The sequence below is a fragment of the Erinaceus europaeus genome, chromosome 15, assembly GCF_950295315.1.
Source record: "Erinaceus europaeus chromosome 15, mEriEur2.1, whole genome shotgun sequence".
NCBI classification, from domain to species: domain Eukaryota; kingdom Metazoa; phylum Chordata; class Mammalia; order Eulipotyphla; family Erinaceidae; genus Erinaceus; species Erinaceus europaeus.
Window position 1 is genome coordinate 5,970,742 of NC_080176.1, and position 128,995 is coordinate 6,099,736.

The following is a 128,995-nucleotide window of genomic DNA, read 5'->3' on the forward strand; positions in this document are numbered from 1 at the left end:
TGGATCGACCAGTCAACACCCAGGTTCAGCGGGGAAGCAATTACAGAAGCCTGACCTTCCACCTTCTGCAACCCACAATAACCTTGGGTCTTTATCCCAGAGGGATAAAGAATGGGAAAGCTAACAGGGGAGGGGATGGGATATGGAGATCTGGTGGTGGGAATTGTGTGGAGTTGTACCCCTCTTATCCTACGATTTTGTTAATGTCTCCTTTTTAAAATAAATAAATAATTTTTTAAAAAAGTTTATGGCCTGTCAGGTGGTGCAGTGGATAAAGTATTGGACTCTCAAGCATGAGGTCCTGAATCCCATCCCCAGCAGCATACGTACAAGAGTGATGCCTGGTTCTTTGTCTCTAGGCTTTCTCATTAAGAAATATTAAAAGTTCATGTGTTTCAATGCTTTGTGTTGTACATATGCGGAAAACTATCTGGTAGTTGTCTTTCAGAGAAATGTAGATCCATGGTTTGAGATGTAAAATAGAGCAATGAGAGGGAGCCAGGCATTGGCGCAGGAGGTTAAGTGCATATGGCAGAAAGCATTCGGATCTGCATCAGGATCCCCGTTTGAGCCCCTGGCTCCCCACCTGCAGGGGAGTCGCTTCACAGGCAGTGAAGCAGGTCTGCAGATGTCTGTCTTTCTCTCCCCCTCTCTATCTATCCCTCGTCTCTCCATTTCTCTATCCAATAACAACATTAACAACAATGATGACAAACAACAAGGGCAACAAAAGGGAAAAATGAATAAGTAAAGTTTATTTTAAAAAAAGGACATATATAGCAATGAGGGTCCTTGAACATAGATGAAAGGTAAAACCACTTGAATTTAGATACATGCACTTATAATACTTCCTTCCTTTCCCTCTCTAATTTGCTTTTTCCCTTTATTTATTTATATTTTTGCCTCCAAGGCTATCACTGGGAAATCGGTGCCTACACTATGGATCCACTGCTCCTGGAGGCTATTGTTTCCTCCTTTAGTTGCCCTTGTTGTTTTTCCTTGTTGTTGTTTTGGCTGTCGTTGTTGGATAGCACAGAGATAAATCGATAGAGGAAGGGAAGACAGAGAGGGAGAAAAAGATAGACACCTGCAGACCAGCTTACAGCCTTAAGCGACCCCCATGCAGGTGGGGAGCCAGGGGGCTCAAACTGGGATCCTTAGGCTGGTCCTTGTGCTTTGTGCCACCTGCACTTAATCTGTTGTGCTACCGCCCAACTCCCTTATTCATTCTTTTTTCTTAGTTAATTAACTAATTAATTTTCCCTTTTGTTGCCCTTGTTGTTTCTTATTTTGTTGTAGTTATTAGTGTAGTTGTTATTGGTGTTGTCATTGTTAGATAAGACAGAGAGATGGAGAGAGGAGGGGAAGACACAGGGGGAGAGTTTTTTTTTTTTCCCAGAGTGCTGATCAGCTCTGGCTTAAGGTGATGTGGGGGACTGAAGCTGAGACTTTAGAGTCTCAGGCAGGAGAGTCTGTTTGCATAACCATTATGACATATACCCCCTTTTATTTTACTTCATTTTTTAATGGAAGTAGAAAGGGTGAGAGTCCACAGCGCTACGCTTCTTTCAATGGGGTGGGAGCCGGCCTTGAACCTGTGTCTTGCACATGGCAGAGCAGCAGAATACCCAAGTCAGCAATCTGGCTGGCCTGGTGCTATGGTTCTTCTCTCTGTCTCTGTCTCAAACTGAAAAAGCCATTCCAGAGCAGTGTAGTCCTGGAGATGACAAAATATAAATAACAATAATAATAATAATAATAATAAATAAAGACATGGTAAATTTGGGGACTTCTAGATAAACATCACCCTAAACGAACTGCAAGAGCCCAAACCTCATGGCTGATGGCTGATGTCTGCACAGAGACACAAGAGGAGGAACAGTCTAGCCACTCCTAGGACACTGTTTTCTTCTTTTCTGTTCTTTAAAAAATACTGATTTATTTATTCCTTTTGTTGCCCTTGTTGTTTTTATTGTTGTACTTACTATTGTTGTTATAGGTGTAGTGATTGTTGGCTAGGACAGAGAGAAATGGAGAGAGAAGGGGAAGGCAGAGAGGGGGAGAGAAAGACAGACACCTGCAGCCCTGCTTCACTGCCTGTGAAGTGACTCCCCTGCAGGTGGCATATAAACTCTTTTTCAAAAGTAAGTTGGGAGTGATAGTGGGGCGATCTTCAGCATGTGTATGGGGTGGGAAAGAACCTTATTTCTTATTTGAGGTGATGGGAACTTGTGGGACCACGCCAGGCTCAGGCTATTGTGTTACAACGCTAGCCAGGCCCTTGTTCCAAATGGAGTTGCACTCACAAAGGACAAGGTGGGGAGTGAGCCTCTCTTTAGGGGACACCCTTCAATTCCATCTGCACACCCCAGAAGAAGTGAAGATGGCTCCCTCCTTGTGCCACACCTCCTTTCAGGGTGAATAGGGTTTCCCTGTGTACAGACAGGAGCTGGGATCCAGGGGTGAACTGGCTTCTACCAGTGCCCTGCTTGGTGGTGACATGTGCCTGAGGTTCCTGGAAGAGCCTCCACTGCCCTGATCAGATCACCCAGATTGAACCCTGATGGGTTTCCAGAGACACTGTCTTGCTTCAGCTAGTCTCCTGAGGAATCTGTGACTCTGTAGAGCCCCGTGGCTTGAAGGGATAATGCAGAGCCTGGGGGCTCCAGGCCCAGCCTTCTTTAAGGACTCCCAGCCTGACAGCCACAGAAGCGAGGCTGCCTCTGCACGGGAAGACAGGACCAGGGAGAGTTCCAGAAGGAGTATCACCTAGCCGACTCCCACTTCACTGCTGCTAGGATGAGCTGCCAGGCCAGGCTGTGGGCCTCGCTCTTGGTCGCCATGGTCCTGTGTCTTCATGGGGCCCTGTCGCAGGAATCCAAGCCTGCTGGGACCCAGAAGCCCTTCGTGGAGGGCCTGCGCAGACTTGAGGAGAAAGTGCTGAAGGTCAGTCCCTCAGCGGGCAAGTGAGGGTCTGGTGGCAGATTCCGTGGAGGCACCACTGGACATGGATGTGGGCACCGTTTGACCTCCTGGACTTAGGCTGGGTGGCTCGGAGACTGGAGGGGCTGTGGGACGGTGGGGTGTTTGGGGCTGGAGCTGGAACTCCTGTGTGGGTCATGATGATTTCCCCAGGACCCTGCTGCATGAGGCCTAAGAGGTGCCCCACAAGAGGCGCCCAGCTGTGTGTCTACAGTCCAGGGACAGCTGGGCCTCAGTGTGGGGAGGACAGCCGGTAGCCTGGGGTGCTGGTGGCTGTGTGAGCTTGGTGCCCTCTCACGGGGTCTGGTCAGCTGGGTGGTGGCAGGTTCCTACCTACTGTGACCCTGCTGTGTTTCCCCCCCGCCTCCTGGACAGTTCCGCAGACTGCAGGAGTCAGCCATCTCCCGCCTGCAAAATGTCAGCCGCCTCCGAAACCAGTCCTCCAGCCCGGACCCTCGTCTACACAGCCTGATCCAGGAGGGCCAGGCCCTGGTTCATGCTCTCAGCCAGTCTCAGACCACCCTGCACAGCCTCCTGGAGTCCCACCAGAGTCGGCAGGGAGCCCAGGAGTCCCAGGAGGCCACTGTCTCCACTCTGGCCCTGGAAGTGCAGGCCATGCTCGACACACTTTGGGGCCTGACGCGCCTGGCCCACAGCCTGGAGGCCAGGGTGAATGCACTCCAGGGCCAGCACCAGGGGCCAGGCCCTTGCATTCCAGGCCTGGGGACTGCCCCGCCCCCCCACTCAGCCTAGGCTGCCAAGCCCTGGGGAAACCCTACCCAAGCCCCCTGGAAATCCAGGCCAGAGGTGGGGGGTCAGGAGCTTCCTACAGATAAAGAGATGAGCCCCCACTTCCAGTCCTGGTCTTTCTTCTTAAGAGTCATGGGAAGCAGCAAGGTTGGGGGATTCAGGCCCTTCCTGCCCGTGCCCAATAGAGCCCCTGGTCTTCCTGGGACCCTCTCCCACCTGCACAAAGAGGGGACGTGCCTGTGTGATTCCAGTCATGCCCCTCCCTTCTCCTGTGATGCTCCTCCTTTTATCTGTGGACACCAAGAAAACCAATAAAGCCGACTTCTTTTCATGCCAAGTTGTGTGACAGTGAATTCCTGGGCCTGGTCAGCATGGACTAGTTCCATGAAGCTGGGTGGGGGACGGTGGAGCAGACAGGTGCTAAGAGCTTTCTCGGAGCCCAGCACAGAGGCCTCTGCACAGCTGCTCTGTGGATGGGTGTGGGGAGACCTGCCAGTCCCTGTCTCGGGTCTTTTGGCAGCCCCCAGGCCTACAGAGCTGTCTGGGGCTCCTGAGTACCGGCCCTGGCTGAGTCACGGTCACTGAGGGCGTTCTGGAGCTGGAAAGCCCGGTCCTCGTGAGGCCCCTGAGTCAATAAGTGGCTCCCAGCAGCCCCTGCTGTCCTGAGCCACCCACCTTCCACCTGCCTCAGCTATCAGGGTCCTCCACATTCTCTGGGAGCTTTGATGCACTGCTGAGGAGAGAGGGCCCACATCCTCCTCCCAGGAAGGTCAGAAGCTGACTGGAGGCATTTCTGCAGGAACTGGTGGTTCGCAGTGCACAACCACTGCAGGGCAGGCAGGGAGGCTCATGTCATGGGGCCACACACCCTCCATGAGTGTCCAGGGGGCTCGTGGGGAGGGGGCATTGGGGTGGCAGGACAATGGAGTCAGTCAGGGCTGGGGGCTCAGGGCTAGGGAGTTGAAGGACACCCAATTGCCACCCAGGGATGAGGGGCTGTTTGCTGTGGGAGCTAAAGATTGACAAGGATGGGCAGTCAGCCTGGGCATAACCCTGAGTTCACAGCCTGGTCTCTCTGCTGGGCCTCTCTGGGACTGACCTGGCCAGAGAGAAGGCCCAGCCTCCCCAGCACAGTCTGCTGTCCGCACAGGGGCACCCCTGAGGGAGCTGCCAGCACCCTGTCTCCAAGTCCTCCCTCCAAGGTGGCCCCATCACTCTCAGCACAGGGCAGAGCCAGGTCATACTCACAAGAATGCTCCGGAATCCTAGGCTCCATCTCTAAGCCCAGCAGCTGGCTCGCCAGCTGGAGTGTACACCTCACCACGCAGGAGGATTCGGCTGTGAGCTCCTGGCCAGCACACGGGGGCACCACACAATGGGGCAGCTTCATAAGCAGTGCTGCCGGACACCTCTTCTGTCTCTCTCGCTGTGGCAAAACAATGTCTGCCAGGAGTGCTAGAGGTAGAGTCACACACCCTCAGTCACTCTCAGGTGGAAATAAAGGAAATTTTATATTTAAAATTTATTTCGGTGAGAGGAGACCGTGCTCAGGGCTTTTCAGTTTGAGATTGGCATCTTGGTGCATATCAGAGCAGCACCGAGCTAGAGACGTCAGGTCTGACAGCCTTCTGCTTCCTTCCCGGCTGGATCAGTCCGTTAGCTACCGATTATGCCGCTGCCCGTGGCGCTGTAGACCCGCCTGGCCAAAAGAGGCATCCTCAAACATCTGGAACCTGAACCAGAGGAGGAGATCATCGCCGAAGACTATGATGATGACCCAGTGGATTACGAGGCCACCCGGCTGGAGGGCCTGCCACCAAGCTGGTACAAGGTGTTTGACCCTTCCTGCGGTCTCCCCTATTACTGGAATGTGGACACAGACCACGTGTCCTGGTTCTCACCACATGATCCCAACTCTGTTGTGACTAAATCTGCCAAGAAACTCAGGAGCAGTAACACAGATGCTGAGAAGACGTTGGACAGGAGCCACGAGATCTCAGAGAATAGCCATGTCAAGTCAGAGAGGAGCCATGAGAAGTCAGATCAGAGCCATGAGCAATCAGAGCGAGACAGAGAGCATAGTTATGACAAAGTGGAGAGAGAGAGGGAACAGGAGCGGGATTGGGACCGGGACCAGGACCGTGGCTATGACAAGGGTGACCAAGAAGTCAGCTAGGAACGGCTCCATCACCGATGGGAGGAGCTAGCTCCCTACCTCAAAAGAAAGAAGGCAAGCTGGAAGGATTAGGAGCTAGACCCCATGGACCTCAGCTCATACTCAGATGCACCCCGGGACACATGGTCAACAGGACTCCCCAAGAGGAATGAGGCCAAGACTGGGGCGGACACACTACGGCCGCCGGACCCCTGTTCCAGCAGCAGCCTTACCCACCCCCTGGGGCTGGGTTCCATGCCAACCTTGAGGCCTCGAGGACCAAGCAGCAGGACTGACCCTCTAGCATAGTTTCCACACACACATTGTCACCCAGCAGTTTTGAATAATAAAATCTTGGTCAGTGGAAAAAAATTATTTCAGGGGTCAGGTGGTAGCACAGCGGGTTAAGCACACGGGGTACAAAGCATAAGGATTGGTGTAAGGATCCCATTTCGAGCCCCTGGTTCCCCACCTGCAAGGGAGTCCCTTCACAAGTGGTGAAGCAGGTCTGCAGGTGTCTGTCTTTCTCTCCCCTTCTCTGTCTTCCCCTCCTCTCTCTACTTCTCTCTGTCCTATCCAACAACAATGACATCAACAACAACAATAACTACAAAAATAAAGCAACAAGGGGAACAAGAGGGAAAGTAAATAAATATTTAAAAAGAAAAAATATTACAGGGCTATAGTTCTGCTCCCACCACTGCTCCCACCACTGCAGCTCTGTGCCCCTCACCGCCACCATAGTATTCTGCACAAAGTCTTAGCAACAGTTTGACTGCTTTCCCCTGCCCCCAGTTCATGTGTTTTGGGCAGGGGTAGTATAATGGTTATGCAAAGAGACTCTCATGCCTGAGGCTCCAAAGTCCCAGGTTCAGTCCCCATCACCACCATAAGCCAGAGCTGAATCGTGCTCTGGAAAAAAAAAATCAACACAACGAGTACCACCTCAGCATGCTTCACTTCAGACTGTGTCCAGAGACTCCAGGTGTGGAATGACAACCCTTCAGCTTCATTACTCGGGTGAGACCGTTCCTTTCATAGTATTCTCTAATTCCATTCCAGGCAGTTCACTTCCTAACAAAGTCCCAAAATCTAGATAGAGACCAGGTCTGGTCCCATGAGATAGAGCATATGTCCACACATATCCATAAACTAGGGCAAAACATATACCTGAAAGCAAAAGTATGCAAGACTCTGCACTGAGTACCCCCCAACACTTCATCTGCACTATTCCAGCCTGTAGGCCCATAATTGTTCATCACTTTGTTTGGCTTTGTAACTCTCTTTGTTAACTCTCTTTTCAGCCACCAGGTTCCACATGCCAGCAGGATGGCGACCAAACTTCCCTGGACAGACAACCCCACCAATGTGTCCTGGAGCTCTGTTTCTCCAGAGACCCACACTACTAGGGAAAGAGAGAGGCAGGCTGGGAGTATGGATCGACCAGTCAACACCCAGGTTCAGCGGGGAAGCAATTACAGAAGCCTGACCTTCCACCTTCTGCAACCCACAATAACCTTGGGTCTTTATCCCAGAGGGATAAAGAATGGGAAAGCTAACAGGGGAGGGGATGGGATATGGAGATCTGGTGGTGGGAATTGTGTGGAGTTGTACCCCTCTTATCCTACGATTTTGTTAATGTCTCCTTTTTAAAATAAATAAATAATTTTTTAAAAAAGTTTATGGCCTGTCAGGTGGTGCAGTGGATAAAGTATTGGACTCTCAAGCATGAGGTCCTGAATCCCATCCCCAGCAGCATATGTACAAGAGTGATGCCTGGTTCTTTGTCTCTAGGCTTTCTCATTAAGAAATATTAAAAGTTCATGTGTTTCAATGCTTTGTGTTGTACATATGCGGAAAACTATCTGGTAGTTGTCTATCAGAGAAATGTAGATCCATGGTTTGAGATGTAAAATAGAGCAATGAGAGGGAGCCAGGCATTGGCGCAGGAGGTTAAGTGCATATGGCAGAAAGCATTCGGATCTGCATCAGGATCCCCGTTTGAGCCCCTGGCTCCCCACCTGCAGGGGAGTCGCTTCACAGGTAGTGAAGCAGGTCTGCAGATGTCTGTCTTTCTCTCCCCCTCTTTATCTTCCCCTCGTCTCTCCATTTCTCTATCCAATAACAATATTAACAACAATGATAAACAACAAGGGCAACAAAAGGGAAAAATGAATAAGTAAAGTTTATTTTAAAAAAAGGTATATATAGCAATGAGGGTCCTTGAACATAGATGAAAGGTAAAACCACTTGAATTTAGATACATGCACTTATAATACTTCCTTCCTTTCCCTCTCTAATTTGCTTTTTCCCTTTATTTATTTATATTTTTGCCTCCAAGGCTATCACTGGGAAATCGGTGCCTACACTATGGATCCACTGCTCCTGGAGGCTATTGTTTCCTCCTTTAGTTGCCCTTGTTGTTTTTCCTTGTTGTTGTTTTGGCTGTCGTTGTTGGATAGCACAGAGATAAATCGATAGAGGAAGGGAAGACAGAGAGGGAGAAAAAGATAGACACCTGCAGACCAGCTTACAGCCTTAAGCGACCCCCATGCAGGTGGGGAGCCAGGGGGCTCAAACTGGGATCCTTAGGCTGGTCCTTGTGCTTTGTGCCACCTGCACTTAATCTGTTGTGCTACCGCCTAACTCCCTTATTCATTCTTTTTTCTTAGTTAATTAACTAATTAATTTTCCCTTTTGTTGCCCTTGTTGTTTCTTATTTTGTTGTAGTTATTAGTGTAGTTGTTATTGATGTTGTCATTGTTAGATAAGACAGAGAGATGGAGAGAGGAGGGGAAGACACAGGGGGAGAGTTTTGTTTTTTTTTCCCAGAGTGCTGATCAGCTCTGGCTTAAGGTGATGTGGGGGACTGAAGCTGAGACTTTAGAGTCTCAGGCAGGAGAGTCTGTTTGCATAACCATTATGACATATACCCCCTTTTATTTTACTTCATTTTTTAATGGAAGTAGAAAGGGTGAGAGTCCACAGCGCTAAAGCTTCTTTCAATGGGGTGGGAGCCGGCCTTGAACCTGTGTCTTGCACATGGCAGAGCAGCAGAATACCCAAGTCAGCAATATGGCTGGCCTGGTGCTGTGGTTCTTCTCTCTGTCTCTGTCTCGAACTGAAAAAGCCATTCCAGAGCAGTGTAGTCCTGGAGATGACAAAATATAAATAACAATAATAATAATAATAATAATAAATAAAGACATGGTAAATTTGGGGACTTCTAGATAAACATCACCCTAAATGAACTGCAAGAGCCCAAATCTAATGGCTGATGGCTGATGTCTTCACAGAGACACAAGAGGAGTAACAGTCTAGCCACTCCTAGGACACTGTTTTCTTCTTTTCTGTTCTTTAAAAAATATTGATTTATTTATTCCTTTTGTTGCCCTTGTTATTTTTGTTGTTGTACTTACTATTGTTGTTATTGATATCATCATTGTTGGATAGGACAGAGAGAAATGGAGAGAGGAGGGGAAGACAGAGAGGGGGAGAGAAAGACAGACACCTGCATCCCTGCTTCACCGACTATGAAGCGACTCCCTTCAGGTGGAGTATAAACTCTTTTTCAAAAGAAAGTTGGGAGTGAGAGTGGGGGTATCCTCGGCATGTGTAGCGAGTGTGAAAGAGCCTTATTTCTTATTTGAGGTGATGGGAACTAGTGGGACCATGCCAGGCTCAGGCTATTGTGTTCCAACACTAGCCAGGCCCTCGATCCAAATGGAGTTGCACTCACAAAGGACAAGGTGGGGAGTGGGCCTCTCTTTAGGGGACACCCTTCAATTCCATCTGCACACCCCAAAAGAAGTGAAGATGGCTCCCTCCATGTGCCACACCTCCTTTCAGGATGAATCAGGTTTCCCTGTGTGCAGACAGGAGCTGGGTTCCAGGGGGTGAACTGGCTTCTACCAGTGCCCTGCTTGGTGGTGACATGTGCCTGAGGTTCCTGGAAGAGCCTCCACTGCTTTGATAAGATCACCCAGATTGAACCCTGATGGGTTTCCAGAGACACTGTCTTGCTTCAGCTAGTCTTCTGAGGAATCTGTGACTCTGTAGAGCCCGGGGGCTTGAAGGGATAATGCAGAGCCTGGGGGCTCCAGGCCCAGCCTTCTTTAAGGACTCCCAGCCTGACAGCCACAGAAGCGAGGCTGCCTCTGCACGGGAAGACAGGACCAGGGAGAGTTCCAGAAGGAGTATCACCTAGCCGACTCCCACTTCACTGCTACTAGGATGAGCTGCCAGGCCAGGCTGTGGGCTTCGCTCTTGGTCGCCGTGGTCCTGTGTCTTCATGGGGCCCTGTCGCAGGAATCCAAGCCTGCTGGGACCCAGAAGCCCTTCGTGGAGGGCCTGCGCAGACTTGAGGAGAAAGTGCTGAAGGTCAGTCCCTCAGCGGGCAAGTGAGGGTCTGGCGGCAGATTCCGTGGAGGCACCACTGGGCATGGATGTGGGCACCGTTTGACCTCCTGGAGCTAGGCTGGGTGGCTCGGAGACTGGAGGCGCTGTGGGAAGGTGGGGTGTTTGGGGCTGGAGCAGGAACTCCTGTGTGGGTCATGATGATTTCCCTAGGCCCTGCTGCATGAGGCCTAAGGGGTGCCCCACAAGAGGCGCCCAGCTGTGTGTCTACAGTCCAGGGACAGCTGAGCCTCAGTGTGGGGAGGACAGCCGGTAGCCTGGGGTGCTGGTGGCTGTGTGAGCTTGGTGCCCTCTCACGGGGTCAGGTCAGCTGGGTGGTGACAGGTTCCAACTGTGACCCTGTGTTCCGCCCACCCCCACAGTTCCGCAGACTGCAGGAGTCAGCCATCTCCCGCCTGCAAAATGTCAGCCGCCTCCGAAACCAGTTCTCCAGCCCCGACCCTCGTCTACACAGCCTGATCCAGGAGGGCCAGGCCCTGGTTCATGCTCTCAGCCAGTCTCAGACCACCCTGCACAGCCTCCTGGAGTCCCACCAGAGTCGGCAGGGAGCCCAGGAGCCCCAGAAGCCCCAGAAGCCCCAGGAGGCCACTGTCTCCACTCTGGCCCTGGAAGTGCAGGCCATGCTCGACACACTTTGGGGCCTGACGCGCCTGGCCCACAGCCTGGAGGCCAGGGTGAATGCACTCCAGGGCCAGCACCAGGGGCCAGGCCCTTGCATTCCAGGCCTGGGGACTGCCCCGCCCCCCCACTCAGCCTAGGCTGCCAAGCCCTGGGGAAACCCAACCCAAGCCCCCTGGAAATCCAGGCCAGAGGTGGGGGGTCAGGAGCTTCCTACAGATAAAGAGATGAGCCCCCACTTCCAGTCCTGGTCTTTCTTCTTAAGAGTCATGGGAAGCAGCAAGGTTGGGGGATTCAGGCCCTTCCTGCCCGTGCCCAATGGAGCCCCTGGTCTTCCTGGGACCCTCTCCCACCTGCACAAAGAGGGGACGTGCCTGGGGGGCAGACGTGCCTGTGTGACTCCAGTCATGCCCCTCCCTTCCCCTGTGATGCTCCTCCTTTTATCTGTGGACACCAAGAAAACCAATAAAGCCGACTTCTTTTCATGCCAAGTTGTTTGACAGTGAATTCCTGGGCCTGGTCAGCATGGACTAGTTCCATGAAGCTGGGTGGGGGACGGTGGAGCAGACAGGTGCTAAGAGCTTCCTCTGAGCCCAGCACGGAGGCCTCTGCACAGCTGCTCTGTGGATGGGGCTGGGGAGACCTGCCAGTCCCTGTCTCGGGTCTCTTGGCAGCCCCCAGGCCTACAGAGCTGTCTGGGTTTCCCGAGCACTTGCCCTGGCTGAGTCACGGTCACTGAGGGCGTTCTGGAGCTGGAAAGCCCGGTCCTCGTGAGGCCCCTGAGTCAACAAGTGGCTCCCAGCAGCCCCTGCTGTCCTGAGCCACCCACCGTCCATCTGCCTCAGCTATCAGGGTCCTCCACATTCTCTGGGAGCTTTGATGCACTGCTGAGGAGAGAGGGCCCACATCCTCCTCCCAGGAAGGTCGGAAGCTGACTGGAGGCATTTCTGCAGGAACAGGTAGGTCGCAGTGCATAGCCACTGCTGGGCAGGCAGGGAGGCTCATGTCATGGGGCCACATACCCTCCGTGAGTGTCCAGGGGGCTCGTGGGGAGGGGGCATTGGGGCGGCAGGACAATGGAGTCAGTCAGGGCTGGGGGCTCAGGGCTAGGGAGTTGAAGGGCAGACACCCAATTGCCACCCAGGGATGAGGGGCTGTTTGCTGTGGGAGCTAAAGATTGACAAGGATGGGCAGTCAGCCTGGCCAGAAGCCTGAGTTCACAGTCTGTTCTCTCTGGTGGGCCTTTCTGGGACTGACCTGGCCAGAGAGGAGGCCCAGCCTCCCCAGCACAGTCTGCTGTCCGCACAGGGGCACTCCTGAGGTAGTTGCCAGCACCCTGTCTCCAAGTCCTCCCTCCACAGTGGCCCCATCAGTCACAAGAATGCTCTGGAATCCTAGGCTCCATCTCTAAGCCCAGCAGCTGGCTCGCCCACTGGAGTGTACACCTCACCATGCAGGAGGATTTGGCTGTGAGCTCGTGGCCAGCACACGGGGGCACCACACGATGGGGAGGCTTCATAAGCAGTGCTGCCAGACATCTCTTTCTGTCTCTCTCGCTGTGGCAAAACAATGTCTGCCAGGAGTGCTAGAGGTAGAGTCACACACCCTCAGTAACTCTCAGGTGGAAATAAAGGAAATTCTATATTTAAAATTTATTTCGGGAGTTGGGTAGTAGCACAGCGGGTTAAACACAGGTGGTGCAAAGCGCCAGGATTGGCGTAAGAATTCTGGTTCAAGCCCCTGGTTCCCCACCTGCAGGGGAGTTGCTTCACAAGCGGTGAAGCAGGTGTGCAGGTGTCTGTCTTTCTCTCCCCTTCTCTGTCTTTCCCTCCTTTCTCCATTTCTCTCTGTCCTATCCAACAACAACATCAATAACAACAACAGTAAGAACTACAACAACAATAAAACATAAGGGCAAAAAAGGGGAAAATAAACAAATATATAAATATTAAAACATTAAAAGAGAGAGAGACAGAATGAGTGAGTAGTAGTCTGGGAGTTGATCCAGTAAATAAGCATTGGACTTTCAAGCATGATGTCCTGAGTTCATTCCCCAGCAGCACATGTACCAGAGTGATGTCTGGTTCTATCTCTGTCTCTGTTTCTCTCTCCTATCTTCTTCATTAGTAAATAAATAAAATATTAAAGAGGAAGGGAAGGGGAGGAAGAGAGCACTAAGAGGAGGAAGGGAATCAGAGCTTCACTCTGACATATGCAGTACGGGGGGTTAAACTGGGAGCTTCATGCTTGCAAGTTCAGTGTTTTATCCACGGCACCACTTCTGGATCATCATTTGTTTATTTCTATGAGGAAGAGACAGACCAGAGCAGTGTTCATTCCTGGTTTGTGTGGTGCTGCGGGTCATGCCTTGGACCTTACGCATGTAAATCCTGTGTTCAACCCTGGATCGACCACCCTGGCCTGAGCAGAGCAGATTCACCAGGTGCCAGAGGAGCCTTGTATTTCAACCCCCCCCCTCACTCAGGCTGAGGCTCAGGGCTTCAAAAAAGCAAGGGTGGGGTGATGCAGTTGGGAGGTCACCTGGCAGATGCTAAGTGTCCTGTCATGAGGCGTGACTCCCAGGAGTGGAGAGCTACAGACTTCCCAGCACTGATCCACCACTCATGAGACTTACCCTGTGCACAGTGCTCTCCCATGTGGTGGCCCAGGCCTTGAGCCAAGGTCCTTATAGGTAGAAATGTGTGCACTCAGCTGGCGAGCTAGTTCCAGCCTCCTATTATAGCTTTCTTTCTTTCTTTTTTTTTTTTGCCTCTGGGGCTATCACTTGGGCTCAGTGCCTGAACTATGAATCCACTGCTCCTGAAGGCCATGTTTCCCATTTTGTTGCCCTTGTTGTTATGTTTGTTGTAGTTGTTATTGTTTTAATAGCTGTTGTTGTTGTTGGATAGGACAGAGAGATCTATAGAGGAGGGGAAGATAGAAAAAAGTAAAAAAAAAAAAAAGACAGACATCTGCAGACCTGCTTCACTGTTTGGGAAGCGACCCCATGCAGGTGGGGAGTTGGGGCTCAAACCAACTTATGCTAGCTCTTGCTCTTTGTGATATGTGCATTTAACTCACTGCTGCCAGGGGCCAGCCCCAGCAGGTTATTAGGATATCCTGAAAGATGAGGGGCACCGGCACGGAATGAGGAAGAATGAGAGACGAGTGGGTTGGTGCTGAATCAAGCTCAAGCAGACATCTCTGTCATACTCAAGCAGTACTTTATTTTTATAGTCTCATAAGGCTTAGATCATTAAAACAAAAATCACCAAGGTATAGATTATTAAAACAAAAATCATCAAGGCTTTGGTCACCAATACATAAATCACCAAGGTTTTGATTTTTTTTTAAATTTTTTATTTAAGAAAGGATTAGTGAACAAAAGCATAAGGTAGGAGAACACCTCCTGCTTTGTGGGGAACACAAAGGTGGGGAACACCTCCTGCTTTGTGGAACATTCACATTCCAGGGCCACCTTTCTCCCTAGAGATCACATCACAGTTTCTATGTCTTTGTTATTCCTGTACCTGTGTGCTAGGCAGATTTCCTATTAAGATTAATATTCTACCTGTATGTTTATGCCATCCTCTTGTTCCTATGCATCAGAAGCTGTGGTTCATAGAAAGTTCAAGCTTGTTATGTTTCTAGGGGCCTTAAACAAATTAAACAGCCCATTTTTCATAAAATCTGTTCCATTGTTTGATTAAGGAGTTTTGTTTTGTTCCTTACTGAGAAGGCACCAAGGTGGTGCTGACCTAGCCAGCCTCTCCATAAATTAAGTTCTCTAACTGGAATCCATCTTCTGTATATGTTCACTATGTGACCTAGTTTCTCGTGTACTATTCCTACATAAGGAATTGGAAGCATAGTGGTGGGTGGTAGATTAAAAGGTCCATTGTATCTAGGCAGGTGCTATAACTTTCCATGTATTAATTATGCTATGTAAGGTGGTCCCTCCACTGTGAGAACCACCAATCTTTCTCTATATTTTAGGGGGAACACTAAAGGATGTGGTGTAGATAAATGGGAAAACAATTTTTCCTGTTGGAGCCTCCTGAAAAATTTTGCATTACTGATATTGCTTGTTCCATTATGATTAATCTTACAGAGTGCAGTGCAGGTTTTGTCGTTATTTTTGTCATTGGTCAGGCTCTGAGCCTGGACATAGGTAAATATTATTAAGACCACACAGAGCTTAATCCCAACCCCTATACGTGGCAAAAGGTAAGATGGCTTCAGTTTGGCCTAGAGAGTCCAACCATGCTGAACTCCCTATGAAGCTAGTATCATGTCAAGCAGCTCCCGTGATGGTGCCTGCACCACGCTGTGCTACTGCCCAACCCCCTAATCTAGCTTTCTTTAGCATGGGGAGGAATGAAGAAGGCAGAGGACAGTGAGAGGCTAGAGATATTTGATCATTTATGTGAAGACTGTTCTGGAAAGAGTGTTGTGGTTAGCATTTAAAGGGAAAAAGGGGCTGCAAGGTAGAGGGCAGGGTAATTCATGCCCTGCCAGACTTCCCTTTTTCTGTGTCTGCTTTTGGTTTTATTTTGAGTTCTAGCGGGAAGGAATGTCATTATTATTATTTTTTTAGGATTTTATTTATTTATGAGAAAGATAGGAGGAGAGAGAAAGAACCAGACATCACTCTGGCACATATGCAGGCAGGGATCGAACTCGGGACCTCATGCTTGAGAGCCCAAAGCTTTACCACTGCGCCACCTCCCAGACCACTGGAATTTCCTTATCTTCTCAGCCTCACAGGTTCTAAAGAAATTTCAAATCTCTGTATTGTAATAAATGTCAAAACCTAAGAGTTGTTGGATATCACATGTAATCAATCACCCTGGATCCACCCAGGGTGATTCAGGACCCCGGGACCCCGCGCGCGGAGCCCCCACACGCCACCACGTGCTGTCGCGGGTGCAGCCAGGGGCCCTGGACCCTCGGCCAGGCTCGTGGAGGGGGCGGGGTGGAAACTCTGCCACTGCTTCTCCCCCGCGCGCCCCGCGCCTGAGCAGCGCCTCTCCCGCGTGAGGGCGAGCCGCGGGGAGGTCTGATGTCCGTGCACACTGCGTTTCAAACCCCCGAGTTGCCCCTGCAGGGATGCTTCCGACCGAGGCGGTCCACCTCTAGAGGCTCCAACCTTCGCCCAGTCTACGCGACTTCATCTCCCATAAGGCCCCGCGGCTTGGTCCTCGGCGGCCGCCGTCGTGCGGTCAGGTGACGGCGGTCGCGGGTCACGTGGCTGCCCGCGGAGTCAGGTGACTACCGGCGCGTCAGGTCGCTGTCACGAGAGGCCCGCGGCCGCTGCAGTCCGGTCCCGGCGGCATGGCCAACGTGTCCAAGAAGGTGTCGTGGTCCGGCCGCGACCCAGACAATGACGAGGCGGCGCCATTGCTGCCACGGGGCGCGGGCCCGGGCCTGGGAGGCGCAGATTCGGACTTGCCGCTGCTCAATGGGGCCGGGCCGGCGCGCCAGGTGGGCAGGGGACGGGGGGCCCGGGGACAGGGGCTCGGGGGACCGGGGATCCGGGAGGGGCAGGGGTCGGGGGGCCGGGGGACCGGAGAACAGGGCGGCCGAAGGACAGGGGGTCTAGGGGACTGGTGAGATGGGGGCCGGAGGGCGAGGGACAGGTGAGTGGAGGGGCCGGAGGGCTGGGGTGGGGGCCGGGAGACAGATGAGATGGGGCCAAGCTGAGGGACAGGTGGGACGAGGGAACGACAGGTAAGCCTGGGGGTGGTGAGATGGAGCGGGGAGGCGACATGTGGACGGGGCCCTGACAGGTGGGAGCCCCCTGCCTGTCCTCTAAACGCCGGGGGCGGGGGGCGGGGGCTCTTCTGGAGGCGGCTCCTGTCAGGACCCAGGTTCAGCTGCTCAGCCCCAAATGCTCCGGCAGTGCGGGAAGGGGTCTCTGCGGGCTGTTTTACCCACCGGCCTCCCAATCCAGACCGTGTTCGGAGGCACCAGGGCAGGCCTTCGGGCGGCTCTGGGTCTGTCTGCACCGGCTTGCCGGAGCTCTCAGCCGAGTTCAGAGCGGAGAGCCTGTGGGTGCAGGCTCCCGCCTTGGGTGCAGTAGGTTTTTGTTGATCGCCCGGCCTTGCGTCTTGTAATCTTGTAATCGTTCTTTTGCTTCACCTGCTGTGGGTCTGTGCAGTGTTGGAAGCTGGTGGTGGGGGTTGTTCCAGGCATCAGGCGCTTTCTCTTGAAGTGAACTTTAGGTTTTCCCGCCCCCTGGAAGTACACCAGAGGCGAAGGTCAGAGTGCTCTTGGAGAGGAGTCTGTGCTGGGTGGGGGAGACAGCATAATGGTTATGCACAAAGACTCTCATGCGGGGGTCGGGCGGTAGCGCAGTGGGCTAAGCGCACGTGGCGCAAAGCGCAAGGACCGGCATTAAGGATCCCGGTTCCAGCCCCCGGCTCCCCACCTACGGGGACGTCTCTTCACAGGCGGTGAAGCAGGTCTGCAGGTGTCTTTCTTTCTCTCCCCCTCTCTGTCTTCCCCTCCACTCTTGATTTCTCTCTGTCCTATCCAACAACAAATGACATCAACAACAACAGTAATAACCACAGCAAGGCTACAGCAATAGGGCAACAAAAGGGGGGAAAATGGCTTCCAGGAGCAGTGGATTCATGGTGCAGACACTGAGCCCCAGCAATAATCCTGGAGGCAAAAAGGGGGGGGGGCAGGCGGTGGGGCAACTGGTTAAGTGCATATATTACAGTGCACAATGACTCAGGTTCAAGCCCCTGGTCCCCACCTGTAGAGGGAAGGCTTCATGAGTGGTGAAGCAGAGCTGCAGGTGTCTCTCTGTCTCTTTCCCTCTCTATCTCCCCTACCCTCTCAATTTCTCTCTATCTCTATCCAGTAATGAATAATAAAGTGAATAAAAATTTTAAAAAAGACTCATGCTTGAGTCCCGGGTTCAATTCCCCACACCATAAGCCAGAGCTGAGCAGTGCTCTGGTGTTCCTCTCTCTGTCTCTTTCTCTCTCTGCATCTCTCTCAAAAATAAGATAAATAAAATATTTAAGGCAGGGAGAGAGGAGTCTGCTGCAGTGCTCTCTGTGTGCACAAGAAGTGAGCCTGACGGACTGGCTTGGGGTGCCGGGGAGGTGTGTGATTTGTTACTTTCTTGGGGTACCTCTGCTCCTTTTTTAATTGATCAGAAGTTTACAAAAGAGAAGTGTGAAGCGATGCCGGCTAACAGCTGAAGGGCTCAGGAGCCCTGGCTGAGGATGAATTTGGGCTGAGCTCAGGCTGAAACTGTTTGGGATCCCCAGTTCCCTTTGCTAATAGATAACGGACCTTAAAATATTTTAGGGATATTAACATACCCTTTTTAAAAAATTTTTTTAAACTATTTCTTTTTTAAAAAATTAATTATCTTTATTTATTTAATTGAGACAGCCAGAAGTCAAGAGGGAAGGGGGGGATAGAGAAGAAAAGGGACAGAGAGACACCTGCAGCTCTGTTTCACCACTCATGAAGCTGTCTCCCTGCAGGTGGGGGCCGGGGACTTGAACCTGAGTCCTTGTGCACCGTAACACGTGCGCTCAACCAGGTGTGCCACCACCCGCTGGCCTCCCTTTTAAAACCTTTTTATTATCTTTATTTATTGGGTAGAGATAGTGAGAAATCAAGAAGAAAGAAGGAGATAGATAAGGAGAGAGACAGAAAAACACCTCCAATACTGTTTCACCATTTGCAAAGCTTTTCCTTTGCAGGTGGAGACCAGGGGCTCGAACCCAGGTCCTTGCACACTGTAACACGTGCACTCAACCAGGCGCCCCTAGGTCTGTTAGTCTTATCCTTTAAAAATTCATCACTTCGTGGTCCAGGAGGTGGCACAGTAATAAAGCTTTGGACTCTCAAGCATGAGGTCCTGAGTTCAATCCCTAGCAACACATGTGCCAGAGTAATGTCTGTTTTTTTTTTCTCTCCTCCTATCTTTCTTATAAATAAATAAAATCTGTATTAAAAAATCATCACTTCACAGCCTGGAGAAGTGTCGAAGGCTTTGGACTCTCAAGCATGAGGCTCTGGGCTCCAGCATAGCCTGTGTCAAAGTGACACTTTGGTTCTCTCTCTCCTCCCCTCCTCTCTCTCTCTCTCTCTCTCCCTCTCTCATACACACACACATCACAACACACACAGACCTTAAACATTTATGCACTGGCTTCCTGGAAGCTGGCTCTCCTGTGCAGGCTTTGCTTTGCCGTGGTCCTGGGTCAAAACTGCCCTCCCACCATTTAGGGATGGAAGAGCTTGTCCTGACTTCCTGGTCTGTTAGGATTTATGTAAGACACCCAAAATGGCATGGCATTATCTCTGTCACCCTAACGTGGGCCCAACCCGTGCAGTACCTTGGTGATGGCACTGAGCAGAGAATGGCTGGGAAGCCTCCCTGCTGGGCTGCTGAGCACTTTGGGGGAGCAGGTGTGACTGTGGTCAGTGGGACAGCCCACACAGGACTCACTGTTCATCACAAGGAGCCAGGGCCTTCAGAGTCTCCTGCAGGTCACAGTTTGCACCCCGTGGGAGTGGGTGTTGCTGACTAATCCAGGAGACCGTTCCTGCCTGGCAGCTTCTGGGTGCGGGGGTGGGAGGCATGGTAGGTCCTGCTGTGTGCAGGGGCAGAGAGGAGCAGGGCCCTGGGAGGGTGCAGAGAGAAGCTGAGCTGGAGGCAGGCGTTGCAGGCCGTGGTGTTTGCGAAGCAGCCCTGGCCAGAAAGGGAAAGGAGAGAGACACCAAGCCACCACTCCACCAACCTTGGGGTCGTAGCTGCTGTCCCTGGCGCTTCCCTGTGGTGCTGGGGGTCAAACCCAGGGCCCCATGTGTGGCAGCTTGTGGGCACTACCTACTGAGCTGTCTCCCAGCCTCTGCATTTGCCAGTGTTGTAAGTCTGCATGTAATTGTGGATTTAGGGGAAGTTGTAAAGGCAGTACAGGGAAGTCTGTGTTCTTCCACCCTTTCCTTCAGTTGCCCCATCTTACGACACAGCAGACAGCCCTGAAGCTGGGGACCGGAACATGTCTGGGGCCTGGTGTGCCTACCCTTCCCCTCCCCTCACAGCCTCAGCCCTGCACACACTGACCTCATGCCTCCCCCTCAAGTGCTTGCAAAGTTGGGACTTAGAGGGCAGTGACTGTCACCCACGGGGGTGGGATGGGGTCCAAACATCAGTCCTCCTGCACTCCTTCAGGCTGGGGCACCGTGCAACGTCAGGTGTGCTCACAAGGGTGCGGGGGGGACCGGTTGGTAGCTCAGCAGGTTAAGCTATATTGCACAAAGCGCATGGACCGGCATAAGGATCCTGGTTCAGGCCCCCGGCTTTCCACCTGCAGGGGAGTCGCTACACAGGCGGTGAAGCAGGTCTGCAGGTGTCTGTCTTTTTCTCCTCCTCTCTGTCTTCCCTTTGTCTCTCCATTTCTCTGTGTCCTATCCAACAACAACAGCAATGACAACAATAACAATAAATATGATGACAAGAGCAACAAAAATGGGGGGGAAATGGTCTCCAGGAGCAGTGGATTCGAAGTGCAGGCATTGAGCCCAACGATAACCCTGGAGGCAAAAAAAAAAAAAAAAAAAAGGAAGGGGTTGGGAGGTAGTGCAGTGGGTTAAGCACATGTGGCACAAAGTGCAAGGACCAGCGTAAGGATCCAGGTTCGAACCCCTGGCTCCCCACCTGCAGGGGAGGTCTCTTCATGAGCCGTGAAGCAGGTCTGCAGGTGTCTGTCTTTCTCTCCTCCTCTCTGTCTTCCCCTCCTCTCTCGATTTTTCTGTCCTATCCAGCAACAACAACAATAATAATGATAAACAACAAGGGCAACGAAAGGAGGGGAAATGGTCTCCAGGAGCAGTGGATTCATAGTGCAGGCACCAAGCCCCAGAGATAACCCTGGAGGAAAAAAAAAAAAAAAAAAAAAGGAGAGAGGACTCTTGACTCACAAGGGCGGACTGCATGCTGTGTGCTGGTGGACATGGGGGCCGTTCCTTGAGGCCCAATGCCAAGGCCCCTCAGGGGCTCTGACCTCTGGGACCCAGGACAGCAGTGGCTGAGCCCCAGGAAGGTGGGTCCCCCCCTAGGCTGTCTCCGCACACCAGCTGGTGACTGAACTGAGTCTCTGGTGCTTCTAGTTGCCTCAGGCAGTGTTCATCCGTGCGGGACAGATGAGCAACGTGGAGCTGGACGACGAGCTGCTCAACCCGGTGAGTGGCCCTCAGCCTACACATCCCTGCACCCAGCCAGAGCTGTGGCCTGGCGAGGGGACAGCCCACAGTGGGAAGAGCAGTTACCAGTGGCCAGGGGAGGTGCTCAAGGGCTCCGTGGTGGTGGGATTGGAGCAGAACGTGGACAGGCAGACGGACAGGACCTCTGGGGAGCTGCCCCTGCACCCAGATTCGGGGTATACTCCTTCCCACCTTGGCTCTGGCTTGCGTCTCCGTGGTGGCACTGAGACCAAATGTCATATGCTGTGTTGCGGTGGCCTTGCTGTGTCATGGGAGAAGCATCGGCTCAGTCTCACGCCTGGCCTTGCCTGGCTTCCAAGTGAGTCTGTTCTGAAGGCGTAGGCTCCCTGCAGACCACACCCTGCAGCAGCTCATCCTGCCCCACGCGGGGCCCTTCACAGCTGAGGAACCGTGGCCTCGCCCAGGGTCACAGGCTACTGGTCAAGCATCTGCTCTGCGTGGGGTGGAGGGTTGAGGGTTGAGGGTGGGGCTGTCTCCCCAGCAGGCCACAAAGGCAGGCCTCCTCTGGGTGACTTGCCTTGGCAGCTCCTGGCAACTAGTCACTGAGTGTCTTTCTTCAGGGCCTTTTCTGGGCTCTCAGCGGTCTTTCCTGGGTAAAAGGAAAGTGTCTTTCCCCGCCATCACCCTGTGGGACCCTCAGTGAGGGTGGTGGGATGGCAGCAGCCCCAACCACCACCACCCTGCCTGCTCTCCTCCGCTATCCCCCACGGTCACGCGTGGCCTTTGCTACCCCTGCCCCTGCATCCCAGGGCCACTCAGGAGCCCCACAGGCATGTCACCACTGAGGTCCCCGGACTCCAGCATCAGGACCCAGGGCTGTGGACTCTGCGTGGGTGTGGGGTTACTTCAGCCGAGTCCCTGAGCAGTGGCGGTGGTGCGTGGCCCCCGGGAGGAGTCTAGTCACCTCGCCTCTGCTCCCCACTGGCCCGGGCTGCACAGCGCGCTCGGCTCCAGACTGAGTGCTTGGCTCTCCCTCCGCAGGAGACGGAGCCGCCACCCGCCTTCCCCAAAGAGATCCCGCACAACGAGAAGCTGCTGTCCCTCAAGTATGAGGTGGGTCCCCCCCACCCCTGTGCCCCCCAGCCCTAGGCATGGGGGTCCCCACCACCTCTGCTCTGATCCTGCTATCTCTCTCAGAGTCTGGACTATGACAACAGTGAGAACCAGCTGTTCCTGGAGGAGGAGCGGCGCATCAACCACACGGTGAGGAGGGCCCGTGGGAGGCGCCCCAGGAAGCGTATGGCCCGGGTGAGGGTGAGGGGAGCGTTGACCAGGCCCTCGGCCGCCCACCCACAGGCCTTCCGCACGGTGGAGATCAAGCGCTGGATCATCTGTGCGGTCATCGGCATCCTCACGGGGCTGGTGGCCTGCTTCATCGACATCGTGGTGGAGAACCTGGCCGGCCTCAAGTACCGAGTGGTCAAGGACAGTATCCTCTGCACGGGCCTGTGGGGAGGGGGTCCGGGGGCATCCCTGGGGTCCCACGCATGTCCCATCACCCTTGACCAGCCCAGATATTGACAAGTTCACGGAGAAGGGGGGCCTGTCCTTCTCGCTGCTGCTGTGGGCCACGCTCAACTCTGCCTTCGTGCTGGTGGGCTCCGTCATTGTCGCCTTCATAGAGGTGGGTGGGCAGGGCCCCTAGCTCATCCAGTGGGATTTCCCGCCTTCCTGCCTCAGCCCACTGCTCAGGTTCCAGGATGAGAGGACTCTGCTCACAAGTCCTCTTCCTTTGCTTCCTCCCTTGACCTGGGTATTAGAAGGGAACATCTAGAAGTTTCTATCCAGGGTGCCGTCCTGCAGCACCCAAAGGTGGCCCCACCCACTCACGGGCCCTCTGTCTCCTCCTCTGACCCCTTGGAGGCGGCTTTGTATCTGAACTGGAGCGGTGCCGTGCCCTGCCTGCCGGTGGCCCTCTCCCCATAACCCCAGCCCCTCAGCAGCTCAGCGTGGTTCTCTCTCCTTCCAGCCTGTGGCTGCTGGCAGTGGGATCCCCCAGATCAAGTGCTTTCTCAACGGGGTGAAGATCCCCCATGTGGTCCGGCTTAAGGTGAGCCCCCCCTGCCCACAGGGGTTCTGCTGACTGGGCAGCAGTGTACCCAGTACCCCTTGGTATTGACCAGTTCCAGGAACACAGGTGGGGATTGGCAGAACTTTCTGTGCCCTGCGCTGTGCCAGGCTGTACCTGGGCATGTGGAGCACCTCTGTAGATTGGGTGGGGGTTGCAGCGTGGAGCCATGAGACCCTCCCATCTAGGCCTGCTTATCCCCTCAGCATTGCAGGCAGTGTTTGGGACATCTCCTGCTGCAGAGGGAGACGGCTTCCGGGGCGGGGGGGCGGGGGCGAGGGCTCCACTTTGGAGCTGCTGGGCTCAGAGTGGACAGGGCTGGGGTGGGTGCTGGCTCCATCTTGGGGGGATGATATGGAGACAGTAGGTGGAGAGGGTGGAGCTGAAAGGGGCAGAGGGGGGCCTCCCAGTGTCTCCCAAGCTTCACTCTGAGCTGTCCTGACACCCACCCTGTGTGTACTGCCACCGGGGCTGCGAGGCTGGCCCGGGTCTGGGAGAAACTTCTGGAAGGACCAGAGCCCCTCACCTCCAGCAGCCAAAGGGGACTTGGGGCGGGGCCTGGGAGGGAAGTCGGTGTGGGAAGGTGGCTGCAGGCTGAGGAGCTTCAGGTGAGGCCAGTGTGGGTCAGGGGCTCGGGCTGCACACGTTGATCCGTCCAGGGGACTTGACACCAGCATCCTCCCTCCCCTGCTGGGTGCTGGTGTGCTGGGGACTCTGTCTGGGCTTGGGGACAGTGTGATGATCTCTCGTGAGAGACTAGGGTGTGTCCCTTGTGTTCCAGACCCTGGTCATCAAAGTGTCCGGAGTGATCCTGTCAGTAGTGGGCGGACTGGCTGTGGGAAAGGTAACAGGTGGGGCAGTGTCCCCCTGAACATCCTGGCCTTCTGGCCCTGGCTCCGCAAGCCCAAGATCTGAGTCCTGCCCTGTGCTTTGCAGGAGGGGCCCATGATCCATTCAGGCTCCGTCGTTGCGGCTGGCGTCTCCCAGGGCAGGTCGACGTCACTGAAGCGAGATTTCAAGGTGTGCCCTTGCCCACCTCCCATGCCGAGGGGACACCCCAATGTCCTGGGTGGGGATATTGTCTCCAGGGACTGCCCTCCTGCTGGTGCTGGCACCCTGCTGCAGCTGGAACTGGGTGTCTGCCTCCTTAGCCCATTCTCGTGCTGCTCCAGGGAAGCACCAGGCATCTCATGCCTGCCTCACATCTCCTGGCGTACTTTGAGGGGCGAGATGCCACAAGCCCACCCCACCATCCACGGCACTCCTGTGTGGTGCCAGGGCTTGAACCCAGAGCCATGTGTATGCTAGTTCTGAGATCTGTCCACTTAGATACCTCCTGATCCCAGAGAATCTCATTCACTGCTCTAGGTCACTTCACTTTTTTTTTTTTAAAAAAAAGATTTTATTTATTTAAACTTTTTAAAGAATGTATTATTGGATGGAAACAGAGAGAAACTGAGATGGGAAGGGGAGATAGAGAAGGAGAGTGACAGAGAGACACCTGCAGTACTGCTTCACCACTTGTGAACCTTTCCCCCTGCAGGTGGGGACCAGGGGCTTGAACCTGGGTCCTTGCGCACCATAATGTGAGTGCTCAACCAGGTGCACCACTGCCTGGGCCCTTTATTTTTTATTATTTACTTTCCCTTTTGTTGCCCTTGTTGTTTTTTATTGTTGTTGTAATCATTGTTGCTGATGTTGTCGTTGTTGGATAGGACAGAGAGAAATAGAGAGAGGAGGGGAAGACAGAGATTTTTTTCCCCCTTTTGTTGCCCTTGTTGTTTTATCATTGTGGTTATTATTGTTGTTATTGATGTTGTCATTGTAGGATAGGACAGAGAGAAATGGAGAGAGGTGGGGTAGATGGAGAGGGGGAGAGAAAGTCACATGCACACCTGCTTCACCACCTGTGAAGCAACCCCCCTGCAAGTGGGGAGCCAGTGGATCAAACCGGAGTCCTTCCACCAGTCCTTGGGCCTCATGCCATGTGCATTTATCCTGCTGCACTGCCGTCTGATCCCCTGCACTATCTCTTTAGCTGAACATAAAGTTTTAAAAATTCCTTTGGGGAATACAACTTCTGAGGTTTTTTCAGGACCTTTTCCTCACTGAGTCTGAGTCTGGTCGTAGTGGAGTCAGATCCAGGGGAGCGGGAGAAGTGCAGCTCTCGCGTCCCCATGTCTGGCCATGGGGCTGGCTGAGACCCCCTCCCCTTCTGCCTGTTTCAGATCTTCGAATACTTTCGCAGAGATACGGAGAAGCGGGACTTTGTTTCGGCAGGCGCTGCAGCTGGCGTGTCTGCTGCCTTTGGAGCCCCCGTGGGTGAGGGGCCCCACGCCCACCCCAGTCCTGTGAAGGCACAGGACTGAGTTTGCAGGGTCCATGGAGTTTGGGGGTGCAGGGTGTGCCCCCATGGTCACTTTCCAGTCCTGGTACTCAGGGCCCTGGGCTGGTGGGTGTACAGCCACGTCATGGCTGGGCCACTCCCGTTCCAGGTGGGGTCCTGTTCAGCCTGGAGGAGGGTGCCTCCTTCTGGAACCAGTTCCTGACATGGAGAATCGTAAGTGCCTGTAGACCCGCTGTCCACCCCTCACTGTCCCCTCGTCCATCGGTGTGAAATGGTTCCTGCCTCTGCCGCTCTGTCCAGCCTCTTCTGCGGGGTCTCAGCCCCAGGATTCTGGCCAGGCCAGGCCCATGAGCCTGCCCACACTTCTCTCTGCAGTTCTTTGCATCCATGATATCCACTTTCACCCTGAACTTCATCTTGAGCATTTACCACGGGAACATCTGGGATCTGTCCAGCCCGGGCCTCATCAATTTTGGAAGATTTGACACAGAGGTAACCGTCCTGCTGTCCCCTCGCTTCTCCTGGACCTTCTCAGTGCCGGGCCAGGCCCCTTGACCTAAGGGATGTGGGCACTTCTGGCTCTGAGCTGGGAGGTTGCACCCCATTCAGCTCTGTGCTCACTGCAGGAGAGGGTTGGGTGGGCAGCTGCGTCTTCTGGGGGCTGTGCCCTGACCAACCTCAGGCTGCCTTCCTGGGCCTTGCACACACTACACCCCCTGGACTCTGTGGGTCAGCAAGCGGGTCTCCCCAAAACATCCCACGCTTCCCTCTAGGGCTGTGGGTCCGAGCAGGCGTGTGGACAGGACACACGTGCTCCTGGAGAATGTCCTCACTACTACTGTGTCTCTCTCTTGTAGACCATGGTGTACACCATCCACGAGATCCCTATCTTCATTGCCATGGGCGTGGTGGGTAAGGACCCCCACCCCAGCCTGGCTTAGCAGTGGCCCTGGGAGCCCCGCCCACCCAACCCTGAGCCTCGCCAGCGCTGGGCTTTGTTTCTCTTCCTCACCGTTGCCAGGCCTGGGCAGGGGGTGACTGGCATTTGACTCTGAGAAGTGTGGTCCTGGGAGGCAGGCCGTGTCCCCACTGTTCTCTCGGCTCTCACACACTCTTTCCTGGCTCCAGGTGGCATCCTTGGAGCTGTGTTCAATGCCCTGAACTATTGGCTGACGATGTTTCGGATCAGGTGAGAAACTCCCGTGTGGGGACTGGGTGGACAGACGTGGCTATCATGGGTGTGTGGAAGGTGAGAGACTGCGGACAGCTGGGCAGGCCTGGGAGGAAGCACTGGGGCCCCACAGCCCAGGCTCTGCCTCTTCCCCAGCTCTTAGCCTTGCTCCAGCCAGGTTGCCTCCCCAGCTCAGACAGGCCTGCGTGGCCCTGTCACTGCGTCTCTCGGGTTCTCTTGGGGCCAAGGCTCCGGGGCATCTTCTTTTATGCTTCTTGTGCCAGCTGGGAGTGGCCAGGCCCTGGGGGGCGGTTGCCACTGTGGTATCTCAAGCTGATCAGGGGGCATCTGGGTGTTGCTGTCTGTCCCCTCCTCAGTGTCTGAGTGGCAATCTGGCCGATCCTCTCCCTGCCCCCAGGTACATCCACCGGCCCTGCCTACAGGTAATCGAGGCCATGCTGGTGGCCGCTGTCACAGCCACAGTGGCCTTCGTGCTCATCTACTCATCCCGGGACTGCCAGCCCCTGCAGGGGAGCTCCGTGTCCTACCCACTGCAGGTAGGGGTATACAGGGGAGCCCCAGGCCGCCCTGTGCAGGAGGACTCTGCCAGGGTGAGGGCCAAGGCTGCAGTCACCTCTCACTGCAGCTCTTCTGTGCGGATGGCGAGTACAACTCCATGGCCGCCGCCTTCTTCAACACCCCGGAGAAGAGCGTGGTCAGCCTCTTCCACGACCCACCAGGTGACGCCTCTGACCGCTGTCCCCAGGGCAGGGGGGGCTGGCATGCCCACGTCTGGAAGTCACACTCCCAGAGGGCACCAGGTCAGCCTCCGCCAGCTGGTGACTTGGCGTGCCCCTTGGCCTGCAGGCTCCTACAACCCCATGACACTTGGCCTCTTCACGCTGGTCTACTTCTTCCTGGCTTGCTGGACCTACGGGCTGACGGTGTCGGCCGGCGTCTTCATCCCCTCCCTGCTCATCGGGGCTGCCTGGGGCCGGCTCTTTGGCATCTCCCTGTCCTACCTCACGGGGGCTGCAGTGAGTGGGGGCGGCATGCCAGGCCGGGTGCTGGTGTGTGGCTTTGGGCCCCTCCTGGGCTGTGTGCGCCCTCCCCAGTATCTCCCGTGTTACCCGCAGGTCTGGGCGGACCCTGGCAAATACGCCCTGATGGGGGCGGCTGCCCAGCTCGGTGAGTCCCGCTGCAGGCACCCCCACCGCCCCCTTGGAGCCTGAGGCACAGATTCTTGTGTGCACAGGACACCGGGGCCTGGATGTGAAAGGGTTGAGGGCGGGCAGGAGCATCCCAGGCTCTGATGCCTCGTGACTCTCAGGCGGGATCGTGAGGATGACACTGAGCCTGACAGTCATCATGATGGAGGCCACCAGCAACGTCACGTACGGCTTCCCCATCATGCTGGTGCTCATGACGGCCAAGATCGTGGGCGATGTCTTTATCGAGGTGGGGCTTCCGCCTGCCACTACCCCCTCTTCCGGGCCCTTGGCACTAACCTAAGATGGGGGAGGCAGGGGACCCTTGAGGCCACTTGTCACCCAGTCAGCCACTTGTCTCAGAAGTAGGCACAGAGCCCCCTGGCTCCCCTCCCTGGGGTGGGCACAGAGCCCCCTAGCTCCCTTCCTGGGGTGGGCACAGAGCCCCCTGGCTCCCCTTCCTGGGGTGGGCACAGAGCCCCCTGGCTCCCTTCCTGGGGTGGGCACAGAGCCCCCTGGCTCCCCTTCCTGGGGTGGGCACAGAGTCCCCTGGATCCCCTCCTTGGAGTGGGCACAGAGCCCCCTGGCTCCCCTTCCTGGGTGGGCATTGTTTCCTTGCCCCCCCCCCTCCGGGGCCAGGTGTCAGCTCCACTCTCCACAGGGCCTGTACGACATGCACATCCAGCTCCAGAGCGTGCCCTTCCTGCACTGGGAGGCCCCGGTCACCTCCCACTCACTCACTGCCAGGTATTGGGGCCACCCCTGTGTCAGCTGCGGCTGCCCCTCCCCCGGCCCCAACCCCGTATCCCCAGTGTCAGCCTGGAAGCTCGGGTCAGGTTGGGGTGGAGAGCTTGGCTGGTGACTGGGAGACCTTCCTGTGGTGCTGTGGGCCCCACTGGGTTCTCGGGTGGTGTGCATGCTGAGCACGTGGCCACAGGGACGGGCCTCTGCCCACAGGGAGGTAATGAGCACGCCGGTCACCTGCCTTCGGCAGAAGGAGAAGGTGGGCGTCATCGTGGACGTCCTCAGCAACACGGCCTCCAACCACAATGGCTTCCCTGTGGTGGAGCCCGCCGGTGACTCCCAGGTGCCCCTCTGCCTGGGGTGGGGGGCCCTCCGTGGGGCTCACAGTGGCACAGTTAAGTGGGGTCCTGATGGTGGTGCACTCACTTCCTTGTTCCCACCAGTGTCCTGGGTCCCCCCCAGAAGAGGCCCCCAAGCTGGTGCCCCAGGGTCTCCCCGCAGATGAGGGGCCTGGCCAGGGCTGCCCTCACCCACAGACCTGCCGTCTCTCCCGTAGCCGGCCCGGCTCCAGGGCTTGATCCTGCGCTCCCAGCTCATTGTCCTGCTGAAGCACAAGGTAGGCACCTGTGAGAGGGAGTGTGCTGGTGGCAGGCAGGGTCCGGTCCTGGGCCAGACGCACTGCCCACTGCCCACCCCACCCCACCCCCAGGTGTTTGTGGAGCGCTCCAACATGGGCCTGGTGCGGCGGCGGCTGCGGCTGAAGGACTTCCGGGACGCCTACCCGCGCTTCCCACCCATCCAGTCCATCCACGTGTCCCAGGACGAGCGGGAATGCACCATGGACCTGTCGGAGTTCATGAACCCCTCCCCCTACACCGTCCCCCAGGTGCGGGGCACCCCTCCCTGCTAAGACTGGGCACTGGGGCTGGGCTGGGGGAGCTGAGGCCCACTTCCCTCCCGCAGGAGGCGTCCCTGCCTCGAGTGTTCAAGCTGTTCCGGGCGCTGGGCCTCCGGCATCTGGTGGTGGTAGACAACTTCAACCAGGTGAGCAGGCGGAGCAGGCGGAGGTGGGGCCCAGGCCGAGGACCTGCACGCGCTCCTGCAACTTGCCCGGGCGTAGGACCTTTGCCCCTGACCTGGCTCTGCCCCTGCAGGTAGTCGGGCTGGTGACTCGGAAGGACCTCGCCAGGTACCGGCTGGGGAAGGGGGGCCTGGAGGAGCTCTCGCTGGCCCAGACGTGAGGCCGACCCGCAGCCTGGTGCACCCCTCGGGCCCCCGCACCCCCCACCCCCAGTGCCGGAGCCAGCACCCTCCTGACCTCGATGGCCTGGCCCGTGAGGCAGGAGACTGTGTGTGGGCACCACTCACACCCTCGACATCTCCCCTGGTGGCCGTGACCCTGCACTGCCTGTGGAGACAGCCAGCCAGCGTGGACCTGCGTTGTGTTTACCTGTGTGTCTGTGAGCGCACATGTGTGCAAGTGTGTGTCTGTTTTTGTGTGCTTGAGTGTGTGCATGTCCGTGTGCGTGCCTGAGACGGCAGGTGCCTCAGCCCTGAGGCAGGACCAACTCTGCATCTGGGCTCCTCAGCCCCCAGACCCCAAAAGACACTGCCCATGGACTGCTAGGGCAGGTGACAAGGGGGCCTGCCTTGTACCCATAATCCCATGCTCACTGCAGTGGGGGTGACCCTGCCCCAGCTGATTGTACAAAGGAGTGGGGACCAGGGCAGCCATGGAGAAGAGACTCAGGTTTGGGCAGCCTGGCACCCCCAAGCTCCACACAACGACTGTACCCTGGGGCACGAGTGACAGGCGGAGTCCAGCCCTGCCATGGGCCCTGCAGAACTGGAGTCCAGGGGTGTGCCCTCATGGACAGTGCTGGGCAGGGACTTCTTCACACAGGGACCCCCAGCCCCCCGGGGGTGCCCTGGGATAGACTGCTGAGCCCTGCTGGGACAGGCCCCTTCTGTGTCCCATGAGCCTTTTCTGATGACCCCCCAGCCTGGCACTCTTGTGAAAGGAGTGCTTGCCTTTGTGGGAGCTGGGGAGCATTGTACCTCAGTCTAGGCCCTTTCCATTTGTGGGGGGCAGGGGCACAAGTGGGAGTGAATGGATGGAAGAAATAAATAGACTTTACCAAGGGCAGGGCTGACTCCCTTGTTCTCAGCATTGCGGCGGGGCCCTGTTTTGGGGTGACATGGGAGGGAGCCTAGTGGTACCATGGAGGACCCCAGCCAGAGCTCAGCATCCAAGGAAGGGGTGACCACGTATCCCACAAGGTGTCATGGCTGAACCAGTGGACCGTCTGCTGTTCCCTGAATCCGGCTCCACTGTCCCTAGTTGTGGGCAGCTGGCACTGGAGGGTGTGTCCCTGGGCCCCTGCACTGGCACCAACCTTGTCCACTACTGCCAGATCGGGGCTGTTTCCTGGCCATGGAGGGGGTGACAGCCTGGTCCCAGCAGCTCAGAAAGTCCCCTGGCCAAAGGATTGACTGAAGGCTCACTTGTCATAGCGACAAGTGATGGAGGATGGAGGTATGGAGAGAGAGCCTCAAAACCCACAGTGAAAATCACCAAGTTGATGTGAGGTAGGGAATATGGCTGTGTGCCCATGCAGGCCCCCCTCCCCCGGTGCCTCCCTCGCTCAGCTGCCCTCCCAGCAGCATGCCTTCTTGGGCCTGACCCGTGAGCCGTGCGCCGACACTGGCCAGACAGCGCCATTAGATCCTTCCAGGAATGGGTATTTGGGCGCCACTGCAGCATCTAGGCTGAGGGCTTAAGTTCCACTGGCAGTTGGCCGAGCAGTCACGGGATTCTGGAGAAGGCAGGAAGGTTACAGAAGCGACTGCTGCCCTATCTCTCTCAGTGTGGACTAGGAAGGAGTAAGAGGTGAGGGCAGTGCCCCCCCCCCCCGTGCCTGAGGCAGCTCTCGTACCTCCCGCCTTCTGACTTTTAACTCCCCTGCTGTCCCCAGCCTCCAACTGCCCAGAGGCGTTCTGGGTAGCCATGGCAGCCCCCGGGCTCATAAGGGCAGACAGTCCAGGTGCAGAGGGTGAGTCTCCGGTCCACGTCTGGTCTGCAGTTACATTGGGGCTGGGAGCTCAGTGGAGCCAGCCGTGTCCCAGGCAGGCCTGCCCCTGGCACCCAGGCTCCTATCCCCACAGGTGCTGTGCTGTTGGCCCTGGGCACCTCTCGCTGATCTGGCTGACAGCAGCCTCTCATCTGGGGCCTCCCCTCCCTCACCACCCAGCCCCGTCGCCCTGGAGGACCTGCAGCTCCTCCTGAGGGGAGCGCTGGACCTGGGGGAGCTCTCTGAGCACTATGAGTCCAGCCAGGCTGAGTCCACGCCCTCTGTCCCCGAGCAGGATACCCCCGGGCGCTGGGGGCAGCTGGAGCAGCGGTGAGCAGGACCTAGGGCGGGGATTTGGGGAGGCTGGGTTGGTACTCGGTCCAAGCACCTGCCTGTGCCCAACAGGGTGGCTGGCCTGCAGGGTGAGGTGGCGTCCCTACAGGCCCACAAGGAAAGATGTGAGCGTGCAGTGCTGAGCCTGCTGCGGGAGCTGCTGCAGGTGCATGCCCACCTGCAGCTCCAGGACTCGGAGCTGCGGAAGCTGCAGCGGGAGGCCGTGCCGGGGCCTGGGCCTGGGGAAGAGGCCCGTGAGGTGAGCCCTGTGCAGTGAGCCCCAGAGGCTGCCTGGAACGCCAGCCGGCCTGCCGCATCCCTGCCTCCCCCTTGCAGCTCCCAGGCCCTCAGGCCCAGAGCCAGATGCAAATCCTGGACAGGAGGTACTGGGGCTTAGGCGCAGGGGAGGTCCGAGGGCCTGGGGAGGAGGTTTCACAACAGGGAGGCTGGGACAGCTTCGCTGGGGGCATGGGCTCTAGGCTGGGCGAGCAGCTGTCTGTGTGGCAGGCTGGTGGAGGTCCGAGAGGCCCTGGGACACATCCGGAAGAAGCAGGCTGTGCAGGCCTCAGAGCGCAAAGCCGCAGAGCATGAGGCCAAGCTCAGGTGTGCCTGTCTGGGGATGGGGAGCCTCCAGCCAGGCCGCAGGTTTGGGGGGCGGGGCAAGGCTGCAGCCCTACACACCCAAAGCCCATGGGGGCAGATTCCTGCTTTTGCTTCCCTGGGTTCAGGCAGCCGGAGGTCCCAGCTGCAGGCTCAGGTGGGGAAGGGCCCTGGGTGGGGCCTTGGGTGGTGACCCTCAGGCTCCCCCAGCCTGGCCAAGCTGCTGGAGAGGCTGGAACAGGAGGAGCAGCAGCGGGAGGCAGCCTGCAGCGCTCTGCAGAGGGGCCAGGAGGAAGCCAGCCAGAGAGTGGACCACGAGGTGGCCAGGATGCAGGTATGGGCCAGGGGCCGTGGGCCTCAGCAGCGTGAGCTAACCAGGCCTACTCGGCACAGCCACGCCCACCCTTCCCTCTGCCCGAGCCATTCCTGGCTCCTGCCTGAACAGACATGGAAGTGACCCCCCGTATCTGGAACGCTTGGTCCAGGAGGGACAGTCTCCCACGTCTCGTGAGTCACAGAACACTGCTCTAAACAGGGTTGTCAGTGGCTATCTTTTCTTCCAGAAAACACCACACTGTCACCCTCCTCACCCAGTTCTGGAACCCACACCCACTCAGGAGCCCTTCCTGAAGACAGCGTCTGGGACCGTGGTCCCCTTTGTTGGGCTAGCTCTGTCACGTGTGGCCCTTGGAAGGTGTTGGGGCTTGGGGGGGGTGGGCTGGGCTCATGGATCTGCAAATAGCGACGTGGACACACAGCCTGGGGGTGGCCACTGCCCCCAGCTGCTCACACATAGCCCGGCTGCCTGGAGCCACTGGCGTCCCCACCACGCTGGGCCTGAGGCCACTCCTGAGTCCCAGCCCTCCTGCCCGGCTACTGGAAGCCCTGTGCCCACAGAGCAGGGGCAGCTTAGAGTTCAAAGTGAGGTGGGGACAAGCCTGTCCGTCCCCGGCAGCCCCCTCCCTGGAGCAGCAGCAGAGAAGCACATGGGCCCAGGACTGGGACTGGGTGTCCCCTGTGCGTGTCTAGCACGGAGGCCCTGCTCCCTGAACGTCCCTGCCCAGCTCCTGCCTGCTGAGCACTTTTTTATCTTCTATTTTTATTTTATTTTTATAAGATTTCTTTTTAATTGTTTTAAAGTTTTTATTTATTTAATTTTTTAATTTTTTATTTTTTTTACCAGAGCACTGCTCAGCTCTGGCTTATGGCGGTGTGAAGGATTGAACCTGGGACTTGAGAGCCTCAGGCATGAAAGTCTCTTTGCTATACCCCCACCCTAATTATTTTATTTAAATGAGAAAGAGTAGATACAGAGGGAAGGTATGGGGGGAGGGAGAAAAGAAGAGAGAGAGAGACCAGAACACTGCTCAGTTCTGGTTTATGGTGGTGCTGGGGATTGAACCTGGGACCTCAGAGCTTCAGGCTTGAAAGGCTTTTGCAGAACCATTATGCTTGATGATTTATTTATTTGTTATTTGTAGAGACAGACAGTGAGAGGGGCGTGTGAGATAGAGAAACAGAGACACCTGCAGCTCTGCTTCACCACTAATTTTTATTTATTTATTTATTTATTTTCCCTTTTGTTGCCCTTGTTGTTTTATTGTTGTAGTTATTATTATTGTTGTTGTCATTGTTGGATAGGACAGAGAGAAATGGAGAGAGGAGGGGAAGACAGAGACGGGGAGAGAAAGACACCTGCAGACCTGCTTCACCACCTGTGAAGCGACTCCCCTGCAGGTGGGGAGCCGGGGCTCGAACCGGGATCCTTATGCCGGTCCTTGTGCTTTGCGCCACGTGCGTTTAACCCGCTGCGCTACCGCCCGACTCCTGCTACACGACTATTGAAGCTCTCCCCCTGCAGGTGGAGACCAGGGACTTGAACCTGGGTCTTTGTGCACTGTAATGTGTGCACTTAACAGGTGTGCCATCACCTGGTTCCTATTTCCTTGGTGTCTCTATGAAACCCCAGCTTGGCCATCAGCTTCTTGCAGACCTGGGTCTGGCCCCTAGGAGCTGTGTGGCCCTGCCCTTCAGTCCATCCATCCATCCACCCATCCATCCATTCATTCGAGAGAGAGAGAAGAAAGAAGAGAGAGCACCACTCCTGCACACTTGAAAGATTGCCCTTGGTGCCTCAGGCTTGAGAGTCCAAGGCTTCATTCCTGTACCGAGCTGGCCACCGCTTGCCTTCCTAAAGACAGCGAGGCCCGAGGCCCTGGGGATTATAGGGGAACAGAGGGAGAAGCTGGGCCAATGTGTGTGAGAACCCAGCAGCCCATCCCACAGGCCCAGGTCAGCAAGCTCGGTGAGGAGATGAGCCTGCGCTTCCTGCGCAGGGAGGCCAAGCTGTGTGGCTTCCTGCAGAAGAGCTTCCTGACCCTGGAGAAAGTGGGTGCAGGCCAGGTGGCGGGCGGGCCCCGGGTGACCCAGGATAGCTCACAGCCCAGCCTCCCTGTAGAGAATGAAGGCCTCTGAGGGCTGGAGGCTGACGCTGGAGCGAGGCTTGCGGGAGGAGCTGGACACCCGGTGGCAGAGGCTGGAGGAGATGGACCGGGAGCGGCAGCAGGCCTTGCAGGGGCACAGCAAGGTGGGGCCTGCAGGGGTGCAGTGAGCAGGAGCACGGCGAGGTGGGGCATTGGGGTACCCAGAGAGCCTGGTCATCAGAGTAAGGGGGGTTGTTGCTGAAGGCGTGGGAGGGCCCTGCAGGTGGGTGAGGTCCCTGGAACAGAGCAAGGCTTGTGACTGCAGGGGCTGAGGGAGGGGTGCCGCCACGCAGTGGGCTCAGCACTGTACACACAGCAGGAGCAGCGTGGCCTGGTGATGCAGTGCCAGGACCTGGACAAGGCGGTCATCCGGCTGACCACATTCGTGCAACAGAACCAGGTGTCCCTGAACCGCATCCTGGTGGCGCAGCAGAAGGCGCGGTGGGTGTCGGGGGTGTTGGGCCAGGTCCTCCCGCACCTCGAGGGCCTGGGGACACACCCCATCCTCTGCTCCCCGGGGCCTCGGAAGGAGCTGGAGAGCATCTAGGCTCCCTGGCCCCACGCTGAGGAGTGCTGTACCCACCTCCAGGGATGCCGAGGGGGCCATGGAGGAGAGCCAGGCCGAGGAGGTGGCTGCCTGCCTGCAGGAAGGCCTGGAGACCATGAGGCAGGCGGGGGAGCTGGCCCAGCGGGAGATGCAGCAAGAGCTGGGGCTGGTGAGCACAAGCACAGTCCAGCCAGCTGCCCGGGAGGGGGTCCCTCAGCCCAGGCACCCCCATAGCACTGCCCTCTCCGCAGCTCCGGGAGAAGAGCCAGGCCCTGGAGGTGTCTGTGGCCGAGCTGGTCAGGCAGGTGAAGGACCTGGGAGACCACTTCCTGGCCTTGAGCTGGAGGCTGGGCCTGCAGGAGCAGACGCTGGACCTGAGGCTAAGAGAGGTGACTGCCGGTTGGACCTGGGGAGCACACCCACACCTCAGAGAGGGCTCCTGTGCCCTTCTGCTCACCTGATGCTGTCACCCCAAGTGAGGCTCCCACTCTCTCACCCAGGGACTGTCCAGACAGCACAAGGGTGCTAACCAGGGGCCCCGGCTGCTTGGCCGCACTGGGACTCCACCCCCAGGCTGTCTCTCCCCAGTGACAGCCTTGTTGGGGTTCTGCCCACCCACCACAGTGCCCATTCAAAGGGCATGATTTGAGTACTCACTGTCACTGGGCAGATGCTGTCAACAGCATCTGCCCCCTGTGCAACTCATCACCCACGGGCAGCCTGTCCCCATTCATGCCAGCAGCGACATACCTGCTGGCAGCCCTCGGGAGCATCAGAGTTCAACCTCTCCACCAGCGGGCTGTGCCTAGTGCTTGCCCGTAAGCAGTGCCACCCTGAGCTCATATGTCCACTTGGCTGTAGGATGTTTCCCCGGGCTGGGGCCAGCTATGTGTCCCTGTCCCTGTCTCTCCAGCTCTGGGGGGACTGGAGATGCCCAGCCAGCTTCTGGGTCAACCATGACATGGCACCCAGTTCCACCCACTCCTCCTTCCTGGGCTCAGTCTCATGGTGCCCTTGTGTCCCGGGTCTGTCCCAGGCAAGAAGTGAATGGGAGGACATGGAGCACAGATCTCAGGAGGACCTGGCACGGTGCCGCCGGGAGGCAGAGGGACAGCTGAAGGACATGCAGGAGGTGCTGCGAAGCCTGTCCCGGCAGGTAGGCCTGGGGACTGGGGGCTGGGGCCTCACACAGTCACGTGGCACTGGGTGCACAGGACACAGAGGCATCGCACACGCTCCCCACCCTCTCAGATAGAAGCCGTCTCTGACAAGTGCATCTTTCACAAGAGCGACTCTGACCTCAAGATCTCCGAAGAGGGCAGAGCCAGGTGATGTACAGACCCTATCCTCCAAGGACATGGCTGCCCACACACATCTGTGTCTGTTCCTAGGGTGCTCCCTTGACCCCCCCAGAGTCCCCCAAATAGCCCCCCACCTCAAGGTCAGTCCACCTTCCCCGGCCTCCAGGGAACCCTGCTCTGCCCTCCCCCACCTCCCCCTCCCAGAGTCTTCTGTGCCCACAGAGACCAGGCGCTGGGGGCCCTGCGGCAGGAGCTGGCTGCACTGCTGGCCTCCGTGCAGCTGCTCAAGGAGGACCAGCCCGGGCGCAGGATCGCCGAGATGCAGGGCAAGCTGGCCACGGTACTACGGCCAGGGGACTGTGCCCGCACAGGCTGTGAGGAGGGGAGGCAGTGCGGGGGGCTCCCTTGCCCAGCAAGGGCACAGGGACAGCTGGGGCACTGATGCAGGCAGCCAGTATGTGTGGAGACCCATGTCTGTGGCCATGGAAGCCCGGAAGGTGTGGGGGAGTAGCCCGAGCCCTGGGGAGCCCCATGGGCTACACACCCAGCACCCCCCTCCCCGTCTTCAGTTCCAGAACCAGATCATGAGGTTGGAGAACAGCATGCAGGACCACAAGGCCATCCAGAACCTCAAGTTTAATACGGAAAGCAAGCTGGTGGGCACCCCTGGCCTTGCGGCCCCTGCCCCACTACGGGCTTCATCTGTGTGTCTGTCTGGCAGCGTTTCCCAGCAGATAAGACCCTGTGTGCCCCTGGGGAGGTACGTGGCACCTCCTGCCTTCTTGAGTCCATTGTCCTGTCGCCCTGTCCGCAGCGCATGGAGGAGATGGCGGCCCTCCGGGAGGGTGTGGTAAGCCTGTGGAGTGGAGTTGGGCCCTGGGCCCTGATGCAGGGCAGCAAGAGGGTCCCCCAGCCCCTGGCCGGGCAGCAGCTCTTCATCAAGGACTCTGGCCCTCAAGAGCTGGTCTCCGTGAACTGCTGGGGTGTGTATCAGGCCGTGAGGTGTGTATGTGGGCTGGGAGCCCAGGGCAGGGTAGGTGGGGCTGGTGGGGCGGGCTCTGACCATGTGTGTATGCCCTGCAGGTGGCTGCAATGGAAGGCTGTCCTCCTGAGCCTGCTGGCCCGGCGGAGACTCAGGGCTGCCTTGAAGATGCCCCCAGGCTGGGAGCCTGCTTGCCACCTGGCGCCCTTACCCCTTGCCCAGAAATAAACACTGCTTCACCACCCAACCGGCTCCCTGCCACAGACAGAGGGCCCTCGCCAAGCCCTGCCCAGGCCTTCCCATCTGCCCTCACTGTGCCTGGGGCTGGGGCTGGGGGCTGAGGCTGTCAGGCCTGTCCCATCAGGGAAGGAGCAGCATGGTGTCTCAGTCCTTCAGCCACATCCCTCTTCTGGCCTCTTTCAGGAGACCCTGGCCTGTCCCACAGGAAGGAGCTCCCTGCCACTTGCTAGGGGCTATTGGGAGACCTGGGGCAGCCCAGCATGTGGATTGCAGGGAGGGTTCTGGGTCCCCAACCCCTGGCCTCCTGCCCCGCCCAGCCCATACTGCTGTGGACAGAGCTATGGAAAGGCCACGATGGGACCCACCCATCGGGACCCTGGCTTTGGCCACTCTGGGCCCTGGGAGGAGGGGCTCCCCAAGCCGGCGAGTCCTGCCACTGGAAGGAGAGTCGGGACCGCTGCACACGCCCTTGCCCGAGTGCTAGGCCTCAGCCAGAGGTGCTTCCTCTGGGGCCTGGGACCCCCCGCCTGGCAGCTCGGGGCCAGCCTCGGAGGACCAGCTGGCCAGCAGGTCACTGAAGTCCGGTGCACCAGGGTGGAGCAGGCCCAGGGGGCTCGGTGCTGGCTCCCTCCAGAAGGAGGCGGGCAGCTTCCTCTGCGCCATGGGGGTGATGTGACCATACTTGTGTTCCAGCGTCAGCCGGCTGCTGGCTGCCCCAGGCCCTGAACAGCACTGCAGCCCATAGTCGAAGAGCTCTGCCAGGGGCCCCAGAGACTGAGCCCTGACCCCACATAGCCTCGGTCCCAGCACCTGCCCCTCGGAGCTCCCTGGGGAGGGGCCCTGAGGCTCTGAGGCTTTGTCTTCCGAGGCCCTGGCTTGAGTGTGGCGCCCTGGGTCCACACAGGCCAGCTCCCAGGCCGAGCTGTCGGCATCGCAGGTGTCAGCATCCTGCCCCCTGTCCTTTCGGCCAAAGTAGCGCTGGATGTCACCACTGATGACCTCGGAAAAGCGCAGCAGCTGTAGAGGCGTCTCGGGGCGGCTGGGACCCAAGGCCACCCCCCCTGCACTAGGGGGGCTTGGGCTTCGGCCCTGCAGCTCTTCTTCGTCCTCCTCTTCTTCCTCTGCCTCTTCCTCCTCCTCTGAAGTGTCTGGGGGCTCAGGGTCAGAGGGCAGGAAGGGCCCCAGGGATGACAGAGGCGGGCGGAAGTCACAGAGCAGCCGGATCACACCTGCAGCCATGTTCTAGGGTGCTGGGGCACAGGTGTGTGGAGGGGGCCGGGTTAGCACGAGGTTGGACCCAGCCTGGAACCCAGAGACCTGCCACTGCAGGCTCTGAGGGCAGGGAAGACGGCTCTGGGGCATTAAGTGGCGTGCGCAGGGTGGGTGTGGGGAGTTTGGGGTGTCCTGTGCTAGCTGTCGGGACTGAAAGTGGGATCACCCGGTTTGTTAGCAACCCCCAGCCCAGGATCATAGTCATGCTGTGGGGGAGAGGGAGCAGGGACTTCCTCCCTGTGGCTGGTCTGCACTTAGGGTCTAGGGACCACCCCCCCCCCCGCCGGCCTTGAGCTCTGGGGGCAGCCCTCTTGGGAAGCCCTTGCTAAGGCCCCCACCTGTCCCCACACCCACCTGGATGGTCCAACCCTTCTCCACCCTACCAGGCACCCCTCCTGAGGATAGTCCCCAAAGATGGCCGGGCCGCACCCAAAGATTTGCAGCAGCCCCTACCTGGCCGGACTGCAGCTCCGTGGGGCAGGCTGCCTCCACCTGGCCTCAGCATTTATAGCCAGGCCTGCAGCGGCTGGGCGGGCAAATATTTGGCAACTGCATTGTCGTCGCAGACTGGGCAAATAGAGCCCGTTTGCTTTAGCGCCCGGCAACCAGGGCCCTGCGGGGGGGAGTCCCAGCCTGCCTGGGGACCGTGGAGTGTTTGCTGCTGGCCCAGCTGGCTCGCACCCGGGCCAAGGGGCCTTATCTCTGCTGCTGATTGGGGCCGGAGCAACCCCCTGTCAAATAGGTGGAAAATGAAATTTCACGCTGTTTTGACTTCTGGAGTAGCCTTCTCCAGGGCCATCCTGTCTGCAGAGGCCCTGCCAGCTTCCAGTGCCACTCAGCTCATGGGTCTCACCTGATGAGTGGGTGCCCAGGAAGGACTGGGGGGTCCAGGAGCCCCTAGCACTCACCAGGCTGCAACAGGTCTGGAGGCAGTTCCTGGGCTGCTGTGGCCCCAGGCCATCCAGTGGGGATACAGAAGCTGACCCCCAATGCTCCCAGGAGTGGCTGGGGTGGGGTGGGACACTGGCCTGCAGTAGGGGACTTGCAAGGAGTCTGTCCCTTTTAAAAAATTTTTTTCTTTTTTTTTTAAGTTTTTTATAGTTATTTATTTATTCCCTTTTTAAAAAAAGATTTTATTTATTTACGCATGAGAAAATAGGAGGAGAAAGAACCAGACATCACTCTGGCACCTGTGCTGCCTAGGATTGAACTCAGGACCCCATGCTTGAGAGTCCAAAGCTTTATCACTGCGCCACCTTCCGGACCACTGTTTATTCCCTTTTTGTTGCCCTTGTTTTATTGTTGTAGTTTTTTTGTTTGTTCTCTCTCTTTTTTAAAAATTTCTTTATTGGGGAATTAATGTTTTACATTCAACAGTAAATACAATAGTTTGTACATGCATAACATTCCTCAGTTTCCCATTTAACAATACAACCCCCACTATGTCATTTATCATCCTTCATGGACCTGTATTCTCTCCACCCACCCACCCACCCCAGAGTCTTTTACTTGGGTGCGATACGCCAATTCCAATTCAGGTTCTACTTCTGTTTTCTGCTCTTGTTTTTCAACTTCTGCCTGAGAATGAGATCATCCCATATTCATCCTTCTGTTTCTGTTGTAGTTATTATTGTTGTTGTTATTGACATCGTCGTCATTGGATAGGACAGAGAGAAATGGAGAGAGGAGGGGGAGACGGGGGGGAGAGAAAGACACCTGCAGACCTGCTTAACTGCTTGTGAAGCAACGACTCCCCTGCAGGTGGGGAGCTTGGGCCTCAAACCGGGATCCTTCCACCAGTCCTCGCGCTTTGCGCCACCTGAGCTTAACCCACTTTTTTTTGGAGGCTGATGGGAGCAGTGCACCACGGGTAGGTCCATAGGGTGGGGTGCAACAAGTGGAGGAACATTCTGTTAGTGGACACAAGAGCCCCCAGGTGAGCTGCATTTGTTTCTCTCCCAGCAAAGTTGTGTCGGGGTTGAGGGGACCCCGGGCCAGGGAGCTTCCAATGGGGGTGGGGGTGGGGGTGGTTATCAGTATGTGAGGAGACTGGGAGTGGGCTCATTGCAGGAAGGGGGAGGGCAGCAAGACTGTACCCCCCCACACACACACACAGATACCTGGATCTCACAGAGACCTCAGTGCCCACCTGGGCCTCAGTCTCTGAGTCACTCGTTTCAGCAGCAGTGCGATGTCTGGCTGCAGGCAGAGTGGGACCCCATGAGTAAAGACTCTGGGTTCGGCCCAGCCCCACCCTTCCCACCCTTGGCCTCTGGTCCTCAGTGATGTGAGGAGGGGGCACTGCTTGTCACCCATTGGCAGGACCCTTGCACTGTCTCCAGATGACTGGGACCAGGATAAAGCCCAGCCCAGAGGGTCTTCTGGGAGGAGGGTCTGGGCAGAGAATCAGGCCTACAGTGGGCTGACAGGCCCTGGGATCCTGCACTTGTCCCCACCCCTTGCTATGTCCCCAGCCCCAGCGGCCTGGGGGACACATCCGCTTCTGCTGCTCCCGTTGCCTTCTGAGCCCCCCCTCAGGCTCCCTGCTATCAAGCCACGTCTCTCGTGCCAGGTCAATCTCCACAGAAAATCAATAGCCCCAATATGTCAGCCCTTGAGTGCCGGGACATGAGTGCCTGCTGGGGCACGAGACAAGGACCCTGAGCTGGCAGGTGGGGGCTGCACCTGCCCCCAGTGCCCAGCTGCACTGACCAGGGGGAGCCATGTGTGTAGATTTTGGGGCCAAAACACTTTTGCCAAAGGTCACAGGGATGCGTTGGTCAGGCACTCAGCATAGTTGATTTCTGTGGCTGAAGGAAATGCTCCTGGGGCCGAGGATTCAAGAGCCAAGTCACTGTGAGTGCGGGGTTGGGAATAGCCATGTATGTCCTGCTGTGCAGGGTAGTCTGAGGTTGCCAGGGGGAGGGATCTCAGCAGAGGTGTTGAGAAGGGCCCCAGAGGGCTTTCTCTGCAGAGAGTCTCACTCCCAGCTGTCTACAGCAGGAGGGTGGGAGGGTGTGTGGTGGGTGCCTGTACACAGCTCCTGGGGCTCAAGGCTGAGAGCCAGCTGCTGGCATGGGAGCTCAGCCTGCCCCTCACAGTGGGGCCCGAGTCTGAAGCCAGGATGTGGCAGGCTCCGGTCTGTCCTGCTGATGTCCAGCTTCCATGCCGCTTCTGTTTCCTCTGTTCATCTCTACAGTCAGACAGGTCCGAGGCTTCCGACTGCTGAGTTTGCTGTGACAGCATCTCAGCTTGTGACAACTGGGAGACTGTTTCCTCCTGTGCTGAGTTCAGGTGGCTGTGGTGAGTTCAGGGGATATCACTCTGCCCAGGACAGCACCCACAGCCCAGATGCCCAGTAGACATGCTGATGCCTGTCCTAGTTGAGGAAGCTGAGACTCGTGGTGTGAATAGGCCGGGCAGTGTGACTCACTTCTGACGCTGACCCACGGCAATCCTCTACCTGTTTAGTGGCTGCTTGGAGGCTAACCTGTCCAGGGGAGGCTCAGCCACTACACCCCAGCTCTGCCCCAAGCCACCTGTGCCCACATATCCTAAAGCATGCCAGGAGGCTCATCACTCTGGTGAGCAGCTCCACTCCTGATCCAAGCCCTATGGTCCCCACACCCCCTCCAGGAAGCCGTCCAGGCTGCACATCAGGATGCTTTGGGTTCGTTTTCCACAGACTTTATTTTTTTTTAAGAATTTATTTATTCATGAGAAAGATAGGAAAGAACAAGCCATCGCTCTGGTACATGTGCTACCAGGGATCGAACTCAGGACCTCATGCTTGAGAGTCTAGTGCCATAACCACTGCGCCACCTCCAGGACCACCTCCACAGATTTTAAACACCTGCCCCTATGGCTCCCATCCCAGCAGGTGTGCCGGCCTGACAGTGTCTCTGGGTAGGGTTCTGGGGTGGAACAGGTGGGGCAAGGCCCAGTGAGGACACAGGCTCACAGGTGCTTTTGTTGACACAGCAGCCCTGGACACAGGCCTGGGGTGAAGGAGCTGCTGCCAGGCCAGCGGGGCTGGGCCTCCAGGGTGTGAGGATGCCCAGATGTCATTGCGCTGGGAGCACCTCCAGCCTCTGGCTTGCACCTCCAGAGCTGAGGAGGAGGAGGGTCCACAAAACTGCTCCCTGAGTCTGGTGCTTCTCCCAGGAAGTAGACAAGCACAGGAGAGCATGGCATCGTGACCCAATATTGTCACCGGGCCCCTAGTGACACGCACAAGTTCGGCCTTCAGACTGGGCAGCTTGGTGTGCCATAGGGCAGATGTCTCTGGCGATGTTCTCAGGAAGTCCGAGGGCTCCTGGGAGCACGGGGCTCTTCACTGCCAGGGTAGGTGCCAACCAGTCTGACCTCGGAAGGATGTCCAGAAGGTAGGCACCCTGTGGCCTAGGCACAAGGAGGTGCAGCTGGCAGGGGCAGACTCTTCTGCCCGCCTTGGGAGGGTGGAGCCTGCGTGCCATCTTCCTGTGTGCACTACTGCTGCCCTGAGGCCCCACATGAGCCCTTCTCCCAGGGACACGCCGGCCGGTGCTTCCTGCCCGCAGAGAACAAGGACATCACCTTCCGGCTCCACAGGCGGGAAAACCACCCCCAACCCCCCTTTCCAGAGGGCCTGAGGTGACAGCTGTGGCCCGGCTTCGGGGAGACCGCGGGTGCAGTGCACAATACAAGGTGGGAAGATGCAGGTGTAGGCGCGGCGGATCCTGGACAGGACCGAACTACTGGGAGGATCCCTTCCGCTCCCTGCCCGCTCGTCGGGTTCAGACCCTCCACACAAGTTCCTCCGCGTGCAACAGAAAACTACATTTCCCAGAGGGCTCCGCGCGCCACGAGCCGGAAAAGGCCGCGGGAGCGTTATGTCATTTCCGAAGCGCCCAATTGGGGTGCGTTCTGCGGTCGTGAGCGGAGGCTCGGAGGGGCGTCTCGGCTTCCGGTTCGCGCGGCGGAAGTGACGCGGCCTAGCGCTTCGCGGAGCCGGTTCAGCATGAGCTGGGCGCTTCGGCCGCCGACGGCGGGGTAAGTGGCGGGTGGGCGGCCGGCGAACCGATAGCGGCGCGGGCACGGATGGGACGGCCATTCACGGCGCTCTGTCTTCCAGGGCCGTCTGGGCGCTGAGGCTGGCGCGCCCGCATTCGCGGAGCCTGCACCGGACCGAGGACGACTCCGGCCGCCCCTTCAAGTTCTCCTCCAGCGGAGCACGCCCGGAGCGCTGGACAGTTGGACAGTCCCTGGGCAGCGAGCAGCAGCGGTCGTGGTGGCGGGTGCTGCCCTTTAGCCTGCCCCTCATTCTGCTGGTGGCCTGGTGCTTCCTGCGCCAGGAGACGAGCTCCGATCACTGGCTGAGTCGGGTGCTGGACGGGGAGGCGCCGGAGCCGGCCGGCCGCGGGCCCGGGTCGTAGCGGTCCCTCCGGGAAGGGGCGAAGGCCATCGCGGCCCGCTCCTCCCGCCCTCCAGGACCCAGGGGCGGCCTGAGCCGCGCCCCGAACCAGCAGATCGGCACCAGCGCCTCGACCCAGGCGGCACCTGCTGCCCTTCGAGCCCGTCCCGGGAACTCTCCGTAGAGGAGGTCGAGGTCACAGCGGTGCTGCTGGGTGTGCGGTTCCTGCTTTCAAAGCAATTCTGGCGACTCTAGTGGCCCAGTGTCATCCAATATCGGGCTTTTCTGGGACTGAATAACTGACCGAAAACTTAAGCGTTGTTTTAGAGTGTATCCGATCGTGTGTAAGCATGCCTTGTAGGGGCCGGGTTGCGGTTCGCCTGGTTGAGCGCATATAATCTAATGCGAAAGCACCCGGGTTCAAGCCCCTGGTCCCCACCTGCAGCTGTCTCTGTCTCGCAATTTCCCCCTTCCTCTCAATTTCTGGCTATCTCTACTTAATAAAAAATTGAAAAACGGTAAGGAAAGAAAGAAAGAAACCCACCATGTCTTGCAAGCTATTACATTGAACAGTTTAATTTGGCTTGCAGAATTAAGTAAGTTCATTGTAAGTAAGTTTTAACTTGGCAACATGGAATTAAAGCAATTCACCCCCCTCCATTTTTTTTTTTTTTTTGCATCTCGTTTTTTTAAGAAAGAATAATCTTTTTATTTTTTCAGTTTCCTTTTCCTCCAGAGTAGAGACTGAAGGGGAAAAAGAAAACAAGTGTAAACTACTGTGGAGTATGGTATCAAACTACACCCCAAATAAGGAATCTTTATTTTTGTCATGGCAACTGTATGAGTATAATAAAATTGATGTTTTTTTGTTTGTTTTGCCAACTTAGTGGACACTACTTTGGGTAGCTAAGTGATATGTTTTTAAAGTATTTATTTTAGACTTTCCTTAGGATTTTATGTGCTTAGGCTTCTAATGCTTTTCTCTTGGTGCCACTTGTGTGAGGTGGGTGGGAGGGCTCGATCACTAATGCAACACGGGACAGTGTCTGTAGTATCCCCTAGTCAAGGCTTTGTCAAGGATGTGGGGGCCTCCTGCATCATTTGCAGTTGGGGAGGCCTGTTCTCAGGCTGCAGGGTCAGTCCCTGTATCCCCCTGAGTCCCCTGTTGTGTCCCCTCTCCCAACCTCTGGCTGGCATGTCTCACCTGTCCAGAGGTGAACACTGCTTGAGCAACGGGCATCTAGACCTGGACACTTACTAGAGTCTCACTGGTTCTTGTAAGACAAAACCTGAAGAGAAGAAATTTTCTTTTTTTTAAGACTTTTTAACTTTTTAATTTTATTATATTTTCCCTTTTTGTTGCCCTTGTTTTTATTGTTGCTGTTGTTGTTGATGTCATTGTTGTTGAATAGAACAGAGAAATGGAGAGAGATGGGGAAGACAGGGGGAGAGAAAGACAGACACCTGCAGACCTGCTTTACCGCCTGTGAAGCGACTCCCCTGCAGGTGGGGAGCCGGGGCCTCAAACCGGGATCCTTACTCTCCGGTCCTTGCACTTTGCCCCACGTGCCCTTAACCTGCTGCGCTACCGCCTGACTCCCAAGAAATTTTCCTTTAACTCTCATGAAGTCGGTGTGGTTTGTCTGGAACTTTGACACTGCAGTGAGCAGAAGTCAGGATCCCACCGCCGGAGGTAGCTGTGGACACTGTCTGCTCTCCGGATCACTGTGTGTGCATCCCAATACCCCCCATTTCAAGAACACCAGGGTGGGGGTGTTGTTTCAGCAGCAGCTGTCAATGGTTCTCTGCCACCTGGCTTCTGGGCTTTGTCTCTGCACCCCTACACCTGGGCTGCCCAAGGCCACAGAGAGCAGCTTCTCTGATCTCCAGGGAGGGACTGGGTGGGCACCTTTACTCCAAGCAAAGGCCCCGGGGTGCCTTTATCGTGAATCCCAACTTACTTTCTTGAGCCCTGGAGGCTCTGCACCTCCACTGGGCTCGGGTTCCTCTTGCTTCCCTCTCCAAACCTGTGTCTTTGCTCTGTGTATCCCTTCTGGTGTGTGTGCGGTGGGGTGGGGCTTGCTTCATTCTGCACTGCTTGCTTTTTCTGCCCTACCCTCCCTGCTCCACTGCCTCCCACTTTCCTCAGAAACACCACACGTTACTGCTGTGGTCATTAATGTCCAGGTCGAGGTGTCTGCTGAGGCCACCGCCCTTTGGGAAAGCGTGGACTTGGGAAGAGGGCAGTCCCCCCCCCAGCAAGGACCCCACCCACGTGTGGCCGCTGCGCTGGGCTTCCCGCACAGACTGGGCTGCCCTGGCCCTGGGGCGCACTCGGAGGGCATCTCTACCCCCGGCTCCTGGCTGCTTCTCTTTCGGGGGGGGGTGTCCCTCCCTCACCCCCCCCCCCCGGTCTAGGTGAGCTGCGGCAGCGCGGCTCCTTGTTGAAGCAGCATTTAGTGCGGGCTGATGGCGGTCCCGGAGTCCAGTCATAGCAGAGCGAGGAGGGGCCGGGGTGGCTGCTCGGGGGCGAGGAAGAGGCGGGCCCCCGGGAGCAGGGGAGGGGGCGTGGGGTGCCGGCCTGGGAGAGTGGAAGCAGGTGGGTGCAGGGAAGGGGCGGGATGGGCTGTCGGAGGTGGGGTGGGAGGAGAGGGCGGCTCCGGGACGGAGAGTGGCCCGTGGAGGGGGGTGTCGGGGGAGGGGCGGCCCGGGCTGCGGTCGGCCGGGGGCGGGGCGGGGCGGGCCGGCGCGGCGCATGCGCGCTGCATTGTTTTGACTGAAAATGCTGTCGGTTTCGGTGCCGAGCGGGTCCCCGCCGCAGACGGAGAAGCCGACGCACTACCGGTCAGTGCGGACCCGGCCGGCGGGGGGCGCCCTCGGCCCGGAACCCGAGGTCGGGGGTCGGGGCGGCAGGAGGGGGGCCCGCGGAGCCACGTTGTCCCGCAGGTACCTGAAGGAGTTCCGCACCGAGCAGTGCGCGCCGTTCCTGCAGCACAGGTGCGCGCGGCACCGGCCCTTCACCTGCTGCCACTGGCACTTCCGGAACCCGCGCCGCCGCAGGCCGCTGCGCACGCGCGACGGCACCTTCAACTACAGCCCCGACGTTACTGCACCAAGTACGGCCAGACAGAGGCCTGTGCCCCGACGGCGACCAGTGAGTGCCGCCGGCCTGCAGGGCCACGCGTGCGCCGAGGGGGACACGGGACAGGCACCTGCACGGGGACGGGGACAGACACCTGCACGGGGACAGACACCTGCACGGGGACGGGGACAGACACCTGCACGGGGACGGGGACAGGCACCTGCACGGGGACGGGGACAGGCACCTGCACGGGGACGGGGACAGGCACCTGCACGGATGGGGACAGGCACCTGCACGGATGGGGACAGGCACCTGCATGGGGACAGGGACGGGGACAGGCACCTGCACGGGGACAGGGACGGGGACAGGCACCTGCACGGGGACGGGGACAGGCACCTGCACGGGGACGGGGACAGGCACCTGCACGGGGACGGGGACAGGTACCTGCACGGGGGATGGGCATCTGCTGGGATGGGAGACACATACCTGCAAGAGTGGGGGCTATTTTGACAGGGATTCTGTCAGTGACCAGAGCTGGGGTGTTCTCCCTGTCTAGGAACAGGGAAGGATGATGTGTCTCGAGGTGACCTGGTAGGGGCCTGCCAGTTAACGCAGCTTCTTATTCTGCGTCAAGGCTGCCGGGTGTGTCATGATAGAATCACGTCTTAGGGATGGGCAGCCGCTTGTTCTGTGGAGCACGCTTTATCTGAGAGATGACCCGGGTCCCAACAGCCAGCTCCCGCACAGAAAGCCTCTGAGTAGCGGGCCAGGGCTGTGCTGCTTTCCTCTCTGTCCCTCACCCTGTCTGGGAAATAGTCGGCCAGGACCCGTGGTGAAAACCTGGCTTCCCCATGCGTTGGGAGAGGATGGTTGTTTTGGGAGACAGACAGAGTGCTGAGGTGTCTGCCCGCACCATGCACACAGGTCTGGGGTGTCTGCCCGCACCATGCACACAGGTCTGGGGAGCTTCCGTTCTCTGCTCTCTGCTCATGTGCTTAGTTTCTTTGACCCCGACTGGAAGCTTTCTGTGCAGACAGCTGTTGGCGTCGCCCTTTGAAAGCATGGGAGATCAGAGTCTTGTTCTGGTTCTATTGTGTGTCAGTGAGAGTGTCACGACCCCAGTGTCTGTACTTTGCGGTACAAGGAATGGAAAGCAGGCCACGCAGCCAGCTTGTGTGTCCTCAAAGGCCGACTTTCCTACAGAGAGGGTGGGAGGAGGCTCCTCTGCTCCCGCCTGGGCTGGGGCGGGGGCATGCCTACCCCCAGGGCTTCAGACCAGGTCATTTCCTTCAATATGCCTGCACTGTGTCTGCTTGGGGGGTCCTAGAGGCCTGTTTCCTCTCGCAGGCAGCTTTGCCACAGCTCAGGTGAGCCCTGTCCCTCACTTTCCAGAGATACTCAGGGAGTGTGGCCCGGCCAGTGGATAAAAGGTTAGATTCTTATGTCTGAGATCCTGAGTGCCATCCCTGGCATCACATGTGCCGGTGGTCCCACCCCCAAAAAAGGACTGCATGGAGTGCGGGGCAAAGTAGGGGAGTCGTGTGGGCGGTGCCCTCCTCACTGTGCTGAACTGGGTTCCTTATGCCCCACATCCTGAACCCAGGAAGGTTTGAGTGTGACCTGTACCCACAACCTGAAACCCCTCCCACCCCACCACCCCCCATCAGCTCTGGGTTCCTCAGGAAGTGCCCCCATTAGCCTGACACAACTTAACACAGTTCCATCTCTGGCCCCTCCTCCCTGTCTTCATCGGGGCCCCAGGCTGTGGAGTGCTGCTGGCCAGGGCAAGGGGTGGAGGCTCAGTGTCTGGGGCCCTGAGTTAGCTGCAGCCCACCCATCTGTGGAGCTTAGCTGCGCAGGGGAGGCTGGGGTGGGGCTGCACTCCTGAGTCCCCCTTCTGCGCCTCCAGTCCCAGCTGGGTGTGACATTCGACCTCCTGTGACAGAAGTCAGCCTTCAAAAGCACACACCTGACCCAAGGCTGAGCACCTGTTTCCACTGCTGCCATGTTAAGTCATTCACATGGGGGCTGCCTACCTCTATGGAAACCCTGCCCATTGCACCACACTGCTCCCTCCATTCCTGACCTGGAGGTCCGGCCCTTCCATAGAGACAGCCTCCAGATGTTTTGGGCACAGTTGGTGTGTCTTCAGCTGTTGGCACCCCAAGTAACCTGCGTCTTCGCTCTCCCTGTCCTGTATCCCTTATGGGCTGAGGGACAGACTGTGGGGCCATAGGCCTTGTGAGTATCCGGCTCCCTCAAAGAGGACCCGCGGGGGCAGCGTAGGGTGGCTTTGTCCTCAGAAGGCAGGGTGCACATGTCCCAACCCCTCCGGGCCCGCAGCCTTGCTGCTGTGACCTGGGTAAGCTGTGCTCACTCCCAATCTCTGTCCCCTCATAATGTGGGGGCTTCAGGGGTGACCCCAGAGTTATTTTTCTGTTTGGTGGCAGAACATCACCTCTCAGTGGCCCGTGGTGCCGTGTGTCCATTGGGTAGCCTGCTGCAGGATGAGGGGGGCTCCCCAGCTCCCACATGGGCACCCTCCATTGTCCTTAGTGTAGGGACAGCCCATCCCTGGCCTGTTCAGTGTCCCCACATGCCTCCCTGTCTGGCTCCTTTCTGAGCCATTTCCTGAGTCACCTAGCCACTTGTGCTGGAACCCTAAACACAGACACCCCAATCCCATTTACCAGTCCCCTCACCTTCCTCTGGGGTTCCCAAAAGCATGGGGCAGGAGATCTGGGTGGGAGAGGGCTTTAGCCCTATTCTTATCTCACTTGTCAGAAAAACAGATATGGCCCTGGAGGCAGTGTAGTAGCGAAGGACTCTTGGTCCCAAGTTCAGGCCCTAGCTCTGTGTGTTCCAGAGTGATGCACTGGTTCTCTCTGCCTCCTTCCCTCCCTTCTTGTGTTAATAACTAAAATTATCTTAATAAAAAAACAAAAACACAGATAAGACTGTGTCTGGGACCTTATCTCCACTCTTCACTCCAAAAGCCACCATGTGGCAGCATGGGAGGGGCTGTGTCCTGGGCCCTGCCTCCAGCAAAGCTGGGCACTGACCACCAGGCCCTACCATGCCTTTTGCCTGCAGGTGTCCCTTCCTGCACAGGACGACGGGGGACACAGAGCGCAAGTACCACCTGCGCTACTACAAGACGGGCACCTGTGTCCATGAGACAGACGCCCGAGGCCACTGCGTGAAGAATGGGCCGCACTGCGCCATCGCCCACGGGCCCCTGGACCTGCGGCCACCTGTCTGTGACGTGCGGTGAGGGGCAGGAGGGGATGGCCTCCTAACCAGACATGTCCCCTTCCTGACTCAGTGTGTCCCTGACTGGACATTCCAGGAGGCTCCAGGGTAGCTTCGGAGCTTCTGGTTCCTGGGGGTGACGGTCAGGTTTGTGGTCCAGAACAGCACCTCCAGGACCCTGAGCCACCGTCCTGGCACAGGTGTTTGGAGCCACAGTGCCTGTGTGTGTCGGGAAGTGGCCTTTACCTGGGGAACATGCTGTCATTGCAGAGAGCTGCAGGCACACCAGGGCCAGCCAGGTGGCAGGGAGGGTCTGCCCGAGCTGCAGCCTGGCGTCCTAGCCAGCCAGGCCACCATGGAGCGACTCCTGGATGAGGATCCCCGGTGGCAAGGTGAGCCCTAGGTGTGCACTCTTGCTGGAGAAACGGAGGCCTGTGAAGCCCAGTGCTGGGCCTCTTTGCTTGCACTAACACAGCCCCTGAGGGCTCTGTCCCAGGCCTGCAGACCCCTTGGTGTCCTCATCCCCACAGAGCCACGTCACCCAAGGGCACCGTGTGCGTGGCATGTGCACCATGTCCTTCACCACCTCTGCTGGTTCCAGAATGTTCCGTCTTTGGGCAGCCCCTGGCTCTCCTCTCAAGTTACCTGTTTCTGTGCCTCTCCTGCCACTTTGCACAAGGCTACAGTCGGTGCCAGGGACAGTTCCATGACCCACACTCCCTATGCACCCATTTTACAGAAGCTGCCTTTGTGCTGAGAAGCTACAAGACGGAGCCGTGCCCGAAGCCGCCATGCCTGTGCCGCCAGGGCTACGCCTGCCCACACTTCCACAGCAGCCGTGACCGCCGGCGCAATCCCCGCACTTTCCCCTACAGGTGGGCCTGCACGGTGGGCTGCATGCTTGGGCTGCGGGCTGTCTGGGCACAGCCCCATGACCCTTCGTGTCCCCAGGTCCACCCCGTGCCCCAGTGTGAAGCAGGATGACGAGTGGGGGGAGCCGTCGAGGTGTGAGAGTGGGGACCGCTGTCTGTTCTGCCATTCCCGCACGGAGCAGCAGTTCCACCCCGAGGTGTGTGTGGGCTATGGCTGCTCAGATAGCCGCCTCAGGAGGTGGGGGTACTTGGGCGGGGGCCGCTGCAGGTCTCCATTCTCTCTGGGTGTAGTTTCTATTTAGACTCTGGTTTCAAAAGGGGGGTGGGGCGGTTTGCAGGAGGCCCCGTAGGTCTCAGTATCTGGGCCTGGTGACCTCTGCCCAGGTCCTGAGGGGCAGGAAGATGGGCAGAGGAGATGGAGGCAGGCCCTCCTGCAGCCCATCTGTCCCTCCGTGTGCCCACAGCAGGCCTGCAGAGGAGGCATTTTGAGGAGGGCAGCCTGCAGCTCCTCTCCTGAGACCTTCCCTGTGACTGGGAGCCCCGCTCACTGTGGGCAGCTCACCAGCAGCTCTGGGCCTCGGGGACCTGGTCCCACTGGCACCCAGCCTGCTCGCCCATTCCTAGATCTACAAGTCCAGCCAGTGCAAGGACGTGCACCAGACCGGGCACTGCCCCCGAGGCCCTTTCTGCACCTTCGCACACACAGACAGTAAGTGGCCAGTGGCAGCACACAGAGCCCTGTTCCCTCAGCTCTCAGGCCTGGGGGCCAGTTTACTGAGCTGGTGGCAGACTCAGTGTCACTTTTCTCCAGAGGGGAGGGTGGCTCATGGAACACTAGGTGCTGTTCTCTGCCTCTCAGATCATTCGACTCAAGGGTCCAGTTGCTGCTGGACAGAGAAGTGTCCCCTCCTGAGGTGTCTGCTGACAGCACCTTCTTGCTGCCCAGTTGTGGGGTCCTTGAGCCCAAGGCCATGTTCAAAGCCTGCATACCCTTTCTTGGCAGAGAGCCCCAGGACAGCCAGCGACTGGGGCTGCCGTGACCTGCCGCCCCTCAGCAGCACTGCAGCCACCAATGGCCAGCTGGGAAACGTGAGTGAATGGCAACCCAGGGTGGCCGGTGTAGGCCGAGTGCCCATGAGGATGAACTGCTTGGGAACAGATGAACAGATGGATGTGGTCCTGGGGCAGGCAGCACAGTGGGGGTCATTGTCCCTGCAGGGCTCAGGGCTTCATTCAGAAGAATCTAGAAGAGTTTCAACCAACATCTGTCTTTTTGTCCCTATCTTGGCTTAACTGCGGGGAGGGGCCTGGGCTCCATTCTGGGACATCGTGACATCAGACATCAGTCCTGAGCTGTTTGTCTGGGATTCTCCTCCTGGCAGCCCTGTGAGGTGGACAGCATTGTGGCCAGGCCTGCCCTTCCCTCCAGAGGTTGTGGCGGTGTTGGGCTTCCTGCTTTGGGACTGGTTCCCATGCCAGTGTCACTTGGGTTCCCATGTCCCTGTGTCCCTATGCCAGCATTGCTTGTGCTCTCACCCCAAATCCCTGTATCCCCATGCCAGTGTTACTTGTGCTCTCACCGAGTGTCCCTGTGTCCCCACATTCCCATATCCCCATGCCAGCGTCACTCATGCCGTCAGCATCCCCGTGTCCCCCCAGAGCCACCTGGCCATGTTCACTGTGCTGCACCCACTCGCTCCCAGTGTGGGCTCCAGCATGGAGTCCAGCCTGGCTTCCAGCACCGGCTCTGGTGGCTCCTCGCCCACTGTACTGCCCACCCTCCCGGGCCATGCCCACCTGCTCAACCCCACTGATGGCCTCCTGGAGCCCAGCCCAGGTAAGCCTGAGGTGCTATTCTCTGACCTTTCCCCCACGCAGAGCTGAGCTGCCCAGGTTGCTTCCATGGACTCAGTCAGAATGAGGGGCCTTATGGAAAGCCAGCCTATCCTACTGTATCACCAGTGGAGGCTGGTGACTGATGGGATGCCATGGTGCAGTGGGGGGATGCCCACCCTGTCTATTTAGAAGCCTCCTGGTGGACCTCCCAGTCTGAGCAGAGGCCGAGGTCAGCTGCCCCTCCAGAGGGCTGTGCCTTCTGGGCCCTGAGAGCCCCCAGCCCTGGTGGATATTGTACTTAGCCTTCACCTCACTCGGGTGGCAGGCAGGCTTTCCTCTTAGAAGCAGCGGGGGTGGAGGGGTCCCAGAGAAGCGCACGCCTCACAGAAACCACTTTAGTGGTCTGGCACTCAAACTCCTGGCTTCCCACAAAACCGGCAGGTGGAGACAGTCATTGAGTTTGGCCCTGGGGCCTCCAGGCCGCCTCATCTGCTCCTCAGAGAAGGAGCTGTGATCCTCCCAGGGCCTCCTTCAACAGCTCCAGCTGGGCTTACTCCCCAGGAGCTCAGCCCGACCAGCGCCTGCGTGTTTTCTAGTGGAGAGAAGGGCACTGGGGTGAGCGCTGGTGGTGTGCTTGCAGCCCTGAGCTGGCCAGACTGCAGTGCCTGACCCCTGGACTCCGTCCTGGCTGAACCTCAGTTCACCTCCACAGAGGATAGCACCCCTGCTGCCCGGGGCCTTCTCCCTCGCCCCTTCTCTCTGGGGTCACATGCTGTGATGGGCCAGGCTGACAGGTGACCCATCCTGGTGTGCGGCTGCCCTGGCAGTGCTGTCCCCCACCCAGCTGGATGTGCTCACGGGGTTCAGGCACGGTCTCTGCCTCTGCTCGCCTGGCCAGGCCTGGTGTCCACATGTCGCTGCAGCTGGGCTTCCCAGGGGACTCGCTGCTCGCGGCCGTCAGCGCACTCTGAGCCCGGAGCACAGGGGTCCCCTCCTGAGCCCCTGGTGGGCGCCGCGCAGACACAGGGTGTGCACCTGAGTCAGCTGTCAGGCGCGCGGGCGGAGCCCGGGTAGACACGTCGCCGGGGGCGGGGCCTCGAGGGGCAGGGTCACGGGAGGCTGGCGTCACGGGGCCAGCTGGCGCGGTAGGCGGGGCTGTTGGAGGTTTGCGAGCGGGACCACGTGGTGCTCGCGGCGCGGGGCGGGGCCAGCGCGAGTTTGGCTTGCGTCACCCGGGCGGCGCGGGCTGGGTTTGAATCGGCGGCGGCTGCGGGACGGTGAGTCAGCATCGTCGGCTCCGCGCTGTCGGGGTACGGGCCGTGCGGGCCCCCTGACGCGTGCACCCCACCCCCGCCTCCACCCTCTGCAACCTCTTCTCTCCGCGCCTCTCCCGGTGTCAGCACTGCACCCTGCCTAGTGCTGCTTCTCTCTCCCCTCCGCGCCTCGCACCTTTGCCCCCCGTCCTGCCCCACCTCGCCTTGTCCCCTCGCCGCACCTGCAGCCCCTTTCGTCCTCCTGGGTGAGTGCGCCCGCCGGGGAGGCGGTGCCAGACGGAAGGGGGCTGTGGGGCGGCTGTCCACTTGCGGAGCTGGCTGGAGCCCCCAGCCTGCTGGCGAGCAGCCCGCCAGTTGCTCCTGTGGTCGCGTGAGGGGCACCGGGCCGGGGCACGGCGCGCGGGCTGCCCCAGTCCTGCTCCAACCTGGGTCGGGGACGCGCCTCCAGACCTGCCGTGTCATGCGGGGAGCAGGGCCGGGCCGTGACTCAGCAGCTCCTGGGCGCGTGGCCCCGCGTTTACATAAGTGGGCCGACTGCCAGGGGTCCGCCAGCCGGCTCTCAACAGGGCAGCTCAGGTGGGGACACCCGGAGCGCCCCTGGTCTCCCGCCCGCCAGTGTGGAGACCTTGGGGTTCCTCCAGCGTCTGCTAACCCTCGGCGCCCCAGTTGGGTGGAAGTTTCTGGAATCCTGCCAGCTTGGGGCGCCCTTGGCCGCTGACCCCAGAGCTGTGTTCGCCCCCAGACAGGGGCTGGATCCTGGGCCCGGTGACTTGCCTGTGAAAAGGAGGGCATGCCCCCTCATAGTCCCTGCTCCCAGAGGCCTTGGAGGCTGAAGAGTTTCTCCCCCCACGGCCATGGGGGAGTGGGGACAGACCCACCTGGCGCCCCGTTCCCAGGCTGCACCTTCTTTCCCTAGCACTGGACCCCGGGGGCGTGGCTGGGGTGGCCCAGAGGGGTCCATGAGTCCCAAAGGGCCTGGGCCCCTGGTTTGTAGGACTGTCTGAAGAGCCCTTGCTCCCTGTGAGGCACCAGCAAGCCTGTTGGTTCCGGGGGCTGCACATCCCTCTCCCCCCTCAGCTTCAACATGCTGCCCTCTTCCAGGCCTGTGCACTCACTGCCCACACCCACCAGCTCCTGGGCTGTGCAGTGGCATTCTGTCCTGAAGCCACTCCTGTTTTTCCTTTATCTTTTAAAATGTATTTTATTCATGAGAAAGATAGGAGGAGAGAGAAAGAACCAGATATCACTCTGGCATATGTGCTGCCAGGGACCGAACTCAAGACCTCATGCTTGACAGTCTAGTTCCTTAGCCAGCGCGCCACCTCCCGGACCACCTGCTTTCCTTGTTTTAAAGACTTGCTTATCGGGTGTCAGGTGGCACACCTACTGCACAGAGGAAGAAGCTTCAAGAATGGTGGAACGGACAGAAAGGGGGGGGTGGCCACCACTAATGGTGGTGCTGTGCAGGCACTGAGCCCCACTAAGACCTGGAGGAAGACAAAAATTTTTGATCAGTTATTGGGTCACAGAGAGAAGCTGGCGTGCCCGCTGAGCTGTTGCCCTGCCACCCTGTCCCCCATGCCAAGTCCCTCACTGCACAACCCACCTCAGCTCTGGTCTTCCTGGCCTGACCCTGTGCTGTGCTGGGGAGTGTGGGTGCGTTGCACCCTGAACCCCTCCGCAAGCCCTCTGACCCCAGGTCTTTTGGGGACAGCGTGACCTCTGGCAATTGCCTCAGGGCAGAGGCGAGAGACTCTGGAAGTCCCACTGCCCTAGTGCACCCCTGGACTGACCAGGAGCCAGGAGTGGCGCCCTGGCCTGAGTTGGCACCTGAGGCACGTGACCTGTAGCGGGGTGGCTGTCTGGCTGCTTCTCTGGGCACCTCCTGGAAGCGGGCTTCACTGTCAGGGAGGGTCTCGGGTCCAGTGTTGACGAGCAGTAAGGAACGTGAGCTCGAGGGTGCAGGTGCACCTCATACCTAACGGGGAGGAAGGCTCTGCGGCGGGAGGCCAGGGAGTACTCCCAGGACACAGTGGGCCCAGAGCCAGCTTTCTGCCACGTGTCCCCACGTGTGGTGTCCCGTGAGTGCCCTAGGTCCTCAGGCAGCCCCGTCTCACTTTGTCCCAGATAAAGAACTGGAGGAGCAGGCCAGGGACCCGGGTGTGACAGGTAAGGGGGTGCTCCCATGGCCTTGGGCAACGGCAGGCTCCCGGCTCTCCCTGACCCCTCTTTCCCACAGGACAGAGGTTGCTGGGAGGCTCTGCGCCCGTCAGCATTCCAGGCCGCCCACCTCGCTCACCGTCACTGCAGTCATCCTCGTCCCTGTCCACGTCCCCACTCAGCTCACTCTCTCAGTCCTTGTCAGGGCCACGTACATCCTCCATGACTCCCCCACAGCAGCCCCTCAAGCCAGAGCCAGGAGCATTGGGCTCCTCTGCCTCGCCCTACAACTCCCTAGGTGAGCCCTGGGGTCCCCAACCCGACGCCCATAGTCAGGCCCCTTGAGCTACTGGTGCACCCCTGCCCCAATGCCATGGTGGATCCCGAAGTCTCACTTTGGCCCTAGGCCCCTCGGGTGAACCCTGAGTGGGGCTGCACCTGGGACCCTCAGCTCAGCCCCAAGGCCCCAGCGGTGCTGGTAACCCCAGTGCCATCTGTTTGCCTCTGATGTCCACTGTGCTGAGTCAGGTGTGGGGGGTTGGCGCCCACTGTACATGGGGGGCTTCTGTAAGGCCACCAGGTGTGATGTCAAGAGGCAGGCAGCTGTACTGGGGGTGTGCCTACTTGAGCCATCCTCTGGGCTGCTATCTGACCCTCTCCTGGCCTCATTTTCTTCTGGGAGGGGGAGTGAGCACCTGAGCCCTGCCCCACCATCCTCGAAGTTCTGTATGGCTGCCAGGCAGTGCCCCCCAGGCAGTGCCCAGGCCCTTTAGAGCCGTATGAAGCAGGTGCTAAGCCACCTCCTGGCCCCAGCACTTGGCTTACCTGCTGGGACATGTCACATTCTCAAGAGAATTAACAGAGGTGTGTCCCGCCCACCCCACCCCCCGTCGGAACCTCTGGGGCTCCCAGTCCCAAGCAGAGGGTGCTCCTGGCGCTGGGGTTTGGGAACTGCACCCTGGCAGAGTGGTCAGTGCCAGGCTCCGGGCTCCATCTGTTCCATGTGCAGGTCTGAATGGTGTCCCTGGCAGCATCTGGGACTTCGTTTCAGGCAGCTTATCCCCCAGCCCGTCCCCCACCCTTGGTGTGGGCCCAGGGGCTTCCCCCAGCCCCAGCGAGCTGGCTCGGGTCCGGCGGCAGCTAGATGAGGCCAAGCGCAAGATCCGCCAGTGGGAGGCGTCCTGGCAGCAGGTGAAGCAGGTGAGGTGGGGCCCAGGGTGGGGCCGGCGGGCACCCCCTCCCAAGGCCATGCCAGCCAGGGCTCCCTCTCTCCTTGCAGGCCTGTGCCGCCTGGCAGCGGGAGGCCGAGGCGGCCAAGGAGCGCGCACTGGCAGCAGACAGCGCCCGGCAGCTGGCGCTGCAGAGGAAGGAGGAGGCGGAGGCGCAGGTCCTGCGGCTGCAGGGGGAGCTGCGCGGCCGGGGCAGGGCCTCTCTGGCCACCATCCCCCTGCCTGAGCTGCACTGCCTGCAGAGCCAGCTGCGCTTGAACCTGGAGGCCGTGGACGGGGTGAGTCCAGGCGAGAGGCGCCCATGGCTGGGATGCGGGGTGACTGCTGGGGTTCCCTCAGCTCAGCTAAGAAGGCCTCTCCGGTGGGGGTGTCCAGGTGGCACAGGCATGAGGCTTGGCTGACCCATGGCAGCACTCCCTCCTGCCTCTGCCCCCCTTCCGCGTTCAGGGGTGCCTGATATGCCACCCCGTTACCCTGCAGGTGATCTTCCAGCTGTGCTCCCAACAGTGTGCCCTCTGTCCTGAGCGCGCCCACAGTGGGGCCCCGCAGTCTTGCCAGCACCGTGTCCTCTGTGAGCCGTGTGCAGCTGGTGCCCCCGAGTGCCCCTACTGTGCAGCGCAGCCCCCGCAGTGGTGATGCCCCACCCACAGCACGGCTGTCCTGAACCTGGTGCCCCCCTGGTGTGAAATGGGGGGAGGGGGGGTGCAGCAGAGACAAACATTCCTAGCTGCTGTGGGGTTTTGGGGGAGCCATCCCTGCAGGCTGTTCTGAGATGGGACACCCCACCAAGAGCCGCAGCTCTCCCCCCCAAGGCCACTTTCTCCAAGTGCCTCATCAGAGGTGAAGGGAAGATTTCGTTTCTTCTCTGGAGACTGAGCTGGCTGTGAATAAAGGCCGGGGGCGTCCACACAGACGACTTGGGGCACACACGGGCCCACGGTGCTATTCTTCCCTGGGCTGGGCCCTGCTGCAGTAAATGTGGCTCGCCAGCCTGTAGGGCAGCCCCCCCAGAAGGGGCCTGAGTCTAGGCCACCTCAAACTCTTGGTCTGCAGCAGTGTTTCTGCTTGGCCAAGCAGACCTGGGGAGGGAAACAGGCTTTGCCACAGACTTCACTAGCATTCCTGGCTAAGAAGCTACCACTGGCCAGAGAGCGTAGGCCCTGGAGGCCGCAGCCATGGGGAATCTTAGTTCTTAGAAATGTCAATCTCAGCTGCTATTATCACTGTTATTTTTACGACTATTTATGCGCCTAACGACCACATTTACTATCTTAGTCGAGACATTCTCAAATCACAGACTGTTAAACTTTATAAATACATCTAAACAGCCTGGCCAGTTGTTTCTGGTGTGGGAGCTCAGCTGGAGGGGCTGGGTGCTTAACGGACCCCAGCTCAGGGCAGTCATTTGTGGGAGCCCTCAGCCCCCACATGCCTGAGCGTTCTGCTGGGAAAGCTCTGTTTCTTCTAGCAGAGGGAGTATTCGCAGCACACAGGTGCTGTTTCTCACACCTGTGCTGGGTGCGGCTCTTCTCCCTGAGGAGTCCATCAAGGTCTTGACACCTGGTTCTGTGTGGCCTCTGAGCGTGGTCACCGGTGCGTCCCCTGCAGCCCTGGGTCTCCGCGCAGCTGCTCTGTTCTTTCTGTGGGTTTCTTGGGGGTCCCTTGCTCCAAACTGGGTGTTTCTGCCCAAATAGGAGGTGGTCAGGCTCCTGTGGGCTGCTGGAGGGGGACCCTGGCCCGCCCCGCCCCAGCTGAGACTCACCTGTGGGTCCCTGGAGAGGGATGCCATGCCAGGCCAGCAGTGCCTGTAGCCGCTTCACCTCCTCTGACAGCTTTCTGTGCGCCTGGGGGAACAGCTCACTGAAGTCCCATGGGCCAGCCAACAAAGGGAACCCCCACACCTCCACCTACCTGGCTACACCCCTCCAAGGTGTCAAACACCAGCCCCTTGGAGCCCCTGCCCTGCTGAGCCAGCAGCCCACTCTCTTCTGGGGCCTTCAGGTAGCCCGCATCCTCAAAGAGCGCCCGCAGCCGCTTCCTGTGACCCTGCAGAGAGAGGGGCGTCAGCTCTAGGGCACCCCTACCCCCACAAAGGCGCCCTGCCCCCCACCCCACCTGCAAGGTGATGAGCTCGTCCAGCAGGTCCTGCTCCAGCTGGTCCCACTGGTGCTGCAAGGCAGGAGGCAGGGCAGGGTACACGAGCAGGGTGTGAGGGGAGCAGGCCAGGGGTGTCTCGAAGGTCATCAAGTACACGCAGGTGCTGGGCTCCGACACCTGGGCCAGCCGGTGGCTCTTCCCGCAGGCAAGCTCCACCTGGGGGTGGGGGACATGGCCCTTATGGGGACTGCCTCCCCCCCCAACATCGCCCCCTGCCTGCCCCCACCTTGCTCTGGCGGCTTCGCATATGGCAGGCATCCCCATCTCTCATCCACATGCCGGTGAAGGTGTTGTTGGCGATTTCCCACTCGTGCCAGATACTAGGAAGGAGAGGGGTGCATGAGGCATGTTGGGGGGTGCCCCAAGGGCACCCCAGAGCCCTTCCTCCAGCCTGCTCACCCCAGAATGCCGCTGTAGGCGTTCCAGCGGAAGGTCTGCTCATGCTGGGTCACGTTGTGGAAGGGGCAGAATTCATACTTGTACCTGTGGGCACAGCCTGTCAGGGGGGACCCCCCTCACCCCAGCCCACCCACACCCCCTCACTCACATGGCCTCCACCAGGCTGAAGCACTTGCCGGAGAGTCTGGCGAGGTGGGCTGGCCCTGGAGGGAAAGGCACTTATGCTGAGCCTTGGGGGCAGAGGGAGCCACTGCCAGAACCCCAGGCAGGACAGTGCGGCCCAGTTACTGAGGAGCAGGCCCTGGCCTCAGGAGACAGAGCTCTGAGGGAAAGCAGGCCAGGCTGGCAGCCACGGAGGTCCCAGAGGCTCCACTTCAGGGGGTAACAGGGCCTGCGAAGGTGACCCCCAAACCACTCGGCTCACCGAGACCCAGCAGGAACAGCGGCCAGGGCGGCCAGCGTAGGCAGCAGGGCATGTAGGGGCGGCCCAGCTGAGGTGTACTACATCCTGGCTCAAGCCCAGCACCTCAGAACACGGTACAGGGAGCCACACATGACAAAAAGTCCACGCTTAGCAGCAGCCCTGCCTGCCAAACCCAGGCCAGAAGTCAAGGTGAAGCACGCCAGAGGATGGAGGCCACACGGAGACAGTGTCTCTAGTGAAGGGCTCCTCTTAAAACTTTTGTTGTTTATTTATTTTTTTGCTTACCTCCTGACTCCCAAAAAATAAAGGTTTATCAAGGGGAGGCTGGGCGGTAGCGCAGCAGGTTAAGCGCACATGGAGCAAAGCGCAAGGACTGGCAGCATAAGGATCCTGGCTCCCCACCTGCAAGGGAGTCGCTTCACAAGCGGTGAAGCATGTCTGCAGGTGCCTATCTTTCTCTCCTCCTCTCTGTCCTAACAACGACATCAATAACAAAAGTAATAACTACAACAATGAATAACAACAAAGGCAACAAAAGGGAAAAATGAAAAAAACTTTTTTTTTGCCACCAGGGTTCCCTCTGGGGCTTGGTGCCGACACTATGAATCCACCACTCCCAGTGACTGTTACTTCTTTTTCTTTTCTAATTTTTTATTAAATGGAAAATTGAGAGAGAAGATAGGGAGAGAAAGGGGGGGTAGCATAACGGTTATGCAAAGAAATCCTCATGCCGAGACTCCAGGTTCAATGCCCATACACACCACCACAAGCCAGAGTTGAGCAGTGCTGGGGTAAACAATAAATTTAAAAAGCTTTACACCTGCTTCACTGCTTTTGAAGCAGACACACTTCAGGTGGGGAGCGGGGGCTCAAACCTGGGTCCTAGTGCTTGGTAGTATGTGTGCTTAACCCAGTGCACTACCACCTGCCCCTCACTTATAAGATCTTAACATGAGAGTAAGCAGCAGGAAGAGAACCACGCACATCTCTGGGATCAGACTCTAGGCTTCATGCTTGCAGGTCCAAGACCTCACCCACTGCATCACTGTCCCGGCTTTTTTTCCTGGCCACCAGAGTTATTGCTGGGACTTGGTGCCTGCACTATGAATCCATAGCCTCTAGAGCAATTTTCCCCCCTTTTTTTTTATTCCCTTCTATTTTATTTGGCAAGGCAGAGAGACCCCTGCAGACCTACTTGACTGTGAAGCACCTGTCCCCACAGGTGGGGAGCAGGGTCTCAAACCCAGGTCCTTGTGCATGGCAGTGTTGTACTCAACCAGGACCACCACCACCTGGCCTCCTTGCCCCCAAGTTCCCACACATATATATATATATATATTTACTTTCCCTTTTGTTGCCCTTTTTTTTCATTGTTGTTGTAATTATGACGTTGTTGTTGTTAGGACAGAGAGAAATCGAGAGGGGAGGGGAAGATGGGGGAGAGAAAGACACCTGCAGACCCGCTTCACTGCCTGTGAAGCGACTCCCCTGCAGGTGGGGAGCCGGGGGCTCGAACTGGAATTCTTACACCAGTCCTAGCACTTTGCGCCATGTGCGCTTAACCTGCTGCGCTACCGCCCGACTCCCTCCAAATTCCCACTTTTAAAAGGGGGGAATCCATTCCAGGCCCCAGCCCTGCACTGCCCCCCTCCCATGATGCTGCTTCACCTGTGGGCCAGGTGTTGGTGGGGAGGCTGCCCCATGATGCAGCAGGAGCCACAGAGAGGGGCAGGAGACACATGGGTTACCTGTGTCCAAAGTGACACTGAGCGAAGCCAGAACTGAGGGCCACACACCCAGAGACCTACACAACACATCACGGCACTATGCACAGTGCAGACGGCGTGGGCGAAGGCCACGGACACTTTCACTGTGCTGCTCCCCTCGTCCAGAAACTCCTCCACGTGCAGGACGGACCCCACTCAGATGGTCAGGTGGACTCCAAAGACACAAATGGAGTGAAATGGCTAGCCAGGGGCAGTGAGAGAGCCCCTCCCCCAAGTGCCTGCTTTGGCACATGCACTAGCTGGGTTCTAGACCTGCTCCCTGGTACTTGAGGGAAGATTCAGTGCTATGGTGTCTGTCTGAAAAAAGTTAGCCCAGAGGGAGTCGGGCAGTAGCGCAGTGGGTTAAGTGCAGGTGGCACAAAGCGCAAGGGCGGGTGTAAGGATCCCGGTTGGAGCCCCCGGCTCCCCACCTGCAGGGGAGTCGCTCCACAGGCGGTGAAGCAGGTCTGCAGGTATCTGTCTTTCTCTCCCCCTCTGTCTTCCCCTCCTCTCTCCATTTCTCTGTCCTGTCTAACAACAACATCATCAATAACTACAACAACAATAAAAAGACAACAAGGGCAACAAAAGGGAAAATAAATAAATAATGATTTTTAAAAGTTGGCCCAGAGAGGTGAAGTACAGCTTGAATCTGCGGCAGGAATGCCATGGGAGAGCCTCTGCTGAGCACCAGCACCTGCCAAGCTCACCCGGGCAAGCTCCTGGCTGGGTGATCAGAGACACTGGGCAAGAAGGCCCCAGCCTTCCTTCGAAACAGTGAGCCGGCTGCCGCACCACTTGGGACAGTGAGGGACCGTCCCTGAAGGATAAAGTTACAGTCACCAGTGTGCGTCTAGTTCTTACTTGTTTTTTGAAGGTTTTGTCTTTCCACCAGAGCCCTGCTCAGCTCTGTTTCCCTGTGTCGACGGAGACAGCCTGAGCCGCAGATAGGATTCTTTCGCGTAACCATCATGCTGTCTCCCCAGCCCAGTTCCCTAACTGACCCCAGACTGGGGTCTGGACATGGTGGCCCTTCTGACTGGGGAAGAGTCACATTGGAAGTCTCCTCTTCTGTGGACAGAAGTGTCACTTCTCTCTGCTGACACCGCATGGCAGGTGACACAAGTAGCCATCATGGTGCTCTGGTCTCATTAAGCAAATGAATCCCCCCCCCCCAAGCCTCTCAGAATATTGTACAGTTGCTAGAACACTGGATTTGCAACCATGAGGTCCCAAGTTCAATCCTTGGAACTGCATGTAGCAGAGAGACGCTCTGGTTCTTTCTTCCTTCCTATCAGTAAATAAATCTTTACAAAGAAATAAGTAGGGGCCAGGTGGTGGCACACCTGTTTGAGTGCCACTGTTAATTCACAAGGACCCAGGTTTGCGCTCCTGGTCCCCACCTGCAGGGGGAAAGCTTTGCAAGTGGTGAAGCAGTGTTGCAGGTGTCTCTCTGTCTCTCTTCCTATAGCCCCCTTCCCTCACTATTTCTGGCTCTATCTAATAAGTAAATAAACATAATTTAAAAATTTTTATAAAGAGTAAAAAATTTGGAGTAGGGCAGTAGCGCAGCAGGTTAAGCACACGTGTCATGAAGCTCAAGGACCGGCACAAGGAACCCAGTTCGAGCCCCCAGCACCCCACCTGCAGGGGAGTTGCTTCACAGTGAAGCAGGTCTGCAGGTGTCTATCTTTCTCTCCCTTTCTCTGTCTTCCCCTCCTCTCTCTTTCTCTCTGTCCTATCCAACAATGACAACATCAATAACAATAGCTACAACAACAATTTAAAAAAGGGCAACAAAAGGAAAAAAAATTTTAAACATTAAAAAGTAATTAAAATTTAAAAGTAAAAGTAAAAAATTTAAAAAGTAAGCAAAATGCCAGCAAGATAGCTCATGTGGGTGGCACACTTGCTTTGTCATGGACACAATTTAGGTTCAAGTCCACACTGAAGAGAGCTGAGGTGTTGTGGTATCTATCTATCTACCTTTCTTTTCTTTTCTTTAACTAGAGCACTGCTCAGCTCTGGCTTATGGTGGTGCAGGGAACTGAACCTGGGTCTTGGGAGCCTCAGGTATGAGGCCATTATGCTATCTCTCCCCACCTTATGTTTTTTTTTTTTTTTAGTTTTTTATATTTATTTATTTTCCCTTTAGTTGCCCTTGTTTTTTATTGTTGTTGTATTGTTGTTGGTATTGATGTCATCATTAGATAGGACAGAAAGAAATGGAGAGAGGAGAGGAAGACGGGGGAGAGAAAGACAGACACCTGCAGACCTGCTTCACCGCCTGTGAAGCGACTCCCCAGCAGGTGGGGAACCAGGGGCTCGAACTCGGATCCTTATACCGGTCCTTGTGCTTTATGCCACGTGCGTGTGCGCTTAACCCACTGTGCTACCGCCCAACTCCCCCCCCTTTTATAAAAAAAAAATCTTGGTATTATTTATTGGATAGAGACAATCAGAAATTGAGAGGGATGGGGATGATAGGGAGAGACACCTACAGCCCTGCTTCACCACTCATGAAGCCTTCCCCCTGCAGGTAGGGACCAGGGTCTCGAACCTGGATCCTTGTGCATTGTAACATGTATACTCAACCAAGTGCATCACGACCTGGTCCCTCTTGTGATATCTTTTTCTCTGAACACATCAGCCTGGAGTGGTGAAGCCTCAGTGAAGACTAAACAAATAATGAAGTGGGGCAGGGGGGTGTGGGGGGGGGTAAATAGCATAATGGTTATGCAAAGAGACTCTCATGCCTGAGGCTCCGGAGTCCCAGGTTCAACCCCCACACCACCATAAACCAGAGCTGAGCAGTGCTCTGGCAAAAAAATAGTGAAGTAGAGAGGAAGACAGCATAATGATAATGCAAGAAAACAAAAACAAAAACTTTTGGAAGTTGGGCGGTAGTGCAGTGGGTTAAGCACATGTGGCGCAAGCAAAGCGCAAGGACCATAAGGATCCCGGTTTGAGCCCCCGGTTCCCCACCTGCAGGGGAGTCGCTTCACAGGCGGTAAAGCAGGTCTGTAGGTGTCTATCTTTCTCTCCCCGTCTTGCCCTCCCTCCTCTCTCCATTTCTCTCTGTGCTATCCAACAACAACGGCATCAATAATAACTACAACAATAAAAAAAGAACAACAAAAGGGAATAAATATTAAAAAATAAAACTTTCATGCCTGATGTTCCAAGACACCGTGTTCAGTCCCCAGCCGTATCACCATAAGCCAGAGCACTATAATGTAGAATGCTCTGGTAAAATAATATAGATATATTTTTTTAAATGTTAGTTTCATTTCAGCCTTTTCCTGAGTCTCCTACTTAAAACAACACTTCCTCTCTCCTCTCCACACCTACGGAGCAATTCTCCTGGGGCCCCACCTCCTGCTCCTACCCTCAGCTCCACAGGAGAGTGACACTATCCTTTCTCCCCTTCTTCCGTGGAGCCCGGAGCCCCACACATCAATTCCACTGCTCGTTGACAACATTTCCCCTCCTGGCAGACAGCTGCTAAGGCACAGTGCGGAGTACCTTGGTGCCATGACCTGCCGCGTGGTACCGGGGCTGGAACTCAGGCAGCTCCCTTACCTGAAGCTCTCTCTCCCAGCCAACCTCATTTAACAAGAGCGTGATTGATTCCACTTCCACAACCTGCCTTGGGACCCACAGGTGTGGTGGATTCCAATTCTACACACTGTCTTGGGACACACAGGTGGGAAGGAGGCAGCAGATGGGGCACCGCCCCAGGGCCTCTAACACAACCCAGGTGCTGCCCGACCAGGAAGGCAGGTTGAGCCCCAGGACCAGCAGAGAAGGCTGTTGACTGGCTACGGAAGAAGGGCAAACGCTAGATGAAGAAGCAGAGAAGGGAGACTGGCATCCAACGAGCGCTCCAACAATTCGCTCAGGAGCACTAGCCAGCCCGGAGCACAGCTGTGCTCAGGAGAGTGACCATATGCTGCCAGTTGGGAACTCGGTATAAAAACTGTGGGGTGGGAGTCGGGCGGTAACGCAGCGGGTCAAGCGCAGGTGGTGCAAAGCACAAGGATCGGCCTAAGGATCCCGGCTCCCCACCTGCAGGGAAATCGCTTCACAAGCGGTGAAGCAGGTCTGCAGGTGTCTTTCTCTCCCCGTCTTCCAACAATGATGACAACAATAATGATTACAATAAAACAAGAAAGGCAACAAAAGGGAATAAACATTTAAAAAACTGGGGTGGGGGAGAGGGCCAGGTGGTGTCACACCTGGTTGAGCACAAACGTTACAATACTCAAGGACCCCAGTTCAAGCCCCTGGTCCCACATGCAAAAGGAAAGCTTCAGGAGTGGTGAAGCAGGGCTGCGAGTGTCTGTCTCTCTTTCAATCTCCCCCCTCCCCTCTCAATTTCTGGTTGTCAATATCTAATAAATAAGATAATAAAATATTAAAACTGGTGCACCTGGTTGAGTGCATATGTTACAATGCACAAGGACCCGGGTTCAAGCCCCCAGTCCCCATCTGCAGGGGGAAAACTGCGAGTGGTGAAGCAGGGATGCAGGTATCTCTCTGTCTCTCTCCCTTATCACCCCTCTCCCTCTCTGGTTGTCTTTACCCAATAAATAAATATAATTTAAAAAAGAAAAAATATATATAAAAAAACTACGGGGGAGCAGCCCCCAACGGGGCACAGTAGATAAGGCGCTGGACCGTCAAGCATGAAGTCCCAGAGTTTTGTCTCTGACATCACATGATGCTCTGCTTCTCTGCCCCTTTCCTTTCCTTCTCTCTCATTAATAAATCTTTAAACAAACTTTTTTTTTTTTTAAGCAAGTGTAATAAAGGACTTAGCAGGTGACACAAGAGCTTTTCCGGGAAATTAATCCGGCAGTTGACACACCATTTCGGAGAATTCACACAAACGGATCCGCCGGCTAAGTGCCCGCTGGTGGGTCCCCCTTGCGGGAAAGCAGCCGCGCCGCCCGCGCCCCTCTGCCAGCATGGCCACACTCACCGGACACGGGAGAAGGGCTCCTCTTGGGCTGGAGGCGGCTGGTCTGCGGCACGAAGGGGTTGTTGAGCCTGCAGGGGCGGCAGGTCAGCGGGGAGCTGGGCCCCGGACACCCGCCGCCGCGCCCCTCGAGGCCACTCACCCGAACGTGTTGGGCTCCTCCACCACCTTCATCTTGGCGGCGCCGGCGGGCGCGGGCCCTGCGGAGGGAGGGCGGTGAGCGGGCGCGGACGCCGGGGGCCAGGTTCTGGGGCGCGGGGTGGACGGGGGCTGAGGACGGGCACCGGGCGGGGGGCCTGGGGGCGGCACACTGAGCGCGGATGCCGGGGGCCCCGAGCGGGCTTCGTGGGGCTTAGGGCGGGGGGGCGCGCCGAGCGAGGCTCCGAGGCGGACGGCCGACAGGGACGCCGGCGTGGGGTCCCGGGACGCACTCACCGCGCGCCACCAGCCCGAGCAGCAGCAGGCAGCGGGCCAGCCCAGCCGCCATCGCAGCGCCGCTGTCGGTCACGTGTGCCGCGTCACGTGCGCGCCGGAAGCGGAAGTGGCCCGGCTCAGGTGCGGGCTCGCTCCCGGGTGCAGCGGCCGGCACCTGGCCGAGCGCCGGTTTCCAGCATGGGCCGCCGGAGGGCCGCCCGCGGGCCGGGGGGCGACGGCCGCTCCCGGTGCCCCGCGGGCCGCTCCCTGGAGGACTTCGCGGAGGAGGTGGGCGCCGCGCTGCGCGGTGAGTGGGGGCTGCGGCACCAGGTTGGGGATGGGGCCGCGGACACGGCGATCAGGTCGGCCGGGCTTGGGGAGAGGAGGACAGGCCGGGGGTCTGGACGGCGCGGGAGTGCTCGCCTGGCTCGCCGGTGGTCCTTGCCGGGGGCTGCACTAGCCCTCGCTCCTTGTCCACTTTTCCAGCGTCCGAGGAGCCCGAGGCAGACGCGGCCCAGGGTGCCTCCAGCGCCCTGCACCTGCCCTGCCCTCTGGCCATGTGGGAGCTGGGCCACTGCGACCCCCGGCGCTGCACTGGCCGCAAGCTGGCCCGCCTGGGCTTGGTGCGCTGCCTGCGGCTGGGCCACAGGTTTGGTGGCCTGGTGCTTAGCCCCATGGGCTCGCAGTATGTTTCCCCCGTGGACAGGTAGGCTTCAGGGCTGCCGCCCAGGTCCCTCCCCCTGAAGCACTGGGCTGCAGCTGTCGTGGGTGTCCGCTTGTCCCCATGGTGCTGGGACCTGCCTACCCTTGTGTTAGGGGGGTCATGGAAGGGTGGCCCTGGCACGTACTCCAGCTCTCCCTGGCCCCCCTAGAGCCCTGGTAGCACAGCTGGGGGTCGCCGTCATTGACTGCTCCTGGGCGCGCCTGGATGACACCCCCTTTGGGAAGATGCGGGGTGGCCACCTGCGGCTACTGCCCTACCTGGTGGCTGCCAACCCTGTGAACTACGGGCGGTCCTGCCGGCTGTCCTGCGTGGAGGCCTTTGCTGCCACCTTCTGCATCCTGGGTGAGTGGCGGGGAGGTGGCCTGGCCCAGGGGCTAAAGTGGGTGCGAGAGACCCCAGCAGCCTCAGAGCTTATGGTGGGGACTAGTGAGGGTGACGTGACAGGCCCCGCTTGACCTCCTGTACAGGCTTCCCCGAACTTGCTGTCATCTTGCTGCGAAAGTTCAAGTGGGGCCAGGGCTTCCTGGACCTGAACCGCCAGCTCCTAGACACGTACGCAGCTTGCACTGGCCCAGAGGAGGTGCGGCAGGCGGAGCAGGAGTTCCTAGCTCAGGCTGGGGAACCACCCCAGGAGGAGGAGATCGGTGAGGCGTTGGGGAGCCCTGGGTGTGAACCAGGACCCTGTGGTGGGGCTGGAGCCACATCTGGACACTAACCAGCCTCTGTCCTTCCCACCCCCTGGATCCAGATCCCTTTGATGTGGACTCGGGTAGAGTGTGTGCAAACCCCAACAGGCCCCTGGCAGGCACTGGGTAGGTCCTGGGCTTCCCGTTTCCCTGAGGGTCAGCCTCCCTCAGTGCAGGGTGTCCCCAAACACCATGCTGTTTCCTGCATGTGGGAGAGGGCTGTTAGTGCCGGAAGAGGAATCAGGACTCTGCTCTGCTTGCAGGCTGAGGGGATTGGGCCAGGGAGGTGGCCCCCAGCCTGCAGTGAACACCCCCTATCTCCACCCCCAGGCTACCCACAGATAGTGGTGACAGTGACAGCGAGGACGAGTCTGAGGACCCAGGGTCTAATGCTGAGGAGGGGCGAGGCAGCAGCGGCAGCAGCCCAGAAGAAGAGCCTTCAGAGCTGGGTGCTGAGGCTGGACAGAACTTGGGTGCCCAGGCCACAGTCCCTGCAGAAGCCTGCTTGGGTATCAAGAAACAGAGAGAGACTGAGGCTGCAGAAAGCTGTATTTCTGGGGGTTGCGTGATGAAGAGGGAATCTGGGACACGGCAGCAGGACTTGGGGCAGATGGGCTGATGGCCTCAGCCACGGCCATGCTAGCAGACTGCACTCGGCTTCTCTCTGAAACGGCCAGGCTCAGGCGCTGTAGGGCTCCCAATGAAGCTGTGGCCTGACCCTGGTGTCACTCTGGTTCTTTGCGCTCATCCCTGGGGGGAGGGGGGGGGTCAGGGCCTGGAAGGACTGGGCCACGGGTTGGTGGAGTCCTTTAACTGACCTATACTCTCAGGTGGCAATCCCAGGGGACTTCTCTGGGCCTGGGAACCAGCCTGCTGGGCCAGACATGGTGCCAGGCTATGGCCACACCTCACCCACCTGGGCCCGACATCAGCTTTGTCCAAGGTGTGGGTTGGGCAGACTAGAACCCAGACCCTCCTGCTCTGTGAGGCCTCATCCCCCAAGGAGACAGGAGGACCAAGGAGCCTCCTGTGTTCGTGACACCAGGCCCCCATTCTGCTGGCCAGGGTGAGGGGTTACTGGGCTCGGGTTCACAGCACACAGCACGGCACAGCACACACAACCAGAACAGATGGGAGCTCGGGTGCGGCGTGGTGGAGCTCAGGGATCCCCCTCCATGCTTCTCTCCAGCTCTTTGAGCCTCTTGACGAAGTCCTGTGCCTCCCTGCTGGCGCGGCCCTCCAGCATGCGCAGAGCAGACCTCACTGTGGGAGCACAGGGCCAGCTCAGGGGACTCAGTGCAAGCCCCCATTCCTAGCCCATGTCCAGTACTCACCCTGGGCACGGGGCCGGCACAAATGCAGGGTGACCGGCTGCACAGCTCTGATGCTTCCACCCGCTGGGGTTCTGGTGACCCCGGTGACGGTGCCCAGGCCGAGGGCTGCCTCACCCGCGAAGTCATTGGTAGACAGCCAGTCATGGTCCATGACTGTGAATAGCACACAGGCCGCGCGGCGACGGCAGGCTTCGGCCGGCACAGAGCTACAGAAGGACAGTCACCTGGGGTCCCCAGGGCTGGGTACTCACGGATGGGACGGCTCCCACTATGGGGGTACGGTCCCCGGGGTCTCCTGCACTCACAAGTGGAAGAGCTCATCATACACGGGGTGCAGGGTGCGGCTCTTGACCTGAGTCCTCTGGCTGCGGACCAGCGGGAAGATGTGGGGGGGGCCCAGCTCCACGATCACAAAGGGGTCACTGAGGCCTGAAGGGCAGGCTGTGAGCCCCATGCCACCTGACAGCCTGCCCCCCCGACCATGCCCCACTCACCATTGGCATCCAGGGCGGGCAGGTCAGCCGCATGCAGTACCTCCACGGCCAGCCGCTGCTCGGCCACCTCATAGTGGCAGCGGACACTCAGACGCCCGAAGCGGTGCTGCTCTAGGGAGCGCTGGGGGTGGGGGTGGGGGCACATGGGGCTGGTGGCTGGCTGGGGGAGCAGGAACCACCTCTGCCACCCCTCGCCCCTCCACCCCACCTGCCCACACCTGCTTGAGCTTGTCCAGGTAAAACTGCTCGATGCACTCACGGACTGAGCACCGGTGCAGCCTCAGCTCCTCCTCCAGCTTCTGTGGGGTGTGGGGAAGGTGGGGCTCCACACTGCACCCCTCCCTCCAGCCCCTGCCCGACCCGGGCCTCACCTTGTAGCTCCCGTCCCTCAGGCTCTCCAGAGGAAGACCCTGGCCTTCAGCATGGAAGAAGCTGACCAGGGCCTGGTGTAGGGATCACAATATAGGTGTTTCGGGCCAGGGGAACCACCTTCCCACACCCGGGCACCCCAGGAGCTGGTGGAAGGCCAGAAAGCCCAGGGCATGGCCACGCACCTCCAGCGTGAAGTGGAATCGTCCGTAGAAGTCAGGGGACACATCACGGTGGGCCCCCAGTGCCTGCAGGATGGCACGCAGCAGCAGCTCCCAGAGAGCCTCCAGCACCCTGCAGAGGGGACACAGGTGTGGGTGCCGGTCAGGGCCCCCAGTCTCCCTGCAGTGCACACCTACCTGCTCAGGCCCTCCTTCACCAGCGCTGCGCTCAGCTGTGACAGCTTCTCGTCCAGGAATTTGAGGAGAGGGGCGACCGCCTGTAGGGGTTGGGGAGCGCTAAGAGTGGCCCCGCTAAAAGCAGCCCTGGACCCACTGCAGCCACTGTGGGTGCCCACTCCCAGCCCACTGTACAAGGCCCCAGTGCCCGCCTCCCCTGAGGGGCTGCCCGCACCTCCTCACTCTGAATGGAGTCTGGTGAGAGGCTGATGTGCTGCACATACTTCCTGACGTCACCCACCATCTGCAGGGCGAGGCAGAGCTCAGCACCCCAGGGCCAGGGGGCTCTACCAGCCCCACACGTCTCTTGGCCCCACCTTGGAGGTCAGGTGTGCGGTCACCGTGTGGGCCTCCCGCTGCAGGTCCTCCTCCAGGGCTTGGCCACAGCTGAGCAGGGCGCGTGGGAGTGCCTCCTGGAGACCTTCCGGCCCCTCTGGCCAGGCCAGGCCCCGAAGAGCCTTGCGAGAAGCCTTGCGGGTGAGCTCCACGTTGTTGAGAACTACACAGAGCTGCGGATGCGAGAGATGGTGCGACTCTACCCAGGACACCCCAGGCTGGGGACACGCACAGCCATGGCCCTGCCCGCCGCCTGCCCACCTGCTCGATCACCGGCCCGCTCGTGGCCCCTGGCTGGGCATCTGCCTTCCTGCGTAGCTGCTCCGTGTAGTAAAGCACAGCCTCACACAGATCCTGGGGAGACAGCCCTGCTGTGGACTCGGGGCCCGGCCCTACCCTGGCTCTTCCCACCAGAGCCCACGCACCTGGCTGAGCTGGGTGCCCAGCGCCTGGGCCTGGGCGGGGTCTGGCCATGCCAGACGGGCCCAGAGCTCCTGGAGGAGGCTGAAGCAGAGGCTAGCGGTGGCTGCGGAGCTGCTATGCTTGGAGCTGGCATCCGAGGGCTCCAGCTGTGAGGGAGCAGGAGGCATGGGTGGCTGGGCTCCCAAAACAGCTGGCACACTCTCTCAGTCCAGCACCCACTGACCGTGTCCACGTCCACAGCTGTCTGCAGCCTCCGCCTGGTCTGGTCCCGCAGTACCTGCAGCCAAAGCTTCACGGCAGGCAGGAATGGGGTGTGGATACCAGCCAGTGCCAGCGAATGGCTGTCCCTGTAGAGCAGAGCCGTCAGCATATTCCTGGCCTCCCTCCTCGCGTGACCCTCCTAGGAATACTGGGAGGCAAGTGAGAGCGGAGACAGAGACAGATGGGGAGAAGGGGACACATGAAAGAGGAGCCGGGTAAGGGAACAGACGGAGACAAGAACAGGTGGGGAGAAGCAGAGGATAGGTGAGAGATGGGGACAGGTGAAGGGGGGCACAGGTAGCAGAGGGCTGGGAACAGGCGCACCGGCCGGGGATGCAGTCCCAGAAACGCTGGATGTCTGCCAGGGTCAGATAGAGCTCGAAGAGTCCCAGGGCAGCCTCAGGGGTCATCCTGGAGCTCAGCTCCTCGGTCAACACCCATGCCTCCTCGGCCACCTGCCCGGGATGGAGAGCTCAGGCCCTGGCCCCGGCTCCAGCCCTCCCAGCAGGCCTGCCCACTCGCTCACCAGCTGCTCCAGCTGCCAGAAAGTCAGGGTGAAGATGTCGACCTTGACGATGCTGCAGAAGACACACAGCCTCTATTGAGTCTGCTGAGGTGGGAGGCAGTGAGGGCTGAAGCCCACCTGTGGGGAAGCCCCACCTGTGGAAGAGGTCGGCATAGATACTGTAGCAGGCCTGCAGGTCCTCGTACACAGCGTCTGCCAGCTCCACCAGTCCCGCCAGGCGCTGTGGTCCGGGCTGCCAAGGAGAAAGGAGGGTGCACTTTGAGGCTGGTCTGAGGCCTGCCCCAGCTCTGGGTGGGCATGCCTCCCTGAGACCCACCTGCTCGCGAGGACTCTTGGCATCCAGGAGCTTGTCATACCACTCACGGTTGCCTCTCTGAAGAGAAGCCAGAAGCACAGCAAGGTTGGAGAGTGGGAGGGACTGGGGGCTTGGGGGGGAGGGCTGGAAGATGTGAGGGGGACAGGTGCAGGGCAGTGCAGGCCCTGGGGCACACCTTCAGAGCAGCGGCCAAGTCCGAGTTCAGTTGGGTCTGGAAGGGGCAGAGCTCACCAGAGAGCTGGAATGCCTGCAGCTTGTGGAGACACCTGGGAGGGGAGGCTGTGTGCTGCGGGGCTGTCCTGCCCGCCCCTGCCCCGCTCCCACCCTGGGGCTGCCCCCACCTCAGCAGCAGCTCCAGGCGCCGCACAGCAGTGCTGTTGGAGGCGGGGAAGAATTCCCGCAGATGTCGCAGCAACCACAGCGCAAAGTCGGAGAAGGCAGAGAAGCTGTCGGCCAGGCTCTCCTCCTGGGGAAACAGGCGCTGGAGGCTAGGCTTTCAGCGTCCTCTCCCCTGAGAGCAGAGCCAGGGGCAGCCCCAGGGCTCTCCTTGCCTGCTACCTGAGCACATGTGGCCTGGGGCAGTGCCCTGTCCTAAGCCTGGTGGGGGGGTCCCTCTATGCGGTCTGTCCTTAGCACCCCAGTCGAGTCGCGCCAGGCGGCTCAACCACTGCCCACCTGCTCCTGGGGCAGCGTGCTCGCCTGGTCCCAGTGCGCCAGCACGTCGTCCAGCAGGCCCAGCAGGTAGCCGTAGTCCAGCGTGCGAGCCTGGTGGTGGCGGCTGCTGACCTGCCAGTGCCTGGGGGCGAGGGATCAGAGCCACATCCACCAAAGACCCTGCACGCTCACTCCTTCCAGGAGGCTGGATCTCCTCCACCCATCTGGAAGCCTCACCCTACCGCCGACACGCCCCACCTAGACCCACCCCCCCGCCCAGACACGGCCCACAGAGGCCCCGCCCCACCACAGACACGCCCCACACAGACCCCGCCCCGTCTTCGACACGCCCCAACCAGGCCCCGCCCCACACAGACCCCGCCCCGTATCCGACACGCCCCAACCAGGCCCCGCCCACTCACAGCACGGCCAGCTGCAGCTCCGACAGGTTGCTCTGGGTGCCGTGCAAGCAGAGGACAGTGGCCGCGGGCCCGCTGAGCTCGCCGCGCCAGCTGCTCGAGTTGGACTGAGGAGTGGGTGCGGGTAAAGGTGGAAGGTCCTCGAGCGCCTGCCAGGTGACTCGCACGCGCCTCCCCTCCCTCTGCACCCCTACCCCTACCTCCTCAGCGCCAGCGCGGTGCTCGAACTGCAGCAGGCGGCCGAGCAGCAGCAGGTAGGACAGGAAGCCCGCCCGCCCGCGCTGCCCCATGGCCGTGTCCCTCTGCAAGGCAGGAAACACCGTCACACCTGCCGCCCTGGAAAGGCTAATAGGGGTGCTGGGCAGGGGTGCAGGGGCTCCGCACCTGAGTGGTGATCAACTTGAGGGCCAGCTGGCAATCTCCCTGCACGCGGGAAGCGCTGGAGCGGGGTTCTAGCTTGAACCAGCGATCCTCCCCCGCCACGGCCACCTCCTGGGGGAAAGGGTGCGAATGGGGTTCCTCCTCCTGCTCCCCACCTTTAGTGGTGGGGAGAGCTCACAGCCCCTGCGAGGCAGGCAGCACAGCATGTGCGGGGAGACACGCAGCCGCAGGACCCCACGCACCCGAATGGGGATGTTGAGGCACCCCAGGAAATCGTCAGTGTGGTCCTCCAGGGGCCCGGCTGCGCCATTGGCTCTGGCTGACTTGACTATCTGTTTGAAGTACCTAGGCACAGAGGGCAGGGGTCTCGCCTGCAGTCCCAGTCCCAGGAGTGCCGCCCCCACACGTGCCGCGCTGCGCCGTGCCCTACCTGCTCATGCCCCTCAGGCCCATGACCTCGTTCAGCTTCCGGCAGGCCTCCGCCAGGGATACGTCATCATCATGGTCCCTGTGGCCATGTAGCGAGGAGCCTGGCTAGTGGGCAGCCCCAGCCCTGGCGCCCGCCCTCAGGCCAGAGGCACCCACGCCTGTGCCCATAGGCCCTACCAGATGTCCAGGCGCAGTTGGTCGGAGCCCACGTCCTGGATTTCACTGCAGGGAGGGCAGGCAGTGTGTGAGCAGCCCAGGCAGCCCAGCATAGACCTTGGGGCTCACACCCAGGCCGCCTTCCTTCTCTGGAGAGGGCTGGGTAGGCACTCCCAGACAGGCCCACACCTCCCTGCGGGGGAGGGCCCTTACAGGAGAAAGTGTTCATTCCACACGGGGTTCAGGGTGCTGCTCTTGACCTCGGTCACCTGGACACACTTGGTGGGCGGTGGGCTGCTGTGCTTGCTGCTCTTTCGAGGGCTGGAGCGCTGTTCCCTGGGCCTGGCCTGCTGGGCTAGGGTACCCGAGGCCGGCACAATGCCCAGCATGCAGTAGGGGTCGCTGAATCCTGGGACAGGGGAGCCTCAGCTGGGGCCAGAGCCCCCATGGCACCCACCAGGGCTTGGGCCAGGCCCACTCACCATTGGGGTCCTTGGCCAGTAGGTTCTTGGCTTGTACCACAGAGACTTTGAGGGCGAAGGTGGGGGCCTGCAGGAAGGGGGCACTGAGGAACCCCTGGGTACTCCATGGGGGCCACCGGACGCTGCTCCCACAGCCCCACACCACCTCACCTTGGCCCTGCGCACCCGCTCCATGGCCTGGGTGTGCTCCTCCAGGCTAGTGCCAAACACCTAGACGGGGGGTGGGGGGGGATGGAGGGCAGTGAGCCCCAGGCTGCTGCATACCCCCGGGTGGGCCGCAAAGGCCAGCGGAGGCCGTTATACATCCTACTGGCCCTTCCTCAGCTACTTGTGTTTATCTGCTTTTTGTCACCAGGGTTACTGATGGCCCCTTAGCCTATACAACGCCACTGCCCTCAGAGGCCACTCTCGCCTTTTTCTTTCTTTCTTTTTTTTTTTTAGTACAAGAGCACTGCTCAGCTCTGGCTTATGGTGGTGTGGGGGACTGAACCTGGGAATTTGGAGTCTCAAGCATGAGAGTCTGTTTGCAGAACTGTTATGTTACCTATCTCCACCCACCGTTTTCTTTTTCAAGGTAAGCACACGGAGAGAGGAGACTCCTGCGCACTGCTCCACCACCTGCGGAGCTCCCGCCTGGAGGTGCGGCCATCACCATGGCCTGGGGCTCAAGCCTGGGTCCTTGCTCATGGCCACCTCTGCACTCTACTACGTGAGCCACCTGCCAGTCCCTTTTAGAACTTAGTTTTATTTTTTTATTTAATATTGATTTACTTATTCCCTTTTGTTGCCCTTGTTTTATTGTTGTAGTAGTTATTGTTGTTATTGATGTTGTTGTTGGATAGGACAGAGAGAAATGGAGAGAGGAGGGGAAGACAGAGAGGGGGAGAGAAAGATAGACACCTGCTTCACCACCTGTGAAGTGACTCCCCTGCAGGTGGTATTTTTTTATTTTACCAGAGCACTGCTCAGCTCTGGTTTATGGTGGTGTGGGGGACTGAACCTGAGACTTTGGAGCCTCAGGCACAAGAGTCTCTTTGCATAACCATTATGCTATCTTCCCCCCACCCCCCGCCCAGAACTTAGTTTTATTAATTATGTATTATTATTTAAATATTTATTTATTCCCTTTTGTTGCCCTTGTTGTTTTATTGTTGTTATTGCTGTCATCATTGTTGAATAGGACAGAGAGAAATGGAGAGAGGAGGGGAAGACAGAGAAGGAGAAAGAAAGACACCTGCCGACCTGCTTCACCGCCTGTGAAGCAACTCCCCTGCAGGTGGGGCTCGAACCGGGATCCTTCTGCCGGTTCTTGCGCTTTGCGCCACCAGCGCTTAACCCGCTGTGCTATCGCCCGACTCCCTTTATTATTAGTTTTACCAAAGCAGTGCTCAGCTCTGGCTTATGATGATTGTGAGGATAGAAGCTGGGGCTCTGGAGCCTCAGTTATGAGAGCCTGTTTGCATAACCATTATTGTATCTACTCCCACCCCTTTCAGAATTTATAAAGTACTGGGAGTCGGGCGGTAGCGCAGAGGGTTAAGCACAGGTGGCGCAAAGCGCAAGGACTGGCAAAAGGATCCCGGTTCGAGCCCCCGGCTCCCCACCTGCAGGGGAGTCGCTTCACAGGTGGTGAAGCAGGTCTGCAGGTGTCTATCTTTCTCTCCCCCTCTGTCTTTCCCTTCTCTCTCCATTTCTCTCTATCCTATCTAACAACGACGACACCAATAACAACAACAATAATAGCTACAACAATAAAACAAGGGCAACAATAGGAAATAAATATTTTTTAAAAAAGAATTAAAAAATTATTTTTAAATTGTGTTTATTTACTTATTACCAGAGCACTACTCAACTCTTGCTAATGGGGGTTCATGGGACTGAACCTGGTGCCTGGTAACCTTAGGCATGAAAGTCTTTTGGCATAACTATTATGCTATCTCCCCAGCTCTTTTTCTTTTCATTAATAAATTCATTTAAAAAATATTTTAGTGGTCTGGGAGGTGGCACAGTAGATAGGGCATCGGATTCTCAAGTGTGAGGTCCTGAGTTCAGTCTCCGGCAACACATGTACCAGAGTGATATCTGGCTCTTTCTCTTTCCTCCTATGTTTCTCATTAATAAATAAATAAAATCTTTTAAAAGTATATTATTTAGGGGATAGATGGTGGCACACCGGGGTGAGTGCACGTTACCGTGCGCAAGGACCCAGGTTCTAGCCCCCACCCCCCCAAAGCTTCACAAGTGATGGAGCAGGGCTGCAGGTGTCTGTCTTTCTCTTTCCCTCTATATCACTCCCTTCCCCCTCAATTTCTGGCTGTTTCTATCCTATAAGTAAATAAAGATAATTAAAAAATATGTTTTATTTATGGGGGGCTGGGTGGTAGTGCAGTAGGTTAAGCGCACATGGCGCAAAGTACAAGGACCTGCACGAAGATCCTGGTTCGAGCCCCTGGCTCCCCACCTGCAGGGGAGTCGCCTCACAAGTGGTGATGCAGGTCTGCAGGTGTCTGTCTTTCTCTCCCCCTCTGTCTTCCCCTCCTCTCTCCATTTCTCTCTGTCCTATCCAACAACGATAGCAATTAACAACAACAACAATAATAGCAACCACAACAATAAAAAACAATGCTGCCCAAGATTGAACCTGGACCTCTGTGACTCAGGCATGAGACTCTTTTTGCATCATCTCCCCACCTCTCTCTAATACATTTTATAATTATTTTATTTATTTATTTATTTATTGCCTCCAGGGTTATCGCTGGGGCTCGGTGCCTGCACTACGAATCCACTGCGCCTGGAGGCCATTCTTTTCCCTTTTGTTGGCCTCTTTGTTTATCATTGTTATTGCTGTCGTTGTTGGATAGGACAGAGAGAAATCAAGAAAGGAGAGGAGTACAGAGAGGGGAGAGAAAGATAGACATCTGCAGACCAGCTTCACCGCTTGTGAAGCGACCCTCCTTCAGGTGGGGAGCTGGGGGCAAAAAAATAAAATAAAATAAAAAACAACAGCAACAAAAATAGCCTCCAGGAGCAGTGGATTCGTAGTGCAGGCACTGAGCCCAGTGATAACCTTGGATCTATCTATCTATCTATCTATCTATCTATCTATCTATTTTTTTGTTTGTTTTTACCAGAGCACTGCTCAGCTCTGGCTTATGGTGGTGCAGGGGATTTTGGAGCCTCAGGCATGAGAGTCTCTTTGCATAGTCATTATGCTAGCTACCCTGCCCTTTATCTATTTTTATGGGATCACTGGTCAGTTCTGGTTTATGTTGATACAGGGGACTGAACCTGGGACTTTGAAGCTTCAGGCATGAGAGTCTCTTTGTATTACCATTGTGCTATCTACCTCCACCCTTTAAAAATATTTTATTTATTTATTAATGAGAAAGAGAAAGAACCAGACATCACTCTGGTACATATGCTGCCAGGTACTAATTCAGGACCTCATGCTTGAGAGTCCAACACTTTACCCACTGTGCCACCTCCTGAACCACATTTTATTTTTTATTTTTACCAGAATACTGCTCAGCTGTAACTTATAGTAGTCCTAGGGATTGAATTTATAATTCTGGTGCCTTAGGCATGAAAGGTCTTTTGTATAACCAATGTGCTATCCCCTCTCCTGTTTTATTATTACAGATATTTTATATTATTATTATTATTATTATGTTATCAGAGAACTGATCCGTTTTGGCTTATGGTGGCGTAGGTAGTTGAACCTGGGACTTTAAAAAAAATTATATTTATTTATTTTCCCTTTTGTTGCCCTTGTTTTTATTGTTGTTGTAGTTATTGTTGTTGTTATTGATGTCATCGTTGTTGGATAGGACAGAGAGAAATGGAGAGAGGAGGGGAAGACAGAGAGGGGAGAGAAAGACAGACACCTGCAGACCTGCTTCACTGCCTGTGAAGGGCCTCCCCTGCAGGTGGGGAGCCAGGGGCTTGAACCAGGATCCTTCTGCCATTCCTTGAGCTTTGCACCACGTGCGCTTAACCTGCTGCAGTACCACCCGACCCCTGGACCTGGGACTTTGGAGTCTGAGGCAGGAGTGTCTCTTTTTTTCTCTCTCTCTTAATATTTAATTAATTATTTTTGTCTTGCCTCCAGGATTACCACTGGGGCTCAGTGCCTGCACTAGGAACCCACTGCTCCTGGAGGCCATTTTTCCCATATTTATTGCCCTTGATGTTGTTATTGTTGTTGTCGTTGTTGGATAGGACAGAGAGAAATGGAGAAAGGAGAGGAAGTCAGAGAGGAGGAGAGAAAGACAGACACCTGCAGACCTGCTTCACCGCTTGTGAGGTGACCCCGCCCCCCTGCAGGTGGGGAGCCGGGGGCTTGAACCGGGATCCTTATGCCGTTCCTTGTGCTGCGCAACCACCCGGCCCCAGAGAGAGACTAGAGCACTGTACAGCTCTGGTTTATGGTGGTGCTGGGGATTGATGGGCTTGAACCTGAGACCTTGAAGCATCACGCGTTTGCATAACCATTATGTTCTCTCTCCCACCCTTATTATTATTATATTTAATTAACATGAGCAAGAGAAGCAGAGCATCACTCCAGCATGTGCAATGCAGGGGTCAGAATCAGACCTCGTGCTTGAGTCCAGCACCCTTGTCTCTGTGCCACCTCCTTTCTCGAGCCCATTTCTCCCTGTCTCATGTGAGTGTCTGTGTGTCTGTCCCCTGGGGCAAGGGGTGCACACCTGCTGCAGGTAGTCCAGCAGGGCCTCCTGATCGTCCACCTGGTCGGGGCCCAGGGTCCCCGCGCGGTACAGCACGGTGTACAGAGCTTCCTCGTACAGCATCTCCACCTGCGGGGTGAGGACTGAGCACCACTGCCGCCCGGGGCCTCCCGCAGGACCCAAGGGTCAGGGCGGCACTGCCCCCCTCACCTCCTCCTGTGTCAGGGCCCGAAGGCCCCGGGCAGGGTCCACAGGCTCTTCAGGGGCAGGGGAGTCACTGCGCAGGAGGACCTGTGGGGGACACCAGGCTGAGGCAAGCAGCAGAGGCCCGTGGCGCAGTGGGGTGCTTGAAGCCGGCCTCACCTCGGGGCGCGGCAGATGGCATCTGCCATCCGCCTTCCTCAGCACCTGTCGCATCTGTGTGAAGAAGGCTGCCCCGTCCCCCGGGGGCCTGTGGAAAAGCCACTGGGTCAGCAGAGCCCAGCAGACAGGCACCTACACCCACACCCCGGGGCATCTCCAGTGCTGCAGGTGCAGCTGGGCACCCACCAGGCCCTGGCAGACGGCTCCCCCGGCTCCCCTTCGGGCCGGCGGCGGAAGGATGGACGGGTCTGCACCTGGCGCAGTACGCTGCTCTTGATGTCCAGCAGGGACGACATGCTGCCTGTGGGCGAGTGTCCCCAGCTGTGACTTGCCGAGCTGACCCCAGGGAAAGGGCCCTGTGGGGCTCTCGACGACGGTAGACCTGTTGCAGGAACCGGGAGGGCTGTGAGCAGCGCCCCACTGGAGAGGCCTCGCAAAGTGCCTGGTTGCCATGACGACAGAACCACCATCCCGCAGGAGTGGCCCTGGTCACCGGGGGCACAGGACAGTCTGCACAGCGTGGGGCTGGGTGCAGGGCCCCAGGGGCAGGGATGTGGAGAGCTCCACCTCTGTCCTGCCTTACCCTGCCCGCAGCTGCCTCGGTGTCCCCCCTGTGTCTGTCTGTCCTTCTGTCTGCATGCCAGCTGGTCATCCCGCACCAACCCATCTCCAGCCGGCCAGACCCCAGCTCCTCATACCCTGGAAGATGGGGGGGTCAGCTGATGAAGCTGTGTTCCCCCAGCCAGCATAAGGCCTCTCCCACCAGTCAAGAGACCAGCAGACAGCGCTGCTCCCCCCCACCAACCCCCCTAAAGCCAGGGGAGCAGTCAGTGCTTGAGCCGTTGCCAGGACAACCGCCAGCTGCATCTGCGTGTGAGGGGGCTCAGCTGGGGCTCTCATCCCAGAGACAAACGTGACGCAGAAGCAGTGGCCTGAGCTCAGGGATGGGTGTCAGTTTGAATACCACTCTGAGCACCCCTCCCTGCCCCAAGAGGGGGTGCAGCTCTGCTCCCCTCATGGACTAGGACAGCCTGGGCTGCTGGCACCTCCCCTGGCACATCCTGGGTCCTGACATGTGGCTACTCCTCTGCCCCTCCCCCCACCTGGTGCAGGGTGTCTCCAATCCAGTTCATGTGGCCCCTGGACCCCCAGCTGGCCAGCCCATGGCAGGAGGCAGGATCCCCGGCTGGCGCAGTCCATGGCAGGAGGCAGGGCCACAGGGCTTCAGGCACTTCTGTTCCTCCTGTGCCCAAATGGTGGCACAGAGCAGGCCCTGCCTATGCCCCCAGTCCTGTCTGTCCAGCAGCAGAGGCAGCTCTTCTGTCCACTGGGAACTGGTGGGGGTGCAGCCCCATCCCAGACGTCTTCCAGCACTGCAGTGCTTGTTCCCAGGGCCCAGTGTGTGGCATTTCTGCACTGGGCTGTCACACCCCATGTCACAGCCCAGAGGGGGTGTGACTTGCCCAGGACCAGGGTTTGGGGGCTGGGCAGCTGTGGGCCTGTCTGAGGGCAAGACCCCTCCCCCCATAGTGCTGGCTGCCCTCTCAGCCTTGTGCTGACCCCAGGGTGGGGTGAGGGTGTTGCCCTGCCCTCTATCCCAGCTGAACCCTACAGACACCTGTCTTGGTGGCTCTCCAGCCTCCCTGCCAATGGCACCCCAAGGTGGCTCCTGCAGATGCTGCGCCCCAGAGCCACCCCCCCCCTCCCTGGGGAGGCCCTCGGGTGCCCCGGAGAGCAGGACCAAGTGTGTCTCTCTTCCTTACCTGCCACCACTCACCTGTCTTCCCCATGTCTTCTCCCTGCGGGAAGCCCCAGGACCCCTTCTGTGGGGGCACCCTGGGGTGGGGGAGGGAGGTCTGGGAGCTTGCCTAGTGGGTGTGTGAGGCTCACTGCCAGAGACTTCAGAGCATCTAAGGGGCTCCGCAGGGGGCAAGACGCTGGGGGGGGGGGTTCCTTTCCCGGTCAGTGGTCTCTCCGGGTCCCCTATGCATCCCGGGGAGGGGGTTCGTGTGTCCCCACCGGCTTCTGCCCCTCGGTGGTCCGAGGGTCTGTGCGCCCCCCTCCACCCACGGGTCGGGCTGATGTCCATCCCTGCTGGCGCCCGAGCTTCGACGGCGCCGGACTCACCGTGGGCCCGGCCGGCGGGACCCCAGGTCTTGCGGGGCCAGAGACACCTGCTGCCGGGACGCCGACACCTGCGACCGCTGGCCTCAGTGCGCGCAGACGACTGAGTGCGGGAAGGGGGGGCGGCCTGCGAGCTCGCCCCGCCCCCCGGCCCCGCCCCACACCCCCCAGATTCTGCGCCAGCCCCCCCAGACTCCACCCCGCCCCTCCAGACCCTGCGCTCATCCCGTGCTCGGCCCCCTTGACCCCGCCCCTCTAGACCACGCGCGGGACCACCCCCCCAGACTCCACCCGACCCTGTGCCGCCCCCCCAAGGCCCCCGCAACCCCACCAAACTCTGCGCCATACCCCCCCACTCCCGCACCGAGACTCTTGGCTGCGACCCGCCGCGCTCCCGAACCCCGTCTCCGCGCGTCCACGGCCACTTGGCGTTTGGCTGTCCTCGGTCCCCAGGCACGCACCCCACTCTGACCCCCTGCGCCCCCCCCCCCACGCCTCCGCAGCGGTTTGGAGAGTGCGGGGATTCAGGGTGCTTGGGAGTCCTCAGGTCGGTGGGTTTGGGGAGCAGAATCCTCGGACCTAGGACTCGCCGCAGGGGTGCAGACTGCCGGGTGAGCCCTGCAGGGTCGCACCTCGCTGTTGGGGGCGTCTGGACAGGGGACTGATGACGTCACCCCAGGACCCGCTCAGCACCCCCCACCCCTACGCACTGCAGGGTCTGGGGCGCCGAGGATCCCCCTCCGCCCTAATGGTGCTTAAATGGGACAAGGGTGCTGCGTCCAGCGGACCCCCAGGGGGCTTGTCGTGTCTAATGCTGGGACTCCCCAGGCGCGACCTGGCTGTGGGCAGCAGGCTGCTGGGCCAGAACAGAGAAGCACAGGCAGGAGGGACTGGGGAGGGGGGAGTGCGCCTGGCCTGGCCTGGCCTGCCCCCAGCAGAGTGCAGGTGGCTCCTGCAGGACCACCGTCTTGGCTTCCAGCTGCCCTGCACCCTTGCAGGTGGGGGCACTGCTGGGTATGGTCCCCGCAGTTCAACCCCAGGCCCCCCTCCATGGCACCCTACAGTCAGGATGCGGTGGGGGCTCAGGCAAAGGGGCTGTGAGGTCGACCCCAGCACCAAAGCCCTGGTGTCCCCTTCTGCATTGGGAGCAGATCCCTCCTCCAAACACTGTCAGGTCCCGCCAACCTATTGCCCAAACACTGGTTGCCATGGTGATCACAAAGGCTTTGGGGTGCAGAGATGAGGCTGTAGCAGCTGTAAACAGGAAGTCGGGAGGGGCGGCTGTACCCCATCCCATGCCCATGGGGAGCTGGCCCAGGAGCAACAGAGAAAACAGGGTGGGGGAGGCTTGCAGTCCCCTCCCTGGGGGGGAGGGCAGCTCCCAGGGTCCTCCCACTGCAGCTCCTACCCAGCGACCCTTCCTCTTCTCACTGGAGACTGAAGCCCCCTAGTTAAAGCCCCAGCCCTGCCTGCCTGGCTGCCTCAGTTTCCCTCATTTGTAGGGAGCAGCAGTGGGCTCTCAAGCTGCTTGGAACTTTGTGAGTGGGTCTGTCTGGCTTCAGGCTCCTCTTGTCTGGAGCAGGGTGGGGTGGGGTGGGGTGGTGGTGCTGCAGGGGCCTGTCACCTGGCCTGGGTCCCTCCTTTTGCATGGGGCTGCATGTAACCCCCACTGCAGGGGCGGGCAGCTGGGCTGTGAGCTGGTCAGTAGGAGTGAGGGTACAGCCACCTGCCTGGGGATTCAGGGCCAAGTGCTTGAAGACTTGGAGAAAGGCCCACAGAGGAGGGAGGGGAGGGTCCCCCAAAGTAGGCCAGACTCTCGGGGACAGCCATGGAATCTGCCCGTTTGCAGTAGCTGGAGCCTGTGCCAGGCCAGGTGCCACATAGGCTGGCCCTGTGTGTCCCTTCTGGCCCAGGGGCTGGATGCCAGTGCCCCAGGGGCTGACGGGGCCAGGTCCACCAGCTCCTGCAGAGGGCATCTGAGCTTCTCCAGCCCAGGGATGGGGACCCCTGTACACAGGGCATTATCAGGGACCAGCACTCTCTGGGCCCCTCCCTGCAGGAGCTGGCTCAGACTGGTTCAAGCTGGCCTGAGCCAGTGTTCAGACCCTCCAACCAGACATCACCATGGCAACCTCAGACAGCAGCCTGCTCCTGGCTTGGACGCAGGTGTGTGTGGGGCCTCCAGGTGGCCCCAGGATGCAGTGCTGGGCAGTCTAGGAGCCACCAGGTGTGCCCTGCAGGGGTGCTGGGCTATGTATGGGTTCCTGGAGCGCTCTCCTGAGGCCCTGGCACAGCAGGCTGGCTGCAGGTCTTCCTCAGTGGTTTCACTTCCTGCAGGTAGGCAGTCAGGCGCAACAGCTCCCTGGGCTCGTGTCACTTTAGAGGGTTTCCACTGGACAGGGATCCTGGATTCATCCAACTACAGCCATAGAGCGGGTCCTTCCGAGGCATCTTGGGGGTGCTCAGAGCAGCGCCCACCAGCCCCAAGGCAGCCTGTGTGTCTCCACAGCTGTCTATGAAGAGGGGCTCAGCCCCTGGCTGTCCAGCTGTGGAGCAGACAAGGAAGCCCTGGGTCCCAGCCAGCTCTCAGCTCCAGGGCTCTGGACGCGGTGCCTTCTCCAAGAACGCCCTGTCCTGGGCAGTCAGTCCATCCTGTGGTGTGGGCAGGCTTCCGACCTCTGGTCAGTACTGCTCCAGGGAGCCTCAAGTGTGGTTCTTTGTGGATGTCCTGGAGGAGCCAGGGTCCATCTGGAGGGCAGCAGGGACACCCGGCTCCATCGCGGGGCAGGAGGGCCTTGACACGCCAGACTGACTCGAGTTCAGAGCAGACCTGGGGCTCACCAGCACAGCACCAGAGAAGCAGGCGGCCTGTTTTCAATGACCACGACGCAACAGAGACCTTTATATAAACAGTTTATTTACTCTAAACAGCAACACAGACAAAACGCCAGATAAACACAAAGGAAGTGGTATGGATCGAGATGCTGGCCGACTCTGGATCGAAGCAACAAGCCGGGTTCTGCGGAGAAGAGCGGGGCGGGTGGGTCTCGGACAGCGTGGGGCATGCCGGCACGAGCGAGGGAATGAGTGAGGGCCGTGCCTCACTCACCAAGTATAAAAGTTTATCGTTGTACAGCAGTGGAAATACTGACAGCAATATTAAAATGAAAGCAAGTTGTACAGAACAATCAGAAATACAAAAGGCTGAAGGAAGAGACCCTGTGTGAACCCGGCGCTCAGCGACGAAGTGGGAATGGCGCCGCCCCACAGTGACCAGGACTGTACAGAGCCACGTTCATTTGCGAAGTGTTGTAAACAAGTTCTTGCCAAACCAATCCCTTCCTTTCACGATGCCACAGGCCGCCGCCGCTTATGAGGGCGCGAATTTCTTGGCTTGTGCTCGGACCCTTTTCTCATACTCCACTCTGTTTTGGCTGAGGAGGTGAAGAGAGAGGTTAGCAGGTGCGGCCCACCGGTGAGCAGCAGCCTCGCCCAGTGCGCGTCCAGCACGAGGACATGCTCCTTACTGCTGGCCTTCGTTCCCACTTCAACACCAGACACCAACTTTAAGTGGACCCTAAGGACCTTGACTCCTGGGGTTCAGGTGTGGGAGGTGGGGTGTGCCTGTGGCTGAGGGCAGTCTCACCAAGGAACATCCATGGCTGCCAGGGACTCAGGGGACTAGGCCCCAGGGGGACAGGATGGCATTTGCGAGTGGGGCTCCCTCATCTATTAGGTGTCTTGTCAACAGCTCGAGGGCTGGTCCGCAAGGCACAGGCTCCCCTTGAGGACCAGGGGTCTTTCCCTCAACTGTCACTGTCGCAGGGCTCTGCTTCCTGGAGCTGGCACCTGGCCTGTCCCCAGAGCCCAGGAGGCAGGAACCTGCCCCATGCCAGGCATGGTGCCAAGGTGCATACCACCCAGGCCACTGCCAGGCAGCCAGCACCCTGAGCCCTGGGGAAAGAGCCTGTAGATCACAAGATGAGAGTCTGCACCCCCTCCCCAGCTCGCCACATGCCATGGGGCTGTCCTCCCCACCAGGGAAACACTACTCCATCTCCCAGAAACTGTGGGAACAAAGCCTGGCACATCACACCCCCAGCCTGTTCAGACCGAAGGTGTTTTCAAAGCTGGTATCTGGTGCTGCCTGGGAGGTGGCACAGCAGACAAAGCGTTGGACTCAAGTGTGAGAGCTGGCACCCCTTGCACTGGAGTGATGCTCTAGTTCTCTCGTAAGTCAATGAATCTTTAGCAGGGTCTGAAATGGAGTGAGAACTTGCGACACACCTACAAACATCAAACAGGTGTGTGGAGGGGTTGGCTCTATGGCCACCTTTCTTTTGCTGTTGGCGTTGGCACCAGGGGACTTACAACAAAGGCGCAAGGCCCACAGTGCGCCAGGACAAAGTGAGGAGAGCCTCCTCCCTCTGCATCCGGGCCCTGGCAGCTGGCCCAGCGCCTACTCACCAGTAAATCGTGTAGGCCTCTGCTTGAGCGGGGTCTTGGATATTTGGTTCGTTTAGGAGTTCCTGGATGCCGAGCAGGATCTGTGTCAGGGATAAGTGAGAGCAGGCAGGGGTCAGCGTGTGGCAGCCGGCCTGCGGAACAGGGAGCAGGCCCACCCCGCCCCGCCCTACCTGCTTGATGGTGATGGCGGGCCTCCAGTCCTTGTCCTCCTCCAGGATGGAGAGGCACACCGTGCCGGAGGGGTACACGTTCGGGTGGAAGAGCGGCGGCTCAAATTTACCTGGGCCACAGGGCGACAGCAAGTGTGTTGGTGGCAATGGTTCTGCCTGGTGTGTACCCTCCCCAGGCCGGGAACCTTGCTGTCACCAGGCACGTGGCCAGGAGGTGAGGGGACGGCAGACTGGGTGAGCCTGGAGCAGGCTTCAAGGCCCTGCAGGATGATGGCTGTTTTGTTAAGACAGTGGCCCGGGAGCTGGAACAGTGGCTAAATGCATGAGGCCCCGAGTTTGATGCCCAGCACCACATGGCAGGGCAACACTCTGGTGAGTGCATCCTTTCTTACAGGCAGGCAAGTCAACAGTAAAGACTGGTTTTTCTGACAGGGACCAGGATACTGCCGAGTTCTGGTAACATGGTACCAGGGACCTCTGGGATGAAGATCCTGGGCTCAAAGGTGTTAGCTAGTTCCCCAACTTGCAGTAAAAGTGTCGAGTTCTGAAGCAGATCAAAACCACATAAACTTACAGCCGGCCAGAAAAAGGCACTAAGGCCCACACAACTTAACACAGCAACTCCCGGAGCCCCCAGAACCCACCAGACTGCCTACCAAAGGAAAAAGTGGTGGTTCCCTTGGCCGTGACCCCACACAGTATCTGATTCAGCATGCCCAGCCTAAGCTGCCCCACCCCAGCCCCTGCGGGTGGCTTCCGGGCACCCGGCAACCCCTCTACTCTGCAGCTGGGGTGGCTGCCCAACAGCCCGCCAGGCTTCTTCACAGCTGTGCAGCTGCCACGAGCCCACCTCTCACTCCTGAGCAGAAGCCCATTACGCTGCCTGCTTGTCCCTTAGTCCCCAGGCCCTCCTGGCCACTACCAGTTGCCTTCCACATGCAGAAGTGGTCCGGGGCCCCCAAGTGAGGAGGCCCTGGCCTGTCCTTGGCTTCACGGCCAGTAGTCCTTTCCAAGATGCACTTGCCGCCGGGGATAGAACTATACAGTCCTCGTGTCACACCTGTGTTGAACCGGGACCCCGGCAAACTCAGCCACCTCAGTGACACAGCAGACAGTGCCCCAAAGCCACATCCCATCACACTTGCTCCAGCCAGCGTCTGAGTCTGTCTGCCTGCTACCTCTCGACACTGGCCTGCCAGACGGAGACCTCTCCTAGAGACCGCCAGCTTTCACCTTGCCGGTCCAAAGATGCTCTTGGTGTGTTCAGGCTGAGAGCCACAGGACAGGAAACACTGCCCGCTTCACGCCCCAGGTGGGCGCCCTCCAATGCAGAAGCTCCTCTGTACCCCTGATCTCACCCACGTTGTGAGGGTATCACTGCCCTCTCCATGTGCGTCGGAACTGGTGATGGCCACTGAGGAGGCCCCGTGGGCAGGCCTGGAGAGGATGGTGGCCTCCACCACACGGCCTGCTCAGTCACACGGCCAGTGCGTCAAGTTCCGTCCGGAGCCTGTCTTTAGCTGGGTCTGTGCCAAAGTACTCGCTCCTCCGTAAACGGCTGTCTACAAAGTTTCCTGGCACGTGCAGTCCAGGCTCAGCGGGTTCAGTGCTGGCTTCCTAGTCACACCAGTGCCCTGCAGTGCTTGCTCAGACGCCCAGTGCAAGACCCACCAGGAGAGACATAAGCAGTTCCTGCCCTTGGGCTCTTCTTAAAACAGGGGTCTCAGTTAGCCCCGGAGGTAGCCGGTCTCCAGTCGTTCCTTCTAGGATGTGCCCCACCTTGGAGAACGTCTTCCAGCTTCCTGAAGGGTAACCTCCAGAGAAGACACTTGTGCCGTGTGGCCCACCTGCCGAGGCTGCTGACCTCTGGCTGGGAGCCCTCCCTCCTGCTGGGGGGAGTTAGCCTCAGCTGGCTCCTCCACTGCCTGCCCCAGAGGCTGAGGGTGCCAGATCCAGAACACAGGTGTCCTAACCCCGAACTGGTGCCGGCGAGCCTCCAACTCCCCCCACCAGGGGTTGGGGGCAGGTGCTGCCAGCAGCACCCAGACTCCTGGAGACCCGAGATGCCTGCTGGACAGGCTGACGGACTCCAGGGCCTCCGCCACTTACATTTTGGCGGTGAGGACGGGTAGTCGTCTTTGAAGAGCATCCGTAGTTTAAACAGGCCTCCTTCCCATGGCGTCTGTTAGGAGATAACACTTGAGTGAGCCGTGGGAGGCTCTGCTCAGTGCCCCATTGGGCCTAGCAGGTAGGAGCCCTGCTTGCAGAGGGCAGGTGGTTGCCTGGGGATCCCCCCAGAGAGCTCCTGCCTTGCCTGGGGACAGACAGCAAGGAGTTCCTTGGCAGGGCAGAGCACTTCCTAATTCCTCCAGAGTTCGGACCACGTGGTCTTGATCCCAATGGGCTCTGCCTGCCAGGGATGTCTGGCAAAACTCACAGGATGCTTAGACCACACCCAGAAGCTGCCCACAGGTATCCCAGACCATAGTGGTAGGCAGCCCAGGGGTGACACATCCCACTGCTGCCAGCCCCCCCCCCCCACCCGTGGGTCCTTACCCCCTTCTTGCCCGGAATGGCGCACTCCCAGTTCATGAGGTTCATGGTGCCATCGGGATTCTTGGTGGGCACAGCCACGAAGCCCTGCACGGGAAGTAGACAGCGTCAGCTCAAGCTGAGCCACAGGGCCCAGCCCAGCCCAGCCCAGCCTGGGGCAGCCCGGCTCCGTACAAATGGGTGGTCCTTCCTCCACGCTTTCCGCTCCTGTGCGAGTCGGCTGAGGGCGATCCCCGACATGCTCACAACGTCCCTGCGGGAGTGGGGTCAGGTGGTGAGGGGGTGCCAACTGCAGAACAACACAGCCGCCAGCGCTGCCTGGGGCCCCCTTACTGAGGACCCAAGCGCTCACTGCAGAGGGAGAGGCAGGGGCAGCAGAGCCTGCCAGGTGCCCAGCCCACTCTGGCCCCCCAGCAGCATCTTGGGGGCACTGCCGGGCTCCTCAGCACCCAGGGGATCAGGCTTCCCCGGGTGGGGGGGCCTGTGTCCTCGAGGGGCTCGCCCCACGTGACCAAAGCAAGACCAAGATGGAAGCCAGGAAGTCCTACAAAACCCAGGGGGCGGCGCCGGCCTCTGCCTCCTCCTGAGCAGCCGGTCACCTGCCCCGGGTGCTAGAGCCGCCACCGGGCAAGAACCCCCATGGCCCGTCCCTCTGAGCCACGGGGTGGACAGGACGGGGGCGGGAGGCCCGTGGGTCCACAGCTGCGTGTGCTCAAGACGCCGTGCACACACAGGAGCCCCAAGCTGGGCCCCCAACAAGAATGGTGCTGGCAGGGTCACTACGCTGAGACTCAGTTCAGAACAGGATCCCCCCAGGCAGGCGGGACACCAGCTCCCCGGAGTTGGGAAACTTCGCCCGTCCTCGCCCCAGCGACTGCGGCCGGGCCGCCCGCCTCCCCCAGGCTGCACCGGGAACCGGGCAGGTGCTCACCGTCCCCCCTGCGCCAGGGGCCCGCGGCCCGGGCAGAGGGACGCACCGGGCGCCCGTCCCTCCGTGAGGGTCCCGAGTCCCGCGGCCCGGGCAACTGGCGGAACGTTGGGGCCAAGCCCGTAGTCGTTGGGGGCCGCCGCCGCCAACATGGGAGCCCCGAGGACCGACTCCGCCGCCCGGGCCCGTCCGCCCGCCCCGCCCCGGGCTCCCTGGCCAGGCCGGCCCGTGGGGGCGCGGGACCCGGGACCCAGGCCGCGCCGCCCGCTTCCACCCGCCCGCGGGTCCCGCCCCCGCCCGCCCGCAGCCCGGGCCTGGAGCGGGGCGGCCGGGGCGACGGCGGGGAGGACTCACCTGGGCTCCGGCGGCGGCGGGCGGCGGCGGCCTCCTTTGTCTCGGGACTTCCCTCCGGAGCGTCCGCGCGCCGCGCCAGGACCCCGGGGCGGGGCCTCCTGGGGCTGCCCGCCGCGCGCCAGGCCCGCGAGACGCCACTTCCGCGTCGCCGCCCCTCGCCCGCGCGCCGCTACGTGCCCCTCAGCCCCCGCGCCGCGCTGCCGTGTGCCCGCGCCCCGCCGCGGCCCTGGGGGTGCGGGATAGCGATGTTTGTGCGGACCGGCGGCGCCGCGGACACCCCTACCCTTAAAGGGGCCGCGTCCCTAGCGTTAGGGAACGTCTGCAAATTCCTGTCCGCGGTGCGCGCGCCCACTCGAGGCCGGGGCGGGAGGCCGCACGGGGCGGCGCGAGGCGGGGTCTCAGCAGGCCTTCTAGATTTTCCGTGGGCGCGGCTCCAGCTGAGAATCCCGGGGATCTCCTGGGAACCAACACGCTGGGCCGCGGGGCCAGGATCCCTGAGGCCTAAGGCTTCTCGGAGCGTCGCAGGACGGTGACGCGCCCCCGAATCCGGTGCCCTGTGAAAACCTTCCCCATTGGCTGGTTGGCGGGGCTGGGCGGGGCTCCGGGCCAATCTGCCCAATGAGCTAACCCCGTACAGAAGGCCGCGCGCTTGTGCTACCGACGGGAAGGGAAGTGCAGACGCTCCCTAACCCGGGCTGGGCTGGCGAGGAAGGGGCGAGGGCGCCCCCCTAGGCCAGGACACGAGGGGCTCCGGGGTCGCCGCCAAGGTCAGCAGGGGCTCAAGGGTCGCACCGCCCCTGGCAGTGCCGCGGCCTAGCCCTGTGCCCCGGTGGAGTCCTCAGGCTGGCAGCGCTGAGCTGTCGGCCACCTGCCACGGGGATGGGGGCGCACAGGTCCCCTCGCGCGTCGGCACCCGCGCAGACACTGATGTGGTTGCGAAGAAAAGTCCCCGGGAACAGAGGTCAGACATCCCTGCGGCAGGGGCCCGGCCTCGCAGACCCTGAGCTCCACGGTCGAGGTGACCCGGCTCGGGGACCCACTGCCCTTCCCGTCCCGAGGCCGATGCAGCTCAGACTGGGGAACTGACCGACGGACAGAGTGCAGGACTTGGGCGCCTGAGGGTCTGGGTTCAGTTCTGTCTCGTGGCTCTGGCTTCTCCTTTCACTTTGTCGCATCTGAAGCTGTCTTTCACGGTTGTCAGGAACAAGAATACTCAAGCATTCAGTTAAGTGTCCCTTACATATACCAGGTGAGGAAAACACGACCCCTTCAACAAAAGGGCTGAGATCTCGGATTCCTGAACAAATATGTTGCGACTTATGCCCAGACTTAGAATAATATTAATGTATAAGGAGTGTGTGTACTTGAAATAATAATATGTACTTGAAATAGAAGTGTGCACTTAGAATATATGTAAGGAGCGTGAGAATATTAAGTGTGAAAGTATTTCTTTGAGCGTGAAATGTTTAAGTTGGAAATATTAAGGTAGTTTGTTCAAGTTTAGAGTGTTGAAATATTAGAGTTAAAGCAAATATTCAGGTGTGAGAATATTATTTTGAGTTTGAAATGTTAAAATACTTATTTGAGTGCTGAAACATTGTTAAAATTAAAGTGCTGAAATACTTCTTGAGTTTAAAGTGACAAAGTAGAGTGAAAGATACAACTTAGAGCCCTGGCCCCCAATTCCTGCAGACCCGCATAGACAAGGTCCTATGCAGAACGAACGCCCTGAAACACCCTGCACTGGCATAAGGTAAAGTCCCGTGCAGAGCAAGCCTTATGAGGCGCCTGAATTCTCTGAAATGCCCCTGCAGGCCAACATAAGATAAAGTCCTGTGCAGGGCAAGCCTTACATCTGTGTAGCCTGATAAAGTTTAGACCTACATGTCAGGAAGACTCCCAATTCTCATTGGCTGGAAATGATCTAATCCACACCCCAGCCTAGCTCAGGGATAAAAGCCCAGGACTTTTGGACATGGATGGCAACTTTTTTTTAATATTTATTGATTCATTTTCCCTTTTTGTTGCCTTTGTTGTTTTATTGTTGTAGTTATTATTGTTGTCGTTGTTGGATAGGACAGAGAGGGGAAGAGAAAGACAGACATCTGCAGACCTGCTTCACCACCTGTGAAGCGACTCCCCTGCAGGTGGAGAGCTGGGAGCTCGAACTGGGATCCTTATGCTGGGCCAGTCCTTGTGCTTTGCGCCACCTGCGCTTAACCACTGCGCTACCGCCCAACTCCCTGGATGGCAACTTTTTTTCTTAATACTTTCATTTTATTTATTTATTTATTCCCTTTAGTTGCCCTTGTTGTTTTATTGTTGTAGTCGTTGTTGGATAGGACAGAGAGAAATAGAGAGAGGAGGGGAAGACAGAGAGGGGGAGAGAAAGATAGACACCTGCAGACCTGCTTCACCGCCTGTGAAGCGACTCCCCTGCAGGTGGGGAGCCGGGGGCTCGAACCGGGATCGTTACGCGCCACGTGCCGTTAACCCACTGCGCTACCGCCCAACTCCCGGATGGCAACTTTTGAACTGTATGCTAGTCTGTAAGTTTAGAAGCCCCCCGTCCGGCATATCCCGTGGCAATCAACACACTAATGGCCACGGAGGTGTCTGCAGATTCCTGGACCAGACCTGGAAAAGGACTCGGACCAGCTACCCAGACCGGAACTAGGACCAGCTACCAGCTACCCAGACCAGAACCAGGCTTTGCCCAGACCAGGTACCCGGACCAGAACCAGGACCAGGACTCGGACCAGCTCTCTGCCCAGACCAGCTTCCTCGACTTGAGAACATCATTTGTCGTGACCTTACCTGCGCACCTATCTGTCCTATTCTGAGGAGGTATTTGGGGTGTATAATTGTATTTATACTTCAGAGAATGATGTCAGAATACCAGGGTTTATAACTGTATTTTAATGTAAGAATGTGGTGTTAGGGAGTCGGGCGGTGGCGCAGCGGGTTAAGCGCACGTGGCACAAAGCGCAGGGACCGGCGTAAGGATCCCAGTTCGAGCCCCCGGCTCCCCACCTGCAGGGGAGTCGCTTCACAGGCGGTGAAGCAGGTCTGCAGGTGTCTGTCTTCTCGCCTCCTCTCTGTCTTCCCCTCCTCTCCCCATTTATCTCTGTCCTATCTAACAATCTGTCCTATCCAACAATAACGACATCAATAACAATAATAACTACAACAATAAAACAACAAGGGCAACAAAAGGGAATAAATATTTTTTTTAAAAAAAAGAATGGTGTTAGAGTGCGACGCGGTATTAGAGCGCCACCTAGTGTCAATAAATGAGTATTGCAGCATTTAGAAAGCCTCGGTCTCCTCATTGGCAGAATTTTTTACCCTATTTAATTAATTAATATCAGGGTCATTTTTCTGTTCACGACAACATGTATGAATAAAAGGAATACTAAAAGAAGATAATCAAGTCTGCTGTCAGCACGGCCGGGTCCGCAGAGCCTGCTGATAGGAGCCTGTGCCCGCAAGAGCAAGGGGAGGCACAGCCGGGGCAGGAACAGCATCCTTGACCCTTCTGTGTGTGGAACCAAGCCACACGCACCTGCGACACCCAGGGAAAGGGTGAGGCCCCTGCTTCCCTAGGTGGCTGCTGGGGTTCATGCTGGAGGCATGTAAAAGGTGTGTGTGTGTGTATGTGTGTGTGTGTGTGTGTGTGTGTGTATGCGTGTGTGGGTGGGGGGGTGGGGGGGTTTGCCCCAGCAGGGTGATGAGGAAAATGGAGGGGCATCCACCCACCAAAGAAGGAGAGTGTGCCCCTACCTCACACCATCTACAAAGCCCAATCTAGGGGTGTCTGGAAGCCGAGAGGAGCTCTTCACAACAGGCTCCCCAGTCTCCCTGCAGGGCTTGGGGTGAAGGGCACCCCCAGAGGCCTCTCCAGGGGCAGTGCATGGTGTGTGTGTGGGGGGGGTGTTGGGCACACCTGACCTCTGCTCCACCACTGGTGGTCACTCTCTGCTAGTCCAGGGGTGCTGCGGGTGGTAGGGGGCCACTTGGGGAGGTCTTGGCTCGGCCAGCCCTACCACAGTACCCTCTGTCCCTGCAAGGGTGCACGCCCATCATCAAGGACACGGGCAGAGCCGTGCTCAGTGTGCGGGGTGGGCTGTGGTATGCGGGGCCAGGTGTAGTTCCAACCTGTGCACCTACCGCAGGCCCCTGACCCTGGACACCCTTGGGTTGCCATGATGCCCAGGTCAGCTTGCAGTACCCCTCATGGCCACATGGTGGCACCAGAGGGCTATGCAAAAGACTCATGTTTGCCGGGGCCAGGTGGTGGCGCACCTGGTTGAGTGCATATGTTACAACGCACAAGGACCGAGGAAAGCGTCACAAGTGAAGTAGGGCTGCAGGTGTCTCTCTGTCTCTCACCCTCTCTATCTCCCCATTCCCTCTTGATTTCTGACTGTCTCTATTGTCTTCTATTGTCTATCCAATAAATAAAGATAATAATGAAAGTTTAAAAAAAAAAGACTCATGCTTGAGGCTTGAGTCACAGGTTCAATCCCCCACTCCACTATAAACCAGAGGTTATAACAAAACAAAACAAACAGAAAACATCAGGATGGGGCACCCAACAGCTCAGCCACTCTGTGGACACCTTCCCGGAGTCGGTGGGAGCGACTGTCCTCCTGGCCTGTGATTTCCCCACCTCCTCTACCCCCTCCCCCGCAACCCCAGCTCTTCTCTGTCCAGAGCCCATATGACATAGCTGACTGCTAGGGTGCTGGGGCTCCCCTAGGCGCCCCTATCAGATCACCAGGCACAAGGTCTGAGGGTGTCCTGAGGCTGGGTACTCACCCCAGGGCAGTGCCCGCTGTCTCACCCCACTGGGCACAGAGTACAGAGGGTCGTTGCAGGAAACACTGGGGGCTCACTCCCCCACGCATCTTATTAAACTGCCTGAAAAACACGGAGTTCCTCCCCTGTGGGTGTGACTGCCGGGTGGGGTGCTCTTCCTGGGGGCTCTGGGTGGAAGGTGGGCGGGCCCTCTGATTGGAAGCTCATTCCAGGCTTCTCTGGAGCAGGCAAACGCATTTCCCCTGCTCCCCCCTCATGGGCTTCAGCCCTTGGCCTTGGGTTTGCATCGGCTGGAGGCCTATTGGCATCCTTCCGGGAGATGTACCTTCACGAGGGGCGCCCTCTGCTGGCAGAATGTCGTGCCGCAGCCTCCTCTTCATTCTGGGCATAGCCGGCTTGCAGGGCGGGCATGGAGCTGGGGCGCCCTCTGCTGGCAGAATGTCGTGCCGCAGTCTCCTCTTCATTCTGGGCATAGCCGGCTTGCAGGGCGGGCATGGAGCTGGGGCGCCCTCTGCTGGCAGAATGTCGTGCCGCAGTCTCCTCTTCATTCTGGGCATAGCCGGCTTGCAGGGCGAGCATGGAGCTGGGGCGCCCTCTGCTGGCGGAGGGCCGTACTGCAGCCTCTTCATTCTGGAAACCTGTTAAGCCAGGTCTGCTGAGAGGCTGTGCAGGTCGGGGGAATGGTTGGTGGGTGCAGGCACCGGGCTCCCAGGACCTTCTAAAACAGCCTGTCTGCAGGCTGCCTGCCCTTCCAGAGGCTGAGTGATCTACCCCCAGATGGTACAGGCGAGTCTGGACCTTGAATCCAGGCTCTGTCCTCTGGGAGGGCTCCCCCTCTTTTCAGGGAATCTGGGGTGTATTTTGTGGACTGAAACCCAAGTCTGCAGGTCCCAGGGTCTCTGGGGAGGAGAAGCCACTGAATGTGGTGCTGGAGCTATGACTGTGGGGACCACCCTGTAGAGGACAGGCCCTGCTGTGCTTGAGGCCCAGGGTCTGAGCTCTGACAACACGTGGAAGCACTGAGGGGCTGCATGGATGGTGGAATGAGGCTGTGCTCTCTTCCTCTCTCTACTAGCTCTCTCAAAAATAGACAACCAGGATTTCTTTGATCTCCAGCACATGTTCTGAGTGATGTGCTGCTTCTCTCTCTCTCTCTCTCTCGCTCTCCCTCTCTCTTTCTTAGAGATTTTATTTATTAATGAGAAAGATAGGAGGAGAGACAGAACCAAACATCACTCTGGTACATGTGCTGCTGGGGATTGAACTCAGGACCTCATGCTTGAGTCGAATGTTCTATCCACTGTGCCACCTCCCAAAATCTCTCTCTCTCTCATATAAAAAAGGAATGAGGCTGGGGAGACAGCGTGATGAATATGCAAAGTCTTTCATGTCTGAGGTTCTGAGATCCCAGATTCAATCCCCAGCACCACCATAAGTCAGAGTTGAACAGTGGTAAAAAATTTTAAAAAGGGAGTCGGGCGGTGGCGCAGCGGGTTAAGCAAATTGCCTGGCGCAAATTGCCAGGACCTGTGTAAGGATCCCAGTTCGAGCCCCCAGCTCCCCACCTCCAGGGGAGTCGCTTCACAAGCGGTGAAGCAGGTGTCTGTCTTTCTCTCCTTCTCTCTGTCTTCCCCTCCTCTCTCCATTTCTCTCTGTCCTATCCAACAACAACGACATTAATGACCACAACAATGTTAAACAACAAGGGCAACAAAAAGGAAAAATAATAAAATTAAATTAAAATTAAAAAAATTTTTTTAAGATTATTTATTTATTAGAAGGATAGAAAGAGAAAGAACCAGACATCACTCTGGTACATGTGCTGTCGGGGATTGAACTCAGGACCTCATTCTTAAGAGTCCAATGCTTTATCCACTGAATCATCTCCCAGACCACAAACTCATTAAAAAACATAAGCAGGGTGGGGGGGGGAGAGCATAAGGGTTATACAAAAAGACTCCTAGGCCTGAGGCTCCAAAGTCCCCAGTTCAATCCTCAGCACCACTGTAAGCCAGAGCTGAGCAGTGCTCTGGAATCTCTCTGTATCTTTTTTTATCTCTCTACCATGAAAAAAAAATCCCCTCCCATCTTGATATCTGGCTGTCTCTATGAAATAAAGATAATAAAATAAGTAAATAAATAAATAATTTGCAGGAGGTGGGGAAACAGCTTACTTGGTTGGGCCTGAGCCCTCACATCACACAGGACTGTGCCAAAGCACTGGGGGAAGCACTGCACCCCCCATTTCTCTGTGAGATAAAAAGATTGAGGGGGCCGGGTGGTAGTGCAGCGGGTTAAGCACACATAGCGCAAAATGCAAGGACCAGTATAAGGATCCCAGTTCACAAGCAGTGTAGCAGGTCTGCAGGTGTCTATCATTCTCTCCCCCTTCTGTCTTTCCCTCTCTCTTGATTTCTCTCTTGTCCTATCTGTGAGGTTGGGGAGAAGCCCCGAATATTGAGAACGGCTGTTGGCCCGAAACCAACTGTTCCTTGTTCCGTGTGGATGTTTCCACCTGTGCCCACCCTGTGACAACTATAAAAAGGTGGGACGAGAAGTAATCGGGGTCTCAGACTTTCCCCTTGCTTGGAAGGGTGTCGGTGGCCTAAGCTTAAGCTTCCTAATAAAGGCTCTTGCTATCGCATGTGATTCTGGTCTTTGCGTGAGATTGGGACTCAAACTTCTGGGCATAACGTATGGGGCCTCGTCCAGGAACCCCATCTCACTAAAAGAACGCCCTTGGTGGAAAGGCCGAGAGGCCCATCCTCCACGAAGATTTGAAAAGAGCAGAGGTCCATACAGGGAGGTAAAGAATCTCCTTAAAGATCAGGGAGAAGGGACACCGGGCCAGAGAGTGTCCGAGAAGAAAGGGGAGACAAAAAGACACTGGGACCAATAAGACAAAAATCCTGGAACTGGGTGAGCTCAGTGACTAGGGCCAACGGGGTTCGGGTCCCTCCCTGAACCCAGGGTAACTTTAACAATAGAGGGGAAACCTGTTAGCTTTTTAGTAGATTAGTAGATTCAGTGCTAACCCAGTCCATAGGAAAACTACCCAAACAAAAGACCTGGGTACAAGGAGCGACTGGCATGACGCAATATTCCTTCTCGGAGGACTGTGGACTTGGGGAAGGGACAGGTATCTCATTCCTTCATGCTTGTTCCCGAATGCCCCGCCCCCTTCTTGGGAGAGACCTGCTTTCTAAGGTGGGAGCAGCCATCACTTTCCAACCCCAAGGACCAATAGTTGTGACCACCAGCTCCATGCCAGTTCCTATCCTTGCCTTAAATTTGGCTTATGAAGCTTCCTTGAGCCCAGCTGCCTTGCTCCCTGACCCCGAATCAGATGCTCCCTTACATAATTGCTCTGAGATTCTGAGCTACACATCTAGCCTCTGGGAAGACCTGAAAGACCACCCTTTAAAAGGAACAGAAGTGAACTGGTATACTGGCGGGAGCAGCTTCATCAGAGATGGGGTGAAGTGTGCTGGGGACGCTGTAACTACTGAACACGAGGCTGTGTGGGCAGCCGCCCTGCCTGCAGGGACCTCGACCCAAAAAGCTGAATTAATTGCCCTCACAAAAGCCCTCAACCTGGGAAAAGGGAAAAAAACTTAACATCTACACCGATAGTCACTATGCCTTTGCCACAGCCCACATGCATGGGGCTATATATCGAGAAAGGGGACTGCTCACAGCTGAAGGTAAAGCTATAAAAGACCAACAGGAAATATTGGACCTATTGGAGGCTGTCTGGATGCCAGATGAGGTGGCCATGGTACACTGCCCTGGAAACTAAGGGGGAGAAGGTCCTGTGGCACAGGGCAACCACCTAGCGGATGCCACAGCCAGACAAGTCGCATTAGAAAGAACTAAGGAATTAGTTCTTTGTCTGCTGAACCCTGGAGAGCCCACCCTGCCTGATAAGCCAAAATATACATCAGATGACGAGCTCCAGATAAAAAGGCTACCTCTCACTTACAAGTGCGGCAACTGATGAAGAAAAATGGCCAAACTTTTGCAAAAATCCAGCCTGAGAATCCACAAGAGCCAGCTGATTAAGGAAACAGTTGTAGAATGCAAAGCCTGCAGACTTGCAAATGCTAGCAACCAGCCTAGAACTTCCAGGATCGTGAGAAAGGAGCCAGACCAGGTGCCTACTGGGAGGTGGACTTCACTGAGGTAAAACCTGGAAAATATGGGTGTAAATAGATAATATATGTTGGTGTGTGTAGACACCTTTTCAGGATGGACTGAGGCATTTCCAACCAAGAAGGAGACGGCCCCGACAACGGTGAAGAAACTACTCGAGATTTTTCCCAGGTTTGGTATGCCCTTTCAATTAAGTTCAAATGGTGGTCCAGCCTTCGCTTCCCAGGTAACCCAGAACTTGGTAGGTGTCCTTGGGGGAAAATGTAAATTACATTGTGCCTACAGGCCCCAAAGCTCAGGACAGGTAGAAAGGATGAATAGAACTCTAAACGAGACCTTAACAAAATTAACTGTGGAGACTGGTGTAGACTGGGTGACTCTCCTTCCCTTCGCCCTCTATAGAGTCAGAAACACCCCCTATACTGCAAAGCTGACCCCATTTGAGATCATGTTCGGTCATCCCTCTCCCATAATCCCAGCCTTGAGATCAGACTTGCTCGCTGATATTAATGATCAGAACCTGCTTGCCTCTTTACAGACAATAGCTCGAGTCCAAAAGCGTGTGTGGCCAAGACTGGGAGCAATATATGAAGCTGCACCCCCTCCAAACCCTCATCCCTTCCAGCCCGGAGACTCAGTCTCGGTGAGACGCCACCAAAAAGAGACACTTGGGCCCCGGTGGAAAGGACCATATACTGTCATCTAGCCACCCCCACGGCCCTGAAGGTGGATGGTATCGGCCCGTGGATCCACCACTCCCACGTCCGTGCAGCAGAGACAGAAGAGTTCAAGACCAGATGGCAACTCAAGTCTGTTCCCAAACACCCGCTCAAGCTCCGACTGGTCTGCCCGTGACTCTGGGGACTCTAATCTTCATTCCTGCTACTACTGCTCCTCACGCCCCATTGATACCGGGACAGCAGTCAGAAACAGACTGGCCCAAGACTGGGCCCTAAAAGTTACAAAAAGACAAGGGGGGGATGTGGGATTGGGGAGGGGCCCCGAATATTGAGAGCAGCTGTTGACCTGAAGTCAATTGTTCCTTGTTCCGTGTGGATATTTCCACCTGTTCCCACCCTGTGATAATTATAAAAAGGTGGGACGAGAAGGGATCGGGGTCGCAGACTCTCCCCTTGCTTGGAAGGGTGTCGGCGGCCTAAGCTTAAGCTTCCTAATAAAGGCTCTTGCTATTGCATGTGATTCCGGTCTTCTTTGCGTGAGATCGGGACTCGAACTTCTGGGCATAACACTATCCAACAGCAGTGACAGCAATAACAACAATGTTAAACAACAAGGGCAACAAAGGGAAAAACTAGCTTCCAGGAGCAGTGGATTTGTAGTAGTGCAGGCACCGAGTCCCAGCAATAACCTTGGAGGAAAAAAAAAAAGAATTGCGAAAGCAGCCAGAATGGCCGCATGCACAAGGCCCACCAGCCTCCGAAGGCTGAAAACAGAAAAACCATTCAGGGAGGGGGCACAGAAGCTCTGTGCTTGTGGGGGCCCTAGGTCCACTCCCCATGTCACATAAAAAGAACTGGGTGACAAGGCAGAGCTGCTCTAGCCTGTGTCCAGGACGCTCTGAGCCCCGTGTGGCCGTATGGCCAAAGCTAGGACCTGACCTGAGACAAGCTTCCAGCCCCATCAGATTCGGGGTGGGGCAAACGTCAGTGGGAGGGAGGGTGTGCCGGGGAGGGGGATGCCTCTGGGGGAGCTGCACCGGGGGCACTGACAGGGGCCCGCAGAATGCGGCCTTCAGTGTGGGGGCCCTGGCCTGGGGGCCCCAGGGTGTAGGAGTGTCAGCTAGTGCCTCCCCAGGCTCACGCAGCTCTGAGCTGGGAGCTCCATGTCAGCTGTACCCCCCTGGCCTGCGCTGAGCCTCCACCCCAGCAGCCTCCCCTCACCTGGACCCCGAGTGGGTGGCTGGGTGGTTGTGTACCCTACAGGAGACAGGCTCGCCCCCCTCCCCTGGAAGACACCTAGAGGCCCTCTTCTCTGTTCCTGGTCCACTCTCTGTCCCCAGCTCTGGCCCCCAACCTCCAGCACACTCCTCAGCTCCTCAGCTCTAAAGGTGGGGGCCGGGGGTGGGGCAGTGACAATGACAGTGGCCCAGGGAAAGGAAGGCGCTGTCACAATGGGGGGGGAGGCTCCAGGAATCTTGGGGGATTGTGATGACAGACACCGATGAGTGTCCCAGTGATCACAGTCCTCAGGAATGGGGGGTCTGGGTGGCCCTGCCAGGTGAGCCCAGGCCACACTGGTGGGGCTTTGGAGTGGACAGAGGAGGCCCTGCCCCCATGGAGGGGTGCCCCCACCCCGGCCACTGGGGTGAGGGGGACGGGGCACTAGTGCCAGTGTTCCTTGGTGACTCACTGACCTCGGTGCCCAGAAGCTTCCTGCCTCCCTTCAGGGTCATGGAAACACAGGGACAAGGAGTGGCGCGGGGGCAGCTGAGAGCAGCGTGGGTGGAGGTGAGGTCAAGACTCCTGAGCCTGCCCCCCCCACCCCCGCAGATGCTGTGGCTGCTGTTTCTTAGTCTCCCAGGCCTGGGGGCCCTGGCGCCCGTGTTCCTGGGTGAGCGTTGACCCCATGTTGCCCGGCTGGGTTGGGAGGCGGCCAGGGAGGGTGCTGGCTATTTCTAAAGCTCCACTCTGCTCCCCCAGATTCTGGCCTGGTGACACAGCTAGGGGGCATCGTCGGGGGGCACGACGCCCCCACTGGGCGCTGGCCGTGGCAGGCCAGCCTCCGTGCCTACCATGAAGACCAGAAGATGTGGCTGCATGAGTGTGGGGGCTCCCTGGTGCACCCCCAGTGGGTGCTCACCGCTGCCCACTGCTTCCGGAGGTGAGTCTGCCACCTGGGTCGGGGAGGCGCAGACAGACGGTGCCCCGCGCTGACCGCCCGCTGTCCCCAGGTTGGGCCTGGAGCCCAGCACCTACCGGGTGCAGGTGGGCCAGCTGCGGCTGTACGAGAACGACTGGCTAGTGAGGGTGGCGCAGATCATCCTCCACCCTGGCTACAACCGCAACCTCTCGGCCGAGGGCGGCAGTGACGTGGCACTGATCAAGCTGGAGGGGCCCCTGGCGCTGTCCCCGCTGGTCAGCCCCGTGACCCTCCCGCCTGCCTCTTTGTCGCTCCCGCCAGGGACCTTGTGCTGGGTAACCGGCTGGAGTCAGCAAAATGTCGGTGAGGATGGGGGTGTGGGGGGTGGTGGGGCAGCCTGAGATTTGTAGTGGGGGGGTGGTTGGGGGCAGAGGACAGGGGTCCTGTTTGGGCGGGTGTCTCAGCCAGCCCCTCCCGCAGCCCCGCTGGCCCGGTCCTTCCACCTGCAGGAGGTGGAGGTGCCCATCGTGGGGCACCAGGACTGTGAGCAGCACTACCAGATGCTGGGCCCCATGAATGGCCCTGCCGTCAAGGAGGACATGATCTGTGCAGGCCAAGAGGGCCGGGACTCCTGCCAGGTGAACCCCTCCTGGCCTTTGCCTCTGCCCCACCCTCTGCGTCTGCCCTCTGCTCCTGCCCTCTCTCTCTCTCTGCCTGTTGCCTCTGCCCCTGCCCTCTGCCCTCTGCCCTCTCCCTCTTCCTCTGCCCTCTCCCTCTGCCTCTGTCCCTGCCCTCTGCCCCTGCTGGTAGGACTCTGGTCTCCTGAGCACTGTCTCCTCCACAGGGTGACTCTGGGGGCCCCCTGGTATGTCCCCAGAACTCCTTGTGGGTACAGGCTGGGATCGTGAGCTGGGGCAACTTCTGCGGCCATCGAGACTTCCCCGGGGTGTACGTCCGTGTGGCCAGCTACGTGTCCTGGATACATCTCTACGTGCCTCTGCCCCCTGAGTTGGAGACAGACTGGGGCAAGGCCCATGTGGGGGGCTACACCCACCCTTCCCTGTGGACAACCCTGCCACTGCTCTCTGAGTTCCAGCTTGGTGCCTCCACGACCCCCGTCCACCCTGTCCCGGGTGGGCAGGGGTCTCTGACTCGGAGGGTGGGTGATTCCCAGGATTGGGTGGGCCAGGTGGCCCCTGCTCAGCACCATTAAACCCTGGAGAAGCAGCTCTGTGCAGTGATGGGGCCGTGTCAGGGTGACAGCATCTTTGGGGTATTTTTCCATGTGAGGGGGTTTCTGGAGCTCCAGGGTTGACCCCAGCTGGTGACTCATCTGTTGGCTTCATCTGCTCTCTTCCTCTGTCCTCTTGAGCAGAAGGGGCTGAGGGACAAGGTCCTGGGGGAACAGGGTCACAAAACGGGGTGCAACACATGGGGGTGTGTCTGAGGGGCAGCCTGGACCGGGTTAGGGGATGGGGGCACACACAGGGCCTTGCACGGCTGTTCCATACCAGCTCCTGGGGATGGGGTGGGGGGTGAAGCCCACAGCATAGGATCAAGCGTGGGGGCCATGGGGAGTGCTGAGCACAGGCAAGGCTGGGCCTCGGAGCTGTCCTTTGGAGTGCAGCGGCCCTCGTGAGGCAGTTTGGGGGCAGTGAGCTGGTCCATGCTGATGACACCCACAGTCCAGCTCCTCACAACCTACTAGGCCCCAGGCTGGACCCTCTGACAACACAGGGGCAGGGGTCGGGAGGAGCAGAAGCCATCCTTGGGGCTTGAACCCAGAGCTCTGGGCACGGTGAAGTCACTCGTGCTCATTCTGGGGCTGACTGGCTGCTGAGTGCCAGTCCCACTTTCCGTGGGTGCACGTCTGCTGCAGACCCACAGAGCTAGCGGCCTCGGGAGCCTCCGAGCTGCCCCAGCTGCCCCTCCTCCCCCAAGGAGACACACTGGAGATGGGGCTTCCTGGTGAGTTTCCATGGAGCTGCAGTGAGGCAGGAGGGAGGGAGCATATACCCCTCACCCCTGCAGGCGGGGGGTGGGGGGGGGCTCATCTGGCCTTGGTCACCCACCCCCACTGGCCCTGATAACATCTGGACAGTTAATCCAGACTCCTGTGGCTGCTTCCTCCCCCTTTCTGGTGTGCTATCTGGGTCTGGGGCAGCTATCAGCTCTACTTAGACGCTATCTGCTATTCTTCCTTGAGAGCCAAACTCCCTTCGTCATGAGATTTGACTTCTTACCAAACCCGCATCTCACAACCTATCCCACCTGTTGACCTATTCCTCCTCTCTGAGGCAGGCTGGGCCTTCCCGACCACCTGGCCTGGCAGCTCCACTTCACAGCCTCCACCTGCCTGGCCCTGGCCTGCCCCTCTTTTTAGGATTATGGTGCTGAGAGCACACACAGGGCCTTGCACAGCCGGTGCCTCTGAGTGCCATCACTGCCCCAACATTTTCATTCTTTTTAAAAAAATTATTATTTGCTTCCAGAGTTATCACTGGAGCTTAGTGCCTGCACTATGAATCCACTGCTCCTGGAAGCTATTTTCCCCACTTTGTTACTCTTGTTATTGTTGTCATTGCTGCTGCTGTTGTTGGATAGGACAGAGAGAAATGGAGAGAGGAGGGGAAGACAGAGAGGGGGAAGAGAAAGACAGACACCTGCAACCCTGCTTCACCACTTGCGAAGCTTTTCCCCTGCAGGTGGGGAAAGGGGGCTTGAACCCTGGTCCTTGTGCACTGTAAAGTGCGCTCAACCAGGTGTGCCACCACCCAGCCCCACTATTAAATCTCTTATCATTTTTTATTTTACATAGAGACAGAAAGGAGAGAGGCAGAGAGTGAAAGAGACCACAGCACCCGGGCTTCCTTCAACTCAGTGGGGGCTGGGCTGGAACCTGAGCTGCACACATGACAGAGCAGATTCTAGCCAAGGGAGCAATTCCACCAGGTCTGTTTGCAGTCTTCTCTAGGGGAGGTGCCTCAGCACCACTTCAACAGCTAGGAAGCTCCCCCAGGGCTGAGCGTGGTGCTCCTGTGTGGTGATGAGGCCTATGCACTCTGTTGCCTGAGGGCCTTCCCCATCTCTGCAGGAGCCGGCTGGAGGTCAGGGTGTGGGGCAGGAGGGATTTTGTCAACACTAGTGCGACCACCCTGGGCCACCCTGATCTGCTCTGGGGTGGAGCCATCTAGGACCTCAGTCCTCCTTCCCACGCTGTCAGCACTGCTACCACCCCTTGGGCCCCCAAACCCACCCTGCCCTGGGAACAGCCTGGAATTCCACCCCAGGGCAGAAGGTCTGAGTCCCCAGGGTCCCTTCTGGCTATGGTCTGGGACCCTGCCCTGGTGAGAAGGGGCCCACCAACCCCACCTCATGCTTTAATCAGGAGTTGCTCCTGTTCTGTGAGGGGACCTGAGGGGCAATGGCACCCCAGTTGTGGGGGTCCTAGAATGGGGGGCTCAAGTGTGGAGATACACAGGTGTAGGGATCTAGGTCTGGGGGCCTAGGGGTGTGAGGCCTGATGTGGGAGCCTCAGGGTGAACAGGCTCTAGCAACGAGGGAGGGTGTGGCACCCTGTGAGGGGACCCCAGGTCTCTGGAGAGAACCCCGCTGTGAGCTGAGGAATGGCAAAGCCCAGCAGCCCCTGAAGGCCAGGGGTCCCTATGCTGTCACATGGCAAGTGCTTAGGGTGGCCACATGGGCCGTAAGAGCAGGGGCATGGCTGGGCGACCCCACCAGAAGGTCACCTGCTCGAGCATCACCCCCTTGAGTCCTGCAGGACACCCTCCAAGCCAAGGCCACCAAGATGCACAGGACCCCAGTCTTGAAGTAGAAGAAGCCCTCTGGTCCCAGGGGGCAGGCTTGAGGACCGTGTGAACAGTCTAGACCCCGAGCCGAAGTGTGTGTTGTCTGTGCGTCTGTGCAGGCTTGTATGGACATGTACCCTGACACTTCAGCTCAGGTCAGCCTGTCAGTGTGGTGGTGGCTTATGAGGAGGAGAGAGAGAAAGAAGCCTGAGAGCCACTTTGGGGTACGCAGCGCCAGGGATAGAACCCAGAGCCCCAGCTCACATATCTCACAACCCCCCCACACACACTCACACGCTGAGCCACTTCCCAGGCTACATCTGTGTCATCTGTCATGAAAACAGATCTCTCCAGAAAAAGAACAACCCAGACATGCCTGGCAAACCAACTCCAGCCATGTGCGTGGTGTGGCTTAAGGGGTGAGGCAGTGGCCGCCATGGGGTCTGAGCAGGGTCTGAGCCGAGTCAGTGCCCCAGGCCACCGGCTTTGCTGTAAGGAAGTGGTTGGGCCTAGGGCCCAAGCTCTCTCAGAAGGCAGGGTGCCCGCCCTCTGCAAGTGGAGAGGGGGCCCAGAGGGGGGCAGGGCAGGGGCACTGGCCCTCTGTACCCCAGGCCCGCAGGCTGGTCTGGGCTCTGTATGCTGGGGGCTGTCACCAGTGGCCTGATTGCTGGACCCAAGGCCCCAATCAGGGTACGAGCCTGGTGACAAGGCTGGGATCCTGGTCACACACGTGACTGGCAGGGGCTGCTGTGAAGGAGGCTGCATCCAGGTCCTGGGGAATACCCTTGCCTCCCCCCCACCATGAGCCTATATCCTCTCCCCTCACCCATGGATGTCTATTTGTGTTGTTGCTGGGGCTTTTTGTCAGACTGAAAGAGAAACAGAGAGATAAACAAAGGCCACAAACCCCCGGTGCTGGGACTGACACTCTCTTGCATGCTCTGTCACCAGCCCTGCAGTCACTGGGGGTGGGGAGGGGGCAGCTGGCAGGTGGGGATGGAGGAGGTTCTGTGGACAGGCAACGGGCATCTGGACACCCAGGATCATTGTCCTCTCCAGCTTCTGCCCCAGTGAGGGGCCTGCCCCAAGGGGTGGCCAGCAGGGCACTTGGTTCCCGTGGAAGCCGTGCCCCTCTCCACGAGGATTCTCCCACTCCCACTCCAGCTCTGGGTGTAGGGACAGAGCTAAGAAGGTTCAAGTGTCCTGCCCTGGCTGTGCTCCAGGTCAGGTGTTCCGGCTCTGGCTCCCCACATCCAGCCTGCCATGCCCACCTGCACCCAGGCCGGCCCCACCCCTCATCTCTCCTGGGTGCTGTGTCCCCTATCCATGGGCTCAGGGCTGAGGAGGGTGGGAAGAGGGACAGGAGGGGACACTAAGCAGGGAACAGGAGGGACACTGGGCAGGGGACAGGAGGAGACACAGCAGGTAACACTGAGCAGGGGACAGGAAGGACACTGGGCAGGGGACAGGAGGGGACACTGAAGAGGTTTGGCGGGGGGAACAGAGGCCAAACCAGGTAGCTGGTGCTTTTGGCCACAGCAGGGCCCACGTGGCAGGGTGACCTTTCTTATCTTCCGCAGAGGGTGGGGGTGGGGTGGGGCACTCAGGGAGGCAGCCAATAGCTGTCCCCACATCCACCACCTGCTCCTGACTGTCTCCCCGTCAGCAGTCAGAGGTGTCAGCTCAGGTGAAACTCCAGGCAGGTGTCTGAGGCGAGCAAGGCACCACAGCAGGTCCCCAGGTCTCTCCCACAGCCATGCCTCTCCAGGTGAGGGGCTTCTCCTCTCTGGTCACCCCAGGGATGGGGGTGTGGGCACCCGGGGTCACACAGTCCGTGGGAGTGCTGCCTTCCGGAATGTCCGGGCTGACCCCAGCCTTCCTCCTCAGCTTTGGCTGCCCCTGGCTCTGCTCCTGCTGCCTGCCACGGGAGGAAGGGGTGAGTTAGGGGCCCACCTGCCACTCCCACTCCTGGGGCCCCACAGCCCCCACCTACACTACTTCCTGAGTCGCACCCTCTGCTGGCCTGGCACACTGTAGCCACTCTGCCCTGTAGCCCTGAGTCCCCCGCAGATGCCACCCCCTGGCCCCTGTGTCTCCTGTAATGACTGGCCCATGTAGCTCTGGGCCAGGTGCTCAGAGCTGAGTATGAGGATGAAGCGCTGTCCATGCCCCCAGCTGAGAGTCCCCCCAATGACTGGCACCAGGTCACTGATAAGGGGGACAGGCAGCACATCCCAACCCTGTGGGGAGGGCAGCCTCTCCGGCTGTGCATGGTCCCTGTTTTCACAGAGCATCTGCCCTGTCTCCCTGGCAGCAAGCAGCTTGGTGCCAGAGCCCCGCATCGTGGGGGGCGAGGCAGCAGTCCCCCGACAGTGGCCCTGGCAGGTCAGCCTGCAGGAGCAGGGCCAGCATGTGTGCGGGGGCAGCCTCATCAGCCGCCAGTGGGTGCTGACCGCTGCCCACTGCATCTTCAAGTGCGTTCCCTATCCCTGCCCGGAGGAGGGAAACCCAGGGGACAACATCCCCCAGCACCCCAGCTCTGCCCTCAGGAGCCTCCATGGTCACCCTGCCCCATAGGGCTCCCTCCCATGGGGGGGAGCTCTGGAGGGTCAGAGAGTGGGGGGCTCTCTCGTTGGCCCATGTCCCCCCTGGGGGGTCTCTACATCTGGCTCCCACCTGGTGGGCTGGAAGGGACCCAGCATGCAGAACCAGGCTTGGGGGACACCCAGAGGCAGAATGGGGTGATGCCCGGCCCAGGCCTCATCTTGGCTCCCTCTTCCCTGCCCCCCAGCACTCTGAGCCTGTGGCAGCTGCGTGTGCAGCTGGGAGTGTCTACCCTGTACAGTGGGCCCCGCAGCTCGGTCTCCCTGGCTGTCCGCCGTGTGGTGCAGCACCCGGCCTACAACGGGGATGCCCTGCAGGGTGCAGACCTGGCGCTGCTGCAGTTGGAGCGGCCTGTGCCCCTCTCCCTGGCTGTGAAGCCCATCACCCTGGCCCCACCAGGCTCCAATTTTCCCCCGGGGACCCTTTGCTGGGTGACTGGCTGGGGCGACGTGGCTGAGAGCGGTAAGTGCAGGGGGCGGGTGGGGCAGGTACCCCAGCCCCATGTCTGCCCCATCCTGTCCTCTGCTCAGCCTGTGTCCCCCACTTACAGCCCTCTGGGGTCCAGGAGGGGGGTTCCCGGGGTAGGGGGGAGCTGCTCTGGGTACCTCTGACTCCACCCGTTTCCACAGAGGCCCTACCACGGCCACACCGGCTGCAGGAGGTGGACGTGCTGGTCATGGGACTACAGACATGCCGCTGGCTCTATGACCCAGAGCCCATCCCCAGGGACATGCTGTGCGCAGGCCACATGGGGGGCAAGAAGGGCTTCTGTGAGGTGGGTGCCCCTCGGCCAGGGAGGGTGACAGGATTCCCCTCAAACACAGGGTGAGGGAGAGGCTTGGGCCCGCGGGTGGGGGGACTTGAGGGATGCTGACCAATGGGTGGGGTGGTGCCACCATGGGGACATGCGTGACACTGAGGGAGGTGGTAGAGGTGGCAGAGGACATGGTGGGCTTTGGGGCAAGATGGCCTCAGTATCCCTGCCCTCTTGGCCCCTGGGAGGCAGAGCAGGCAGCTGGGGGGTGGGGGCTGGGGGCTGGGGACTGGGGGTGCTGCTCCCCGATGAGTCGACTCTGAACTTCCCCCAGGGTGACTCCGGAGGGCCCTTGGTGTGCCAGTCTCGGGATGGGCACTGGGTGCAGGCAGGTCTGGTGAGCTTCAGCAAGGGCTGCGCCGAGCCTGGGCTCCCCGGTGTCTACACCAGCGTGCCCTCTTACCAGCCCTGGATCCTGCAGCAGCTGTCTTCACGGCACCGGCGCCGCCGCCGGCCACACTGGGGCTGAACCTGCTGCCCAGTCCCTACCCTGGGGGCCCACGCCCATCCCCGGCACCACAGCACCTGCTCTCACGTTGACTCTGCTGCTTAGGCCCTGCACTCTGTGCCGTCTGCCCACTGCAGAGGTGGGGCTGGAAGGACACGAGGGGCACGGGCCCGCAACCCCCATAAACCTTGCTAGCCCGCTCTGGGACTTGTTCCTTCAGCGCCGGGAGAGGCAGCACACGTGTGCTGTGCATATGTGAGGCTTGTGTGTGCTCTGTGTGTGTCCATCCTGGTGTCCCACTGGGCATCCTGGTGTTTAAAGCCCCCCTCCCAGCAGGGCCGAGTCATTCACCACACACACACATACACATACATACGCACACACACAAGGCCTCTGGACCCCACATCCCCCTGACCTGGGCGTTCACAGCCACTCCTGACTAGCTGGTGTCTGCATGTCACAAAAGGATGGTTGGTGCACATGTCCTGGGTATGGAGCAATCTGGCTCCCCAAGGCACTACAGAGACAGGAACTGCCCTCCCCTCGTCAGTGACTCTGGCCCCAGAGACAAGGACAAACACAGCTACTTGTCATGCTCTTTAATAGGGTCCTGGACCTGGGCAGGGGAACAGGAGGGGGAGCAGGAAGGTGTATGGGGGTGGGGGGCTGTCAGGAGGCAGGGATGGGGACATCAGGGCTCCTGGGGGACATGCTGGCGGATCCAGGGCAGGTAGTAGGTGACGCGGGTGTAGATGCCCGGCTTGCCAGGCCGAGCGCAGCCGTAGCCCCAGCTGACCACACCTGCCTGTAGCCAGGAGCCTTCCACCTTGCAGACCAGGGGCCCCCCAGAGTCTCCCTGGAGTGGGAGTGGGTGGGAGGGAGGTCAGTGGGCTGGCGGGCTGGGTGAGCAGCATCTGAGGGTGGGAGGGGGGACTCACCTGGCAGGAGTCCCTCCTCCTGTCCCCGGCACACAGCATATCCTCCCGCACAATGCGGATGCTGTCCCCGGTAGAGAGGTCACTGTGGTAGTTGGAGTCACAGACGCTGTTTTCCACAATGGGGACCTTCACTTGCTTCAGGGGGTATGGAGGTGGGAGGAACACTGGGGAAGGGACATGCAGCCTCAGGAGAGGGGAACGCTAGGCTGGCTCCTGGCCTGGCCACCCTGCAGGCCCCACTCACTTCCACTTTGCACGTCGCCCCAGCCGGTCACCCAGCACGGTGTCCCCGGGGGGAAGGTCTCTGAGGCGGGGGGCAGGGTGACCGGCTGGACACCGCTGGAGAGGTCCACGGGGTGCAGCAGCTCCAGCAGAGCAATGTCTCCCCCATTCTCTACCGTGTAGAACTTGGGGTGCACAATGATACGGCTGACACGCAGCAGGTGGTCGTGGTAATACAGGTTCTGCTCCCGCAGCTGCACCCTGAGATCTTTAGGGTCATCGACTTCCCTGGGTGGGTGGGCACAGGAGAAACAGACTCAGGAAGCCTGACCACTACAGGGCCCCCCTGCCCCCCAGGCCCACCGAGACTCACGGTCCGAGGCAGTGCGCCGCCGTCAGCACCCACTGGGGGTGGATGAGGGAGCCTCCACAGAAGTGTATCCAGAACCGGTCCTTGTACCTCAGGCTCACCTGCCACGGCCACTTGTTTTCAGGGGCCTCCTGCCCCCCTACAATGCTTGTGCGCCCCACAGCCTGGCGTGGGGCTGAGGGAGAAGCAGCTTCAGGGCAGGACTCAGCCCTGGGCTCTCGACACCCCGAGGCTGAGCTATGGGCGGCAGGAGGGCGGGCAGACTCACCGGGGGCTGTGAGTGCAGGGCTCCACAGTAGGGGCAGTGCCAGCACCAGCAGCATCTTGGAGGTGTAGGAGGGGTTCTGACTGGCCTGGGGGTGCAGCTGGGGCCTGAGCTGAAGGTTTAGTGTCCCTACGCTGTTCCAGACACCTGGAGGTGTGGGGCCAGGACAGTGCCTGGAGCTCCCCTTAGCCTGCTCAGCTGCTGTGACCCTGGCCAGCCATCTCCCTCCCCATTTAAACTCCAGGACTGGAATGGGGGCCACAAAGGGGCCCTCTGGCCTCCAATACCAAGAAGAGGAAGTGGTGACTCAGAGGGGCCACCTCCTCCAGCCAGAAGGCAACCTTGCCTCCCCCAGCCCCAGCAACCCGGTTCCTAGGGAGGGCAGCAGTGCCCCCTCTGGGTGTTATCTAAGTGGCTCCACCGATATCTTGGGATCTGAGTCATCAACAGAAGGCCAGGCCTTGGATGTGACATGAGATAGCAGAGGACATGGTACGGCCCCCCCTTCCAGGGCTCAGCCTGTGCCCTCTCTATCCTGTATCTCATCTCACTTGGGGCTCCCACCAACTCCTCCAGGGGCTTTGGGGTCACCCTGCCCCCCTCCTCCCCACATTGCTGCTGGGAGGCCCTGTGCTAGCTTTGGGGACTCCCTCACATGTCCAGATACCCGCCTGTGCCCCGGGTTCTGGGGCAGCGGGGAGAGGGATGCCCAAGTCCACCTCACCCTCATACGTTCTCTGCACATCCCCAGCACCTCCAGGTGCCACTTCTGGTCCCACATGCCAGCCTGCAGGGGACGAGGCAGCTGGGCTAGGCTGCTCCTCCAAGGGAGGCTCTGATTGGCTCAGGCCTGGGACTGGACCAATTGGAGCTAGTCCAAGGAGGCCCACCCCCTGCTCACACCTGAGCAGCAGCGGCTGGGGCCAGAAGTGCCCCAGTTTTGAGTCCCCTGCTCTGGTTGGTGGGTGCTAGGGACTGGTTCTTGCTCTTGGTCACTGCTGTGTCTCTGGAAGCTCCAGTTTAGGTCTGACTTCTGCTCTTTCCTGCCACCTGGGGTGGCCCTTGGGGCCTGCTGAGGAAATGGGGCCTGGCTTCTCAAGCCTCTGAGATGCAGTAGTAAGCTCTTGGCAGAGGGGTCGGGGGGTAGGAGTACGGGGCTGCGATGCCCACTGCTCATCTCTTGTCTGCAGACCGGTGCTGGGAAATTGTGCAGATGCGGTCACATCCACACTCTCCTCTGCGTTGCAGCCCAACAGACCAGGTCATGTCCAGGCTGGCTTATGCCAGGAAGCAGGAGCTCTAGGCCTGTTGCCACTGGCTGCTGCCCTTCCCCTGCCCTTTCACGAAGGGTTTTCTCAGATCGGACACTGGGAAGCTAGCAAGGCTCCCAGAGGACAACTCCAGGGAACATGTGTCCCAGAGCCTAGAACCCCAGGAGCTTCTAGTTCCACAGCTTTGTCTGAGGTTAGGCAGCCCCTCAAGTGAGAAGCCCATGAGGCCCAGCTGTGCTGCCTCCCAGCCTGTGGTTGCCATTTTCCAAGTGTCACCTGTGACTTTCTATCCGTCCTGCAGGCTTCTGTTGTGAGGACAGTAGCGACGGCAACTTCCAGCCTCCCACATGCTGGGGCAGAAACCAGATTCTGGTGAGACAGAGACTGCACGCGGGATGGGACCTGTCATAGCCCCTGCACATGGTGGCACCCCCATCAGCCCTCTGCCCACCCCCAGGCACATCATTCTGGCCCAGGTTGGCTCTGCCAGAGCTAGAGGACCAAGTGACAGGACCACCGTGTGGCATGTGGCTTCTGCGTTGCCATACACAGTCGCTTGCTAACTGGTAGCCACGGCCCCCAGCAGACACCCCTGCTTGCTTTGGCAGCGTGGCAGCATGGGAGCCTGGCAGCCACAGTCCTCGCAGACCCCTCCAGGGCTGACTTTGATGGGGCAGCACATTTCAACTAGACATCTGATGGTTTCGGACTTGATGTACACCTGACGCCTAGCCCAGCATCTGGTGGACTCTGATCCGTACAGTTAGCTACAGACTCCTCGAGCATAAAAGGACATCGCCCTGTCCCATGGGTGGATAGTGCAGCACTTTGAGGCTCCCTGAAGAGTTCTGACAGACGGGCCACTGTGGATGGGGGCCCAGGTGGAAGGAAGCGAGGGGTGATCAGATAATGCCCTATGACAGGCTGTTTGATTTATGGCAGATATCCTGATGCTGGGCAGGACACGGGGGCCTTGCTGATAAGTGGTGCTGAGTCAGCAATGGTCCAGTGGCTGTGACCCGGCCCCAGATGACCCATGAGCTCAGTTCTCCAAGGATACGTGAGTGTGGGGGTTTCCCTGCTAGGCCTCCAGCGCGATGGGGGTGGAGGCTGTGCTGCGTAAGCTACCACTGCTCTGCTGTCACCCTGGCCATCCTCTGCTCTCAGCTTCTGCTGTTCTCAGCTGTGTCATGAATCCTTGCCAACTTCTAAGTTTGTTGCTGGTGTGGTTCAGTCTCTGGCACCTGCTTTTGCCCACGTGTATTTGGGATGCTTGGTGGGTGGCACCCCCCTCCCTTTATCCCTCTGCTGGGGCTCTCCTCTGCCCTGTTACTGGCCCAGGTCTGCCAGTCAGAACCAGGGTCCTGTGCATTCCCCAGAGGGGGTGCTCAGCCATGCACAGACCTGGGCGAGGGTGCTCCCCCTTTACCTGCTGGCAGGGTGGTGTCTGGCTGTGCCCTCAGGTCTGGTCTGTCTCCTCAGAATATGGGTTGACCCTTGGTACACAGCACAGACACCCAAGGCTGGAAGGCCCTTCTCGTGTGACCTCAGGGACACCCAGGGCTGGGGGGCATGTCTTCCTCATGTGACCCCAACCCTGAGCTGGGCCCACACCTGTGCCTGGAGGGACAAGTGAGCAAGAGGCCTGGGGCTCTGGGCCAGAAGGAAGAAAAGTTGTGGTTGTTATGCCCAGAAGTTTGAATCCTGATCTCACACAAAGAAGACCAGAATCACATGCAATAGCAAGAGACTTTATTAGGAAGTGTAAGCTTAGGCCGCCAACACCCTTCCAAGCAAGAGGAGAGTCTGCAACCCTGATCATTTTTCATCCCACCTTTTTATAGCTATCACGGGGTGGGTACAGGTGGAAATTATTTACGCAGAACAAGGAACAGTTGCTTTCGGGCTAATGGCTGTTCTCAACATTCGGGGTGTTGGGTAGTATGCCAGCTCCCCCTGGCTTCTTCTTAACCAAGCACCGGTATGCCTGTATAGGGATTGGTTTGATCCCATTCAAAGCGGTCTATTTACATGGTTTGATCCCATTCAAATCGGTCTATTTACATAAATCACTTTTACATTTACATAAAGCACCACACTCCCTCCAGGGCATTAGTGGTTCAGTGGCAGAATTCTCGCCTGCTCCACCCCCTCTCCTTGTCACACCCTGATTTTCACCAGTCACTTTTCTCTCCACCCTCTCTGCTTCGCATCCTGTTCCCACCCTACCGGGCTAGTATATTTATAAGGACAAGATTGTTTGTAGTGTTTAGTTTAGCTTAGCTCGGCTTAGATTGTGCTGTGTCCTGCATGAATAAAGAGACACTGCATACAACCCAGCCATGAGTCCCTGGTCGTCTGTTAACCACCCGTGAAACCAGCTCGTCAAAAACAACATCGGGGCTTTTATTTAACCTCACAGTGGGCTTGAGTCCCTGGGGCCCTGGTCCTACCAGCTGTGGGAAAGTGGGTGCATGGCCCCTGCAGACCAGGATACCCCCAGGAACCAAGCAAACCCAGCCTTTCCTGGGCAGAGTGACAGCTTACTGTCCCTCCTCACCACACTGAGGGTTTAGTGATTCTCAGTGTGTATGAGGTGGGAGAGAGATTGAAATGGTCAAGGTCTTCTCACCTAGGAACACATCATCTGTGAGTAGAGACCATTTCTGTCTCCCTCCCTGAGCCAGACTCCTCCTTTCTGCTGTTGGCTCCACCAGGACGTCCAGAGACACGTTGTGTAGAAATGGGAAAGGGAGGGTCTTGCTTTGTTCCTGATCTTGGAGGGAAAACTTCCAGTCTCTCACCAGGGAGTAGAATGTTCATTGAATCTGCATGTATGACTTATTATTGAAAAGGGCTTTCCTACTATTGCCAGTTTGTTGACTGGCTTCATCATGAAAGGGTCTTACTTACATTTTGTAAATCTTTATTTTTATTTTATTTTATTTTATTTTATTTTATTTTATTTTATTTTACCAGAGCACTGCTCAGCTCTGGTTTATGGTGGTGCGAGGATTGAACCTGGGACTTGGGAGCCTCAAGCATGAGAGTCTCTTTGCATAACCATTATGCTATCTACCCCTGCCTCTTATATTTTGTCTGTTTTTGATATTTGGCCATTACCAGAGCCCCACTACAATTTTTTTTTCTTCCAGAAAGAGAATCAGAAGGAAAGAGGGAACGCTGCCACCATGACACTGTGACTCCCCCAGTGTGTGTGTGGAGGGCAGTCATGAACTGGGCCACATGCATGGCAACGCACGCAGGCTCTTCCAGTTAGCCGTCTTACGGGGCCTCCTTTTCTGCATCAAGTGAAACATGCATGAAGGGTCTCCCTTTAGTCTGGTGGGGTAATGTCACATTAATTGTTTTTTTAGCTTTATTTATTTCATTTGACAGAACAGAACAGAGACAGACACCTGAAGCACTGCTCATGAAGCTTTCCCCCTGTAGGTGAGAAACGGGGGTTTGAACCCAGTTCCTTGTGCATGGTAATATGTGCACTTAACCAGGTGCACCACCACCTGGCCCCCAGATGTTTGATTTTCTGTCTCAATTTATTTATATTTGAATTTTTAACACTTATTTATTTGTTTTCCCTTTTGTTGCCCTTGTTGTTTTTTATTGTTGTTGTAGTTATTATTGTTGTTATTGATGTCATCGTTATTAGATAGGACAGAGAGAAATGGAGAGAGGAGGGGAAGACAGAAAAGGGGAGAGAAAGATAGACACCTGTAGATCTGCTTCACTGCCTGTGAAGCAACTCCCCTACAGGTGGGGAGCCAGGGGCTAGAACCAGGATCCTTACACCGGTCCTTGCACTTTGTGCCACCTGTGCTTAACCCGCTGCGCTACCGCCTGACTCCCACACTGATTGTTTTTCATAGGCAAGCCATCCTTGCATTCCAGTGACAAATCCCACATGGTGTGTTCAAGGACCTTTAGCTATTTTTTTCTGTCAATTTTCTTTTTTTAAAAAAATAATTTTTGTATTTATTTATTTATTTTTCCTTTTGGTGCCTTTTTTGATACTGTCATTGTTGGATAGGACAGAGAAATGGAGAGAGGAGGGAAAGACAGAGGGGGAGAGAAAGATAGATACCTGCAGACCAGCTTCACCACTTGTGAAGCGACTTCACTGCAGGTGGGGAGACAGGGGCTTGAACCGGGATCCTTATGCCAGTCCTTGCACTTTGCACCACGTGCACTTAACCCGCTGTGCTACTGCCCAACTTCCCCCCCTTTTATTGTTGTTGTAGTTATTATTGATGTCGTCGTTGTTGGATAGGACAGAGAGAAATGGAGAGAGGAGGGGAAGACAAAGACAGGGAGAGAAAGATAAACACCTGCAGACCTGCTTCACCACTTGTGAAGCGACTCCCCTGCAGGTGGGGAGCTGGGCGGTCAAACCGGGATCCTTACACCGGTCCTTGAGCTTTGTGCCACCTGCGCTTAACCCGCTGTGCTACTGACCGACTCCCTTTTCATCAATTTTCAAAACGGATGTTGGTCTATAGTTTTAATTTCTGGTCATTTCTCTGTCTGGATTTATTTTTAATCCAGGGAAATGCTGATGCTTTAGGAAAATATAAAAAGTTTTAGTGTTTATTCTTCAAATGTTTGTTGGATTTCCCCAGCAAAGTCACCATGTCCAAGGCCTTTCCTAGTCAGATTTTTTTTTTAAAGAATTTGTTTTTACTTATTCATGAGAAAGATAGGCAGAGAAAGAACCAGACACCACTCTGGCACATGTGCTGCCGGGGATTGAAATTAGGACCTCATTATCCAAGAAGGATTTAGAGGACCTAGTGGGGGTTGTATTGTTATATGGGAAACTGGGGAATGTTATGCATGTATAAACCATTGTACTTACTGTTGAATGTAAAACATTAATTCCCCAATAAAAAAAAAAAGTAAAAAAAAAAAAAAAGAAAGAAAAAAGAAATCAGGACCTCATGGTTGAGAGTCCAATGCTTTATCCACTGTGTCACCTCTCAGACCGTTCCTAGTCAGATTTTTATCACTGAATCAATTGGTGTGGGTGCAAGGATCCCAGAAGACCCTGAATGGGGAGAGAGCTGAAGTCCCCGACGACCAGCACACAGGGGAGAGTGAAGAGCTGGGTGTGTAGGCAGGAGTCAGACCCAACTGAAAGGCAGGGTGGGCTGGAGGAGCTGTCTGTGGGGAAGGGGGGGAGGGGGTCTAGGATGTACTCTGTTATCTCATGGTCACGTCCATGAATCTAACTGCTGATGGGGCTCAGATCCCAAGATAGCCGAGAACCAGCTCAGATAACTGTCCAGAATGACACTTAGCACCCTCCCTAGGAACTGGGGCTGCCATGGTGGGGGAGCAGGGCCCCCTCTGGGCAGAGGCACATGGGCCCTGGTCTGAGTCACCATTTCCTCCTCACAGGACTGGAAGCCAGAGGGCCCCTCTGCTGCCCCCATCCTGGCCCAGAAGTTTAAATAGGGTGGGATGGGGAACGAGGGGGGGCTGGGGCTATAGCAACTGAGTGATCCAAGGTGATCTCCAGCCATTGTGTGTGTGAAGCACAGCAGTTGGCCCCAGGCAGAGTCTCCAACTCCAGCTGCACCCCTAGGCCAGCCAGAGCCCCACATTCCTCTTCCAGATGCTGCAGATGCTGGTGCTGGCACTGCCCCTACTGTGGAGCCCTGCACTCACAGCCCCCGGTGAGTCTGCCCACCTCTGCCCGCCCTCCTGCCGCCCGCAGCTCAGCCTCGGGGTACCAAGAGCCCAGGGCTGAGCCCTGCCCTGAAGCTGCTTCTCCCTCAGCCCCAGGCCAGGCTGTGGGGCGCACAGGCATCGTAGGGGGGCAGGAGGCCCCTGAAAACAAGTGGCCGTGGCAGGTGAGCCTGAGGTACAAGGACCGGTTCTGGATGCACTTCTGTGGAGGCTCCCTCATCCACCCCCAGTGGGTGCTGACGGCGGCGCACTGCCTCGGACCGTGAGTCTCGGTGGGCCTGGGGGGCAGGGGGGCCCTGTAGTGGTCAGGCTTCCTGAGTCTGTTCCTCCTGCGCCCACCCACCCAGAGACGTCAAAGACCTTGAAGATCTCAGGGTGCAGCTGCGGGAGCAGAACCTGTATTACCATGACCACCTGCTGCGTGTCAGCCGTATCATTGTGTACCCCAAGTTCTACACGGTAGAGAATGGGGGAGACATTGCTCTGCTGGAGCTGCAGGACCCCGTGAACACCTCCTGCTATGTCCAGCCGGTCACCCTGCCCCCCACCTCGGAGACCTTCCCCCCGGGGACACCGTGCTGGGTGACCGGCTGGGGCGATGTGAACAATAACGGTGAGACTGGCCTCTGGGTGTCCTGGGCACAGGGTCCTGGCAGGCGGGGAGAGGAGGCCAGATCCCAGGGACAAGTAGCCCTGCCTTAGTTTCCCTGGCAGGACAGGGCCAGGCTGTGGTATCTGTAGGCTTGAGTGAGGAAGGAATGGGGTGGCTTGATGGTCAGCAAGGAGGACCCGCCTGGCCACCCTGTCCTCCCCCAGGGCAGAGATGAATTCCAAGGGCCAGGGTGGGTTGATGAGATTCAGGATACCCTCAAGTCCATCTCCACATCTCCATCACACCTTGTCCCCATTTTGTCCCTGAGAACAGACGTTGGGGACATGTGGGGGACATGTGGCGTGAGCAGATGCCCTAGCCTTGAAGCAGGACCCCCCTTCTCCCTGCATGGAGCTGGGCTCCAGCCCATGGGAGGCTGGGCGTCCCCACAGCTGGCTGCATCGGCAACCCCACCCAGCCTCCAGGATGGGAGGCACTGTGCCTACCCATGGCCCTGCCTCCCACCTACTGCCTGTCCTCTCCCCGCAGTGCACCTGCCACCCCCATACCCTCTGAAGGAGGTGAAGGTCCCTATTGTGGAAAATAGTGTCTGTGAGTCCAGTTACCACATGGGTGTCTACACTGGGGACAACGTCAGGATCATCAAAGATGACATGTTGTGCGCCGGCAATGAGGACCATGACTCCTGCCAAGTGAGTCCCCCTGCCCAGACGCCCCCTACCTGGCCCACCAGCCATCTGACCTCTCTCTCTCCAACCCTCCCACTCCAGGGAGACTCCGGGGGCCCCCTGGTCTGCAAGGTGAATGGCTCCTGGCTGCAGGCAGGTGTGGTCAGCTGGGGAGACGGCTGCGCTCAGCCCAACAGGCCAGGCATCTACACCCGCGTCACCTACTACCTGCCCTGGATCCACCAGCATGTCCCCGAGGATCCCTGAGCCTGTCCCCATCCCTGTCTCCTGACAAGCCCCCCCCCCCCGGCACCCCCTCCCGTTTCCCTGCCCAGGTGCAGGTGCTGGACCCCATTAAAGAGCATGACAAGCATCTGTGTTTGTCCTTGTCTCTGGGGCCAGAGTCACTGATGGGTGGAGGGCAGTTGCTGTCACTGCGGGTGGCCCCTGAGCACTGTGATGAGCTGCTGTGCCTCATGCCCAGGACAGCCACCTCCCTCTTTGATGATGACATCATGCTGTGGGGACATGTGAGTCACAGGGAACATTTGGGGCCCAATTCTGGGGCCCCCAGGGAGATACCCCCACACAGCCCCTTCCCCCTGGCCTCTGCCCGTGATCACTGCTGTTACAGCCTTGTTGCTGTCCTCCCGGGTCAGCTTCTCAGCAGTTACTGCACAGGGTGCTGTTCTAGGGGGCTATGTGCCCCCTGCGTGTCCTGGTGGGTGCCTGAGAAGGGCTCTAGTGTGGGGCAACTGGGTCCAAACCACAGGTGTCACCCTCAGGTGATGCCAGCCCACCTTGCCACTCTGGGGAAACTGTGGGCTTGAGGCTGGGGGTGCTCTGAGGAAGTCCTTGTAGCCCCCAGGCTGCCTCCTCTCCCTGTCCCCAGGGCCTCTGCTCCACCCCCCCCCCAAGTCTTCCTCAGAGACACTGGAACCCTGTCCCTAGGCACAGAGGCTGCAGGTTGGTTCAGGACACAGTTGGGGGGTGTGGCAGTGCTGTGGGGCCTCTGTCCCCTTGGGGGGACCGGGTGGGGTGCCTCTAGAAATTCAGTCTCCAGCATCAGACAGCCGCTAGGTGTGTTTGAGAGGAACTTCCGGGGAACACTCATCTCCCCATGTCAGTTGAGCATAGTGACCTCGGGGGACACAGACATATGCTCCGACCTTCAGCCAAGCTCCTGCCCCAGGGCCTCAGAGGGCAGGGACAAGATGCCAGAGATGGGGTACCCGGGAGGAGATTGCCGGGGTACTGGGTGCTGACCCAGACGTGCTAGGGAGTGGTGGCTGAGGGTCAGGGGAAGGGGATGCCAGAGAGGGAAGTGACTAAGGCAGGGAAGTACTGGGGATGAGGACACTAGGGACTTGGGGGCTGAGGGACAGGACTCTGCACTCCTGGGTTCCGGGAGGGAACCTCATAGGAGAAGGAAGCCCTGCCCCACCCTCGGGGGAGTGGAACAGGCACCTGGACACCTGGACACCAGCCACCCAGTCCGCCCTGGCTGTGGGTGGGTCAGGGTGGGAGGAAGGGGTACTCCCACTTAGGGAGTAAGTGCACCAGGCTCCCAGGACAAGTGGAGACATAGACCATGGCCTCGGTGTGCTGTGGTCTCCTGCTGCTGCTGGCTCTGCCCGGTGGGTGACTGCTCCCTGTCACTTCCTTCCCAGAGCTCAGTACTTGCTTGCTGGGGGGAGTCGGGGGCTGAGACTAACCTCCCCCATTGTGGGGCCTTGAGCAGATCCTGGACCCGGAGACTTCCTCCTGGGGTGAGGCCATAGGGCAGGGCGGGCCCAGGCATCAGGCCTCCCAGCTGGCCACTGTCCCACCCAACTGGCTGCCCCACCCCACCGGACTTTGGCTTCAGTCACTCAGACTAGGGGTCTGTTTGGGTCCTCAAAGCCCTTGAGATTCCTGCTGACCCAGAGCCCTCACCCCCATGGGGTAAGGCAGCAGCCCCAACCCACTCTCACTAGGCCCTTCCCACTCCCCAGGTGTCTCCTGCTGGGTCCAACAGCCTGGTACGTGCCCACCTAGTTTTGTGTGTGTGTGTGTGTGTGTGTGTGTGCGTGTGTGTGTGTGTGTGGTGGGGGGAGTGCGGGACTTGAAGAGGAGGCCCAGAAGGGGGGCAGGCAGGCCGAGTGGGCAGCTCCCTGTTTCTGTCCATCCCCTAGTCACCTCTGGGTGACATTGGGTGTTGTGTGACCACACTGTGGTTCCAGGACACTCCCAGCCCTCCTAGGGTGTCAGAGCCCCTTCCTGTGTCTGGGGACCCCAAGCATCTCCTCCCTTGTCTCCTGGCACTAAGGCCCAGCGGGTGGCCACCCCAGGGCTTCAGTCTCAAAATGTGCATGGGTGGATCATGGTGCTTAGAGGGCTGGCACCTGGGTGTCTGCAGTCTTCTGAATGCTGTGTCTTCTGGGGGCCCAGGAGTTTCTGCAGACTGGTGGCCAGGAGGGCTTTTGGGATAAAGGCTGTATACCCACCCAGGACTCTCCCCTCTCAGGCTGTGGTCGGCCCCTGGCCCCAGGAGTGGGAGGCCGCATTGTAGGGGGTCAGCCTGCAGTGGCGGGCGCATGGCCCTGGCAGGCCAGCCTGCGGCTTCGGCGTGTGCATGTGTGTGGGGGCTCCCTTCTCAGCCCCCAGTGGATACTCACTGCTGCCCACTGCTTCTCAGGGTGAGTGTCCCTCTGCCTGGGGGCCCACAGCCCAGCCCATGCCTCACTGTTCAGTCTGCTGAGATGTCATCTGGGGGTGTGCCCATGGGTGCTGGCGGAGGTCCCCTCTAGGTCCCCTTCCTTCCTGGGGTCAGCCCTGGGGACTCAGGCTGGCATGAGCCTCAATCACCCTTTGGGGCAGCAGATGGGGTCTGGCAGGGCCCTGGCCTCTGCAGTGACCACTCTGGTGTCCTCCTCACAGTTCCCTGAATGCCTCTGACTACCAGGTCCACCTGGGCCAGCTGACCATCAGCCTGTCCCCCCACTTCTCCTCCGTGAGCCGCATTGTGCTCTATGGCGGCCAGGTGTGGGGCCCGGGCCGCAGCAGCGACATTGCCCTGGTGCAGCTTGCAGCCCCCGTGACCCTGACCAGCCTGGTGCAGCCCATCTGCCTCCCAGAGGCCTCAGACGACTTCCCCCCCAAGACAGCATGCTGGGTGACTGGCTGGGGCCACACCCAGGAGGGAGGTGAGGACCCTCAGTGGGGCAGCTGTCCCTGGGCCTGCATTACAGCTTGCCGGTCTCAGCATGTCAGGGTGGGGCCTGGGGGTACAGTCACCCCCACAGTGACCATCCCCCCAGAGCCCCTGCGGCCCCCGTACCAGCTGCAGGAGGCGCGGGTCTCCCTGGTGGACATGGAGAGTTGTCTGAGGGATTACCCAGGCCCGGGAGGAGGCCCCCTGCGGCCTGATATGCTGTGTGCCCAGGGTCCTGGGGACGCCTGCCAGGTAAGTGGGTGGCCTGCCCACTGGATGGGGGAGCATGGGAGGACAGCCTTACCCAGAGCTCAGGGTGCTCTCCCCAGGATGACTCCGGGGGCCCCCTGGTCTGCAAGGCACCTGGGTCCTGGCTGCAGGTGGGCATAGTGAGCTGGGGTGAGGGCTGTGGCCGCCCCGAGAAGCCCGGGGTTTACACCCGCGTGGCCAGCTACGTGAGCTGGATCCACCTGCACATCCAGGCCCAGGGGCCCACACCGTTCATGCTGCCCCTGCTGGCTGCATTCTTCCTGCCCGGACTCCTGCTCCTGCTGCTGGCCTGCATCCTGGGGGCCAAGTACTCCCTGCAGTGCCCCCGCCCGGCTCCAGGCCCCTGAAGCCTCTGCAGTCTGCAGGGTAGATACCCGCCCCAGCAATGCCAGTCATCCCCTCTCCACACTGGGGCCACAGCCCCTCCACCCCAAAGCCTCCAAAATAAAACCTGTTTCTCAAAGCTGCTCTGTCACTGCTGAGTGGGTGCCAGCCCACAGGGGGTTGGAGTGGGACTGTCACACCCCAGTCATGGGATTAACTTCCTGTCCTGGTGTCCCCCAGACTTGAGATGCTGGTCCCCAGGCCTGTTCCCTCTGGGAACAGTTCAGCACTGGGTCTCTTGAGTGGGGACACTGGGGCCGAGGCCACACACAGGAGGCCCTCCCTGGTCCACCTGGGAGTGCCCTGCTCTTCCCACAGAGCCCACCCAGCCTCACCCTCCATGCCCCCCACCCACCCAGGCACAGGCTCTGAATAAGTTAGGTTTATTTGCTTTGCCCACGCACGGGAACAGGAGCCAGTGACCTGCCACAGTTATTGCAGCCTTTGTTCCGTATGGACAGGGCAGTGCAGGCAGTGGCCAGCCCTGCAGTGGGGAGTCTTATTGCGAGGTCCCTACAACCCAAGACACTGCTGGTGCTGTGCACTGACAGCACATACAGCAGGGAGACGGGACGAGGGTGGCGTGATGTGAGGCGTGGCCTAGAAGAATCTGTGGGCTGTGTGACACTCTGGGCTGGGTGTCCACTGGGGCTCTGGCCCCGGGCCCCTGACATGACCGTCTCCTCATAGGACCCGCCTGGGCCCCTGGGGTCCCTGCCCGGTGGTTGGGGGGCAGCTGGTGGCCGAGGGCCACCCCGGTTCTGCTGGGCTAGGACAAGTACCCCATCCCTTTCCTGGGCTGGCTTCCCAGCTCCTCTGCTGGCACAGGTGCCCAAGCTGGGGCCTCCACCCTCTAGGTCACCCCAAGTCCACTGTCATGGCCAAGTAGGATTGCACCCTGAGTCACACGGGCTCATCCAAAGTGTCAGTGGGGGTAGGGGTGGCCAGAGGGCTCCCTGCAATCTTTGGAGGGCTCTGGGGGGCTTTGAGGTGCAGTCCCCGCACCCTCTCTGGGGCATCCCTGGAGGGTACACAAGGCTCTTTTGGGTGGAGTTCTGGGAGTTCCATGTCCCCACCGCCGGGGCCTCCGGTGTCCAGTGGCTCGAAGGCAAAGTTGGGGATGGTCAGGTGGTCTGAGCGGCAGCTCGCTGGACCCCGTCGCTCCCCCTTGGCTGCGGGGTCACCCTCAGGAGCCTCTGGCAGGTCCCTGTGGGGTGTGGCCTCACAGGAGGGGGTCCTGCGCCGGAGGGTACTGCTGCCCTCAGATGCAGGAGGCCGGGCTGTGCCCTCATCCTCCTCCGGGGGGTCCACAGAGATGCAGGGGGGGCTCATCTTCTTCTTCCTGCGCGCCCCCAGACCCAGCTCTGTCTCAGGGCCCCGCGCCTTGTCCTCTGCGCCGGGCTCCGTGACCGGCTCCTCTGGAGCCCGTCTCTGCTCAGGCAAGGACAGGAAGGGCTGGGGGGTGGAGGCCACAGGATTGCGTGCTGAGCTGGTGATGCGACTGACCTCGTCGTCTGCTAGGTCAGGGGCTTCAGCTTCCTCCCCGCCTGGCCCTGCTGACCGGCTAGACACACAGCGCTGGCCAAAGGGATGTCTGCGGGTGCGGACACTGGCTGGTTTGGGGGAGGGTGGTGGGGAGCGCAAGGCTGCCCCCAGAGACACCTTCCTCAAAGGGGTCTTGCCTCCAGACTCCCCCCAGCTGTCCCCGGGGGCGTCCGTCTGTCCTTCCTGCGAGTCTGTGTGCACTGCCTCCTGCGAGGACAGAGGTGGGTGAGGCACGCCCCTACAGGGCCCTCCCAGTGCGCAGAGCCTGTGCAAGCCAGGGCTCACCTGTCTGCAGAGCCGGTTGAGGCTGGGGGAACTGGTGTGCGGGGTGTCACTGCCCGCAGCTGCGGGCACCTGGAGGGAAGTGCAGGACTCCACAGGCAATGAGAGTGCGGAGGCGCAGGAGCCTGTGTAGGGGGGAGGGCGGCTGAGCCAACAGATGCCAGCCCAGGCTCTAGGCTTCACCGGCCACTCACCGTCTAGTGTTCAGCTCCTCCTCGCCCAGCCCTATACACCAGCCCCGTTTGTGGCCCCGCCCCGCCCCGTTTGTGGCCCCGCCCCGTTTGTGGCCCCGCCCCTCTCCTCGCCACGCCGTTTCAGGCCCCGCCCCTCTCCATTCTCCCGCCCCGCCCCAGGCCCCACCCCAGCCCTTCTCGCCCCGCCCCATCCACCGCTCTGCCCAGTTTCTGGCCCCGCCCCTCCTCGCGGCCATACCCGAGGCGGCTCCGCCGCGACAGACGCGTAGCTCCAGCTCCTGCAGCCGCGGGGGTTGCGGGGCAGGTGCCACAGGCCGGAACATGTAGCTGTCGTTGGGCAGCGACAGCATGCGGGACACGGACACCTTGCGTACGACCAGCAGGCCCGCGTCGTCGGGGCCGGGCGGGGGGGCGGGCGGCGGGGCCAGCTCGGCGTCCAGCTCGGCGTCCAGCTCGGCGTCCTCACGGGCCTCCTTGTTGCTCTCCTCCAGGTGCTTCATGAGCACCGCCACCACCACGTTCACCAGCACGAACTGTGCCACCAGCACAAAGGTGACGAAGTACACGGGCGAGATGGCCGGCAGGTAGCTGAGGCAGTGCTTGTCCTCGCGCGTGCACTCGCGCAGTGTGTCCTGCAGGGGAAGGGTGGCTCTAGTCAGGCACCCACCCCCACCTGGCTTGGCACCCCACCCCGTCTGCACCAGCCTGCACTGCCACACGCCCGGCCACCATCCCCGAACCCCGCCGCACCTTCATGATGCCATTCCAGTTGTCCCCGGTGGACACCC

General features: G+C 58.5%; 15 protein-coding genes and 1 pseudogene across 31 annotated transcripts in view; 10 read left to right on the forward strand and 6 right to left on the reverse strand.

Moving 5' to 3' along the window:
- The first annotated feature begins 5,267 nt into the window (after positions 1-5,267).
- LOC103117945 (polyglutamine-binding protein 1-like) lies at positions 5,268-6,259 on the forward strand (annotated as a pseudogene).
- A 9,926-nt stretch (positions 6,260-16,185) lies between these two features.
- On the forward strand, positions 16,186-30,865 carry CLCN7 (chloride voltage-gated channel 7). Of its 3 annotated transcripts, XM_060172648.1 has the most exons (26): positions 16,313-16,405; positions 21,068-21,139; positions 21,931-22,010; positions 22,163-22,234; positions 22,319-22,384; positions 22,478-22,610; positions 22,696-22,805; positions 23,151-23,231; positions 24,031-24,093; positions 24,186-24,269; positions 25,478-25,571; positions 25,745-25,809; positions 25,972-26,088; positions 26,454-26,508; positions 26,725-26,785; positions 27,186-27,324; positions 27,414-27,507; positions 27,635-27,804; positions 27,904-27,955; positions 28,098-28,225; positions 28,637-28,722; positions 28,933-29,113; positions 29,276-29,335; positions 29,429-29,605; positions 29,683-29,763; positions 29,874-30,865. In XM_060172648.1, exons 3-26 carry the CDS (start codon positions 21,954-21,956, stop codon positions 29,958-29,960), a joined length of 2,313 nt encoding a protein of 770 aa, XP_060028631.1. In that variant the 5' UTR covers positions 16,313-16,405; positions 21,068-21,139; positions 21,931-21,953; the 3' UTR covers positions 29,961-30,865. The 3 variants fall into 3 exon arrangements, with proteins under 3 accessions (XP_060028630.1, XP_007528065.1, XP_060028631.1); XM_060172647.1 differs by lacking the exon at positions 21,931-22,010 and having other exon boundaries at positions 16,186-16,405; XM_007528003.3 differs by lacking the exon at positions 21,931-22,010 and having other exon boundaries at positions 16,187-16,405; positions 28,933-29,062.
- Positions 30,866-31,004: 139 nt separating this feature from the next.
- Positions 31,005-38,283, forward strand: CCDC154 (coiled-coil domain containing 154). The gene is made up of 17 exons (XM_060174098.1): positions 31,005-31,083; positions 31,778-32,120; positions 32,196-32,382; positions 32,460-32,506; positions 32,631-32,726; positions 32,934-33,057; positions 35,010-35,111; positions 35,182-35,310; positions 35,523-35,647; positions 35,796-35,922; positions 36,005-36,142; positions 36,790-36,909; positions 37,005-37,081; positions 37,277-37,394; positions 37,624-37,710; positions 37,869-38,056; positions 38,138-38,283. The coding sequence occupies exons 1-17, from the start codon at positions 31,005-31,007 to the stop codon at positions 38,262-38,264; spliced, it is 2,214 nt and encodes a 737-aa protein (XP_060030081.1). The 3' UTR covers positions 38,265-38,283.
- Positions 38,284-38,756: 473 nt separating this feature from the next.
- PERCC1 (proline and glutamate rich with coiled coil 1) lies at positions 38,757-39,544 on the reverse strand. Its single transcript, XM_060172278.1, has one exon. The coding sequence runs from the start codon at positions 39,513-39,515 to the stop codon at positions 38,757-38,759; it is 759 nt and encodes a 252-aa protein (XP_060028261.1). The 5' UTR covers positions 39,516-39,544.
- A 4,881-nt stretch (positions 39,545-44,425) lies between these two features.
- Positions 44,426-45,255, forward strand: LOC103117942 (ubiquinol-cytochrome-c reductase complex assembly factor 4). Its single transcript, XM_016190386.2, has 2 exons — positions 44,426-44,579; positions 44,662-45,255. The coding sequence occupies exons 1-2, from the start codon at positions 44,548-44,550 to the stop codon at positions 44,960-44,962; spliced, it is 333 nt and encodes a 110-aa protein (XP_016045872.1). The 5' UTR covers positions 44,426-44,547; the 3' UTR covers positions 44,963-45,255.
- Positions 45,256-47,926: 2,671 nt separating this feature from the next.
- Positions 47,927-59,964, forward strand: UNKL (unk like zinc finger). 6 transcript variants are annotated; one of them, XM_060172653.1, is made up of 13 exons: positions 47,927-48,094; positions 51,116-51,292; positions 51,547-51,666; positions 52,014-52,149; positions 52,226-52,343; positions 52,771-52,855; positions 53,150-53,235; positions 53,806-53,983; positions 57,384-57,425; positions 57,496-57,714; positions 58,426-58,616; positions 58,696-58,923; positions 59,126-59,964. In XM_060172653.1, the coding sequence occupies exons 2-13, from the start codon at positions 51,229-51,231 to the stop codon at positions 59,279-59,281; spliced, it is 1,623 nt and encodes a 540-aa protein (XP_060028636.1). In that variant the 5' UTR covers positions 47,927-48,094; positions 51,116-51,228; the 3' UTR covers positions 59,282-59,964. The 6 variants fall into 6 exon arrangements, with proteins under 6 accessions (XP_060028636.1, XP_060028634.1, XP_060028635.1 ...); XM_060172651.1 differs by lacking the exon at positions 47,927-48,094 and adding an exon at positions 48,480-48,613 and having other exon boundaries at positions 51,545-51,666; XM_060172652.1 differs by lacking the exon at positions 47,927-48,094 and adding an exon at positions 50,248-50,263.
- On the reverse strand, positions 59,929-68,908 carry GNPTG (N-acetylglucosamine-1-phosphate transferase subunit gamma). Its single transcript, XM_007528074.3, has 10 exons — positions 68,808-68,908; positions 68,515-68,572; positions 68,376-68,443; positions 61,350-61,404; positions 61,202-61,285; positions 61,029-61,122; positions 60,761-60,958; positions 60,557-60,691; positions 60,408-60,489; positions 59,929-60,327 (listed from the first exon to the last, which is right to left on the reverse strand). Exons 1-10 carry the CDS (start codon positions 68,857-68,859, stop codon positions 60,233-60,235), a joined length of 921 nt encoding a protein of 306 aa, XP_007528136.1. The 5' UTR covers positions 68,860-68,908; the 3' UTR covers positions 59,929-60,232.
- Positions 68,909-68,928: 20 nt separating this feature from the next.
- Positions 68,929-70,913, forward strand: TSR3 (TSR3 ribosome maturation factor). The gene is made up of 6 exons (XM_007528073.3): positions 68,929-69,093; positions 69,273-69,492; positions 69,659-69,852; positions 69,978-70,154; positions 70,259-70,322; positions 70,527-70,913. Exons 1-6 carry the CDS (start codon positions 68,985-68,987, stop codon positions 70,813-70,815), a joined length of 1,053 nt encoding a protein of 350 aa, XP_007528135.2. The 5' UTR covers positions 68,929-68,984; the 3' UTR covers positions 70,816-70,913.
- BAIAP3 (BAI1 associated protein 3) lies at positions 70,728-84,117 on the reverse strand. 2 transcript variants are annotated; one of them, XM_007527999.3, is made up of 34 exons: positions 83,326-84,116; positions 82,409-82,604; positions 82,223-82,310; positions 82,070-82,150; positions 81,881-81,988; positions 77,325-77,384; positions 77,175-77,241; positions 76,906-77,101; positions 76,714-76,758; positions 76,538-76,615; positions 76,350-76,452; positions 76,111-76,218; positions 75,927-76,028; positions 75,730-75,833; positions 75,329-75,449; positions 74,995-75,119; positions 74,829-74,919; positions 74,654-74,710; positions 74,472-74,569; positions 74,338-74,389; positions 74,136-74,266; positions 73,774-73,897; positions 73,553-73,696; positions 73,389-73,481; positions 73,109-73,300; positions 72,967-73,035; positions 72,753-72,832; positions 72,579-72,687; positions 72,396-72,467; positions 72,243-72,323; positions 72,025-72,145; positions 71,836-71,959; positions 71,531-71,736; positions 70,728-71,459 (listed from the first exon to the last, which is right to left on the reverse strand). In XM_007527999.3, the coding sequence occupies exons 1-34, from the start codon at positions 83,420-83,422 to the stop codon at positions 71,356-71,358; spliced, it is 3,627 nt and encodes a 1,208-aa protein (XP_007528061.2). In that variant the 5' UTR covers positions 83,423-84,116; the 3' UTR covers positions 70,728-71,355. The 2 variants fall into 2 exon arrangements, with proteins under 2 accessions (XP_007528061.2, XP_060028632.1); XM_060172649.1 differs by having other exon boundaries at positions 82,070-82,310; positions 83,326-84,117.
- A 3,125-nt stretch (positions 84,118-87,242) lies between these two features.
- Positions 87,243-92,972, reverse strand: UBE2I (ubiquitin conjugating enzyme E2 I). 2 transcript variants are annotated; one of them, XM_060172658.1, is made up of 7 exons: positions 92,819-92,972; positions 91,711-91,789; positions 91,540-91,623; positions 91,093-91,165; positions 88,984-89,093; positions 88,814-88,893; positions 87,243-87,780 (listed from the first exon to the last, which is right to left on the reverse strand). In XM_060172658.1, the coding sequence occupies exons 2-7, from the start codon at positions 91,774-91,776 to the stop codon at positions 87,717-87,719; spliced, it is 477 nt and encodes a 158-aa protein (XP_060028641.1). In that variant the 5' UTR covers positions 91,777-91,789; positions 92,819-92,972; the 3' UTR covers positions 87,243-87,716. The 2 variants fall into 2 exon arrangements, with proteins under 2 accessions (XP_060028641.1, XP_060028640.1); XM_060172657.1 differs by lacking the exon at positions 92,819-92,972 and adding an exon at positions 92,468-92,747.
- Positions 92,973-103,964: 10,992 nt separating this feature from the next.
- Positions 103,965-105,838, forward strand: LOC103117938 (mastin-like). Of its 2 annotated transcripts, XM_060172660.1 has the most exons (6): positions 103,965-104,029; positions 104,302-104,362; positions 104,452-104,632; positions 104,703-104,974; positions 105,092-105,249; positions 105,456-105,838. In XM_060172660.1, exons 1-6 carry the CDS (start codon positions 103,973-103,975, stop codon positions 105,822-105,824), a joined length of 1,098 nt encoding a protein of 365 aa, XP_060028643.1. In that variant the 5' UTR covers positions 103,965-103,972; the 3' UTR covers positions 105,825-105,838. The 2 variants fall into 2 exon arrangements, with proteins under 2 accessions (XP_060028643.1, XP_060028642.1); XM_060172659.1 differs by lacking the exon at positions 103,965-104,029 and having other exon boundaries at positions 104,100-104,362.
- Positions 105,839-110,095: 4,257 nt separating this feature from the next.
- LOC132533070 (serine protease 33-like) lies at positions 110,096-112,473 on the forward strand. Its single transcript, XM_060172662.1, has 6 exons — positions 110,096-110,188; positions 110,308-110,356; positions 110,735-110,894; positions 111,212-111,486; positions 111,654-111,799; positions 112,113-112,473. Exons 1-6 carry the CDS (start codon positions 110,177-110,179, stop codon positions 112,305-112,307), a joined length of 837 nt encoding a protein of 278 aa, XP_060028645.1. The 5' UTR covers positions 110,096-110,176; the 3' UTR covers positions 112,308-112,473.
- Positions 112,474-112,870: 397 nt separating this feature from the next.
- Positions 112,871-114,303, reverse strand: LOC107522797 (tryptase beta-2-like). Of its 2 annotated transcripts, none has more exons than XM_060172661.1 (5): positions 114,085-114,303; positions 113,820-114,006; positions 113,469-113,734; positions 113,225-113,388; positions 112,871-113,142 (listed from the first exon to the last, which is right to left on the reverse strand). In XM_060172661.1, exons 1-5 carry the CDS (start codon positions 114,137-114,139, stop codon positions 112,978-112,980), a joined length of 837 nt encoding a protein of 278 aa, XP_060028644.1. In that variant the 5' UTR covers positions 114,140-114,303; the 3' UTR covers positions 112,871-112,977. The 2 variants fall into 2 exon arrangements, with proteins under 2 accessions (XP_060028644.1, XP_016045878.2); XM_016190392.2 differs by having other exon boundaries at positions 113,820-113,991; positions 114,085-114,302.
- Positions 113,871-122,712, forward strand: LOC107522796 (tryptase beta-2-like). Of its 2 annotated transcripts, none has more exons than XM_016190390.2 (6): positions 113,871-113,985; positions 120,843-121,045; positions 121,134-121,320; positions 121,406-121,671; positions 122,200-122,363; positions 122,442-122,712. In XM_016190390.2, the coding sequence occupies exons 2-6, from the start codon at positions 120,985-120,987 to the stop codon at positions 122,604-122,606; spliced, it is 843 nt and encodes a 280-aa protein (XP_016045876.1). In that variant the 5' UTR covers positions 113,871-113,985; positions 120,843-120,984; the 3' UTR covers positions 122,607-122,712. The 2 variants fall into 2 exon arrangements, with proteins under 2 accessions (XP_016045876.1, XP_016045877.1); XM_016190391.2 differs by having other exon boundaries at positions 113,875-113,985; positions 121,149-121,320.
- Positions 122,713-123,902: 1,190 nt separating this feature from the next.
- Positions 123,903-126,264, forward strand: LOC103117937 (tryptase gamma). Of its 2 annotated transcripts, none has more exons than XM_007528071.2 (6): positions 123,903-123,976; positions 124,334-124,360; positions 124,846-125,017; positions 125,259-125,524; positions 125,639-125,784; positions 125,862-126,264. In XM_007528071.2, the coding sequence occupies exons 1-6, from the start codon at positions 123,931-123,933 to the stop codon at positions 126,147-126,149; spliced, it is 945 nt and encodes a 314-aa protein (XP_007528133.2). In that variant the 5' UTR covers positions 123,903-123,930; the 3' UTR covers positions 126,150-126,264. The 2 variants fall into 2 exon arrangements, with proteins under 2 accessions (XP_007528133.2, XP_060028262.1); XM_060172279.1 differs by having other exon boundaries at positions 126,015-126,264.
- Positions 126,265-126,553: 289 nt separating this feature from the next.
- Positions 126,554-128,995, reverse strand: part of CACNA1H (calcium voltage-gated channel subunit alpha1 H) — a 29,217-nt gene continuing 26,775 nt past the window's right edge. For all 4 annotated transcript variants that reach the window (XM_060172665.1, XM_060172666.1, XM_060172663.1 and 1 more), the window contains 4 exons: positions 128,958-128,995; positions 128,446-128,839; positions 128,017-128,138; positions 126,554-127,938 (listed from right to left, as the gene is read on the reverse strand). The exon at positions 128,958-128,995 is cut by the window's right edge and continues 84 nt beyond it. In XM_060172665.1, the coding sequence (XP_060028648.1) occupies positions 127,090-127,938; positions 128,017-128,138; positions 128,446-128,839; positions 128,958-128,995 (1,403 nt within the window). In that variant the 3' untranslated portion in view covers positions 126,554-127,089. The remainder of the gene's footprint in view (positions 127,939-128,016; positions 128,139-128,445; positions 128,840-128,957) is intronic.

Excerpts from the sequence above, each read along its gene's own strand:
- CLCN7 (XM_060172647.1), top strand. The coding sequence starts at position 16,256 with ATGGCCAACGTGTCCAAGAAGGTGTCGTGGTCCGGCCGCGACCCAGAC. Across the intron at positions 22,806-23,150 it reads TCATTGTCGCCTTCATAGAG|CCTGTGGCTGCTGGCAGTGG; the intron begins GTGGGTGGGCAG and ends CTCTCCTTCCAG. Across the intron at positions 25,572-25,744 it reads TGCCTTTGGAGCCCCCGTGG|GTGGGGTCCTGTTCAGCCTG; the intron begins GTGAGGGGCCCC and ends CTCCCGTTCCAG.
- CCDC154 (XM_060174098.1), top strand. The coding sequence starts at position 31,005 with ATGGCTGAACCAGTGGACCGTCTGCTGTTCCCTGAATCCGGCTCCACT. Across the intron at positions 35,648-35,795 it reads GTGGCGCAGCAGAAGGCGCG|GGATGCCGAGGGGGCCATGG; the intron begins GTGGGTGTCGGG and ends ACCCACCTCCAG. Across the intron at positions 38,057-38,137 it reads GGTGTGTATCAGGCCGTGAG|GTGGCTGCAATGGAAGGCTG; the intron begins GTGTGTATGTGG and ends TATGCCCTGCAG.
- PERCC1 (XM_060172278.1), bottom strand. The coding sequence starts at position 39,515 with ATGGCTGCAGGTGTGATCCGGCTGCTCTGTGACTTCCGCCCGCCTCTG.
- LOC103117942 (XM_016190386.2), top strand. The coding sequence starts at position 44,548 with ATGAGCTGGGCGCTTCGGCCGCCGACGGCGGG. Across the intron at positions 44,580-44,661 it reads CTTCGGCCGCCGACGGCGGG|GGCCGTCTGGGCGCTGAGGC; the intron begins GTAAGTGGCGGG and ends TCTGTCTTCCAG.
- UNKL (XM_060172651.1), top strand. The coding sequence starts at position 48,591 with ATGATGTGTCTCGAGGTGACCTG. Across the intron at positions 52,856-53,149 it reads CACCTTCGCACACACAGACA|AGAGCCCCAGGACAGCCAGC; the intron begins GTAAGTGGCCAG and ends CTTTCTTGGCAG. Across the intron at positions 53,984-57,383 it reads CCTCCTGGAGCCCAGCCCAG|ATAAAGAACTGGAGGAGCAG; the intron begins GTAAGCCTGAGG and ends ACTTTGTCCCAG.
- GNPTG (XM_007528074.3), bottom strand. The coding sequence starts at position 68,859 with ATGGCGGCTGGGCTGGCCCGCTGCCTGCTGCTGCTCGGGCTGGTGGCG. Across the intron at positions 61,286-61,349 it reads TTCAGCCTGGTGGAGGCCAT|GTACAAGTATGAATTCTGCC; the intron begins GTGAGTGAGGGG and ends CTGTGCCCACAG. Across the intron at positions 60,490-60,556 it reads CCTTGGAGGGGTGTAGCCAG|GCGCACAGAAAGCTGTCAGA; the intron begins GTAGGTGGAGGT and ends CTGTTCCCCCAG.
- TSR3 (XM_007528073.3), top strand. The coding sequence starts at position 68,985 with ATGGGCCGCCGGAGGGCCGCCCGCGGGCCGGGGGGCGACGGCCGCTCC. Across the intron at positions 69,094-69,272 it reads GGTGGGCGCCGCGCTGCGCG|CGTCCGAGGAGCCCGAGGCA; the intron begins GTGAGTGGGGGC and ends CCACTTTTCCAG. Across the intron at positions 70,155-70,258 it reads ACCCCAGGAGGAGGAGATCG|ATCCCTTTGATGTGGACTCG; the intron begins GTGAGGCGTTGG and ends CCCTGGATCCAG.
- BAIAP3 (XM_060172649.1), bottom strand. The coding sequence starts at position 83,422 with ATGGACTGCGCCAGCCGGGGATCCTGCCTCCTGCCATGGGCTGGCCAG. Across the intron at positions 82,605-83,325 it reads TTGGAGACACCCTGCACCAG|GTCTACCGTCGTCGAGAGCC; the intron begins GTGGGGGGAGGG and ends TTCCTGCAACAG. Across the intron at positions 71,460-71,530 it reads GTGCCGGCCCCGTGCCCAGG|TGAGGTCTGCTCTGCGCATG; the intron begins GTGAGTACTGGA and ends GTGCTCCCACAG.
- UBE2I (XM_060172657.1), bottom strand. The coding sequence starts at position 92,616 with ATGTTGGCGGCGGCGGCCCCCAACGACTACGGGCTTGGCCCCAACGTT. Across the intron at positions 91,624-91,710 it reads GGAGGAAGGACCACCCATTT|GGCTTCGTGGCTGTGCCCAC; the intron begins GTACGGAGCCGG and ends CTTCCCGTGCAG. Across the intron at positions 89,094-91,092 it reads CCCGTCCTCACCGCCAAAAT|GTAAATTTGAGCCGCCGCTC; the intron begins GTAAGTGGCGGA and ends CCTGTGGCCCAG.
- LOC103117938 (XM_060172659.1), top strand. The coding sequence starts at position 104,203 with ATGGAAACACAGGGACAAGGAGTGGCGCGGGGGCAGCTGAGAGCAGCG. Across the intron at positions 104,975-105,091 it reads CTGGAGTCAGCAAAATGTCG|CCCCGCTGGCCCGGTCCTTC; the intron begins GTGAGGATGGGG and ends CCCCTCCCGCAG. Across the intron at positions 105,250-105,455 it reads AGGGCCGGGACTCCTGCCAG|GGTGACTCTGGGGGCCCCCT; the intron begins GTGAACCCCTCC and ends TCTCCTCCACAG.
- LOC132533070 (XM_060172662.1), top strand. Across the intron at positions 110,357-110,734 it reads GCCTGCCACGGGAGGAAGGG|CAAGCAGCTTGGTGCCAGAG; the intron begins GTGAGTTAGGGG and ends TCTCCCTGGCAG. Across the intron at positions 110,895-111,211 it reads GCTGCCCACTGCATCTTCAA|CACTCTGAGCCTGTGGCAGC; the intron begins GTGCGTTCCCTA and ends CCTGCCCCCCAG.
- LOC107522797 (XM_060172661.1), bottom strand. The coding sequence starts at position 114,139 with ATGCTGCTGGTGCTGGCACTGCCCCTACTGTGGAGCCCTGCACTCACA. Across the intron at positions 113,735-113,819 it reads GCGGCGCACTGCCTCGGACC|GGAAGTCGATGACCCTAAAG; the intron begins GTGAGTCTCGGT and ends CCACCCACCCAG. Across the intron at positions 113,389-113,468 it reads GGGCGACGTGCAAAGTGGAA|TGTTCCTCCCACCTCCATAC; the intron begins GTGAGTGGGGCC and ends TCCCTTCCCCAG.
- LOC107522796 (XM_016190390.2), top strand. The coding sequence starts at position 120,985 with ATGCTGCAGATGCTGGTGCTGGCACTGCCCCTACTGTGGAGCCCTGCA. Across the intron at positions 121,672-122,199 it reads GGGCGATGTGAACAATAACG|TGCACCTGCCACCCCCATAC; the intron begins GTGAGACTGGCC and ends CTCTCCCCGCAG. Across the intron at positions 122,364-122,441 it reads AGGACCATGACTCCTGCCAA|GGAGACTCCGGGGGCCCCCT; the intron begins GTGAGTCCCCCT and ends CTCCCACTCCAG.
- LOC103117937 (XM_007528071.2), top strand. The coding sequence starts at position 123,931 with ATGGCCTCGGTGTGCTGTGGTCTCCTGCTGCTGCTGGCTCTGCCCG. Across the intron at positions 125,018-125,258 it reads GCTGCCCACTGCTTCTCAGG|TTCCCTGAATGCCTCTGACT; the intron begins GTGAGTGTCCCT and ends TCCTCCTCACAG. Across the intron at positions 125,785-125,861 it reads GTCCTGGGGACGCCTGCCAG|GATGACTCCGGGGGCCCCCT; the intron begins GTAAGTGGGTGG and ends TGCTCTCCCCAG.